The sequence below is a fragment of the Haliotis rufescens genome, unplaced genomic scaffold, assembly GCF_023055435.1.
Source record: "Haliotis rufescens isolate VD_foot unplaced genomic scaffold, xgHalRufe1.0.p SCAF_62, whole genome shotgun sequence".
Taxonomy (NCBI): domain Eukaryota; kingdom Metazoa; phylum Mollusca; class Gastropoda; order Lepetellida; family Haliotidae; genus Haliotis; species Haliotis rufescens.
In genome coordinates, this window is record NW_025964353.1 from 2,126,180 (window position 1) to 2,270,358 (window position 144,179).

Consider the following 144,179-nt stretch of genomic DNA (forward strand, 5'->3'; position numbering starts at 1 on the left):
CAGGACTGAAAACCAGCATGCATGTACCGATATGGTCTCTAATTAAGCTTTATAAGTAAATGCATCCGTTTTATGAGTCTTAACTTAAAGAACAATAAAAAAGAAACAAACAAAATGTTGAACATTATTTATTGTCATCGCTGTATATCCACATGCATGCTTTGTTTGTCAGTGTGTTTGTTTCATGTTAAACGCCACATTTGGCAATATTCAAGCGCGGCTGCTACTCAAGACAAATGCACTATATCAAGTAGAAGCTTGTATTATGATGACTCCCATGTCGACCCTAAAGGACACAATGGCGACAGGAAAACGGATACAACAAAAATGCAAAATGACAGTTGAACCATATGGTCTCTGGTTGAACTCAATCTACAGGGAATACACGCGCAAACGGACACATACTTTTCACACAAAAACAGGATTCTTGTTTGAAGAATATGAAAAAGAATGATATAATTTTAAAAATATAATCTCAGTCTTTCGGATGTGCTTTGACGATGTCTGTGGACGTTTAACCATATTTTTACCGTGACCAGTTTGCGTATGGTCTGTTTTTAACTACAATCTCTTTGCCGGGCAGACCCTCGACAACAGCGGGCGATAACTCTGATATACACCGATCTTCGACATAGTCTATTTCAATTTCTCAAAGTGAGTATGTTCAGTATGAAGGCCAAATGACCAAACGTACAACACAGCTGACAACATATCTGAAGCTTCCAGTGTTGAGAAAATGCAATTACATTGAAGCGTACATAAAATGCATAGATATTTACTAAGAATTTATGAGTATTTATCACAAACAAAGAGTACATGATATTCATATTCGATAGCAGTACTATGACAATTAAAACAAATTCTGTCACATAATGGTACATCAAATGATCTTCTTGCTAAATTAGCACCGTGAATAGCGGTGATTCGGCGTCTAATAATAACCATTTTAACAATTAAGTTAATTAAACTACTTAAGAAGGGAAATTCTGAATTAACAAAGAGCTGTGATCTGTGATATATTTATTAGTTATAAGATGTAGAGTTCAGGTTGTAGTATGGACTTTATATCTGTATATTTTTTTAAGAAAAGGAGTTGAAGCTTTTGAATCACGCAAAGACAGAGCAAACATCTCAAATAGTCTTTGTCTGAAACTCAGAAGTATACATAAACAACGTCGTATTCCCACAACAGGGGATGTCAAAGCAAAAAAAAACCAAAACTTGAAAGCAAAAGTTGCGATGTTACTATGTGAGAACGTTCAAGAAATGAAGTGAAATACGTATACTTGATGTTTCATGTTTGTTTGTTCAAATTCAACAAATAGAATGGATACTGAACTCCTTTGGACCTAAAATTTATATCATCACATTTTGCTGTATCTAAGGTGCAATATCAGTTTTGCTTTTGTTTTTCTCTGTGTACTTGCACATACATAGAAATATTCGTCCAATTCTAAACAACTAAGTTACGTCCGCAAAGATTTTCTTTCTATTCTGTGCCCAACAAACGAAGGTTTATCAGAATATGTTTTGCAGCCTTGTATTATTGGTTAAAGAACACGTGCACTATTTATTATATATGTCTTCTTGGTGAAATTCGTGGCACAATTTGGGTAATAGTTCAGTAACGTTTTAGGTTTGACGTGCACCGTCCTCGACCCCCAGATTCCCCATACCACAACGCCCCGGGGGAAGACGTTGCAAGGAACGTCATAAACATAACTGAGGGTCGGAAAGACATCGAAGTCTTATAAAGTACAATGTGTTGCACGAAAATAACACAAAGGTGAACAGAACGTTACACGTTCCCTGATGTCTGGATTTAATGTATTTTTATCGTCAATCATTAAAAAATGTGCTTTCATATAATTTGTTGCTGTTGAAAAGTTGTAAGACGTCGATTATTATTTATTCTCCTGACCCGTGAAAATCCGGCCTGGAATAGGTCTTCAGCAACCCATGTTTGTCGTAAGAGGTGACAAATGTGATCCGGTGGTCAGGCTCGCTGACTTGCTTGATGCATATCCTGGGTCTGGTCCAGACTCGATTAATTACAGACCGCCGTCATATAGCTGGAATATTGCCGAGTGCGGCGTTAAACAACAAACAAACAAACAAACAAAATTTGTATAGCCTGTAAACAATAAACAACAGTTTATGTATTGGACCTGTGCCTGCTACACATATAACATAAAGGCATGCTTACAAAAACAACAACAACGTGAATTGTGCTTTTGTTTTTGTTTTTAACGCTTCACTCAGACATATTGCAGCTATAAGTAAAGAATAGAGTCTGAAACAGTCAAACCAGTGGTTGATATCATGATCAACCTCTAACGTTGATACACAATCAGCCAAGTCACGAAGCCTGACCACCCGATCCATTTAAGCCGCATTTTACGACAAGCACATGTTTACCTTTTCTAACCCGGAATCCCCACGGAGTACCTTCGTTATTTATGTCATTTTGTTAGATGTTCCGTATGTTGCAGCATATTATTTGCTTACGTTTGATTACCCGTGAAGATCCTGGGTAGAATAGATCTTCAGCAACACATGCTTGCCGTAAAAGGCGACTAGGCTTGTCGTAAGAGACGACTAACGGGATCGGGTGGTCAGGCTTGCTGACTTGGTTGATGCATATCATCGTATCCCAATTGCATGGATCGATGCTCATGATATCAGTCACTGGAATGTCTGGTCCAGACTCGATTATTTACAGACCGCCATCATATAGCTGGAATATTGCTGAGTGTGGTGTTAAACAAACAAACAAACAAACACAGCTTATGCTTGGTCTCGTTCTTTTCTGGAGTTCCCATATATATTGTTACGAGTTTTTTTCTTTGGAGGAAATGGCCACTCAAACTTCGTTGTGGAGTTTCATTTTCGCTTGGAGTCTATTATACTTATTATGGACACTAATATTAGACTCTCTGATTTACGGATATAATATGTAAGGATTTAAATTGTTTTTCCTTCCGTCCTTATGTGAATTTACACGTGACTAAATCTGAGAAAATGTTACTTCTCGGACGTTTTCCTAGTACGAATAGCTTTGATGTTTTACGTTTTCCTAGTATGACTGGCTTTGATGTTTTATGTTTTCCTAGTACGACTGGCTTTGATGTTTTACGTTTTCCTGGTACGAACAGCTTTGATGTTTTACGTTTTAAGGTCCGGGTTTGATTCCCCACATACAATGTGTGAAGCCCATTTCTGATGTCCCTCGCCGTGATATTGCTGCAAGAGTGCTAAAGGCGGCGTAAAACCATATTCACTCACTCATCGGTGAAAATAGTTTTGTTGACTTTTCGGAAACAGCTCATAGCACCCAAAACGAGGCAAATCGAGCAAGCGACTTCCGGCGGCCATTGTTTGACTCGTGGTGAACGTTTTGCTGCTGTGCGGTATATTTACAGCAGAGCGAATCGCGTTGACAATGTTCACACAGAATCCTATGAAAAGACCTTTCGAAGGAGGCGACAATGTCTCTGGTAAACAATTTAGTAAACCTACTTTGATTTAAGAATGTTGACATTAAAAAAGAAAGTACAAGAATCTAGGTCTTGATGGTTGTAGTTTAGAAACTGTACCAGTAGGCCAAAATGGCACGTGTCTAAAACCTTATCGTGGACCCTGTTACTTAATCAGAGATATTACTGTGTGCGGCTTCGTGTGATATCCTAATAAATAATGCATGTTATTTGTTGCATTGTTGCATGTTACGTTTTGTCTGGCATGATGGTGAACTGTAAAACTTACCATGTTGACAAGAATCCGAGGACGTGGAAAGCCTTGGCTTTGGCAACACAATGATAAATTATTATGTATGGACCTTTAAAATTCCTACCCTGCTTATTGCACAAATGAAATGAAAATGCTCCAGACACTATTATTTCATCCCAACCCTAGTTCATAAAACTAAATAATTTACTCTTTTGAATTCATATTGAGAGTAAGAAAGTACAACTCTATGGATAACAACTTCTGGTTTATGGCGTATAGTGACATTTCTATGTAGATACTTACAACGTTATTAAACTGGTTCGACAACAACCAAGTGATGAGAGGTATATATGCATGACATGTTTTGATAAGCAGCAGAATAACATTGACAACAACAGTAATCATGTCTGGCTACAGCCCAGATAATTGGCTGGCTCCCAATCCCTCCCAATGTCTCAGAACCCCCTCCAACAAACAACCCCCCAAAAGGGTAATCTATAAGATTAATTGTGACTGGTGACTCGTAAATTGGTGAAACCTCCCGCACAGTAGATACCCGCATCAAAGAACACACAACTTCAACTGCCAAAGCAGACAGCAAATCAGCCCCTCAGACCACCAGCAAAAATTCCCAAGCCATCAAATTCAGTTTGACAGTCAAAATCCTCACAACAAAACATAAGGACTTTATCAAAAGAAAACTTTCAGAAGCTATTGAAATACACCGTCACAAACCTTTGATCAACACAAGTCGAGTATTATATCTCATCTGCAATGGACTTTTTAATTAGGATCCAATCAGCTTGTCACAGCTGTATAATCGCTTTAATCCTTATTCTTATTGTATATCTGGCTTCTCTACCCATGAGCTTCATAACTTGTGGGCTATTTGTTGATTCTCACTGTACATTTGCTACATCCATTTATCTGTTTGCTACCGTTGTTGTCAGTGTTAATCTGCTGCTTATCACAACATACCATGCATATACATCTCTCATAACGGTGAAAGAATCTACATCGAAACGTCGCTATATGCATTAAACCAGAAGTTGTTAGCCGTAAAGTTGTACGTTTTTCTTACTTATTTGCCAACGTCTAGAATGCGAATCAAACAGTTCATGTTGAGAGAAATAAATATTTAAGTTTATAATCTTGTAAATATTTTCTGCTACAAATGTAATAATACAATTTGGTTAATTCTAATGATATTATAACTTGTATAGACCCACCATGATTACTCGATTAACCAGTTGCCAGGTCCGGAAGATACGCCAGATTTCAGGGTGTACATAAATTCCTGTGCCGCACTCAAGTTACAGGGCGTTTGTCATTTCGACCACAGCTCTCTTGTATCATTATGATTTGCCATAGGCTTGATTCGAGTTGGAACATAATCAGCATGTAACACCTTGTATATCTACAAAATACCGCCAAGTTTTGTTTTCAGCAAGATTAAGTTTACAGTTCATTGCGATATGACATCAGAGGATCGAGATTAAGCAGTCAAATCATTACCCTGCTAGTGAATTCAAACTGCAAAGTGTGATCAATTTTTTTAAATGGGACTAGTTTTAGCGCAAGAAATAACAGATGTATGTAAAACACTTTCCATTTTTGCACTTTTATAGTTTATTGCATTTAACAGAGACTGTCCTCGGAAAGCTTTCTAGCGCAAGTAATATAGCTGTCATTTTGAAAATACACCATGGGTTACCTCCCTTGCCTTCTGAATACAAGGTGTACAGTGATTTGAGTATGATCGTAACATAGTTTGTAATTTGAAGGATTCACTGAAATCTCAAAGCAAAGGTGCCAATAAAGAATTACCTCTCTTTAAGGAAGCGTTAAAGTTTGTTTCGCGCATGTCAAATAAATCTCTAAACTCTCAATAATCTGAGTGCAGCAATCTGATGTTCTCTCCGGACCTGGTTACAGCAACAAATTTTGTAAACTGGTATTCATTTTCCTTCTTAATGTTATTAAAAATTTACAGCAGTACTTATGAATCTATCCATAAAAATGTTTTCACAAACAATATGTATTCACCATAAACCAATTTTGAAAAAGACATTGAATTCAGTTTGCAACACTGTCAGTAACATTAATTTGCTACTATTATGTAAGCTTTTGGAATGTGACCATATGAGCTATGTTTTTTGTTTTGTTTTGCCATTTGCCTAAATAAGTGCCACAATATGATGCAATGAGATGGATTGCGAAGGATTGCGAACAGTGGGTGGTTAAGAACTTCTTTTTATCAGACTCCTGCAATGGAAGATACCATTGTTCATATCCAACTAATCTACAACTCATTTTGGATGAGTGAGTTATGTAACATAGTTAGATTTAAAGATGAAACAACTAGTTCGACTAGTCTTGGACTAGTCTTGGACTAGCAGACTTCAGGCCGTGTATATCCCTGAACCTCACTCACTGCATGAGCTTTTCCTTTTTTCCTTAGGTTGGGGTGCTGGAAGCAACCCAAATATGGGCAATAATGGTAGCAAGGCAGAAGATAGGAAGAAGAAAAGGCGGAGTCGATGGAACACAGAGTTTGATGACAAGACTGTTATTCCAGGAATGCCAACTTACATTCCACCTGATCTCACAGCAGAGCAAGAACGACAGTACTTGGGTAAGAATTGGATCAAAACACTTTCATTAACAGCTTTCAGTTAATACAAAGTTCAATTTGTAAGAGATGTACTTTATGATAAAACAGAACATTCAAATTTCAGATACAAAAGCTGGTTTTGTAACAATGAAGACAATGAGAGACATTGCCTAAATTACTCGTTTTCTATTTTTTTTGTACTGTGTGAATGAATGACAATCAAAATGAGGTTGCTTTTGCTTGGTCATGTTGTTTATGATAGTGAAATGACAGTTTGGACAAATATTACATTATAATGTATGTTTTAGATTTTGTACTCTGTATGTCTTTTGAGCAATGTGAACAATAATAGTTATGTAAGCATTTTTGTGTTTTCTATTTGCATGTCCTCTGTCATGTCTATTTAAGAATATCATGCTGTAACTGCAGTCACTAGTCCAAAACCTTAGACTAGTACACACAACTAGTATCAGTCAGTATATTTAAATTTTACAAACTACTAATAGTGATGCCAAGAGACAATTTCTGGCTACTGGGCTTGTTAGGAATATGAACACACAATGCCATTTTGAAAGTGGTTGGAAAATCTTTTAAACAATGTAAAGCTGTGATTTATTTGTGATAGTAGGGTTCAATAGGGCACAATAATTTTCAAAGAAAAGTCTGTCAAATTTGTGTTATGATTCAAATAATTATTTTCCTTTGTTTAATTTAATATTTGTGAAAATGTAAATTTTATTTATCATGGTCAGAATACATAAGGTCAGTTTGATAATAGAAATGACACAATATTGTTCATGTTGCTCATGTCCACATGTGATATATGGTTTCAAAGCACTAAACTAAACTTAAAAATGTATTTATTGTCTTTGATTATGGAATTATATTTACCCGCCATTGTTATGCTTCTTCATGTACATGACAGTCTTGCTGGACATTATCATGGCTAAATACCTTTTTTGCCCACAGGATAATATAGTATTTACTATTATGTTTTACAATCATTCACATACATTATTCATAGTGTTTAAGTGTTTCGATTCACTGCCCAAATATTTCAGAAGAAAAGGTAAGGCAAAAATAATTATTTAATTTTCAGGCTCTGCTATTGCAGGATTCTAAATAGTTTGGTGTAAATTTCAGTCTCACCATTCTGGACTTGTTGCCCACGTGTCATGATTTGGCGGCATTAGTCTCAATAGGAGTGTGTCTTATTCAAGTGTTTAGTTTTATCCTTTTATTTAAAACATTATCAATGCAAAATATCTTAACAAGATCCACCCATCGTGATTTTATCTTGTGACATTCATTGTTTGTGCCAGAGATTTCTTTAAACAAGCAAATGTTAGAAACACCTCAACACGATAAATTGAAAAATATGTAAAGACTAAGACAGGCTTGCTACCAAACAATGTGAATAGGTCAAATTTTACTGTTAATGGCAGTTCTATTAGATATAAATAACTTACTATCTACATGTTCTTAAAAACTTTCTCAATATGTCATCAAATCTTTTCATGGAATGTTTATATTAGGGGTGACTATTGGGGCTATTTTCACTATTGGGATTGTATTGCGATAGTATTGTGATAGTATTGTGATAGTTGTCAACTATTGCAACAGTAAACCAACTTTAAGACTTGATAATTATATTAATTAATTATAATAATTAATAGAAATAAATAAAGTATTGATGACAATCCCAGTGTCAACCATTCCCCCCCCTTGCTACTCAAATCAAGACAATCCTTGCTAAGACTATTGGCATTTAAAAATTTCTATCGATATGCATGTAAACATGTAGTACTATCGGGGGACAAACAATTGCAATACACTGTGTAGTTCATACTTGGATGTCTCAAAGTCCCAGTTGTCTCAAACTCATTGGGGAGTCCCAAGTATCCAAATTAAGCTTTTCTCAATGTACCGACGAGTTTAACACTAAGAGGTTCAACTGTATGTCATTACACACTCATAGTTGATGCCAGTAGTTTCTGGTGTAAAAACAACTTTCTTCCAACATGCTGCAGATTGTTTGAAACATGGCTAAAACAGACATTCAAAATATGCTACTCAAAAGAGGTTAATGAACACCTGTTTCTTTCATATTACTATAGTTAATCTGTCATGGCATTAACTAGTCATATAAAAGAATCGGGTGTTCTTTAACTTCTTTTGAGTAGTATATATATATATATAAACCAGATTTTGAAAGTAGTTTCAATACATTCCCTTGTTGAAATAAACATTGTTAGATATTGCTGAAACTGACTATGAAACGCCATCATATTGTCCCCCTGGATAAATGTTATTTGTAACTTTATGTAAGTGTCGCCAATAAAGAAATTCAAATTTATTCCCAAATGCAAACAAAAGCCTGCCAAGACAGTCCAGAATGGTTTTGACCAGTTACTTGTGTATGTGTTAATGAACAATTGCTGCTACTTTAACCACTTGTATTACAGTGCACCTACAGATTGAAGAAATAAGTCGTAAGCTGCGCACTGGGGACCTTGGCATTCCACCTAATCCAGAACAAAGGTTTGACGCCGGAGGGTTAATCCTAAATATCATCTGATTTTGTCAACAGCGGCTGCCTGAGCATGGGAGATTGGCACAAACATTGCTAGAATAATTCTTAGATTGTCTCTCATTACGTTTTTATTGGCTAATATTTACTTTTATTTTACTGATATTCATAATTCAATCTTTCTTTCTTCATTTTGTTAAAATGTGACTTGTTAAACCTGAAATGTATTTGACTATTTTTCCAGCTTACCTAGTAATAACCAAATTTTCAGCAATAGGTATTTATGATGTTTTTGAAAGGTTAAAACCAAAGTCTTTAGCATTCATTACTTGGTAAGCACAAAAAAAGGATATTGATGAATGATGTAGCTTCACCCTACATTAAGAAATGTTCTCAAGAGTTCTCAGAATGGGAAATTAAGATCCTGTAGATCTAACCAAAATGGCAAAGTAATGACATATATGAGTTACATGAGATGATTTTTCACAAAACACCTGCACGTTAGTTCACAATTATTCAATATGTTTTGGTTGTTTTGGGCAAACATTGTTATTGTTATGTTTAAACTCGGTTTCATTCAAAGGGACCTTTTGTTTAGCCTTATTTTGGTTGAAGGAATGATGCCTTTTATTCATATTCAATTCCAACTTTGTTTTATCAAAATTATTTTCCAAGGCTCATGAAACAAGTTTAGTGTTTGTAAATATTTTGAGAACGGTGAATTTCATCACAGAATTAGTGTTGATACAAGCATGTGATATTGACAAGAAATGAAGAATCAATTATATGCGTGTTTGTGCCAATAAAACACTTCAACCAGGTGGGACCATCATGACGACTGGTAATGGCTGTATCTACTACTCTTGTGCATTTAATTCTTTAACAAAACCTGCAATTTGTATTACCCATTCCACCATAAAGAATTTATAAGTGTGTCTAACCTCAAATTGCATTGCAAGTAAACAGAACCTAATTTGAGACGCAGCCTCTGCCATAGATACTTATGTCAATATGATAAAGTGTTAGATATTATCAGAACTCTGCAACAAACATGTATGTGCTATTTGGAGATTTCACTTGAATTATTACTACAACCAATGCTTCACACAAACTGCATGTAGAGTAAATTTCAAGGACCTGCATTAGAAGTTAATAGTAGCGAAAATTCTTCCACAATATCAATATGTCTTATTTGTTTGCATGTTCTTGTATTGATATGTTGGCTAAAATATTCTTTGAAGTAAAGTAGTACTTATGCTATCATTCAGACTCATTGAAATTATTTGTTGTCACAGACAAGTCAAGTATTTCAAATCTTGAATAATTTTATAGAAATTTTGAGGATTCCTTTACCAGCTTGAAAGTTGACTTGATACTAAATATAATCAGAACTGACCCATTCCAGAAAGCTAGTGATATCAAATTTGTTATCCCAGCTTATTCCTTTAGTGCTCCTATAGTTGAGTCAAATGATGTGAATATCTCACACATAACCCATTACTGCTATTCTATAGCATTTGTAACTAATCTGAATTTTTCTCCCATTGATAATTGACTTTTCTTTTAAATCAACCATGCATGAGTGATAAATGAAATTAGATTTGTGAAATAATGATTTTACTCTCTTGATAAATGACTCCAGATCTTTTCCAGCGACAGAGGAAGTCATAATATAGTTGCCTGCTTTCAAGTCTTAATTGCCTTTCTCTTGACAACAGTCACATTGACAGCAAATTAAGAGAATTATTTTTCAAATTGCACATGTTTGAAACTATGGTCGGCCCTGATTTAGTGTTAGTCCCATCCTCACTGGTGCATGACAGACCAAAGTGATTACCAAGCTCATTCTGCGGGTGTAGAGAGCATGTTCTCTTCCCAGTGCACTTTCATATTTCACCTTTCTTTATTTTGTATTTTTTTTCTCCAAGTATGAATTTGCATGAAGCACTTAACTACATTAAACCAATAGAAAATATTGTCACTGAGTATAAACGCTATGAACTTCCTGTCTCTGTGTAGCAAAACTCTAAATCCAACATTGACCTACCACATGTATAATTGGCTGTCTGCACATTTGTATTAAACATTCTATCTATATGTAGTTTTTGGTAAGTAAAAACATTTGTACTTGGAGAAACAGTAAATAATCCCCTGTCCTTCCTTCACTTTCTATTTGCAACTGTGCTAATTAGGATTATATTTGAACCTTTGTTATATTTGACAGAAAAAGAGAATAGTCTCTGACAGGCAGACATCATACAATTAAACTTTATGAATGACGACTTCTTTGATGCTCTCATTGAGGTTAGAGGTACTCCTTGTGCCTTCATCCACTCAAGGATTAACTAGTTATATGTAGAACATTTCTTTGTGTATAACTGTGACTTGTGCAGTCATTCACCCCATGAAAGGTCAAAAGTAGCCCTGAAATCATAAATGTTTTTTGCTTTTTTTTTATATTTCATCCATTATTTTTCAATTCTTCATAACTCTGAATATTTTGAGTGGAATGAAATGGTTAATGTTTAAAATATATGGAAAAATCAACCAACTTCCAATCTTCTACTGATTTGTCAAGTGTAATACACATGTGTTAAAACATTCTTTCCCCTAAGTTTTCAAGAGCATGATCCTTCTGTGAATTTTGATTATGTCTAATGCTTAAAGGTTATGCCTAGCTTCAGGTTTCTATGCAAAGAAGCTTTTGTGCCTGTCAATCTTATTTTCTTCCTGTTATCTGGGTACATCATAGCATGTGATGTGAGCATTCTTTGTCCCGAGGATCTATCCCTCCCTGTACCCATGTCCCATCCATCCATTCCCCCATAGCTCCATAACTCACTCAACATACCCTGCTGCTAGGAGTCTGTCATGCCAGTTGTGGTTGGGTTCAGTTGCTGTGTTCTTATCACATACTTGTTGTCTGCAGGTCTCCTTCTCCGGAACCCATATACAACAACGAGGGGAAGAGGCTGAATACAAGGGAGTACCGGACAAGGAAACGTCTTGAAGAGGATAGGCATAAACTCGTGCAGGAAGCACTGCAATTGAATACAGACTACAAACCACCACCAGATTACAAGTAATAGAATAAAACCAAGCTATTTTGATTAATGTCATCTATTATATGAAATGTATAAATACAAAACCTACGTAATATTATGTAATAAGATAATCATGACAATCATTGTAATAACCATTGCTATTATGAATGCCGGTAATAATTGTCTGGTGATAATTCTTCTCAACCTCCATGGTTGCAATTTGGAAGTCATGTTTTACTTTTGCTTTTGTAAATATTATGATGACATGTCAACTTTCTCCCATCTTCCCGAGGCAAGAGAGTTAACTGACTATAAAAGTCCAGTTTCCACCCTTGCCGAACTAGGCTGGTATTATGGAGTTATATTTTTGCTGGACTAACGAATCTATGCATAGTCCAATCAAAATCGCGCACTGAAATCAAAATCCGGTTGGTAAACTGTCGTGCAGAGTTAGGTCGATTGCACCAAGGTGCTCACGTGATTTGATGCATTTTGCGATGTAAGACCCATTTTATCACAATATAGATCTTGCTTATCGATCAGATCGTCCTGACCGGTGCCACCATTTTGTGTGAAGCAAATGCAAGTGATACGAGAGTTGGAATCCGATTGGTCCATAGGAGAGGCTTAGAAGGTTCATAACTGGTAATAGCCACTGATGGCGCTACGATCGAGCCCAGTAATTCCAGCCTAGTTCAGCAAGGGTGGAAACTGTACTTTTAAAGTCAGTTAACTCTCTTGCCTCCTGAATCAAGGCAGTATTGTCTTGCTTGGTGACAGCTGCGTTGTTGCCTTACTTATGTGATTGATTGTTCTAGACCTCCAGTGGTGCGGGTCAGTGACAAGGTGATGATACCACAGGAGGAACACCCAGATATCAACTTTGTTGGTTTGCTGATAGGTCCCAGAGGAAATACGCTGAAAAACTTGGAAAAAGATGTAAGAGAATATTAAAAAGTGGAAATATGCCTTAATGATCTGTATATATATCATGTGATGAATTTGCCATCACTTTCCTGTATATTGTGTTTTGAATTTGCTGAATCTTTCATTATGATTGAACTTTACGTTTTTCTGCAGACTGGTGCGAAGATCATCATAAGAGGCAAAGGTTCAGTAAAGGAGGGTAAGATAGGCCGTAAAGATGGGCAGCCACTGCCAGGAGAAGATGAACCTCTACATGCATACGTCACAGCGAACAACCCAGAGAATGTTCAGACTGCTGTTGAGAAGGTAGTTGCCACTGTTACTGTGTCTTACTGCATGAATTGGGCAGCTGGTGTAGGTAAATACTTTCAATCTTAGGTATATGGGGTCAGCCTATGTTGTATGTCAACTACGAGGGAGAGCCACAGTCTAATTAATTGAAAAACATGGACAGATTCATTTGATGCCAAGATTGTCAGAATATTAGCACTTCTCTTGCACTCAAACTCTCTGATTTGCATGTGTAATTGAATATGTGATGCTCGAAGTTTTGTTTATATTACTCAACACCCAATAAAATGAAAAAAACAAAACAAACACATGTTTATAACCACGTGAGGTATTGCAAAACAAGTTAACTTTATCTGTAACTCTATGAAAATGAAGTGTTTGTTAAGACAGCCTTGATCGTAAATAACTGATATGCATGGGGTCTTTGAATGGTAAATAGAAGTGATACACACAAGGAAGAGAATTTATGGATGTCAACTTCTTTATGATGAGGAACACAATGTTTTCGAGAATAAAATTACTCCATCAGGTGAATAAGTGCTATGAAGCGGAGAACATATATATGTATCTTCAAGAAGAAGTATATATGTTGTTCTTACAGGTACATATAATATATGTTCTCTGCTTCGTAGCATTTATTCACCTGATGATGGAGTAAGTATATACTCAGAAACATTGTGTTCCTCATAATAAAAACGTTGATATCCATAAATTCTCTTCGATACACATGGGGTTGTGGCCTTTCATACTTAAAGTACTGAATTGAATCTCAATCTATAGGTAAATGTATGTTTATTATAATCTTATTTGAAATTGATGAGAATCAGCCTTGATGGTGACATCTCTATATCCAAGATATATGATCAACTTGTAAATATGGACCATTTCCAGATCAAGGAGATTATACGACAAGGTATTGAAGTTCCTGAAGGACAAAATGATCTCAGAAGGCAGCAGCTTAGGGAGTTAGCCCTCCTCAATGGAACACTGAGGGAGAATGATGGATTAGCGTAAGTAGTTTAGGCTAAATGAATATTGAAGAACATTGGAATGAAATTATGACAGAAATACCCGAAACAGAAGGTTTTGTCCTTTCAAATGTCATTAAAAAGTGAGTGAGTGAGTGAGTATGGTTTTACGCCGCTTTAAGCAATATCCCAGCAATATCATGGCGGGGGACACCAGAAATGGGCTTCACACATTGTACCCATATCGGGAATCGAACCTGGGTATTCGGCGTGACGAGCGAACGCTTTAACCACTAGGCTACCCGACTACCCCTCATTAAAAACAGATCTTTTTACTCTGATACAATACCTAGGGGTGACTATTGGGACTATTTTCACTATTGAGATTGTATTGCAATAGTAGCGCACACTATTGTAATAGTATTCCGATAGTAGTAAACTAACTTTAAGGCTTGATATTACATTAATCATTGCAGTGGAAATGAATAAAGTATTGCTGACAATCTCAAAGACTGCAAATTTTCTCCCTGTCACTCTAGTGTATTCAAGTAACTCTAGTCTGAAGTTTTTTTGCAAACCGACAACAGAGGCAGGTTTTAAATTTGCATAATATAGGTATAGTTCATAACAAATTGAAACAGTTGATAGTTATGCATACTATTGACAATAGTTGTGACATTAATAAATTCCTATCGATATTGTACTGTTAAAGGGCAAACAATTGTGATAGATCAATATATCGTTCACTCCTAACAATGCATGAAGAACTAAGGACTGAGGACACTTCAATGGGCGATCGCATCAGATGAACATTCTAGTTAGCCAATCATCATCAAGGCTTCTAATGAATCTCGGAAATGGACTCAAACAACTTGTTCCAAAAGAAGAAAGTATAGCGGCACCATTATATTTGTATTAATATTTCATACATTCTGTTGTTTCCGAGTGCTGTGGCATCTACACCCATAAGGGAGAACATTTGTGTCGGGGTTTTCATTTGTATTGTCAAAATTTTTTAATGAAGCTGGTAATAAAAGAACTAGAGTTTTGGAAAGCTGACTGTTTATTGGCTCAAGAACCCACACAGCCTTCTATTGGAGGTTATGTCAGATCTTTACACAGAGAGGTATTGTATCAGAGTAAAAGATCTGAATTTGATGAAATTGTGTCCTTTCATTCTCAGTCTGGCAACATTTGAGTCTACTAGCCTGAATGTGTCACTTGGCATCATTTCCAGTAGATTTTAGTGATGATAAAGGGAGTTTTATTAGCCAAGCTTACTAAGTACTAATAAATTTGACAAGACCTCAGCTTTGGATTACTGGCTAGTTAAGACAGACTGTTCTCAAATTCTTATTCATTTTGAATAATTTTCTTATAACTGCACTGTTATTTAATGATGTGGAAATACTTTTAATTTCAAGGGACGATTTGAACAGCACGTCCACTTTTGTATTGAAATTTATAAATGAGAATGTCGGTGTCAACTTTATTAAATTATGAGTGATGTCACTGTATGGGTACACCTCAACAGAAAGTTGACTTACTTTTTATCCTATTTTATGCTTTTTACTTTTCACAAGATCATGAAATCTAATTTTCTAATCTTCCGCTTGTATCACAGGAAATTGAAACAGCTACAACAGGCACAGACAATCATCACAAACACAATCATCTGTACAGTGTGTGGCGGCACGGGTCACATTGCACAAGATTGTAAAGAGAAAAAGTAAGTCTATAATGTTGACACTGTGTATGTGTTCTACTGGGTGGTGTACCACCCCATTTCACCCCACTTCTACTGGGTGGTTGAACTGGACCCAGAGAAAACCCTTATGACATATATCAATAATATGTTGCAGGGTTTCTCATTGGCTGATATTCAGGCCGCCCGTGCCTATAACATGTCAATCAAAATATCCAAATTGAAATTCAAAACTTCCCAAGTCAGATTATAATGATTGTCACTAAACATACAGGACTTGTATTTCATTGATAACAGGGCTAATGAAGAGAATAGGCCCTTTCTTACTTAGTTTACATGGCTGCGTCCGAATATATACTGTAAATCTTGAAATTTATGTGTTTCCAAATTAATATGACTGGCCAGTATATAAACACCTGGCCAGTATTTCAAAATACAGATATTCCAACCAGCTAATGTTCACATCAAGTTCTAATTCAGAACTTCTTTTTCCAGAAATATTTGTTATTACCCCACCAGATACTAATGCATGTTCACTGATGGTTTCAGACCTGGTGATGGTTTCAGAATGCAGCAGGCCCCTATTCAATCACAAGCTGATAAAGCTAAAATGGACAGTGAGGTAAGAGAACTGTTTTGAAGACCCACTTTATTTTGCTTGCACAACATTTAATGTATGCAAATAGATTATGTTTATACATGTATATTACTTTCATTATATAATGTATATATGTTAAATAATGATGTTATGAAGAAAAAAATAATAGTGATTAAGCTGTTGTACTGGAAACAAAAATGGAACAAATATGAGTTAAGATAATGTATTATGTTAGAAATATCTTGGTAAAGTTTGTGTTTTGTTTCAGTATATGTCTCTGATGGCAGAGTTGGGTGAAGGCCCTCCACCTAAAGTAGAAAGGCCATCTCATGTTTTCAATCAACCCAGACACTCAAACTTCAATCAGCCACCACCAAACCCTATGGTAGGTCATATTTACCAAGCTTTCTTCATTTCAGTGCCTCAAAGCCATCTGTAATCAACTCAGTTTTATGATTTCACCTTTATTGAGGCAAATATTCTTATGGGGCCGTCACACCATGACGTTCTGGTCAGCGTTCTATGACGTTTGAGGAAACGTTGGTAGTCGCCCATGGTTGCTGGGATAGCGCCAGAAGAGTGTTGTGTGAACGCTAGTGAACGTCGGTGATCGCCGGGAATTGGCGGAGAACGCTGGTCCGGAAAAAAAGTTTTGAACATGCACAGAAGTTCTCACTGAGACCAGCGTTCTTCAACGTTTAATTTTAAACGCTGAAGAACGTTTAAGAACGTTCGTGGAACGTTTTACTAACGTTCGCCGAGCGTTGCACGCGTTGGGCTATCGTTAGTCAGTCGTTACTCTAGCGTTACTTGGTTGTTACTAATCGTTTGCTTTGCATTGAACGACTCACTGGCGACCTGTCAATGACTGCTGAACGGTCCCCTAGCGCATGCAGCGCACGCAGACGCTATTCTGTCGTCATTCACACGTTAGTCACACGCTCAACACGCTCGTCTAACGTTGACAAATCGTTCGTCGCGCGCCAGTGGCACGTTAGCACACGCTAATGGTTTTCAGGGGTATCTTACTTGGTCGCTGTTACACGCTTCTCGTGCGTTAGACACACGCTAGTCATGCGTTAGGCACACGTTAATCACACGCCAGATGTGTCATCCTCATTCTAGAACGCTAAAAAATTGAACGATTGAAATGTTCAGAGAACGTTGACCAGAACGTCATGGTGTGACGGCCCCTTTAGACGTAGAAAATCTTCAATGCCAATCAGTTATTACACTTTTAGTACCCAAGAGGTATGTCTGATCATCTCCGGCTAATCTCTGCCACTCAAGTTTTATGCGATAGTATACTGTGATTATTTAAGCAAATATACAGATACTATAGATGGTACATGTATTGACTCTTTCCACAGGCAATCAATCCTCCATGGCCTCAGAACGCAGGTGCTAAACATAACTTAGGGCCACCTAGTTTCCAAACCCAACAGCAACATCGTGGGGGCATGCCTCAGGTGAGCAATGCCTCTCAAATTCAACAGCATGGTGTGATAAGCACAGGTATGCCCCCTGGCGTCCCACCCCCGCAACAGTTCACCACTGCTCCCTCGCTAGCACCATGGCAGCAGCCCAACAGTTCTGCACAGTCTGGAGTAACAACATCTATGGGTGAGTTATAATGTTATGATTATGCTTGTGTGAGAGACAACCAACGTTACTAAGGATGATCACAATAACTGCTGGAATGTGTTAATATTTGGAAAGCTAACCACTATTGAAGGCCAACTCTCAGCTGTGACTTATGGGACATGAGTCTACAACAGTCATATTTATAAGTAGATGAAATAAGACTTCTATGATTTCTCTCGACACAGTATGATGTTAATCTTTGTAATGCATCCCTTAGTTTCTAGGAACAGCTGATTGTGGGTTCAAATCCCAGATTTACCTTGATTATGATCCTTTGTCAAAATTATACCCATGTTCGTGGGTATCATGAAAGTGGTACGCCTCTATAGCCTGCTTTTTTCCTTTAAACAGGAACATGACAAAACTGAAATAATGCAGGTGTAATATTGAACTCTTTCAACTCATCACTGCAAAATCAGCACATATTTTGAATGGATTCGGGTCAGGGATGTGTCTGTGTGTTCATCTCACTTGAGCGGTGAATGTTTTTGTTTCAGGTGTTCCCCCACCCCCTCCTTCACTGCTGAATCCGCCGCCACCACCTCCACCAAACAACCAACATACCTCCACACCCTGGATGCAGTACTCACAAGGTTTGGCCTATCAATGTGTTGACAGTTTTCCAAACAGGAGTAAATATCACAATACATTTATCATGTGATGAATAGGACATATTTTTGCCTAATCCAAGTTTAATTCAGTTTTGAACCTCCTTTTTGACTGAAATTAATTCTTGACTAAACCTGTTGTCTACCTGTTCTGTTAACTAGTAACATGTAATCATCTTGGAATATTCTCCCAGCAGGTCCAGTTCCTCCACCACCACCATCCACAACAGCTCACTGGCAGACACAAGCATCAGCGCCACCTCCACCATCGAATTTGCCACCATGGCAACAACAGGCTCCACCCCCTCCTGTTCAACCCCCCATGCCGAGTGGTGTAGCTCCACCACCACCGCCTGTTAGTCAGGGTTACAACCCTGTACCTCCTCCTCCGCCCCCACCTGGTGGTTTTGATGTCAATCAACTGGGTGGCGTGAACCCTATGCTGGTTCCACCGCCACCACCACCACCCCCTTCATCTTAAGGTCAAGTTTTGTCATAGTTAACGGAATCACGGTGGAAGCGAAATGTACTGCATCCTGTTGATGGTTTTCAAATAGATCCTTTAACAAATTCATCTTGTTTGCAATATGATCTAAATCATCCAGTCTTTTTTTTTGTTAAGAGGTACTAATACCCGAGTAAATGCCTGTCTACATAGTAGAAAAAGAAAATCACTAATAATATGGGCCTTATTTGGTCAGAAGTTGAAGAGAATAATTTATTCTGCTCCCAATGCAATTTTGGAGCATCTAAAGGATTTACAGTGATAGTTTAAGCCAACAGTTTTTTTCAAGAATTTGGAAGATGGTTTTGTGTCCCTTATTGTATAGTTGTTTGTCTTATTTGTACATACATGCACCTTTGATGATCAAGAAATGTCATCTATCACTTGTACTAGTCCCAGTTTGTTTTGTAGAAATGTGATCAATTGTAGGCAAGTTTTATTTTCACTAAGTGCTGTTAACATTGCTTCTAATAATTCCATGTGATTTTGTGCCAGGTTTGCATTTCATAACATTCTCATCACTTAAGTGGAATACAATCTGCTACTGGATATGGATTAGACTTATTCACCCAAGTTGTGTATGCATTGTTCTTCCTAAATGTAAATATTTCATTTCATTCAGTTAATTGTGTAGAAATAATTTCATTTTGTGCACTTTTGTATGCTTAAGTTAGCACTACTTTCCAATGTAATGCTATACTAGTACTCAAATGAATTTGTACAAATTAAATAAGGAAATAAATAAATATGAAATCAATGAAATTGTTTGTATGATTCATTCTGAAGATGAACTACAGTTGTCACTGAACATGAAACAACATCCTTCAGCTGTGGACAAGGAGGAGCAAAAGGCCTTTCTGTACAGTGACACATTGTGTGAATGTACATTGGTCCATTTTCATGTTAAATGAACTAAAATGTTCATGTGCTCTTTAGAGGTGAGTGTCCAAAGCACAGTATTGATTAAGTCTGTGTAAGATCTTCACCATTCTTCTTCCATGAGGTCCCACAAATAGTTAACTGTGAAGAAATCGGACACCTGGTTCCTGTCAAATGAAAACGGTCGTACACTGTTTTTGTCACACATATCTGGTCAGCTATTAAGGAATATTTAAGTTGCTTGAATCTTCAAAGAAAAGCAGAAGGCATCTTTACATGTGTTATTACTTTAACATTATTGAGGAATGTTGAGATGAAATCTACTAATAGTTGTTTTAAGACTGCTTATGGGCATCATTCCACAAGAAAATCAACAATCTTGGAGTCACACTGCGATTTTCCCCTTTACACTGAATCCAGGTGCAAGCCGAGTAGACTATTACTTTTTCTGGATGGTCATAACCATGATTTTAATCAAATTTAACGTCACATTTACTAGCATCTGTGTTCTATATCATCCATAGTATAGCCTTTCTTAGGATTGGTATTGTCCATTTTGATTACTTCAGTTGTCAGCATAAAAATGTATGAGTATTAAACAGATGTTTCTTGAATAAGTATTTTCATAGTGGAACAACACCCTTCAAACTCATTGGCATCTCCCAAAGCATTAGGCATTGTGTCTGATGGTTGGGATAATGTAGAATTTCTTCTTTTTTTTTAAAATCCATACTTATACTTATCCATACCCATTTGACATTATTTTAGAAACAAAGCTATCTTTTTTCGCCAACCTAGTGTTGAAATTCCCTCTCAAGAGCTTGAAATCCAAACCAAAATGCATCTTCTGAATGTCAGTTTGGCATTGACCATCATTTAAAATCGCTGTCTTGTGTGAGCGAGCTGTCGATACATTTAATCCAGTTGGGAGAGGGAACGGATGTTCTAATACTACAAGTGGAGGACTGGTGATTAGGGCTAGGATGGGTAACTCGGGTACCTGGGTCGGGTGGGTACTGAGCAGGACCCAGGTACCCACAGGACTACCAGGACCCGTGGTTAGTCACGTGATATATTATTTAATAACAAAAATTATCTAGAACTCTAGGGTTACACTACAAGTCACTAATGTTCACATTTCTTTCTGACTATGCGCCCATTCCTTCTGACTTTTCAAATGGTTGAATATAGATATAACTTAAGTCAACTTCAGTGTATGCATGACCAGATCATTTAATACATGTATCTAAATACTTTTGCAAGGGCTATGGTAAAAAAAATTCACAATCGGACATTTTGTAATTATCTCTTGAGACCTACACTGGGTACCCGGGTAGTAAATTTAGACTCGTCCCAGCCCTCCTGGTGATATTGCCACTTTCCATTGTGAAAGAACAGTGTTATTTGATTGTATAGCCAATTTTAGCATTGTATCAATCAAACCAGGCTGAAACCAATGCTATGGTGGTGAATGGGTCTAGGGTTTATATTTTAGTAGAATGGACATATGATACATTGAGGACTGAACCAACAAGTCAGTGCCTGCCCCTGCTCGCACCCAACTTTTTTCAGACACCTTACACGTTAACTGCACCCTTGGTGGTTATGTGCTCCCCACCTTTTCCAAATTCCTGGATCTGTCTTTGCATCGAGGTGCTGATAGTCAAGGTTCCCCAGACGGACACAGTGCTCTTAACTCTATATGTCATAACTTTTACTCCAAGATTGCTCTGAATCTCTTTGAAAGGAGAAATTTGTCTGCTAATACAATTCTTTACATATAAGCAAGTTTGAAAAGAAGGATACATCCAATGACTTCATTGGGTTGACAGTCATATCGCCAACGGATGTTTGTAATATGACTGTACAGGTTCACATCATATCTGAAAGCAAAAATATATTTCTCCATCACATACGAATAGAAGACAATACATCAACTATCTACCTTAAAAAATAGAAGAGGTGCTCTACCTAAAGTACTGTCGGCAATGATAGAAAACTGCTTTTCTGGCTTCATTTAATATATACGAGTCATAGGACTATAAAAAGAACATATATCAAAATAATGAAAATTGCCCTAATCTATTCTGCCCTAACTGATACTGTCATTACCCATAAAATGTACTTTTACAGGTAAAATGATGATCAACTTAGAAAATATTCGTGTGTTGTCTTACATGTTTGAATGGCCTATAACCTGAGGTAATTACCTAACACCTGTCTCGCAGGTGTCTCGCAGGTGTCTCGCAGGTGCAAATGTCATAGAGATGGGAGTGGTCTCAAAATATTGCTGTTATTGTACTTAATTGACATGTGCGTGGATGGGGTAGCAATTAAGGATATGTAGTGCATTATATTTATATAATAGTTAGTGCAGTCTGGGAAATATTAATTGTATCTTTAATTCCTCCCAGATTCTACTACACATCAGCGTTACCTTCTATTTATAAAGCTTGTACACTATACTCCGAATCACCCTGTATCAAAGCTGTCTAATATCCTTTTACATCCAAGTTTGGTTTTTGACACCACCCCTATACCAGTTTGTTTTGTTTTATTTATCATACCATAGACTTGATGGTATGAATTGAAAACCATATAGCTTGGGCGTTAATAAACGTTTTCCCTCTATCTCTCTGACGTGTAAAGAACATACATTTCCCAGCACAGACTCCATATTGTGTACCATGGTTATGGCTATGCAAGTGAAATGTAACATGCATCATGGGAGCAATGTTAACAAAAGAAACGCAGCATCATTTTGTTGTTTTAGAAGATGCACATCTAGAATTTTCTCCAAATGATTTTTGTGTATGGATTAGATGTTTTATGAAGACTACATTATTATCTTTATAATGGAGTCACATATGCATATTTCTATAGTCCGTTTCAGACTACCATCATTGGACTTAGAATAAATGTAAACTTGTCGATAGGACTCCTTGTGACTGAAATACTTCAGACCACAGGTAGGTCGATCGGTAGTTACTAGATATTTCAAAAACAACTGTCTGTGAAAAATTATATCCTTTTTTAACAGGCAAAAAGCAGTTTTCTAGCAATTCCGACAGTACTTTAGTTAAAGTCACTTCAATTTGGTTATGAAATGATCATTTGAATTTGTCATCACTTCTGCATGAGAATTGCTAGGAAATAAAGTATTTCAACTAGAGTTCATGTAACAGGCCCAGAATTTTTTTAAGATCTCCTACTGCGGATGAAACAAAATTTGAAATAAATAATTTTCACTTTCAAACGTTCTTGTGGTATTATGACTACATACAGTTGTCATGTTGAACTAAATTTGAAAAGTTTTAAATGCAAGAGATTAAAATGTGTAAAGAAAACAAAATGAGTTTGTATCAAGTTTTGAGGGGGAAATGATTATGTTTTTACTGCAGACTTTTGGTAATTTTACTGCAGAATGTGTCTGGGACTGATGTAAAGCTAACATATTCCATGTACTAATCTGTACCCAACACCCATGGCGACCTATTCATGAAGCTGTTTTAGCACTATTCAGGTTGAATAAAGGTGTTATGAAAATCTTAGCTTATTCGATTCTAGAATCTGTCATGGCACTAAGTTATCTTCAGTTAAATAAATAATCCGTCACATCATGTGTACTTATTACCCATTGTCACTCAGTGTCAATAGTCTAATCAGGAAAGTTCACTGACCCGCCACACCGAGTAAATTTCCTAACATAACATGATAACACTTAGTAGTCCAGAGAGCCTTATGAAACTGACTGACACTGAGTCAACTTTTCAGAACGCTGCTTCCTACTTCTATAAAAAAAGAAAATGTGCAATCTCATCGCCATGGTGTTGCAAAACTTTCCACACGCACTAAGGATATTGTTACCCAACTTGCAATATTTAATGGCTCAAAACCTTTCAGATTTACAGTATACAAGGTTAGTTTGCAATCTAGGTAGGTTGAGTCCCATAACATTCCTTCCCAAATCATCCATTTTGCTCTGAGGGAGCGTGGCAATCAACCTTGTTTCAGTTGTGGTATATCCTGCATCTATGTTTCAGGGTTATGTACTGAAAACACTTTGAAAAAGCATATTCAAATTTTCGTAATATTTGGAAATTGAAATTAAGTTGTTCTGTGTATTTAAGCATGGGGTAGTTAAAACATGAAAAATGTCACGAAACATATAAGCAATAACAATGCATACATGAATTTCAATCAAGGGAATTCCCCAAAACATTTATGCTTCATTGGGAAACCCAGTCACAAAAGAGCTCACTGTCTAAGCATATATTTGTGTAGTAGGTGCCATGATTGATTTAAGACAGCTTGAAGAATAGCTCTTAAGGCAGCCATAATATTTGTCGTAAGTCAGGAAGATTTGTCATAGCTTAGACAGCTCTGAGAATAGGCCGCCTGGAATGTAATGGACTATGCCACTCATGCATATTCATCGGGGTCAACAGTCAGGTCCAAGTGTTTCCTTTGTGTGTTTAACAGTAGGTTGATACTTGGGACAAGCAAAGACTTTGGAAACAACTCAAACTTAAAACTGGACAAAAATAAAATTAATTCCTGACATCTTCAATAGACACCTTGCTCTAGGTAGGGTGATGTTGTCTTCATCATGACTACATACCTTGCTCTAGGTAGGGTGATGTTGACTTCATCATGAATACATACCTTGCTTTTGGTAGGGCGATGTTGGTTTCATCATGAATACATACCTTGCTTTAGGTAGGGCGATGTTGGTTTCATCATGAATACATACCTTGCTTTAGGTAGGGCGATGTTAGTTTCATCATGAATACATACCTTGCTTTAGGTAGGGCGATGTTGGTTTCATCATGAATACATACCTTGCTTTAGGTAGGGCGATGTTGGTTTCATCATGAGTACATACCTTGTTTTAGGTAGGGCGATGTTGGTTTCATCATGAGTACATACCTTGCTTTAGGTAGGGCGATGTTGGTTTCATCATGAGTACATACCTTGCTCTAGGTAGGGTGATGTTGACTTCATCATGAATACATACCTTGCTTTTGGTAGGGCGATGTTGGTTTCATCATGAATACATACCTTGCTTTAGGTAGGGCGATGTTGGTTTCATCATGAATACATACCTTGCTTTAGGTAGGGCGATGTTGGTTTCATCATGAATACATACCTTGCTTTAGGTAGGGCGATGTTAGTTTCATCATGAATACATACCTTGCTTTAGGTAGGGCGATGTTGGTTTCATCATGAATACATACCTTGCTTTAGGTAGGGCGATGTTGGTTTCATCATGAGTACATACCTTGTTTTAGGTAGGGCGATGTTGGTTTCATCATGAGTACATACCTTGCTTTAGGTAGGGCGATGTTGGTTTCATCATGAGTACATACCTTGCTTTAGGTAGGGCGATGTTGGTTTCATCATGAGTACATACCTTGCTTTAGGTAGGGCGATGTTGGTTTCATCATGAATACATACCTTGCTTTAGGTAGGGCGATGTTGGTTTCATCATGAATACATACCTTGCTTTAGGTAGGGCGATGTTGGTTTCATCATGAATACATACCTTGCTTTAGGTAGGGCGATGTTGGTTTCATCATGAATACATACCTTGCTTTAGGTAGGGCGATGTTGGTTTCATCATGAATACATACCTTGCTTTAGGTAGGGCGATGTTGGTTTCATCATGAATACATACCTTGCTTTAGGTAGGGCGATGTTGGTTTCATCATGAGTACATACCTTGCTTTAGGTAGGGCGATGTTGGTTTCATCATGAATACATACCTTGCTTTAGGTAGGGCGATGTTGGTTTCATCATGAGTACATACCTTGCTTTAGGTAGGGCGATGTTGGTTTCATCATGAATACATACCTTGCTTTAGGTAGGGCGATGTTGGTTTCATCCTTGATGCGGTCTCTCTCAGCCTTCAGCTGCTGATGCTGCAGCTGCGACTGTTCTAGCTTAGATTTCATGGCTGCACATTCGTGTTCCGTTTCCTCCATCGTTGTCTTGGTTGCCAGGATCTGCTGCTTCAACTTCCTCTCCTGGACCACATGTTCCCCAGCGTCCTGCGCACCAGCCCCGGGGTTCTTCTCAAGCTCTTCCTCTTTCAGTCCTATCAGTTCTGTTGTAACAGGAGGGGGACAAGTCAGATGAGAGCTATACCATACTAATTTGCGCCGCAAAGATCCGAGTTAGAATTGGTCTTCAGCAACCATGCTTGTAAGAGACGACTACAGGGGATTGGGTGGTCAAACTCACTGACTTGGTTGATGCATCATATCCCAATCGCATAGATTGATGCTCCGGATATCAGTCACTTGATTGTCCAGTCAAGACTGTTAATTAGATACTGCCGTCATGGAGTGGGAATATTGTAGGGTGCGGCATTAAACAACAAACAAAACACTGTGAGTCCTGGGTGCAGTTGTACAAGACAACCTTATGCATGTAGTTTCTCTATGTTATGGTATAGGAGTTATGATCACCTTAACACTAAGATCGTATGTATAACGGCTCCCTGATTAAACATCCTGAACCCCTTCGTCACAAGAGCCTTTTTTGGAAGAGATGTCATAATTGTGGTTTCTCTTGTTGCCGTGCTGTTGTGTCATTGTTGTCAAATACTTGAGTTGCATATTCAGTCTGTACACACATGTATGACAAGTCAAAGTGCAGGTCATAGGAATCTGCTTGGACAAGAACAGTGATGTTCAATCCACGTACAGAAGGGATATATTAAATCTTCTTTACTTAATTATGTACATATGGACTCAAATCTATAAGAACACAAAGTTGTATACTATGGTGGACAGAACAAATATTTTCAATGAAAAATATGTTCATGGAGGTGTTATTCCGTTGAACAGTAATGATGTAAATATGAAAATATAGTTGCCCGATGACGAAGCCAAGACCAGAGCATGCACACTCAAGTTTGACGGTTTATGTTTTATCCCTTTGTTTTCTCTTATAAGAATTGACAGTTACGAATGGTATCCATTTTGAAAATGTGAAATTCCATCGTGGAATATTTTTATGTACGTCTCTTTCACTGGTATCCATCTGCTTTGTCACAATCTTCAGTCAATATTGCTGTAATAGAAACATGTACAAAACTTGTCCAAACACAATTTGATATTAAATTCATAAAACAAATTACCAACTTTGCAGATGGCATTCAAATATTCGCTAGACTGAATCCTGTTTTAGCACACATCTACTCACAATCAAAATGATTGAGAATACTATGTGTGTGTGCGTACATCCATCCATCCATACATACGTAGTCCTACATCCGTCTGTCCATCTGTATGTGCGTACATCTGTCCGTCCATACATACGAGCGTGCGTGCCTGCCTGCGTGCGTGCGTACGTACGCACGCACACACACACACGTTACATACATACATACATTACATACATACAAGACTTTGAATAGTTGAAGAGTGCATTGGGTTGCCGACCCATTTGTTCAAAATGCTAAAAACCTGGGTTGATGTCCCACATGGATACAATGTGTGAAGACAATTCTTGGTGTTCCCAGCTATTCTATTGCCAGATGTGACAAGAAACGTCATACTTACTGACAGCACTAAGATTACTTGACTGCGCTTGATAATTACCTTCAATTGCTGTTTGTACATGCTTGTGTTGTTTCTGTCGCTGTTGTTGTATATCTGTCCACATCTCCTTCATGTCGTCAATCATTTTCTTTTCCTCGTTATCCTTGTCCAGGTACACAATTAACTCCCCTGCAAAACTGGTTATCTCGTCGTATGATGTCATAGTGATGGGAAAAATTCACAGCTGAAACAATGTATTCAATAGTAACTTATTATTTTAAACATCACTTCAAGAATCAACTGTCAATTGTTTTTTCCCATGTCTGCAAATAAACCTTGCAGTCATTGCTCAGAAATGAATTCTCAGTCATTGTTAGTCCACCTACTGTAGGGGTTCTCATTCAATGGACTGGAAATTTCAATCATATCGACTGAACAATGATGTTTAATGCATCAATACATGGATTAATGACACCATTGAGAGAGGATTCTCAAAATACACAACAAAGATTAAAATGTGATTATTTGTAAGAAACTTCAATCATTTTTTACATATTATCAACATAAGCTGCATATTTATGATGATTGGCATAAACTCTATTTTCAACACTAAATTCACAAAATAATCACACGACACAGATTGTTCTCCTACATGTTTCAGCCTTATCTTCATGGAGAAGTGACTACAGTTACAGATCATATTATGATGTCACTATATCGTGACGTCACAATGCAACTGTATATGAATACTGTCAGCGCTGCATTGCCATGACGTCACACTGGCGACTTAATTTGACGGTGGTAACATTCACAATACAAACAAATATAATTCATATACATTGCGCTACCTATTTAACGATGGACACAGCTTTTTAATGAAAAAGTCTTCTTTAGCTTTACATTGCATAGCCTCAGCAGTATTCATTTTAAACAAAAGCATTATCTTAAATTTAATGTCCTTTCCTGCTGCACATTTGTCGATATGAGCGTTGAAGGGGATGCACCTTGTTTTGTTGTCCTTTAAGCACTTTGTTTGTCCAATGTATTCCTCATGCTCATGATATTAATCACTGGATTGTCTGGTCCAGACTCGATTATTTACAGACCTCCGTCATATAGCTGGAATATTGCTGAGTGCGATGTTAAACAACAAACCAACCAACCAACCAACAATGGCATATAAAAACAATAATTTGCCATTATAAGGGTTTTGCGGCCTAGCTTTAGAATACAGTACCACAAACTTTTCAAACATGTGACAATACCCTATGATGTAATTTGTGGTATTTTGTTGCCAGTCACACCGGCGAAACAATGCCCTGTCACGTCAGGGGTCATTGAGTGTGCATAAGCTCCTCCCAGTGATCTATCATCTCTACAAGCAATGTTATTGAATACGCCCAGCGGTGTTGAGAGTTTTGGATATTTGTTTACTAAATATAGCCTGCAGCAGCGAATTTTATAGCAAGCACTACGAAAGCACTTTTATTTTTTATTTTGTTTTCTCGTAATTCAAGTGGCTGAAATGGTTATGAATGGGAACTAATTTACATGTATTATTTTTTTGGTTCATTAATTTTCATTATTATGCACAAGAATGCAGTTTATTGGGGATATTATATTGGCGGCGAACACATCAAAATGTCGCCAGTGTTAGGGTAGGCTACCCCGAACTCTCTATCCTTAGCCCTTGGATCCCCTTTACAATCAATCCCCCCTTTACGATCATTAGGGTTAGGTACCCATTTCGTGGCTATTATAGATTCTATAGTGGCTCCTAATATTCTTCACACAAAAATGTCGAGTAAAAATAATGAAATGGTTTTGTGTCAAATATTTTGGCTACTGGAAACTGTCCTGGGACATTCACACAAGCCACTTTCACCGGCTACATTTTTTCAGTACTGATTCAAAAGCGAACTCACTGTTGTGTTGTCACTAGCCACGCTCATGCCTCCCTCATTCCTTACTGTTATCCACATAATCGTAACAGTGTTCCCTACCACACTTTTCTGTCACAAAATCCACCCGACGAATTATTAAATACCATGTCATTCATGCGTATTGGCGAGTTCGACGTCTGACGTCTGGAGGCGTTTTCAGTTCACGCCATATCGGCTCATTCCTCACCACTCGGTATCTTGTAAATTACGGAATGGGACGAGTGTGCCAAATGGCATCGGGATTATTTGTAAGTATCCGTAGACTAAAGTCAAGCAATCTCATTAAAATCAGATCTTAGTTTTCTCTACCGCTGAGGATATCCCATTACGGGTCATGTCAGAAAGACTTTTCGCGAATTTTCACTGACCAATGAAATGACTGACAAGAAATCGACATTAGCCAATCAAAAGGCAGCTTTCTTGAGCTTTATGACACTAGTTTCAAACTGCCGACTTAGCTTGGAAACTTCTTTTAACGTATTCTCGATTAAAAGAAATTAAAACTGATAAGAAGAACATTCTTGAATGGCTTATAGATGGCCTAGATTGTATGGATATAATCATAAAACTAGTTTCTACTCTGATAATTATTCTATATGTTACTTAAATGGACATAAAATGTTTACAACTAATGACTCATTAACTCAATGTACATTTGAAAGGTTACGTCAACTTAGGTGAATGATTTACGATTGGATTCCTTCGGCAACAACCTCATTATATCGTTTTATGGTTATTCCCACAACACCACATAAAACATGATACGAGTAATATGAACATCATGTGCCTCCTTCCCAGGGTATGTTAAAATTTTGTTTTCGCCAATTTGGGGCCGGTTTGCAGTTCAGATTATTTGAATAATCTACGAATCTCGGCGTCAATGATCAGCGGTGATATGGTTCTTACAACTTTGTTTTGATCGAAAACTGGACGAATAAGAAGTGGTACAAAAATCAGTTTCAACATATTCACCAGCCATTTATTATATTTATGATCTGACACTGTAAGGTCATATGTGATTCAGACATGAGAGAATTTTGTGCTTTTCCTTCGTATTGAACTTTTAAGGAACACAATATTACTATTATAAAACTTACAACAAATTGAATATTGCCGCGATCTCCTGTCAGTTCCTCTCGTATATTTCTATTGGCTGGAGACGTGAAAAGGAACCAATGAATGAAATTCTTATAAAGTTTTATAAGTGCTTAATACACACTATCTCATTGGCTAAATTGGCAGCAATGAACCAATGAGCGAACCTGTAACAAAAACAATGTTTGTGTACAGCTGTCACAGCAAGCTCCTCGCAGCGCGCCACTACGTATCTTGATATATATGATTGCGAAGCAAATGTAGCACGCGTTGATTTTGAGTTTTTCCTCTGGTTGGGAGTACTCACTCGCAAGAAATATTGTTCAAATGCTAGAATCCGAGGAAAAGAAGCGTTGATTTCACAAGGAAATTAGGCAGTAACTAATTAAAAGAACTGAAAATGGAAGGACTAGAAACCAGGTAAGTGTGAACTTATTAATATTGGCTATGCCTGGATACAGTTCATTGAATCATTATTTTATAAAAAAAATATCGATATAAATCTATATGTTTCAGATGATCTTATTTTCCGACCTTTTACTAAGTTTATGCTGTATACATGAGCCTGGGTTTAAGTAAAAGTTAGAGTTGTCGATACACAAACTTCTCACCTACTCAGTCGAAAGTTACCACATGATTTGTTACGGTTAGCTGGGTCCGCGAGAGGCAAATATTACCAGCTGATAACAGGTTCAGCAAGTACGGATAAGAATTTATGGATGAACAACTTCTTTATTACAATTAAGAGCAAAGTTTCGGTGTAGGTTCTCACTTGCTTGATAACGGTGTTAGAACCTACACCGAAATAAAAAATACAATTATTTTAGAAAAATGTTTTCATAGACTATAAGTGTTAGTGTATCTGGTGATAGAAGATCAATGTTTAGTATGAACACAGTATTAGTCATGTCTTTTGTAAGATGTTTGATACAAATTAAAAAACATAATGACAAATACAATTAAGAGCAACGTTTCGTGTAGGTTCTCACTTGCTTGATAACGGTGTTAGAACCTACACCGAAACGTTGCTCTTAATTGTAATAAAGAAGTTGTTCATCCATAAATTCTTATCCTTACTTAGTACTCCAACTTCTAAATGCCTATCAAAGAAGGTTCAGCAGGGTTGACAATAACATGCATGGAGAGGGTCATGACGAAAATTGACTGTCATACTCAACTTTATATACTCGCTTCTGATTTGAACGTGTCATGTTAAACAACTACTCAAGCTGATGATTAGTCCAGCGCCATGACTGTGAAATTTATAAACATTAATATTTTTCTTACTAAAAGCCTAGGCAAGTGTAGATAAAACTAAACCAAGTCTAGTTTCCTTGATTCCACTATGAAAACAGCAGAAGAGCGAAGTTTCTTTTGAAATAAAAAATACAATTATTTTAGAAAAATGTTTTCACAGACTATAATTGTTAGTGTATCTGCTGATGGAAGATCAATGTTTAGTATGAACACAGTATTAGTCATGTCTTTTGTAAGATGTTTGATACAAATTAAAAAACATAATGACAAACACACATCAATGATATGATCTGAGATACTGTAGTCATAGATGCATGAAACATTCATAGTTTTCTCACTAATCAGATAAACAACTGTAATACATCTCGCTTAACTATAAACAACAACTTTATGGAAACAACAAGCCATCAGTCGAGTATTTACCATGTCAGTGTGATGTCACACCCCTCATAACAGTGTGAAATACATCATGATAAACATCTGAAAATGTATGATGTCCGAAACATATAATTTGACGATTAAACAATGCATTTTTTATAATCACTTGCTCGGTAAGCTGGATGTCTGCTAAGCTTATTTACATCAACATTATACTTTATTTCAAATATCAAGCTTGGAAAGGCATGGCAACTGGTCCAAAATCTTTTTAGTTTACATAGTCCACTAGTCCGAATTGAGCTGCAGACTAGTTGGCTATGATCAGTGGTGTATAACTCTGAATATGGCCTATCTTGTTGCATTTTGTTTGTTTTATCCTAAATTATCCTACACCCTATACATAGTGGGAAATAAAGCGACAAAACCATTTCCAAATCAAATAGAAATCTCTACAAAAAGCAGAGTTGATTGTACAATTCTGACTATATCATGAATATGTGTTTATGAATCACTATCATATAGTAATGATACCAGGTGTTCGCGAAAAGGTGAGCGTATCCTGTCCAACCAGTGGCACCCATCACAAACACATGCAAAGGCAAGTCAATTGTTCATCCAAAAAAATATGGGAACATATGGTACAAGTCAAAATAAGGAATTGCATCGGACATAATTTTTGTCACTGAAGACTTAAGAAATGTCTAAGTTTTGTCTGTCTCACTTTGTATGCCTGCTATATATCTTGTGTAATTAACATTAGATTGCTAGAGGTGAATTCTTCCTAATTTCCTTTGGCTGATCCATATATTAAATACATAATGAATCATGTGCCAGTTCTTTCACATAGAATAGATATGATAGATGACAAATTTGTTATGATGACCCATAAATTAATTGTTATGAATCAGTACTATAAATATATACCTTGAAAATTGCTACACCAGGTTCAGGAATGTTACAGTACCCATTGTTATAGGACAAAGTATCAGTTCTAATTCATAAGATGGGACAATTTACAGCTTATGTGTTAAAATTATTGCTAGTGCTACTGTTCATGCAACACTTCCAGCTTCCTGACAAGTACATGCATCATGCTTTTGTATAACTCAAACAAGATACAATGAAAAACTGTTGCCGTATTCGACGTAATAAGCGCCCACGGCGATATTTGCTAATATATTGGCTAGTGAACAATCCCAATTAGCATTCCTTCCGATTGATCAATATACACAAGACTTATTTATTCGCGTATAATATGCAATCGTGTGTTATATGCATTCTTAATTATGGGCAATTAAATTCTGGAAAAATGTATCTGTCGCATCTAAACATTTCAGTGTGTCAGCATAAACCACGAAATTTATCTTTCAACTCTCTTTTTTTCCACCAAAATAATATTCTAATAAGGGCCCCCTATTTCTAATTTTGAGAGCGCCCTGGGCGCTTATTACGTTGAATACGGTAATTAGGAAACTTAAACTTGGGATTTTGTCAGGCATGGAATCATGTGCAGTCACATGAATCGTCACATGTGTTTATATATTCCTGCAACAACAAAACAGTTATAAAAAAGTGTTGTTTTACAGTAGACAGCTGTCACAAAAAGTATTGTGCTGGTCTGCTTGTTTCATATGGAAATCATTCAAACTTGAACGTAGAAGCAGTAGAATTTAGTCCTGTATGCTTTATAATGCCAGAACAACCGGGGGCTACAGCATGTCATGAAAATTGGGGATCTAAATGCTCTGATGCAGGTTTTTTAATTATTGTTTCGGTTTGTGGAAACAAACACAAAAGAATACATGGATAGCCTATTAAATACCACTGAATTACATGCAATTTATTTCCATGGTAACCAAAAATACAGGAACTAGAACATTCAGTAACCTATCAAGCAAGACTCATGTTAATGTATAAACCATGTGTATCAGAACTTGGTCAATCATGTGTTAGGTTATAACAGTATTACTAAACAGGTAAACCTCACGTATAGTGTGCACATGAGCAGTATCGTAGGACAAAATCACACATCCAGTCTGTTTGTACAGAATTAGCTATAGATAGAATATGGTGTAGATGCATTGTTCATCAGACTGTATTTTCCATATTTTGCTATAAAAAAGGATGGTCCTGTCTTCTTAAAAGCTTGATGTTAAGTTCAGAGAAAAGACATTCTAGTTGTAATCAAACTTATTATCTTATTTCTTTTTTCATGGTCAATATGCGAACTGGAAGGAAGAATTTGATGCCCAGTGTCTGTCTTCGGTTATTTTTTAATCTTCGGATTTTTTTTCAGAAATAGCTGCTTGTTCAGTACTACCTGACCCCACCCTTGATAGAAATAGTACTTCTCTCAACTTGACAGTGTGGTAGATTACAGCAGAAAAATTCAACTCTTCTCATGTTTGTCTTGTGAGGTCATTAATGTGCTTTGGAGGTTTTGATCATGTTGATGCAAAACAATAGGTTTCAGGAAAAGTAAGGTCGCAGCTGAAGCTCTACCAAATTACCCTATTATAAATCTATATTTGAAGCATACTGTGTCCTCCCAGCATCTTAACTATTGTCAGTCGCTGTCATAGGCCCAGACCTTTTGTAACTTTTCTCTTATATTTACAAATAGGTTTACTCAGAAAACGTTATTGATTACTGAAGATTTTTCATAAAGTTATGGCACATTTAGCATTGATTGTAGCACTCCAAACACTTAGTGGATTGGGTCCTAGGTCACGAATGTAGATGGTATTCTGGTTATGCTTCTCATTGCTAATACACAAGGTTATCGTTGAACTTACCACAGTCGTAGGAAGGCTGTCTTGTACAAGGGCTCCCAGGTAACTAGCATATGCTACTGTACTACTACGGGCGAAGATAAAATGTGCTTGTAATGTTAAAATAATGGGGAAATGTGGAAATTGGAACTAGCCTGCTGGAATTTGTACTAGCAGGCTAGTGTTAAGTTCTAACCATGTACTACCAGTATATTTCTTCCGTAAAGCGCACACATTTTCCTCAAAACACAGCACATAGCACATGCCCTAATGATTTTGGATGTTTTTTCACCAACGCAAAGACAATACCGTGAGCACATAACACTGGAATTGCCATGCCAACAAATCTGTACTGAACTACGCAATTTAATCCTATTATTGCACTCTAGTTATAAAAAGTGTTCTTTGTGTATCTGGACTTATGTTTGTAATGAAGTTTATGAGATTTATTGAAAAGTTTGTTCGTATACATTCTTTTTGGCGAAATTGTGCGTGAACTGATCAGCAGATGACATTAACTGACCATTGTTTACAGCAACCAAGATCATATTACTGCTACTGATACCTTACGATGAACCATAGATGATAGAGTATGGATACATATATCATTAATGCTATACATTGACTCGTTAAAAGTCATAGTTATTGTAGTTTGACTGTTATATATCAACAGAACATTTGCAGCTTGGTTATGTTTCTGAAAGGCTGAAAATATATGACAGATTTACAATGAATACAAGCGTGATTACATGCTTAGTTTTCAGGTCCTTCATCCACAAAGGTAATCAATACTTTATATCTCAACAATTTTTCCACAATTGCCTAACATGCTTTCTGTGTTTACAAACCTTTGTATTGTCATAATTCCCATGATGCATTGGCAGCCTTTGATTTCAGAAGATAAACTAAAATTGTATTTGTTTTGTGTATTTGTTGTTTATCATACCATTATTAATCATCCTGCTATTAAGGCATATTAAATTTGTTACAATATGTATACCTAAAGCCCTTAATAATGTGGATTTGCTTACATTAATATATATAAGCTAGCTACTAACATTTGAAGACAGAAGTGGTGATGGGTGGTTTTATTTTTCCAACCAAGGAATCAAACATCTGTGATCGATTATTTCCATTTGTATTATTTCATTTGATGACCTTGTGAGTGATGTTAATTTTGAGTTAATCTCATTAAAATCAAATCTTAGTTCTCTCTTCCGCTAAACAAAGATCATCCCATTAGGGGTCACGTCAGAACGACCTTTTATCCGACTAATCAGAGCTTTAAAGGGGCACTGATCTAACGGACTGGTTGTTGCCTTTGTTATTGTTTTTCCCCCGTGAGTACCCGGATGATACGCAACGAAACTGAGCGTGAGCAGAGACTGGGGTACCGTCTGCAAGGACAGCTAAATAAACTTGGAGGCTGGAGGCAATATTTGTTTTACGCATTTTTGAACACTGATTGGTTAACTGTGATCTATAAAGATTTCGACAAAGGGCGCATGTTAATTCATTTCTTCAGCCTAAACAAACAGACAAAAAGAACAAGGGAGCTCATCGGATGTCGTCATTTGGAAATACCCCAGATGGTTATAGTTTAATACTAAAAACAGTATCCATGCAGTGAAAGCATTTTCGGATTTCGGCTTACTACTCCCTTGTTGTCATCCACGTTTTCTCGTAAAACCCTACACTTGTGTATTTGTCGTCATTCACTTGATGCTCAGTTAATGAATTTATTACAGGTACAATTAGTGGTAGCACCACTTATATTACCTGACAAAGGTTCCCATTTGGCATTTATTGTGTCTGGGGTAATTATTCAATCTAAATCCAGGTTTGAAGTGAGGTGAAATGTGTGTTATGTAATATGCATGTGGCAGCCCAGCAAGAGATGAATGATCAGTTGATTTACATTTTTTTCTAAATCAACGGATCGTTCCTAGTCATCAAAGGATTAACAGAAAATACTTTGATTGATTAATCACTGTTATCTTGCACAGTGGATATGTCAAGAGTGAGTGTTTACATGTCTAGGTTTACTGAAACAAAGGGAATACACTCATATCATGGCGCGAAGTGCCGATGTAAAAACAACATACTTTGTTCAAAGGGTTAACTGATAAAACGTTGATTGATTGATCATTGTTATCTATCACTCAATGGAATTTTTAGGAACCGTGGACGCTATGAAAATAGTTGTCACGTGAGCTTTCTCAGCCGACCATTGAGACTTGACACCTATGTAAAACACCTGAAACAATCCAAGCGATCAGTTGAGAAACGAACACGGGTTATAATATCCCGAAACGATATATATCTTTTAAAATATTTGATTGTTACTGAGACACGTGCTGCGAATAAGTTTCTTTGTACAGCTGCAGACGAGTGGGATATTGTTCCTTTGTGTGGATATTCACGGATACATTCCTCGAACGAGGAAGCTGCCTAAAACTTATACACATAAATTTGGTAGGTTGTAATTATGATATCTGCATTTTGTTTTCCTTCATTTGAACCGATTCGTTCTTGTTTCTCTACGTCTTGGTTGGGAAATTCTTCAATGCGCGATAGACATTGTTGTCACAGGTCTTTTCCTTTGTAAGCGTGTATATATTACCGTCAATTTGTAAAATGTGATTCTCTCAGGCAATTTATAAAATGTGTAAATATTTCAGTCATTTTGACTAAAAAATCTGTCCAGATTGATCAAGACGATCAAAAGGGCCTACAAACATCACAACAGATTATTATGTAGGATTAAAAGCCAAACAACTTAGAAATGTACTTCTCAACGTTACATTTTCAGTCTCTTGGTGATGACATTAAACATCAAATTGTTTGGAATTCGTTGTCATAATAATACAGATGGAAATGTTTTTCAGTCACTTTGTAAAATAACTGAATATTTAGACGTTTAATAAATTTGTTACACATTTGACAGTAAAAAAATATACACACTATAAAAAAGCATATGCTCAGGTGAAATATATACTTTGTGTTGCAAGTCAAAATAGTGTAAACGAAAATCGCAAAATTACCAAGCAAGTGACTTATCAAAACTTCGTCACCATTACCGATGCTACTCACAAAGATACCTACATTTCCTTATTATCTCGAAAACTGTATTTCATTTTGTTGATCAATGTGACCATACACCCTTATTACTACCCATAAAAGTGACTAATGCGCTTACGAATGGCGCAGCAGAGGTCGCGAACTAGTCTAGATTTCTGCTATACATCCGGGTATTCACTGGGAAAAAACAATAACAAAGGCAACAACCAGTCCCGGGGAATTGCGTTAGATCAGTGCCCCTTTAATTTGTAGGCCTCTGTTATCTTGCCTCTTGCCTCTTACCTGCTTTTCCCCAGATACACTTAAAGTCCTCTGTCACAAAAGGGGAGCTATTCATGTGTCATATGTGAATGTAGTACCTTTAAACAATCATTGATCTGTTCAACCATGGTCAGATTATTTGTTATAAAAATCAAAATAAATTTCATTCATTTGGTACTTTAACAAATGTTTGTATTTATTTCTTTGAACAAGGCAGTTTTCATGTGATATTCAATGTTATGGCATTGTTAAATGTAACTATCATATTAAAAATAGTATCAGTATAGAACCTTGGTGTCAGGATATTTGGATAAATATTAATATTATTTTGTCATGATCTATTACAACGTGGACAGATTGACATCTTTCATCATAACATCAACATTTCTATCGAATTATTTCACATTACATTAATTAGGCAAGTTAACTAGAACAGATTTGTCGAGATGTCATTGGTTACATACGTAACTGGTAATTAGTTTTGTATGAATAAATCGTTGTAATCAGACCATAGTCTAATACAAGAATTTTCAAAATAGTAATTTTTTACCTCCAAGATGTTGAACATGCCCAGTAATTCACATATTTGAATTGTCGGGCAGATTGTCATGTGATGACGTTGTCGTATCAAGTCACAATTTATTATTACAAGTATGAGCGGAATTACACGCCAGGGAGAGTGGAATACGCAGAAACTGAGCAGCATTGTCTGTTAGATGACCACTGGATTACATGCCCTATTAACCCTATTGTAGATGACGCTTTAGGACTAAGGACTGGTATTGTTGAATAAGTATCTGTCTATCATTGGCTAATGTCAAATATTGTGTTTTCTTCTGCTCATAAAGATTGAACCTGTGAAGATCTTGGTTACAATAGGCATTCAGCAACCCATGCTTGTAAGAGACAGCTAATGGGATCTGGTGGTCAGACTCGCTGACCAATTGCGTAGAGTGATGTGCATGATGTCAATCACTGGATTGTCTGGTCCAGACTTGATTATTTGCAGACTGAAGTTTCATAGCTGGAATGTTGCTGAGTATGCAATCAATCAATCAATCAATCAATCAATCAATCAATCAATCAATCAATCAATCAATCAATCAATCAATCAACAGACATCGTGTCATCCTTGTCTATTGCCGATCGAGTCACAATTGACCATTGGGGTTCTGGAAAAATTATTGATATTATCATAATGATAGTCTAAGATAATAAAAATCAGTGTCTATATGTATTAACAATAAACATTATGTATTTTGCTTGCCTTGGATCGCTAAATGCAATGTTTCTATCTAATACAGAATACCAGTGTCTTCATCCCGAAACACACTTGCGAGATAACCTCTATGTTCAGTGCATAGAGGCAGTACTTACAGTGGGACAAACAAGCATGAATTTCAGATAATAGCACAGGTGTGATTTCCACGTTATCCACATACACAATAGTTCTTTATATCCCGTATATTGCTAGTTTTTCTTGCCTAGAATTAGGGGGCTTTCAAGGGGGGTCGGGGGCGCGAGTGGCCCAGTCGTCTAAGGCGCTGTGATTCGCTGTGCAGAGTTGCCTCCCTTGGGCACGCCAGTAACCTATGATTGTGGGTTTGAATCCCGGTTCGCCCCAGTTATGTTTCTAGGTTTGTCAGCACCATACCTGTGCTCGTGGGTTTCACCGAAGTGGTAAACGTCTGAGACCAGATCACTTTGGGCTTTCCTCCCACGATAAGCTGACACGCCGTGATATAACTGGAATACTGTTAAAAGCGGTGTTAAACCCAACTGCGCAATCGCCAAAGAACAAAGACACTGTGTTGCGTGGCCGGTGTCTGTGTGGACTTGCAGGTGTGATCAGTGATGACATAAGTGAGTAGAACTCTTGTCTTGACCCCGGCAGTGTGAATTCACAGGATGTAATTAGTGTTTGAATGATATTGTGTATATACTTGTGTCGGCAATTGGTGCAAGAAATGGCGCCTTCAAATAAATAGCAAAAAAAACAAAAATTGTTCATTATCGTAACATATCCTCTGTTAAGTCATCCTATCACTTTACTTGTGGTGCGGAAAATATAGAAATTGTTCATTCATATAAGTATCTTGGGCTTTGGTTACATGAAAACTTAGATATGAATTATACAGCAAAAGAAATATCTAAATCAGCCAGTAGGGCACTTGGGGTAATTATCAGTAAGTTTAAAGCGGTGGGCGGCATGGATTATGATGTATTCACTACATTATACAATAACTTAGTTCAACCAATTTTATCATATGGTTCAGCTATTTGGGGCACCAAAGAATTTAGTTGTATTTAACGCTATCCAAAATAGAGCTTGCCGCTTTTTCTTGGGAGTAGGCAACAAAACACCTAATTTGGCAGTAAGGGGGGAAATGGGCTGGTCATCTAACTATACAAAGCAAAAAATTGAGATAGTACGTTTCTGGAAAAGGCTGAGTTTGGCAGATGAAAACAGGCTAATGCATATAGTGCAAAGATGGTCATCTAAATTTCGTAAGTCATGGGATAATTCAGTTAAGAAATTATTCGATGTGAAATCAATTACTTCTGTTATAACTAACCTATTATCTTGTGACTTCGACCTTGCTAGAAATATACTCATCAATAAGGATAAGGAATTATGGTTGGAACAGCTCTGGGATGACAGAGGATTAACAAATGGTATTAAGTTAAGAACATATCGTTTGTTTAAAACGTCTTTAAGTACCTCCAAATATGTCATTGATTTAGCCAACAGAGAACACCGTAGTATATTTGCTAAATTTAGATGTGGTACCCTCCCTCTGGAAATTGAACTCGGTCGTTTCTTGAAACCAAAAATTCCCTTACATAATCGTATTTGTAAACACTGTAATACAAACAGTATCGAAGACGAGGTTCATTTCTTAACAACGTGTTTTCTTTATGCAGATCAACGAGAATATGTCTGGGGTTATGCCTCGTCTCTTTGCCCAAATTTTTGTCTCATGACCCCTATAGATCAAACCACATTCCTTATGAAGTGCGATAATTTATCCTATTCTGTAGCTGCACTAATTAAATCCATGTACAAACGTAGGTTATATAACAACGTGTCATAAACCCATTCCAGTATTGTATGCCTCTGTATATTTTATATTTGATAAAACATGTCATTGTATGGCAATGCTTGTCATAAATGTACGAGCATTATACTTTTATCTCGTATTTTGTGCACCATTAACAAATAAACCACTGTCCAACATAACTATTTTAGCACTTGCGGTGCTTTTAAGAACATTAGTGTCTAATAGGCCCACGCTGGCCGGGCGATGTATATCTTTTAATATATTTTACCTCTTGTATAAATTGAAGTAATTTTATGTATACACCGCTGGACACTTAAATAAACTATTTTTCTTCTTCTTCTTCTTCTCTTGTTACAAATGCTGCTCAATAAACACTGATGTGGAATACTTAGTTGTTTGTTTTCAGCATATGTCTAAATTGGTATTTTTGCTGTCCAAAATGTTTTATTGTTGATCTAATTGCGATGTTTAATAATGCAAGCTAAGACCACTCGTATTTTCCGCATTTAATTCACACTCACGTTAATTTCAAGATTTACAGTATTTATTTTGATTGGAAATGTCAATCTTCAGAATAGTAAGATATATCATTCATGTAGGGAGGACTTGAACTCACCGGGTGTTAACACACATTTCATAAATACTGAAGTGTATCTCTTACATGATAAACCCTATGGGGATTCAAGGGAAGTATGATTGTGTAACATTTATACTAAGTTTTGATGTAATAATTAGATCCTAAGCAAGTGATTATTATAGAAGTTATCATTGTGTAACATTTATACACATTTTTATATAAATATACATCAAAATATATATTAGGATTCAGGGAAAATGCAAATATAAAATATTAGTTTTAGTAATAGCTTAGAGATAAATACTAGCCTAAGGTAACATTAGCTTGAGGGAACGTGACAAAAGTTATGTCTACCTAGCTTATTAGATTGCTTTGAACTATTTTATTTGAGTAAACTTGTCATCACCTATGTTAGAATAACAGTAAGCTAAATTGAAGTATTAGCTTCCTGTTAAACTTATAGAGAACCATATTCGTTGTATTATTTAAATTTTAGTTAAATAGATAGAGAAGTAAGATGTTAGGTGTTTGACTCTCCCATCAAGGAGAGTTTCACCGTAGGGCCCTTTACATATTTCACACAATGCATCATCATTATTTAACTCACATAGTCCTTTATGACCATCCTGGATGCTTAAGCTATTGCACCCACTTCTAAATTTTTTTAAAATTTTTCTATAACTAAATGATTCTACATGTAATAGATAATATTGTCAGTCTAGAATACTGTTCTTTACATTTTTAATGATTTGTTGTTAAGCTTAGCAGACCAGTTTTGGGTAGGGCAGCCTTTCACTTTCTGCTTCCCTATTGACAAAATTATGACAGGGTTAGTTATGCAGATGACGTAAGCCAGGCACTTAGTCATTCACTGACAATCAGCTAGTAAGGTTAACTTGTCAATAAATATTTAAGGGGAAGTCATGTTGTCAACTGGTGTTTAGTTCTGTAGGTTTCCTTTCTGACTAACAATGCTCTTTATACATCACATGAGGATCACGAGGGGAGATTTGTTATTCAGGAAATACACTGGCATTGTACCTGGACAATAGTAGGAATATTCAGTGCAATGTCAGTTCATCTATGTTATTTGGGGGCATGGCTGACAGAGGTCCCTAGCACTGCAACTTGCTGTGGAGGGTTGTGACCCTTAGTTTTGCCAGGGTCTGGTTTCACATGTAACTGTTCCATATATTATGGATTTTGAAATATAAGGACAAAAGTACTCAATTGGGTTGTTGAATCATAACTGTAGGAAGACCTGAACAGGATGCTGGGCAGATAGACGATTATGCTCATGAGACTACCCACTTGTCTGGTATGGAGTTATAGTAAGGCATGCTGCTTAGTTGGTGTAGTTTTAAGATTTCAAATACGAATAAAAGTTTGCTCAGCATATTCAGAAATGCGTGTCTCCTTTCTATGAAAGTGATCATCAGCTGAATGTGGGCTGAACTGTCAGTAACAGTTTTATTGTCAGCTTCATCACCATTTATGCGGAACACCAGTACAGTATATTGGCATATCTTTGCAAGCATCATATTGCATACTATGGTATGATATTTCAAACATTTGCATTATTGAAAAACAGAAAACGGCCTATGCTAAATGAACAGTTGTGGCAGTCTAAGATCTGAATCACTAGTACAGACACCATCAACAAAGCATTCAATCCAATGGTTGAAAATAAGGCCGAAGCTGATGAATTGTCTAGTAAGACTTCAGGCAGTAAACTTTCAGCCTATGAAATCTTTTATTACACAATATATTTCTCTCCTCTAACTTTTTTAACCTGATGCTGAACAACCGGTGCATTAAGTTACCTCTTAAGACCGGCATAGGCTGCTAGAGATCTATCAAACTGACATCTAGTCTCTAAAGTGAACATATTTTACAGAAGAAAACAGTTGTTAAATAATAGGTATTAAATATAATAAAAAGGAGCCCCTAAGAGGCTTTTTTTCATTTTCAGCCAGTGATACAGCAGTAATATAGACTTGCCAAAAATTATAGACTTGCATGGGCTGTATTGGATATATTTGTTTCAGGGTCTGTATGACAGACTAGAGACCTATATTCTAACCCAGAATCCCAACAGAGTAAGTTAGTTATAGAATATAGGTGGTGCTTCATGAGTAGCATCTTAAATGCAGACCATGATTGATTGTGCTGATAAATATTTATGTGGAATAGATCTGGCTAGATTTGTTTGATCATAATCTAGATGGTTTGGGTTTCATAAAGTACATATATTCCACAGTCATTTTCCAGGACCAGCATGTCTGGAGCTGCATTTATTTCACAAAATAAGTAAAGCACATACAGGATGTCTTCCTGTCAGCTCAAGGCTATTTCAAATTAGAACACGTCAATTGTGTAGGACAAGATCCTGGTAGAACTGAGGGCATTTGTATCAATTACCACTGATTTTATTCTGTTGAGGAAACCAAATGATGTATATGTAGACTATTGTTTGCATTAAACAATAACATTACATTTATAAAGATTTTCAAGAAGCTCTTTTAAGATGTAACCATAGTGTGTTTTTAACATTTGAATGTTGCACAAGGCAAGGGAAATACTTGTCAGTAGCTCTCATAGCTAGTTCATTAATACCCAGCTTTCCTACTCCAATTGTCCTGAATGATATGAATGTAATTTTCTCGATGTTCCAATTCTTTGAGGATTTATGTATCTAACCTTCTACGCCTCAGCTAATGTAGAAATATATTCAGTGTCTTGGCAGAGTTACCACAGATATCCCGAATATGGTCATAGTTGGGCCGATGCATACAGGTTATTTCTGAAAGTTGAATAGGAAATCTTAACCAGTTCCAGGGATTTATCTAGGATTATAAACTACAGAAAACTGGATATAACGAACTCAAAGGGATCACTTATTTAGTTCATAATAACCGTTACTGACAGTTTGTAATAAGTATATATATAGCATACATAAAGCAAATGGTCGGGAGCCTGTAAATAATATAGCCTGGACCAGATGATCCAGTGCTTGATAATGTGAGGAATGATCCATGTCGTCAGGGTACGATGACGTGCAATCAACCAAGTCACCGAGCCTGAACACGCGATCGTTTAAGTTAGCCTCTTATGACCAGACTAGGTTGCTTGGAGCCTACATTCTACCAGAATCCCTACAGGGGAAGTTCGTTAAAGATTTTAGGTGGTGCTAAATATGGAGGACTTGAAATGCAGTTCCTGTTTCTGTTTCAGAGGAAATCCAAAATGGTATGTTCACATCGGAGACTTTGCCAACATGCTGAAGGCATTCATTGGGTCCAACTATCTGTCCATTGCCTTCGCCTTCCACCAGAGTGGCCTCGTGGTGAGTCGACATTTGTTACACAGGGTTAGACACTGGGCACATGGAATAGAGTCTACAGACATTTGTTACACAGGGTTAGACACTGGGCACATGGAATAGTGTCTAAAGACATGTTTCACAGGGGTAGACACTTGGCACATGGAATAGTGTCTAGAGACATGTTACACAGGGGTAGACACTGGGCACATGGAATAGAGTCTAGAGACATGTTACACAGGGGTAGACACTGGGCACATGGAATAGTGTCTAGAGACATGTTACACAGGGGTAGACACTGGGCACATGGAATAGTGTCTAGAGACATGTTACACAGGGGTAGACACTGGGCACATGGAATAGAGTCTAGAGACATGTTACACAGGGGTAGACACTGGGCACATGGAATAGACTCTAGAGACATGTTACACAGGGGTAGACACTGGGCACATGGAATACACTGGGCACATGGAATAGTGTCTAGAGACATGTTACACAGGGGTAGACACTGGGCACATGGAATAGTGTCTAAAGACATGTTACACAGGGGTAGACACTGGGCACATGGAATAGAGTCTAGAGACATGTTACACAGGGGTAGACACTGGGCACATGGAATATTGTCTAGAGACATGTTGCACAGGGGTAGACACTGGGCACATGGAATAGTGTCTAGAGACATGTTTCACAGGGGTAGACCCTGGGCACATGGAATAGTGTCTAGAGACATGTTTTAAAGGGGTAGACACTGGGCACATGGAATAGTGTCTAGAGACATGTTACACAGGGGTAGACACTGGGCACATGGAATAGAGTCTAGAGACATGTTACACAGGGGTAGACACTGGGCACATGGAATATTGTTTAGAGACATGTTACACAGGGGTAGACACTGGGCACATGGAATAGAGTCTAGAGACATGTTACACAGGGGTAGACACTGGGCACATGGAATAGAGTCTAGAGACATGTTACACAGGGGTAGACACTGGGCACATGGAATAGAGTCTAGAGACATGTTGCACAGGGGTAGACACTGGGCACATGGAATAGTGTCTAGAGACATGTTTCACAGGGGTAGACACTTGGCACATGGAATGGTGTCTAGAGACATGTTACACAGGGGTAGACACTGGGCACATGGAATAGTGTCTAGAGACAAGTTACACAGGGGTAGACACTGGGCACATGGAATAGAGTCTAGAGACATGTTACTCAGGGGTAGACACTGGGCACATGGAATAGTGTCTAGAGACATGTTACACAGGGGTAGACACTGGGCACATGGAATAGTGTCTAGAGACATGTTACACGGGTAGACACTGGGCACATGGAATAGAGTCTAGAGACATGTTACACAGGGGTAGACACTGGGCACATGGAATAGTGTCTAGAGACATGTTACACAGGGGTAGACACTTGGCACATGGAATAGTGTCTAGAGACATGTTACACAGGGGTAGACACTGGGCACATGGAATAGAGTCTAGAGACATGTTACACAGGGGTAGACACTGGGCACATGGAATAGTGTCTAGAGACATGTTACACAGGGGTAGACACTGGACACATGGAATAGAGTCTAGAGACATGTTACACAGGGGTAGACACTGGACACATGGAATAGTGTCTAGAGACATGTTACACAGGGGTAGACACTGGACACATGGAATAGTGTCTAGAGACATGTTACACAGGGGTAGACACTGGGCACATGGAATAGTGTCTAGAGACATGTTACACAGGGGTAGACACTTGGCACATGGAATAGTGTCTAGAGACATGTTACACAGGGGTAGACACTGGGCACATGGAATAGAGTCTAGAGACATGTTACACAGGGGTAGACACTTGGCACATGGAATAGTGTCTAGAGACATGTTACACAGGGGTAGACACTGGGCACATGGAATAGAGTCTAGAGACATGTTACACAGGGGTAGACACTGGGCACATGGAATAGTGTCTAGAGACATGTTACACAGGGGTAGACACTGGGCACATAGAACTAGTACACAGACACCTGAAATAGTGTATAGACAAACTACACAGGGGCTGAAATAGTACAGACACCTGATATAGTGTATAGACAAACTACACAGTGGCTGAAATAGTACAGACACCTGAAATAGTGTATAGACAAACTACACAGGGGCTGAAATAGTACAGACACCTGAAATAGTGTATAGACAAACTACACAGGGGCTGAAATAGTACAGACACCTGATATAGTGTATAGACAAACTACACAGGGGCTGAAATAGTACAGACACCTGAAATAGTGTATAGACAAACTACACAGGGGCTGAAATAGTACAGACACCTGAAATAGTGTATAGACAAACTACACAGGGGCTGAAATAGTACAGACACCTGATATAGTGTATAGACAAACTACACAGGGGCTGAAATAGTACAGACACCTGAAATAGTGTATAGACAAACTACACAGGGGCTGAAATAGTACAGACACCTGATATAGTGTATAGACAAACTACACAGGGGCTGAAATAGTACAGACACCTGAAATAGTGTATAGACAAACTACACAGGGGCTGAAATAGTACAGACACCTGATATAGTGTATAGACAAACTACACAGGGGCTGAAATAGTACAGACACCTGAAATAGTGTATAGACAAACTACACAGGGGCTGAAATAGTACAGACACCTGATATAGTGTATAGACAAACTGCACAGGGGCTGAAATAGTACAGACACCTGATATAGTGTATAGACAAACTGCACAGGGGCTGAAATAGTACAGACACCTGATATAGTGTATAGACAAACTACACAGGGGCTGAAATAGTACAGACACCTGATATTGTGTATAGAAAAACTGCACAGGGGCTGAAATAGTACAGACACTGATATAGTGTATAGACAAACTACACAGGGGCTGAAATAGTACACAGGCACCTGAAATAGTGTATAGACAAACTGCACAGGGGCTGAAATAGTACAGACACCTGATATAGTGTATAGACAAACTACACAGGGGCTGAAATAGTACAGACACCTGATATAGTGTATAGACAAACTACACAGGGGCTGAAATAGTACACAGACACCTGATATAGTGTATAGACAAACTGCACAGGGGCAAAATAGCACACATTTATTTGACTAGGCGAGACCAAATAGCACAGTCACATGGCTTTAGGGTTGAGATGGTTCTAGAACAAGCATCTTTATGCACACTGATAGATATTTACCACAGTGGTTAAGTGTTTGAAAACAGGAGAGAAGTGCCACATCAGGCACATCAAATTCACAAACTTCTCAATCTTCACAGTCTCCACAGTCTTCTCAATCTTCACAGTCTGCACAGTCTTCACAATCTTCACACATGGTGCAATTTCCGATGTTTTCTCCACTGCATCTAGTGCAGGTTACAGTAAACAGCTGGTTGCTACAAGTACTTTACTGGAAAATTAAAACTATTACTCATCATATGACATACCTTTTGATATTACACAAAGCAGTGGCTGTGTACTGACACACATACTTTCACACTTCAACATTACTGCAATACATGATCATAATCACCTCATAATGGTTACCATGGTACAATTAAAACATGTTCTTGGTGAACATGTATATATAGCGATAGGTAGATTGGTGGTCTGTAGGGTACATAGACAGGATGTGTCATGTACGTTGTGTGAAATGAAAGTAATTTTATTGCAAGTTGTTTAGATCGTGTGACGTAGTATTGTCAGGTCGTAGGTTTTTTGACGGCCATGTTCATGATGTTTATTGCAGTTATTCACGCTATAACGGGGGGTATAGCATCACACAGACATTTATGAATACTCAGATGATGGCTTGTTTTAAGAGAAAGTTGTCTTTTATGAGTGAATGAGATGTTTTACAGTTCATGTGATTAGAGAGAAAACTATGACTGTTTCTTAAGTGTCCAAAACCCCATAACATGGGGATATATATTTGAAGAAAGTGATGTGTATTAGCCTGTTGTGGAATATTTTACCGACTGCGCTAAGTGCAGTCTGCTTGTAAACTAAGGCTGCACAAACCGATTTTAACATGCACCTCTGCAGTCTTGTCAGTGGGAGATTGCACCATTTTCACAGCATGTTACTTCTCACTTGTCAGGGTTGTGGTTAGTGTAACCATGGTGACTATTTCAGTACATTTTACAGTTGTCTAATTCTGCAAGTTCCAATACCATGTTTCTATCCTTCACAGCCGGGTGTCGTGTGCCTGCTTCTGATTGCCAGCGTCACAGACCACTGTTGTCACATGATCGTCAAGTGCAAGTATAAGGCTATTGATGCGGTTGTGTGCGTGGAGTCAGTGTCAGAGACTGGAGCCACAAATGACGGCGATGTCGTCATTGAAAACACCTTCAGTTTTGAACTACGACAGAAGATGCTGAGGAATTTATCCTATGGAGATGTGGGAAAAATCAGTTATGGAAGATTCGGCCTCTACATTGTAAATTTTTGTATATTCATCACACAGTTTGGATTTTGCATAGGTTATTTCATATTTATTGGCAATACCATTCAAGCCATATTTCCATTTCATATGTGCAATTTGATGAATGGCACGTATCTATGTGGGGGTGACAACAGGACTTCAAACTACGGTGACACCTCTCTATCTAGACGGGATGTGTATTCAGGGAGCAATAACTCTATAGGAAGTTCAATGACACATTTTTACCTGGCTAATCAAGAATCAGACTCCGACCCATCAATGTTGGAACTAGACAGGAACACGACAGGAATGAATGTGACCAATATCACCGCTATCTCCACATCCATACTCCTTTCCACTGCTCCATCGCTCAAGTTGTTGGTTTTGCTGCCTTTACCGGTTTTCATTGGATTTTCCTACGTGAGAAATGTGCGTCACCTCGGGGGAATAAGTGTGGGAGCAAACATTTCAATCTTCTTTGGAGCTGTCGCTGTGTTGATTTACCTGATGGCAGGTAAGTTTGATCCTGGGGATCAATCTTTTGTCTTGGTTCTAAGTTATTAAGTCCTATTCCATTTTCTCGTGTTTCTAGTTCAGCATGTTATTTTGCCTCCACAAGAGCTGACCAAAAATGTTTGGTTACATCGTGCCCCAATGTTTGTTTATGTGTTGTTTAATGCGGCACTCAGCAATATTCCAGCTATATGACGGCGGTCTGTAAATAATAGGGTCTGCACCAGACAATCCAGTGACTGTTATCTTGAGCATCAATCCATGCAAATGGGATTCGATGACAGCCATCAACTAAGTCAGGGAGCCTGACCAACCGATCCCGTTAGTCGCCTCTTTCGACAAGCAAGGGTTGCTGAAGAGCTATTCTAACTGGGATCTTCATGGGTCGATGCCCTGATGGCATGGATTGGTTGCTCATGCTTTCTGACACTGGTTTGCTGTGTCTGATTATTTGATAATTGAGTCTTGAATTATAACTGTCTGTGTCTTTTAGGAGATAAACATGCCATGTTTTAAATACAGAGCTATTAGAGCGGCAGCCCAGAGCACTTTGGTCAAACGAACAAGGTACCAATATCCGAACACAGGAACATTTACTGTGTAACCCAACATATTCATATATGGATGTCTGCCGGGGAGCCCCTGCTGCGTGTGGCCCCTGGCCCCCCAAAAGAAGGGGCCATTCAAGGGCTGGATCAAACATTGGAGGTACCACATGAAAGTAAGTGTAAATGAACTGTTACATCTCACAGAGTACAGAATGGGCCACGCCAGACAAATCTTCCTCTGCAAAAGGCCTGCCAGACACCCCCAAAGAGGGTCCCAAAATTTGGGCTGGGTTAAACATTGGAGGTACCACATGAAATCAACATAAAATGAACTATTTCACTCTACTAAGAATAAAACCCCCATTGCCAGACAAATCGTCTGCTGCATAAGGCCCGCCAGACACCCCCAAATGTTGACCCTTAATGCACTCAGTGGACACTCTGGTAAAATTTGACCAGAGTATACATTCAAAGTACCAGATGAAAGTAAGTTTAGATCAACAGGTACATGTTACAGAGTACAACACGGCCCATACCTGACAAATTGTCCTCTGCATAAGGTCCGCCAGACCCCTCAGAGAGGGTCCCAAAATTTGGGCTGGGTTAAACATTGGAGTTACCACATGAAACCAACATAAAATGAACAATTGCACTCTACTTATTGCACAATACCCATTGCCAGACAAATCATCTTCTGCATAAGGCCCGCCAGACACCCACAAAAAGTTGACCCTTCAGGTATACACGGGTAAAATTGGTCTGGAATATATATCGATTGTACCACATTAAGGTACGTTTGAATGAACAGGTTCATATCACAGTGTACAGAATGGGCCACACCAGATAATTCTTCCTCTGCATAAGGCTTAAACATTGGAGGTATCACATGGAACCAACATAAAATGAACTATTACACTCTACTTATTACAAAATACCCATTGCCAAACAAATCCTCTTCTGCATAAGGCCCGCTAGACAGACCCTCACCCCACCCCACACAGTTGACCCTCTGTAATCCCAGTGTGCATAATGAAACATTGGACATCAGCTCTGAGAGTCAACAGATGGTCACATTTATGTTTTGTTCTTAAAGATGGAAGGATTTTATTGAGATTAAAATCACGTATTTATAAAATCAGGTCTCTGAATACTAGTATTGATATCATAGATTAGGCCTATCGTTGAAATGTAATAAAAAAAAAGGCATGAATCTGATTCTTGTGAATATATATCTGATCAGCTGTGAAGTCCTCAAAGCCTGCTATAGCCTGATAGCTTGGCTATGGATTCCTACAAACCCAAACATGCTTAGGTAGTCCTCAAAGCCTGCTATAAGAATGGTAAATGACAGTCCCTAATACCATTTGGAAATCTTTTGGTGATAATTGTGTTTAAAAACCTATGATCTCCGTTTATTTAGCAAGTTTTATCATCTAAAAAGCTGAATTCCGGCCAAATATTTCCATATTTATGGTCGGTCCTGAAAAGTTTATCGTATCGAGAAACCTAACAAAATCGTGGCACAGACCTGTGTGAAAATATCAAGTTTGTCAGGTCACGGAAAGATATGAACAGGGTTTGGTGACACGAAAAGTTGAATTTTCTATTCTTGATGTATTTTCGTCCTGATCTTCACAACTTTTCTCGGAGTGTCACGGTTGGATACAAAAATATTTTTCTGTTCAAAAGAGAAGGGCCGTTACTGATATTCACCTCGTCAAAACTATCGCACCACCAAATGTGAAATGTAATTACCCATCATGTTTTATGATTTTGTTCTTGTTGTTAAATGTAAATGTATGTTCATAATGTGACATGGTTTTGATTTCAATACTCAAATATCTGTTATGAAACCTCCACTATATATCTAAATGTTCACAAGGCCTTACGTCTCAGATTTGCCATCTATCTGTTTGAAAAACTTTTCTTACCTCCCGGTAAAATGCCAAGAAAGGTTGCATTAACCTGATCCATTCAGGGTGTTTTCCACAACACAAAATTCTAAACAAGCAATTGTTGATCTGTCACTATTGACTGAATTTTGTATAAATTCCCATATCATTGTTACCATAGAGCTGTGTTTTCAAGCAAATGTGAATTCTTTTGTTAAAAGAAAAGCCGTTTCCAAACCACACCTAGCCTTTTCTTTTCTGCCAACCTCTGAATGCAAATATGAAATCTAAATAATAGTGCTACTGACGTTATAATCACAATATAACTTGAAGCATTTATCAAATCATAAAACACTTTGAACTGAATAAACATGATCATACATGAAGGTCGTGAGAAACCTTCCTTTGACACACCCTGGTTTGTCTTGGCATTGTAATTATCTTAATGGCGTGATTTCCCACTTGAACTAGAATTAACATGATCATACTTGCAGGTCATGAGAACCTGTTTCTTGGACCCCCCTGGTTTGTATTGCAATTGTTATAATCTGAAGGCGCGACCCCCCAGTGTGGTACCTCCAATGTTTAACCCAGCCCAAATTTTGGGACCCTCTCTTGGGGGGTCTGGCGGACCTTATGCAGAGGACAATTTGTCAGGTATGGGCCGTGTTGTACTCAGTAACATGTACCTGTTGATCTAAACTTACTTTCATCTGGTACTTTGAATGTATACTCTGGTCAAATTTTACCAGAGTGTCCACTGAGTGCATTAAGGGTCAACATTTGGGGGTGTCTGGCGGGCCTTATGCAGCAGACGATTTGTCTGGCAATGGGGGTTTTATTCTTAGTAGAGTGAAATAGTTCATTTTATGTTGATTTCATGTGGTACCTCCAATGTTTAACCCAGCCCAAATTTTGGGACCCTCTTTGGGGGTGTCTGGCAGGCCTTTTGCAGAGGAAGATTTGTCTGGCGTGGCCCATTCTGTACTCTGTGAGATGTAACAGTTCATTTACACTTACTTTCATGTGGTACCTCCAATGTTTGATCCAGCCCTTGAATGGCCCCTTCTTTTGGGGGGCCAGGGGCCACACGCAGCAGGGGCTCCCCGGCAGACATCCATATATGAATATGTTGGGTTACACAGTAAATGTTCCTGTGTTCGGATATTGGTACCTTGTTCGTTTGACCAAAGTGCTCTGGGCTGCCGGTCTATATGCTACCTGTACATTTGACAGTTCTAGATTCAAATTTAAAAGCTTAAGGTTTCCAGTGTTAGATTTGATGCCTCGGGCTTAAACAAGTCATTGGTGCGCTGCAATATCAAATGTCTACTTATTAATAGTGTATGTTTATATTAACATTTCATAAAGCGTAGGGGGCACAGGTGGCCCAGTCATCTAAGGCGCCACGATTCGCTGTGCAGAGTTGCGTCCCTTGGGCACGCCAGAAACCTATGATTGTGGGTTCGAATCCCGGTTCGCCCCAATTATGTTTCTAGGTTTGTCAGCACCATACCCGTGCTCATGGGTTTCAAGAAGTGGTAAACATCTGAGACCTGCATCACTTCGGGCTTTCCTCCAACATTAAGCTGACACGCCGCGATATAACTGGAATACTGTTAAAAGCGATGTTAAACCCAACTCACTCACTCACTCATAAAGCGTTAGGAAACTTGTATTATGTCATCTTCATCGCATCGATCAGCCCAATCGCCCATTTCTTCATCACCTTGTCAGAGTGTTTTGGCTGAGCATCTACTCCTGTTTTTCAACATTGTCTGTTGTAATGTATGGCAGAAATATATTGGATGATGATGCTATGGTTGATGTGTTTCTGAATATGTAACAACAGTGATATTATCAGCAGCTGTTGCCGGCTTTATTTATGAGCTGTGTTACACATGTTCAGTGTGATGTTGAGGTGTAATAACGATGTTATTGCTCATTATCTTGTGGCTTGTTAACATTTTTAATGTTTTATATGGTAATAACATTCACTCACTTTCACTCCCCCATAATACATTAAATATCTCCCTCGTTTGCCCCATGATACAGATGTAAGAACATGTAGAATATCATCAGTACCATGTTCAACATGTTCAGCATGTTCAGCATGTTCAACATGTTCAGCTCGTTCAGTATATAAAACACCCAACTCAAAAACATTCCAGACATAAAACTCATTTACATCAAATCTTTAACTCATATACCTCTCTATGTGAAGATCCGAGTACACATTAAGACCGCCTCGGTGGTCTAGTGGTAGTGTGTCCGCCCAGAGAGCAGAAGGTCCGGGGTTCGATCCCCAGCCACGCCATACCAAAAGACGTTAAAAGATGGTACTTGTTGTTTCCCTGTCTCGCGTTCAGCAAGGACTGGTCGGCTCGGAGTCAGTATACTGTGTCTGAGTGAAGTATTCATGTTAAACTGTGGCATGGTATCTCAGTGGGCAAGCACTATAAATTGGCATCAGTCCGGACTGGTAGAAGCAGCCACACACACACACACATGCATGCACGTCGCTATATAAGTGCAATAATCTTGGACGCGATGCTAAACCCCATTTCACCTCACCTCACCTCACCGAGCCGAGGACACATTATGAGGTCAAATCAGATGAACTTTCTAATTAGCTGTCAGCATTGAGGCATCTAAATTCTCTGTAAGAGCTGTCGAGGCATTCACACTAGCCTTTCTCCAAGGCTGTACTGAATGATAAGTCCATTCATTGGTGTTAAGTAATTCTATCCTTATAATAGGCACGTCTAGATAAGCAGTCAGTACAAGGACGCCAGTCTCTTATAGCATGCATAGGGGCAACTTGTTCTTCTTATTCATATAATATAGAAATGATGATTTTTTTTCTAATAATTTTTGCAGTAAAGACTTGTGCAAGTCTACATTCAGACAAGCATATCTGATTGCTGTACACATGTCGAAAACAAACTTAGATGACCTTTGCCGAGTGTACATAATGAAGGCCACACCATTATATTGTGTTTTCTGGGCGCCGTGGCATCTACGCAAAAAAAGGAGTACCATCAAAGGAATGTTTTTGTGGGTTTTCTTTTGTTCAAAATCACATTTTTTAATTAAGGAAGTAATGAAATTAAGCTAAATCATTTCAGTGCTGACACCTGATTGGCTCAAGAACACATGCATCCTTCATTTTGATAGGGTGGTCAAAGGTCACCCAGGGTTCACATGACAGATGGAGGTGTTATCAGGCCTTGAAGCACAGAGGTTTCATGTCGGAATTGACGATTTGATCTTGATGAGCTTGGCCCCTGCATGTTTGTAAACATAAATCAGATTTTCTTTAATGGCATTTGTAGGTTCACAAATGTTTGATGAGAGACTTGAGTTATGTCTGACTACCCTGCAGCATGTAATGGTAAATGCCAAATTTTGAATCAACAGGATCAAAACAAAGTGGCTTGCACACCACCTGCAAAAGTGAACAACCATGGTTGCAGTGATGCTGCATAGATGAATCAATACCAAATGCAACTGAGGATAATAAGACCATCTGTGGTACACAATACGAATAACTAATCAAGCAGGAAGACATTGTTTGCATTCAAAGGCCATAAAATAGGCAACAAAACCATTTCCATAATCATAACATACCTGTGAAGATCTGGGGTAGAATAGTCTTCAGCAACCCATGCTTGGCTCCCCGTGAAGATCCGGGGTAGAATAGGTCTTCAGCAACCCATACTTGTGACCCGTGAAGATCCGGGGTAGAATAGGTCTTCAGCAACCCATGCTTGCCATAAAAAGCACCAATGCTTGTCGTAAGAGATGACTAACGGGATCAGGTGGTCACGGCCGCTGACTTGGTTGATGCATGTCATCACATCCCAATTGCGTGAGTCGTTGCTCATGATATCAATCACTGGATTGTCTGGTCTAGATTTTATTATTTACAGACTGACGTCAAATATCTGGAACATTGCTGAGTGCAGCGTGAAACAACAAACAAATAAACATAATCATAAGAAATCTCTGCTAAACAGTCAGTTGTACGATTTCAACTATATCATGGGCAAGTTTTTAAAGACGTTTCAACAAAGTTTTGTTCATCATGTCTGCTTTCAGTTGTTTTTTCCTGAATTAGAACACTAAGCATGCTTAATACCAATATTGTTTTAGTTCAGACTTCTGTGTGCACATTTCATCTCGCTTGCAGGCTACAGCTGATATGCCAAGAAATATTGAAAAGTTTCTGTTTTCAGATTTCAGTGTTAGCCCCTCGTACAGGCTGTACAACTGGGCGGAGTTACCGATATTCTTTGGACTTGTCACCAGTGCCTTTGAAGGAATTGGCACGGTAGGTACCGTGAGGGTGTCATGATTGACTGAACATTCATGTGTGCTACAGGCGTGTCATGATTGATGGAACATTCATGTATGCTACAGGCGTGTCATGATTGATTGAACATTCATGTGTGCTATAGGCGTGTCATGATTGATGGAACATCCATGTGTGCTGTAGGCGTGTCATGATTGATGGAACATTCATGTGTGCTATAGGCGTGTCATGATTGATTGAACATCCATGTGTGCTATAGGTGTGTCATGATTGATTGAACATTCATGTGTGCTATAGGCGTGTCATGATTGATGGAACATCCATGTGTGCTGTAGGCGTGACATGATTGATTGAACATCAGTGTGTGCTATAGGCGTGTCATGATTGATTGAACATCCATGTGTGCTATAGGTGTGTCATGATTGATTGAACATTCATGTGTGCTATAGGCGTGTCATGATTGATTGAACATCCATGTGTGCTAAAGGTGTGTCATGATTGATTGAACATTCATGTGTGCTATAGGCGTGTCATGATTGATGGAACATCCATGTGTGCTGTAGGCGTGTCATGATTGATGGAACATCAGTGTGTGCTATAGGTGTGTCATGATTGATTGAACATTCATGTGTGCTATAGGCGTGTCATGATTGATTTATCATCCATGTGTGCTGTAGGCATGTCATGATTGATGGAACATCCATGTGTGCTATAGGCGTGTCATGATTGATTTATCATCCATGTGTGCTGTAGGCATGTCATGATTGATGGAACATCCATGTGTGCTGTAAGTGTGTCATGATTGATGGAACATCAATGTGTGCTATAGGTGTGTCATGATTGATTGAACATCCATGTGTGCTATAGGTGTGTCACGATTGATGGAACATCCATGTGTGCTGTAGGCGTGTCATGATTGATTTAACATCCATGTGTGCTGTAGGCGTGTCATGATTGATGGAACATCCATGTGTGCTGTAGGCGTGTCACGATTGATGGAACATCCATGTGTGCTATAGGTGTGTCACGATTGATGGAACATTCATGTGTGCTGTAGGCGTGTCATGATTGATTTAACATCCATGTGTGATGTAGGCGTGTCATGATTGATTGAACATCCATGTGTGCTATAGGCGTGTCATGATTGCTGGAACATTGGCGCATCACATTTGGCCTGTATTTATGTATATTTGTGTTAAGTAAAGTACAAATATAGTTAAAATCATGGTTAACGACAGTACATATGTATGAAGTAATAAACTGAAGAACAATGAACAATTATGTTAATCATTCACGTTTTCTTTTTCTCCTAAATACACATTGCTTGAGGCATTTGGTAGCCATTCACAAAATGTACCTCCGTCTTCCAAAGACTTATAGCCTGATTATTGTTATGGCTGCAATGAACCTGTCCGTTAAACTTAGTATCACAATCCGATGGATATGTAAATGAGGTCACCTAGCAAGAACTACTATAAATAAATTCATGGAAAGATGTGATGCCAATTTGCCAATATTCCACAAAAGTTCATTTAGGTTTCCCGAAGTGGTTGCAAGCCACTTGACACTATAAAACACATGAGGTGGTTCACTCAGGCATTGTATTCCTAAGCTATTTCTGCAGTTACTTCAGCAAATGAAAGTATGTCGCCTTCTTAAAATTTGATTAATTTAAGTATGACATTATATGAAAAAGAGGTTATTTTCTTAATGTGTTTCTGTTTACAAAATATCATATAATAGGAATAGAAAATATGTGTTATGCTGATCATAGGATCGCACAAGAGCCGAGGTAGAATAGGTCATCAGCAACCCATGCTTGCCATAAAAGGCGACTATGCTTGTCGTAAGAGGCGACTAACAGGATCGGGTGGTCAGGCTTGCTGACTTTGTTGATGCATGTCATCGATCCCAATTGCATGGATCGATGCTCATGCCGTTAATCACTGGATTGTCTGGTCCAGACTTGATTATTTACAGACCGCCGCCATAGAGCTGGAATATTGCTGAGAGCAGCGTTAAACAACAAACAAACAAACATAAGAAGCATCCAAGAAGGGTGAGCTTCAGTACCTTCACTAACTATCCAAGCTGCCTGTTCCAGATTATTCCTATTGAATCCAGCATGGAGGGCAACCGGCACAACTTTAGTGCATTCCTTCACGGAGCTGTTGGCACCTTGTCTTTGGTTCTGTTGGCCTTTGGTGTTCTGGGCTATCTGAAGTTCGGGGAGTCAACGAGTCAGATGATCAACACCAACATCCCCTCGACCACCTGGGTAGCCACGGCCGTCAACATCTGCCTGTGTATCGGGGTCATTCTCACATTCCCACTCCAGATATTTCCTGTGATAGAACTGGCAGAAGTCTACACATTCGCTGATGGTATGTAGAGGTGGACGTGGAAACCATCATATGAACACCCATCTCAAAAACAACAAAACAATATCTTTATTTCAGAAACTTCAGTATAAGTGCTTGATGATGAGTCTAGCATCTGTACATTAAGAATACTTCAGTCGAAATCCTTATCAACTTTGTTAACCATGTCTTTGGATTTTTTAAAGAAATTGTCAGGAATCACGTATCAAAATTTGGCCTGCAAAATATTTATTGATACCGTATTTTCTTGAGTATAGTGCGCACCCATGTATAATGCGCACCTCCCTCTAGCGGATTCAGTATTTTGGCCAAAAAAAAGAAAATTCGAATACCAAGCGCAGAATTTTTTTTACACCGTACCCCTTTAGCGAAGTCCGGCAAACGAACAGGTGATGAGAAACTTGGTCAGTACAAATTCGAAATTTGAGATAAAAAATCAGCAGACATGTTTATTTACCATTTAAATTGTATTTTCTGTTCTGCTAGGCATTGTTTTATATCCAGGGATTAAGATTACCTTGTGTATTTTCTCGTAAACTGTCAGCTGTACACACGTTTTCTTGGAATCTACCGGTGATTCGGTCAAGACACACCCAATGATATAACTTTAAAGGATTTTAATGCAAGGATCGGCAAAAATTGTATCTGAAACTATTTTTTTTGCCGTAAAAGGTGACTTTGCTTGTCGTAAAAGGCGACTAACGGGATCTGGTGGTCAGGCTCGCTGACTTGGTTGATGCATGTCATCGATCCCAATTGCGTGGACCGATGCTCATGATATCAATCACTGGATTGTCTGGTCCAGATTGGATTATTTACAGACCGCCGTCATAGAGCTGGAATATTGCTGAGTGCGGCGTTAAACAACCAACCAACCAACCCTTCAACCATGTCTACACAGCTGTGTTTTTTGGAAAAAAAGTGTGCACTATACCATGCTATACTCAAGAAAATATGGTACATTGATTAATGATATCATGTTCAGTCATTAATCATTCAGCATTGATGCTAACCTAAGAATGAATGGCCTTTTTCTGACAGTTCACTGTGTCATGTGTGGCCATGGAAACATGCATTGAAGGTGACATTGGAGCCAGGTCACTGTGTCATGTGTAGCCACGGAAACATGCACTGAAGGTGACATTGGAGCCAGGTCACTGTGTCATGTGTGGCCATGGAAACATGCACTGAAGGTGACATTGGAGCCAGGTCACTGTGTCATGCGTGGCCACGGAAACATGCACTGAAGGTGACATTGGAGCCAGGTCACTGTGTCATGTGTGGCCACGGAAACATGCACTTAAGGTGACATTGGAGCCAGGTCACTGTGTCATGTGTGGCCACGGAAACATGCACTGAAGGTGACATTGGAGCCAGGTCACTGTGTCATGCGTGGCCACGGAAACATGCACTGAAGGTGACATTGGAGCCAGGTCACTGTGTCATGCGTGGCCACGGAAACATGCACTGAAGGTGACATTGGAGCCAGGTCACTGTGTCATGTGTGGCCACGGAAACATGCACTTAAGGTGACATTGGAGCCAGGTCACTGTGTCATGTGTGGCCATGGAAACATGCACTAAAGGTGACATTGGAGCCAGGTGTGTCATGTGTGGCCACGGAAACATGCACTGAAGGTGACATTGGAGCCAGGTCACTGTGTCATGTGTGGCCATGGAAACATGCACTAAAGGTGACATTGGAGCCAGGTGTGTCATGTGTGGCCACGGAAACATGCACTGAAGGTGACATTGGAGCCAGGTCACTGTGTCATGTGTGGCCATGGAAACATGCACTGAAGGTGACATTGGAGCCAGGTCACTGTGTCATGTGTGGCCACGGAAACATGCACTGAAGGTGACATTGGAGCCAGGTCACTGTGTCATGTGTGGCCACGGAAACATGCACTGAAGGTGACATTGGAGCCAGGTCACTGTGTCATGTGTGGCCACGGAAACATGCACTGAAGGTGACATTGGAGCCAGGTCACTGTGTCATGTGTGGCCACGGAAACATGCACTGAAGGTGACATTGGAGCCAGGTCACTGTGTCATGTGTGGCCATGGAAACATGCACTAAAGGTGACATTGGAGCCAGGTGTGTCATGTGTGGCCACGGAAACATGCACTGAAGGTGACATTGGAGCCAGGTCACTGTGTCATGTGTGGCCACGGAAACATGCACTGAAGGTGACATTGGAGCCAGGTCACTGTGTCATGTGTGGCCACGGAAACATGCACTTAAGGTGACATTGGAGCCAGGTCACTGTGTCATGTGTGGCCATGGAAACATGCACTGAAGGTGACATTGGAGCCAGGTCACTGTGTCATGTGTGGCCATGGAAACATGCACTGAAGGTGCCATTGGAGCCAGGTCACTGTGTCATGCTTGGCCATGGAAACATGCACTGAAGGTGACATTGGAGCCAGGTCACTGTGTCATGTGTGGCCATGGAAACATGCACTTAAGGTGACATTGGAGCCAGGTCACTGTGTCATGCTTGGCCATGGAAACATGCACTGAAGGTGACATTGGAGCCAGGTCACTGTGTCATGTGTGGCCATGGAAACATGCACTTAAGGTGACATTGGAGCCAGGTCACTGTGTCATGTATTGCCGTGGGTGATGAACCACTTGTATTGTTGTTCACAGGGAAATGTTGTGGCCCCAAGAAAGGAATCACTGACAGACATGCTGACTACAGTGATCAGGACGCACTGCTACCCTCAGACTCATCCAGTTCTTCCCATGTCCCACTAGCTGCTGCCATATCCAAGGAGGTAAGTATTTGGGGTTTCTGTTTGTATTGCTTAGCTCAGGGTTTTTAGGTTTTTAGGTTTTTAGGTTCTTTCAGAAATGTTTTGTATCAGTTTCACGATGTCATAACCAAAGCATATCTATTCTTTTGAGAATTGATACCAAATCACCAAAATTTATCTTAAGATTTAATTTGATTATGAACTAATCATGCTAATTTGGCCATGTAAACAGAACAGATCTTTTCTCACTCATTCACTCACTCGTTCACTCACTCACTCTTTCACTCACTCACTCCCTCACTCCCTCACTCACTCACTCACTCACTCACTCTCTCTCTCACTCACTCGTTCACTCACTCACTCGTTCACTCACCCACTCGTTCACTCACCCACTCACTCACCCACTCACTCACTCATTCACTCACTCACTCACTCTCACTCAGTCACTTCTGGTTTATTCAGTTTCTGCACAGGGATGTGTGTACAGATGTTTATCACCCAGACAGAAGTAATAATCCTGATAATGAAGGATGTGTGTCTGTACAGGTGTCCACACTCAAGCGGAATGTGCTGCGCATGTTTATAGTGGGTGTAGCAGCTGGTCTCGCCGTCATCTTCCGGGACAATTTCGCTTACATCGGAGCATTTACTGGTGAGTGCACTACACATGAAAACCACCATACCTTGTTCCTACTTGGTGCCAATACTCCTGTGTATATCTCACAGTGAGATTTCTCAGTGACTAATTTTCTGACATCTGTGCCTTCATGTGAGGTGTGTTTTTATTCTTCTCTTCCCAAACCTTACCTGCCCTAAACTCATCCCCCAATCTCTCCAAACCTTACCTGCGCTAACCCCATCCCCCAATCTCCCCAAACCTTACCTGCTCAAAACTCTTCCCCCCAATCTCCCCAAACCTTACCTGCTCTAAAATCATTCCCCAATCTCTCCAAACCTTACCTGTTCTAAACTCATCCCCAATCTCCCCAAACCTTACCTGCTCTAAACTCATCCCCCCAATCTCCCAAAACCTTGCCTGCTCTAAATTCATCCCCAAACGTTACCTGCTCTAAACACATCCCCCCAATCTCTCCAAACCTTACCTGCTCTAACCCCATCCCCACAATCTTCCCAAACCTTACCTGCCCAAAACTCATCCCCCAATCTCCCCAAACCTTACCTGCCCAATACTCATCCCCCAATCTCCCCAAACCTTTCCTGGTCTAAACCCAACCCCCCATCTCCCCAAACCTTACCTGCTCTAAACTCATCCCCCCAATCTCCCCAAACCTTACCTGGTCCAACCCCATCCCCACAATCTTTCCAAACCTTACCTGCTCTAAACTCTTCCCCCCAATCTCCCTAAACCTTACCTGCTCTAAACTCATCCCCCAATCTCTCCAAACCTTACCTGTTCTAAACTCATCCCCCAATCTCTCCAAACCTTACCTGCTCTAAACTCATCCCCCAATCTCTCCAAACCTTACCTGGGCTAACCCCATCCCCCAATCTCCCCAAACCTTACATGCTCTAAACTCTTCCCCCCAATCTCCCCAAACCTTACCTGTTCTAAACGAATCCCCCAATCTCTCCAAACCTTACCTGCTCTAAACTCATCCCCCAATCTCTCCATACCTTACCTGCTCTAACCCCATCCCCCGATCTCTCCATACCTTACCTGGTCTAACCCCATCCCCCCAATCTCCCCAAACCTTACCTGCCCTAAACTCATCCCCAATCTCTCCATACCTTACCTAGTCCAACCTCCTCCACAAATCTCCCCAAACCTTACCTGCCCTAACCCCATCCCCCTCTCTCCCCAAACCTTACCTGGTCTAACCCCATCCCCCTATCTCCCCAAACCTTACCTGCCCTAACCCCATCCCCCTATCTCCCCAAACCTTACCTGGTCTAACCCCATCCCCCCAATCTCCCCAAACCTTACCTGCCCTAACCCCATCCCCCTATCTCCCCAAACCTTACCTGCTCTAACCCCATCCCCCAATCTCCCCAAACCTTACCTGCTCTAACCCCATCCCTACAATCTTCCCCAATCATATCTGTCTTACTTTAATGATTTACCTGACAATCTAGATCATGTGCATTGTATTCCATCAACATATGCATGAGAAATGTATGCAGGGAAATGAATCCTCACCATCATGCATTGTGCACACCTTTCATGACTATATTATGCAGTGATTATCGCAGTATGTTAATATGCTCAACGCCAAAAGAAATGCGAGCAGTATGTACGATAAGAAGAGATGTTTCCAATGTGTACCACTAAAAGACAAAACGAACAATCAGTCAAGTGTTACCACACAGTGTCTTTATTCTTGTTCATGATTTCCAAACTTTTCACACTAATCCTGCACGTGACAAATTGTGTGTCTCGTGTCATGGATCTGTGACATCACATGTGCTGCAGTCATGAGCGTTGGTTCACACAACACCAGTATGTTCATTTGTGCATCGAACCAATCTAATATCTATGTATAGGGTAATTCTTCATAAACTAACCAGCCTGTATGGTATTCGCACTTCGTTTGGTGGTGAGTATACATTTAAATCTTACAGCACCAGCTGGTGTATGGTAATATTGATTAGTCACGGGATGCATTGATTGAGGAAAACACAGAACTATAAACATGGGTTACTGGGTTAAAGCTACAAAGTAAATGTGACAGAATGAATATAGAGTTTATGGAAGAAAACACTGTGCAGTATACTCTTCGCCAACATGTTGCATTATGTGTGTAGGTGCAATCGGAAGCTCGATGCTGGCCTACATCTTGCCGTGTCTGTTCTACAACAAGTTGTGCGGCCCCAGCATGCCCTGGTACATCAAGGCCAAGAACATCATCATCATCATCATGGGCGTTTCATGCAGTGTGATCAGTCTGTACTCAACCATCAGGAACTTGGTTGACAGTGCATGAGAAATAATCCTAAAGCCTTGCTTGCATTCCATGTCAGACGTTCTTCCAGCCATTTGATATCAGCTACATGTATCTGTATTGTAGAAGGTGTCAAATGTATATCTGGGATAGGTATTGAATCATTCCAACTTATATTTTTGCAAATGTTTATAAGGTTTTTAATTCCAGATGAAGATATACACCAATTTTTAAGACCTATGTTAATCCCCAAAATATATTTATCACATATTTTTACACCTTTGTCTTGAAACTAGTTTCATCATCCGAAGTAGAATGGGTTTTTCAGTCATGGTTCTCACATGTTGTATTAGTTTGTTTGTTTCATGTTGTGAAACAGTTCCTCCTAACAGCTTGTGAGGAAGACTTCATGTATGGATGGACATCTGGGACACCTGTGTCCTCTTCACCATATTGTTGGTTCAAGGTGGTGTACACCTCCACGCCAGTTTACTTTCTTGCCCATGCTCTTAGAGAGTGAGTGAGTTGGGTTTAACACCGCTTTTAACAGTATTCCAGTTATATCGCGGCGTGTCAGCTTAATGTGGGAGGAAAGCCCGAAGTGATGCCGGTTTCTAAAACTTTGTATTTCTTGTTTAAACTGTTGTCTCCAAATGGTGTCTTTTTTTAAAATGAACCCCATTTAATGACTCCAAGGTCTTGCATTTTGACCAAAAAAATATCTTTACACAAGAAATTGAACTGGTCTGATATATCCAAGTTTATCATTTGTCTTCTCAGGTTGGAGATAAAAAGTTCATTTGTAACAAACATAATATTTTTGTAAAATAACTATTACACATATTGGATAAATGTATGTACCCCCATCTTATACAAGTGCCAAAAGCTGTGATGTAAGTGAAGTGAGGGCGATTCTGATGTAAACCCTGGAACATGGCGACAGTGGATTGAAAACATCGTGACATGCAACAGCGTATTTGTTCTCTTCTAACATGACACTGCTTGTAGGGGAGAATAGATAGTGTTGGTGAGCTATCACATGGGGACGTAATGACATGATTACCTCACGTATCAATACATATTGTTGTAATTAGGTCACGATACAATACTCATTGTTATGTTTAATTTGTGTTTATTTTGCGTAAAATTTCCATCAACCAGTTTGTGATATCTCGCATGACTGGCTGTGACTGGCTTGTTGTGATAATAGTCTAGTGCAAACAGATGTAGCATTTTGTTTCATGATAGGCGTTACGTCAACGCTAGCTCAAGTCGTTATCAGGCCATGGCTATTGCAACATTTACTTGATAAAATGTTTTTGTAAATTGGTACTGCATAGAAACTCAAATTGATACACAGGAGGCATATCTTGTATCGTATCATCAGATATTAGGGTGAATAAGGATGAATCATGACACCACTGTGGTAACCTGTAGATTTAACCTGTCTTATTGACTTTGGAACCGAACACGCAGTTAAATTTAACATTTGTAACCTCATGCTGCGTGTTTGGTTTCAAATTCAATTTACCGCGGTTAAATCTACAGGTAATCTAGCTCCACAGTGAACACACAGTATGTTTATCTCCATGAGTAGATAAAATGCGAACTCTTTGGTGATAGAAATTACAGTCCAGTGTTTTGAGTGGGTTGTTGATCAGAAATTACTGAATCACCGACAACAGCATTTAAACAAAATATAGCGCTCTATATGCTCAAGCAGTTTGTTTACAGCATAGTATGTTATCTCCCAATTATGTGATGAAACCAACATATGGATAGCACCAGTTTATAGTCCATCTAAAGAAACATCAAACAGTTGGTGAAACAATGAGTATCAACTCGGAGATAGCCATTACGATGTCCTTCTAACTTGAACCTCCTGTATGTCACTGATCAGGTTGTCGCATGCTGTAATGGAACTTCTATTTTCAATGTTTGGATTGATATTCAATTTCGATGTTTAGTCATATTTAACCATACAAACACAAGCGGAGTCATTTCTCCTGCTTATTGGGAGATTTATCACCCTGTTTTTAAGATAGTGCAGCTTGAGTGTGCAGCTACATTACTAGCGTCAATGCATGTGTATCCGTGCTTCACGTACATATAGGCCTTATGAAAATGTCGAAGTGAAAACCAGGATCATGGCATGTACTCTTAACATTACTCCTTTCACATGAAATTACGCACTTTTACCCAACTGATGACGCAAAAGCTTCATTAGTGTTGGCATCTCTGCCTCTGCATGTGCAAAAGAATACCTGGGCAAGTGCAATTTCTATGGTAAAACAGGGGCTTGATGAATATGAACACCTGTGACAAAAAATAGAGCTGTATTGTAAACTGATATACATTATAATGTGTGTACTGTCAGGTGTGTTATTGATCACTGAAACTGAAATATTAATATGTTTAGATCATTAGCTGGGCTGTTGTACAAACATCAGATATTTGATTTGCAGTAATGCACATCATGGAAACTCTGGATCATGTGACATACTGCCAGGGTCACCTTGGGAAGGAAGTGACTGGCATCCAGAAACCGGCTATTTAAACTCCTTCCCAGTGGATGTACAGGGGCTTCACGAATATGTAGTCTTCCAATCAGATAATATATTTTCCCTGGAACAAAGACTCCTTTACACATGTGTTGTTTCTGTTGGATTTGACTGTATTTATTACTTCCTTCTGTGTTAATGAATGACATTGATGTGATGACAATATATACAACTCCAAAGAAGTTAAGGACAACCCGATTCGTTATATTACTATATGTAATCTGTCATGCTGTGATAGATTAACAATAGTGATATAAAAGAATCAGGAGATCCTTAACTTTTCTTACAAGTATAGGTCAGCATTCATTCCTGTTTAAGTTTTCATCTGCATTTGTGTAAAGCGTTTGTCAAGACATCTCAGTTTGTAAAATATGTTGCAAGAATAGTTCTCAGTTTGTAAATGTTTGTGTCAAGAATAGTTCTCAAATTGTTTCTTGTTTAATGTCACACTCAGCGATATTCCAGCTATATGACAACGGTCTGTAAGTAATCATACCTGGACCAGAAAATCCACTGATTGACATAATGAGCACCATCAAACACCATCAAGGTACCATGACATGCAATCAACCAAGTCACCGTGCCAACCTTCCGATTCATCGACACTCTGGTTGCAGGGTGGGGGACCTATTGTGACACAAACTACCCTCAGTTCTCAGGTCGTAAAGTGGGTTCCAAGAATAGGTCTCGGTCGTAAAGTGGGTTTTAGGAATAGTTCTCAGGTTGTAAAGTGGGTTTTAGGAATAGTTCTCAGGTTGTAAAGTGGGTTTTAGGAATAGTTCTCAGGTTGTAAAGTGGGCTTTAGGAAAAGTTCTCAGGTTGTAAAGTGGGTTCCTAAATTAGTTCTCTGGTTGTAAAGTGGGTTTTAGGAATAGCTCTCAGGTTGTAAAGTGGGTTTTAGGAATAGTTCTTGGGTTGTAAAGGGGGTTTTAGGAATAGCTCTCAGGTTGTAAAGTGGGTTTTAGGAATAGTTCTTGGGTTGTAAAGGGGGTTTTAGGAATAGTTCTCAGGTTGTAAAGTGGGTTCCAAAATTAGTTCTCTGGTTGTAAAATGGGTTTTAGGAATAGCTCTCAGGGTTTAAAATGGGCTTTAGGAATAGTTCTCAGGGTTTATAGTGGGCTTTACGAATAGTTCTCAGGTTGTAAAGTTGGTTTTAGGAATAGTTCTCTGGTTGTAAAGGTTTTTTTTAGGAATAGTTCTTGGGTTGTAAAGTGGGTTCCAAAAATAGTTCTCTGGTTGTAAAGGTTTTTTTTAGGAATAGTTCTCAGGTTGTAAAGTGGGTTTAGGAATAGTTCTCAGGATGTAAAGTTTTTTTTAGGAATAGCTCTCGGGTTGTAAAGGTTTTTTTAGGAATAGTTCTCGGGTTGTAAAGGGTATTTAGAAATAGTTCTCGGGTTGTAAAGTGGGTTTTAAGAATAGTTCTCAGGATGTAAAGTGGGTTCAAAGAATAGTTCTCTTTGTAAAGGTGTATAAATAGAATAATTCTGAGGTTGTAAAGGTTTTGGCAGGAGGAAGTGTCAAGTTATTTGTACATATATTTTTTATCTACTGAAGATACACAGGGGAGAGAACTTTTGGACGTTAACTTCTTTATTATGAGGAACAAACTTTTCAGAGCATATGCTTACTCCCTCATCAGGTGAATACAAGGTAAAATCAAGGAGTATATGCTTGCTCCTTCATCAGGTGAATACAAGGTAAAATAAAGGAGTATATGCTTGCTCCTTCATCAGGTGAAGACAAGGTAAAATCAAGGAGTATATCCTTACTCCCTCATCAGGTGAATACAAGGTAAAATCAAGGAGTATATGCTTGCTCCCTCACCAGGTGAAGACAAGGTAAAATCAAGGAGTATATGCTTGCTCCCTCATCAGGTGAAGACAAGGTAAAATCACCTGATGAAGGATGAATCAAATACTCCAAAATGTTGTGTTCCTCATAATAAAGAAGTTATCCTCCATAAATTCTCACTCCTACTGAAGATTGTTGACAACATGCACAGTGCATAAAGATATATTGATATAACCATACATAACCTATAACCATGAAATCAAAGCTAATTATATTTTGCTATAGGATTGTTGTCTTCATAGTTCTGTTTTTATAGGTACCTGGTACTGTACATTGTTTTAAATCTTTGTTATCTTCATTATGTATGTTTCTACATTTGAAACACTTTGCAATCTTATGTTTCTGCAGAACATTCATGTTCAACACAACAGTATTACCATAGTGAGACCTCATTTGTGTCTTGGCTTCTTCTTGCATGTTTTATTTCACTGTCTGTTATGTTTAGAGAATCTAAATTGTAAATACCTTGGGGGCACTCAGTTGGGGAGGGGGAGACCAATAATTTGATTTGATGCATGTAGTGAGGTGGGTAAGGATGAAAATCGAGTAATTACTTTATTATGTCCTTGTGCAGGTTTGTTACTGGGATTGAGGTCACTTGGTGTGTCTCCTGTATAGCCTGTTGTATATTGTGTATATCAACTGCTTACGTTGTTTCTGTGTGGTTTATGTAAGAAATAGTTGTTGTGGTGTATTGGCCAATACACCTACCGTTTCTCAATGGGACCTTTCCATTGGATGTTGACCAGTCAGCAGACAAAATAATTGAAATGATCACCCCCCAAAAAAACATGTAAAATATTTAAAAAATTCCAAATTTATGATGATTTGACAAGGTTTACAAACCAAGCAGAAATTAATGTACGTTCTGTTAATTTTAAGTTTAGTTCGCATCTGGAATTGGCAGAAATCGCTATGGTAAATAATCTAAGATGGCAACATGAGAAAAATATAGTTGTATTATATTTATACATCTAAACCTTAGAATTTGAGAGCCCAATCTTTTGAAGCTCCAAGATCTTCCTTGGAGATCGCGGTTCGTTCAGAATGCGCAGAGAAACAAGCAAGAAGCCTTTAAATGATGTGTTTGGGATAAGCCGACTGAAAAGAAGTGTAAAGGACAGGTGTACCGGCCAGTACGACAAGGATTAAAACAATGAGACTGGAAAGTGAGCTTTAAAAGTAGTGACTTGACCACAACCCACAGTATTATCTGACCACATCATGCATCTTCACACTAGACTATGCTTAATCTCTGAAAATATTTTGATTGAAACAAATAACTCCATTTAAACTGAACAGGAGACACAGTGACATGGCAGATTCCGAACCTGTGGAAAATCTAGACTTGCTTCAATTTGGACTATAACATTACAGTTGGGAGTGGGCGGAAGTAAAAATGATATGGTTCAGGGACTTTGAGACTGACTGTCTTCACCCCAGTGTAACCTCATGAAGTACTTGTGTAAGCATCACTGAACATTGCACAGCTACACTGAGGGGCAAAAGGAAGTATACCACATTTGTTTTTGATGTAATTAATTGAAAGAACTGTCATATCTGATTATGTCTATTTCACCATCACTCATTCCCGCAACAGTTTGTAAAAAGTAATCTGGCTGGGTAATTTTGTTTAAAAATAACTTGGTTCTTTGAAGACTGCTGTAAGAAATGAATTTGCAACCATATGACCTTTTTTGGAATTTTTATTCAAACTTTGTTTTAAAAAATAAAACCATGTAGAACTATCGTTGAGTCCTGACTAAGCACCAATACAGTTCAGTTTTGGAATATAATATTGTTAACGTAAGATATTTTCTGTTGAAAATCAACCATATGATGTAATTAACTAGGAGGTATAGTTTCTTTTGCTTCTGAGTGTTTATAAAGGTGCTTCATAGAGAAGCACATTTGTTTTAATTTGAATTTGTTAATCTGTTTCTTAAATTGATATATGTGTATTCTTCATAGAGGATTGATCATATTTATAATACAGTTCCTTAATGAATGGCATTTTTTAAATGTATAATTATGTATGCTTGATAAAAGATCAGTTAAAAATGTATGATGATTATCATTTTTTGGCCATGTTGGCTGATGAATAATTTTATAAATTATATAGAAGAATATTTTTTATTTAGAATTAGAAGACTAATATTTACTAATATTCTTTGAACCATTTATTTGTTTATTTGAAATATTCCTTAAAGGGGCACTAGTCCCTAGCGTCTTCCCGGCTGTCTAACACTGCCCACATGAGCTGCCATGAGGTGATTTGCTCACTAACGCAACTGAGCTTGACAAAAAAATAATGGGTTCCTGTCTGTAAGGACAGTGTAAATAGACTTTGAGGAAATATCTGTATGCATGAACACTGATTGGTTACCTGTGATTTATGAAGATTTTAATATTACAATTGATTAAAATACAATAAATTAATTTCATCTAAAAATCAGACAAATAGAACGGTGGAAGCTCATCGGATGTCGTTATTTGGAAATACCCCTGATGGTTATTGTTTAATAAAAAAAAGTATCCCAGCAGGGAAAGCATTTTAGGGTTTTAGAATGTTTGGATGTGGACTCAGATTGATTTGGATCCTATTTCTGTGTTTCATAGCTTGATATTTAATCATGTCATGTCAGTAGACCTATAATATTAAACATAAATCTTTGATTTATTTTACGTGTGAATGAAGCCCCATTGTGCCATTCCATATGGTTATTGTATACAATCGACTATCGGATGTAAACTGAACAAGAAGATAAAGTCATCAATATCCCCTGCTCTTTCTGGTATGTGCATAAATCAAACAATGTATTCTGAATACAACCATCATTATGACAGATGACTAAACCGCAAAATGAAACCCTCATTTAAACCTTTGTTCAACTTGTTAACGTAACATCTATAAAAAAGACACCTGACAGGCAAAACCCATCAGTTCAGCCTTTGCATTATACAAAAAAAAGTTATTCTCTGAAAATGATCCCTACCCTTGTTTGAAATCCAACTTGTTGCCATGGAAATGCCAAAGAATAATTCCCAAATAGTACAAGGCTCCATTTCAGTGTATGCCTGATGTGTGTACAAAGTTTCATGAATATATACTCTTCAAAAAAAGAAACTTGACACTGTCTTTCAAAATTTAAGATAAAGTTCATAAATATGATAGATTAATGTCCAAGTTGCAAAGATGCTTTTCCACACTAAAATATGATACAAAAAGAAGGTGACTGATGTGGGAACACTTGGAACGGTGTCACACATCCAATCAAGACGCAGGTCTCTGATGTTCATGAAACGTGTATGGTGAATGCACTGAAATCCATCATTCATGGATTCTTGGGACACAACTCTGTATAGTCTATTGCAATGCCTAACATTCAAGTTATAATCGGTTAAACATGTTTTCTGTTTACACTGAACAGTGAAAGCCTTCCATGTTACTGTTTCCTTCTTGGACATATATCAGGAACTCCGACGGGTATGGTCTGTCCGATGTGTAACGGGAATATTGACAAAGTGTCAGGTGACGACATATCTTTAGTCCAATAATTGTTTGTTGCACTAATATGATGTTACCTGTGATGGTCATACGACTTGTGCAAATCATGACAACTGAATATAGTATGTGTATATTTTTATGAAATACAATGTTTATTAGACCTAATACCTCATTACAAATGTTGTTGAATTATTATTTTATGTTGTGTATTATGACCAGGGACCAGGTGTACGTTTCCTATGCCTATTTCTTGCTGTTAGTATTGGTGTAACCTGTTAACAGTTATACTAATTCCAGCTGCATAAAGCAGTGTTGGTATTTGTTTTTTAGTGACATGCAATGTGAAGAAGACATGTTTATGTTGGATGAATCCAGTGCAGTAAACCTACAGAAATGTTTTTCTCAAGGAACAAAACTACCAGCAAGCTATTGTTCACGACCAAGAGTAATTCAAATGTCTCACATTGAGATACTTAGTTCTTAGGTTTTTATATTTTATTGTATGAAAGATAAGGCTTAAAAACAATTTTCATCATACATGTTACTGCTAATTTTTCTTCTCGTTTTTTCTTTTAGACTATTGAAATAAACAAAACAAGATAAGTGGTTTCTATCTTGCATATACTAAACAATCACACTTCTGTTTTCATTTTACTTTAAAAATATTAAGACAGATTTGCCACAAAGAAATATATAATGTTCTTAGTCATGGTACTTAGGCATATTTTAGATGTCATACATCAAACCTAATAAACCATGTTCCAACAAGATGGTGTATTTGCTTTTCATTACTGATCCCAGTACAGACAATTGCCCGTACTACATCTGGTGGTTATGGCACATACATGCTCAAATTTGGGCTATCAAGTACAGTTCACTCACTTGCCAAATAAGATGGGCTCGTATCCAGAAGGGTACTGTAGTTCTCTTGATGGTGAATCACGATGGTGAGCACGTTTAAATGTCTAAATGTGTTGACCAAGTCAGCGTGGATGTTGGAAAGAAACTTGGAAGGGTAGCCTTGGGCATTGTATTAGCCTCTACAAATGTCTCCGCTTGTGGATTGATGTAGCCACAGTTTGTTTTAGCTATGTATGTTTCTGCGCGTTAAAGTAGGAGCATTGGAATTTTGTCTGTTTTAAAGGAAGCTATATACACATTGAAAACGAAGTTTGTCGAGATCCCTAAGAACTGCTTTGCAGTAAGGACATTGCAATTACTGTTGAACTGTCATAACAACCATGTGGGAAAGGGTCGACCATTTCCAAACGGTTAACCTTTCTTTAGTTTGAAAACGCAGATATTGATCCAACAGGAGGACACTGATGCCTGGTACAATGTAGTAGTGTACGAAAAGGAATATGTTGTAAAAATAGCAGTGTCCTCCCGGGGCTTCTTTGTGGTTGTTGGGGAATGATTACAGTTATGTACAGTGCCTGTATTCAGATAGCCGTCGCCACCGTCAGCACATTTAAAGCACCATCGAAATGGATATTAAAATGGTAACTACACATTGCCAGCAGGATGGGTATAAAATCGGTATCCTACCCGACCCAGTTATCAGAATGCTGGTGAGCGACGCCAAGATACACACGGTTTGGCAAACGGCCGAGAACGGAACGATGTGGTCGCCAAGCAGAAACCGCTGATGCAGACAATGGAGCTTCGTCACAACCCATGTTGACATCACAGAGCGATTACGTCAACAATCAGCTGACGTCAGAGACAAGCTGGCTGTCGGCACTGAACAGGGCTGGCCGGCTCGTTGCTGTAGTGAAGAACACGTTTGTACTACAGAGGCAAATAGTGACACGATAGGGAGAAGGGTCGAACTCAGGTAAGCCAGGTCCTCCATTCCCTTCTTGAAAACCAATTTAAAGTCGCATCTGAACAGGACCTGCGACCAAGAGACTAACATGAGAAAAGAACTGAAATATATTCTTAAAAGTCAAACAAAGTGACACAGAACATACATCGACACCTGGGACCGATCCAGGAGGTGATCATAATTCTCTTGATGTATAATCGCGCTTGTCTGACGCCTTTGTTTCCTATCTTAACGTGTTAACAAATTGGAGCGGGTGTTGGACTCAAGATCTTCTTACTTGTTGAGCACTAAATGTTATTTGTACAAATTAACCCCTGTGTATGGTGACACAAGATAAAAGAGGAATAATGGGGTTATCTAACCCATGACACAACTAACTGGAGTAGATGTTGAACAATGTTGTTGGAAGCATACATTTAAGCATTATGTTCTACCTTGTCAAGATATGTGCGCTTGTGTTTTGAATTCATTTGCCTTGTGGAATGATTAATTAATATCACAGCTTAAGTCAGGAATGTATATTTCTGTGTGTGTATTGGCATTTTGTTCATATTGCACAAAGTAGTGTACACAATGGAAGCGAAGTTTGCCGATATCCCTTTCTGAGATATTGCGTCCCAGTTAAGGAATTAAAATCATTCGGTTGTAGTAGCTGTGGATCCCTATCTGTTGTAACTACCACGTGCTAAAGAGTAGACACTTTCTGAACGGTTCACCGCTCCTACGTTTGAAAACGCAGCAGGCAGACACAGACGTTAATCAAACATGACGGCATTGATGCATAGTAGTGGTGAGTGTACAGGGTAAGGCAGTTTATTGTATATGTTATGGAGATTGCATTCTTCCTCCCGGGACTTCATTGTGCTTGTTAGGGATTGATTGGAGCTATGTACAATGCCTGTACTCGGATAGCCGTCGTCACAACCAACACATTGCCAGCAGGATGGGTATAAAAACGGTATCCTACCCGACCCAGTTATCAGAATGCTGGTGAGCGACGCCAAGATACACACGGTTTGGCAAACGGCCGAGAACGGAACAATGTGGTCGCCAAGCAGAAACCGCTGATGCAGACAATGGAGCTTCGTCACAACCCATGTTGACATCACAGAGCGATTACGTCAACAATCAGCTGACGTCAGAGACAAGCTGGCTGTCGGCACTGAACAGGGCTGGCCGGCTCGTTGCTGTAGTGAAGAACACGTTTGTACTACAGAGGCAAATAGTGACACGATAGGGAGAAGGGTCGAACTCAGGTAAGCCAGGTCCTCCATTCCCTTCTTGAAAACCAATTTAAAGTCGCATCTGAACAGGACCTGCGACCAAGAGACTAACATGAGAAAAGAACTGAAATATATTCTTAAAAGTCAAACAAAGTGACACAGAACATACATCGACACCTGGGACCGATCCAGGAGGTGATCATAATTCTCTTGATGTATAATCGCGCTTGTCTGACGCCTTTGTTTCCTATCTTAACGTGTTAACAAATTGGAGCGGGTGTTGGACTCAAGATCTTCTTACTTGTTGAGCACTAAATGTTATTTGTACAAATTAACCCCTGTGTATGGTGACACAAGATAAAAGAGGAATAATGGGGTTATCTAACCCATGACACAACTAACTGGAGTAGATGTTGAACAATGTTGTTGGAAGCATACATTTAAGCATTATGTTCTACCTTGTCAAGATATGTGCGCTTGTGTTTTGAATTCATTTGCCTTGTGTAATGATTAATTAATATCACAGCTTAAGTCAGGAATGTATATTTCTGTGTGTGTATTGGCATTTTGTTCATATTGCACAAAGTAGTGTACACAATGGAAGCGAAGTTTGCCGATATCCCTTTCTGAGAATTTGCGTCCCAGTTAAGGAATTAAAATCATTCGGTTGTAGTAGCTGTGGATCCCTATCTGTTGTAACTACCACGTGCTAAAGAGTAGACACTTTCTGAACGGTTCACCGCTCCTACGTTTGAAAACGCAGCAGGCAGACACAGACGTTAATCAAACATGACGGCATTGATGCATAGTAGTGGTGAGTGTACAGGGTAAGGCAGTTTATTGTATATGTTATGGAGATTGCATTCTTCCTCCCGGGACTTCATTGTGCTTGTTAGGGATTGATTGGAGCTATGTACAATGCCTGTACTCGGATAGCCGTCGTCACAACCAACACATTGCCAGCAGGATGGGTATAAAAACGGTATCCTACCCGACCCAGTTATCAGAATGCTGGTGAGCGACGCCAAGATACACACGGTTTGGCAAACGGCCGAGAACGGAACAATGTGGTCGCCAAGCAGAAACCGCTGATGCAGACAATGGAGCTTCGTCACAACCCATGTTGACATCACAGAGCGATTACGTCAACAATCAGCTGACGTCAGAGACAAGCTGGCTGTCGGCACTGAACAGGGCTGGCCGGCTCGTTGCTGTAGTGAAGAACACGTTTGTACTACAGAGGCAAATAGTGACACGATAGGGAGAAGGGTCGAACTCAGGTAAGCCAGGTCCTCCATTCCCTTCTTGAAAACCAATTTAAAGTCGCATCTGAACAGGACCTGCGACCAAGAGACTAACATGAGAAAAGAACTGAAATATATTCTTAAAAGTCAAACAAAGTGACACAGAACATACATCGACACCTGGGACCGATCCAGGAGGTGATCATAATTCTCTTGATGTATAATCGCGCTTGTCTGACGCCTTTGTTTCCTATCTTAACGTGTTAACAAATTGGAGCGGGTGTTGGACTCAAGATCTTCCTACTTGTTGAGCACTAAATGTTATTTGTACAAATTAACCCCTGTGTATGGTGACACAAGATAAAAGAGGAATAATGGGGTTATCTAACCCATGACACAACTAACTGGAGTAGATGTTGAACAATGTTGTTGGAAGCATACATTTAAGCATTATGTTCTACCTTGTCAAAATATGTGCGCTTGTGTTTTGAATTCATTTGCCTTGTGGAATGATTAATTAATATCACAGCTTAAGTCAGGAATGTATATTTCTGTGTGTGTATTGGCATTTTGTTCATATTGCACAAAGTAGTGTACACAATGGAAGCGAAGTTTGCCGATATCCCTTTCTGAGAATTTGCGTCCCAGTTAAGGAATTAAAATCATTCGGTTGTAGTAGCTGTGGATCCCTATCTGTTGTAACTACCACGTGCTAAAGAGTAGACACTTTCTGAACGGTTCACCGCTCCTACGTTTGAAAACGCAGCAGGCAGACACAGACGTTAATCAAACATGACGGCATTGATGCATAGTAGTGGTGAGTGTACAGGGTAAGGCAGTTTATTGTATATGTTATGGAGATTGCATTCTTCCTCCCGGGACTTCATTGTGCTTGTTAGGGATTGATTGGAGCTATGTACAATGCCTGTACTCGGATAGCCGTCGTCACAACCAACACATTGCCAGCAGGATGGGTATAAAAACGGTATCCTACCCGACCCAGTTATCAGAATGCTGGTGAGCGACGCCAAGATACACACGGTTTGGCAAACGGCCGAGAACGGAACAATGTGGTCGCCAAGCAGAAACCGCTGATGCAGACAATGGAGCTTCGTCACAACCCATGTTGACATCACAGAGCGATTACGTCAACAATCAGCTGACGTCAGAGACAAGCTGGCTGTCGGCACTGAACAGGGCTGGCCGGCTCGTTGCTGTAGTGAAGAACACGTTTGTACTACAGAGGCAAATAGTGACACGATAGGGAGAAGGGTCGAACTCAGGTAAGCCAGGTCCTCCATTCCCTTCTTGAAAACCAATTTAAAGTCGCATCTGAACAGGACCTGCGACCAAGAGACTAACATGAGAAAAGAACTGAAATATATTCTTAAAAGTCAAACAAAGTGACACAGAACATACATCGACACCTGGGACCGATCCAGGAGGTGATCATAATTCTCTTGATGTATAATCGCGCTTGTCTGACGCCTTTGTTTCCTATCTTAACGTGTTAACAAATTGGAGCGGGTGTTGGACTCAAGATCTTCTTACTTGTTGAGCACTAAATGTTATTTGTACAAATTAACCCCTGTGTATGGTGACACAAGATAAAAGAGGAATAATGGGGTTATCTAACCCATGACACAACTAACTGGAGTAGATGTTGAACAATGTTGTTGGAAGCATACATTTAAGCATTATGTTCTACCTTGTCAAGATATGTGCGCTTGTGTTTTGAATTCATTTGCCTTGTGTAATGATTAATTAATATCACAGCTTAAGTCAGGAATGTATATTTCTGTGTGTGTATTGGCATTTTGTTCATATTGCACAAAGTAGTGTACACAATGGAAGCGAAGTTTGCCGATATCCCTTTCTGAGAATTTGCGTCCCAGTTAAGGAATTAAAATCATTCGGTTGTAGTAGCTGTGGATCCCTATCTGTTGTAACTACCACGTGCTAAAGAGTAGACACTTTCTGAACGGTTCACCGCTCCTACGTTTGAAAACGCAGCAGGCAGACACAGACGTTAATCAAACATGACGGCATTGATGCATAGTAGTGGTGAGTGTACAGGGTAAGGCAGTTTATTGTATATGTTATGGAGATTGCATTCTTCCTCCCGGGACTTCATTGTGCTTGTTAGGGATTGATTGGAGCTATGTACAATGCCTGTACTCGGATAGCCGTCGTCACAACCAACACATTGCCAGCAGGATGGGTATAAAAACGGTATCCTACCCGATCCAGTTATCAGAATGCTGGTGAGCGACGCCAAGATACACACGGTTTGGCAAACGGCCGAGAACGGAACAATGTGGTCGCCAAGCAGAAACCGCTGATGCAGACAATGGAGCTTCGTCACAACCCATGTTGACATCACAGAGCGATTACGTCAACAATCAGCTGACGTCAGAGACAAGCTGGCTGTCGGCACTGAACAGGGCTGGCCGGCTCGTTGCTGTAGTGAAGAACACGTTTGTACTACAGAGGCAAATAGTGACACGATAGGGAGAAGGGTCGAACTCAGGTAAGCCAGGTCCTCCATTCCCTTCTTGAAAACCAATTTAAAGTCGCATCTGAACAGGACCTGCGACCAAGAGACTAACATGAGAAAAGAACTGAAATATATTCTTAAAAGTCAAACAAAGTGACACAGAACATACATCGACACCTGGGACCGATCCAGGAGGTGATCATAATTCTCTTGATGTATAATCGCGCTTGTCTGACGCCTTTGTTTCCTATCTTAACGTGTTAACAAATTGGAGCGGGTGTTGGACTCAAGATCTTCTTACTTGTTGAGCACTAAATGTTATTTGTACAAATTAACCCCTGTGTATGGTGACACAAGATAAAAGAGGAATAATGGGGTTATCTAACCCATGACACAACTAACTGGAGTAGATGTTGAACAATGTTGTTGGAAGCATACATTTAAGCATTATGTTCTACCTTGTCAAGATATGTGCGCTTGTGTTTTGAATTCATTTGCCTTGTGTAATGATTAATTAATATCACAGCTTAAGTCAGGAATGTATATTTCTGTGTGTGTATTGGCATTTTGTTCATATTGCACAAAGTAGTGTACACAATGGAAGCGAAGTTTGCCGATATCCCTTTCTGAGAATTTGCGTCCCAGTTAAGGAATTAAAATCATTCGGTTGTAGTAGCTGTGGATCCCTATCTGTTGTAACTACCACGTGCTAAAGAGTAGACACTTTCTGAACGGTTCACCGCTCCTACGTTTGAAAACGCAGCAGGCAGACACAGACGTTAATCAAACATGACGGCATTGATGCATAGTAGTGGTGAGTGTACAGGGTAAGGCAGTTTATTGTATATGTTATGGAGATTGCATTCTTCCTCCCGGGACTTCATTGTGCTTGTTAGGGATTGATTGGAGCTATGTACAATGCCTGTACTCGGATAGCCGTCGTCACAACCAACACATTGCCAGCAGGATGGGTATAAAAACGGTATCCTACCCGATCCAGTTATCAGAATGCTGGTGAGCGACGCCAAGATACACACGGTTTGGCAAACGGCCGAGAACGGAACAATGTGGTCGCCAAGCAGAAACCGCTGATGCAGACAATGGAGCTTCGTCACAACCCATGTTGACATCACAGAGCGATTACGTCAACAATCAGCTGACGTCAGAGACAAGCTGGCTGTCGGCACTGAACAGGGCTGGCCGGCTCGTTGCTGTAGTGAAGAACACGTTTGTACTACAGAGGCAAATAGTGACACGATAGGGAGAAGGGTCGAACTCAGGTAAGCCAGGTCCTCCATTCCCTTCTTGAAAACCAATTTAAAGTCGCATCTGAACAGGACCTGCGACCAAGAGACTAACATGAGAAAAGAACTGAAATATATTCTTAAAAGTCAAACAAAGTGACACAGAACATACATCGACACCTGGGACCGATCCAGGAGGTGATCATAATTCTCTTGATGTATAATCGCGCTTGTCTGACGCCTTTGTTTCCTATCTTAACGTGTTAACAAATTGGAGCGGGTGTTGGACTCAAGATCTTCCTACTTGTTGAGCACTAAATGTTATTTGTACAAATTAACCCCTGTGTATGGTGACACAAGATAAAAGAGGAATAATGGGGTTATCTAACCCATGACACAACTAACTGGAGTAGATGTTGAACAATGTTGTTGGAAGCATACATTTAAGCATTATGTTCTACCTTGTCAAGATATGTGCGCTTGTGTTTTGAATTCATTTGCCTTGTGTAATGATTAATTAATATCACAGCTTAAGTCAGGAATGTATATTTCTGTGTGTGTATTGGCATTTTGTTCATATTGCACAAAGTAGTGTACACAATGGAAGCGAAGTTTGCCGATATCCCTTTCTGAGAATTTGCGTCCCAGTTAAGGAATTAAAATCATTCGGTTGTAGTAGCTGTGGATCCCTATCTGTTGTAACTACCACGTGCTAAAGAGTAGACACTTTCTGAACGGTTCACCGCTCCTACGTTTGAAAACGCAGCAGGCAGACACAGACGTTAATCAAACATGACGGCATTGATGCATAGTAGTGGTGAGTGTACAGGGTAAGGCAGTTTATTGTATATGTTATGGAGATTGCATTCTTCCTCCCGGGACTTCATTGTGCTTGTTAGGGATTGATTGGAGCTATGTACAATGCCTGTACTCGGATAGCCGTCGTCACAACCAACACATTGCCAGCAGGATGGGTATAAAAACGGTATCCTACCCGACCCAGTTATCAGAATGCTGGTGAGCGACGCCAAGATACACACGGTTTGGCAAACGGCCGAGAACGGAACAATGTGGTCGCCAAGCAGAAACCGCTGATGCAGACAATGGAGCTTCGTCACAACCCATGTTGACATCACAGAGCGATTACGTCAACAATCAGCTGACGTCAGAGACAAGCTGGCTGTCGGCACTGAACAGGGCTGGCCGGCTCGTTGCTGTAGTGAAGAACACGTTTGTACTACAGAGGCAAATAGTGACACGATAGGGAGAAGGGTCGAACTCAGGTAAGCCAGGTCCTCCATTCCCTTCTTGAAAACCAATTTAAAGTCGCATCTGAACAGGACCTGCGACCAAGAGACTAACATGAGAAAAGAACTGAAATATATTCTTAAAAGTCAAACAAAGTGACACAGAACATACATCGACACCTGGGACCGATCCAGGAGGTGATCATAATTCTCTTGATGTATAATCGCGCTTGTCTGACGCCTTTGTTTCCTATCTTAACGTGTTAACAAATTGGAGCGGGTGTTGGACTCAAGATCTTCTTACTTGTTGAGCACTAAATGTTATTTGTACAAATTAACCCCTGTGTATGGTGACACAAGATAAAAGAGGAATAATGGGGTTATCTAACCCATGACACAACTAACTGGAGTAGATGTTGAACAATGTTGTTGGAAGCATACATTTAAGCATTATGTTCTACCTTGTCAAAATATGTGCGCTTGTGTTTTGAATTCATTTGCCTTGTGGAATGATTAATTAATATCACAGCTTAAGTCAGGAATGTATATTTCTGTGTGTGTATTGGCATTTTGTTCATATTGCACAAAGTAGTGTACACAATGGAAGCGAAGTTTGCCGATATCCCTTTCTGAGAATTTGCGTCCCAGTTAAGGAATTAAAATCATTCGGTTGTAGTAGCTGTGGATCCCTATCTGTTGTAACTACCACGTGCTAAAGAGTAGACACTTTCTGAACGGTTCACCGCTCCTACGTTTGAAAACGCAGCAGGCAGACACAGACGTTAATCAAACATGACGGCATTGATGCATAGTAGTGGTGAGTGTACAGGGTAAGGCAGTTTATTGTATATGTTATGGAGATTGCATTCTTCCTCCCGGGACTTCATTGTGCTTGTTAGGGATTGATTGGAGCTATGTACAATGCCTGTACTCGGATAGCCGTCGTCACAACCAACACATTGCCAGCAGGATGGGTATAAAAACGGTATCCTACCCGACCCAGTTATCAGAATGCTGGTGAGCGACGCCAAGATACACACGGTTTGGCAAACGGCCGAGAACGGAACAATGTGGTCGCCAAGCAGAAACCGCTGATGCAGACAATGGAGCTTCGTCACAACCCATGTTGACATCACAGAGCGATTACGTCAACAATCAGCTGGCTGTCGGCACTGAACAGGGCTGGCCGGCTCGTTGCTGTAGTGAAGAACACGTTTGTACTACAGAGGCAAATAGTGACACGATAGGGAGAAGGGTCGAACTCAGGTAAGCCAGGTCCTCCATTCCCTTCTTGAAAACCAATTTAAAGTCGCATCTGAACAGGACCTGCGACCAAGAGACTAACATGAGAAAAGAACTGAAATATATTCTTAAAAGTCAAACAAAGTGACACAGAACATACATCGACACCTGGGACCGATCCAGGAGGTGATCATAATTCTCTTGATGTATAATCGCGCTTGTCTGACGCCTTTGTTTCCTATCTTAACGTGTTAACAAATTGGAGCGGGTGTTGGACTCAAGATCTTCCTACTTGTTGAGCACTAAATGTTATTTGTACAAATTAACCCCTGTGTATGGTGACACAAGATAAAAGAGGAATAATGGGGTTATCTAACCCATGACACAACTAACTGGAGTAGATGTTGAACAATGTTGTTGGAAGCATACATTTAAGCATTATGTTCTACCTTGTCAAAATATGTGCGCTTGTGTTTTGAATTCATTTGCCTTGTGGAATGATTAATTAATATCACAGCTTAAGTCAGGAATGTATATTTCTGTGTGTGTATTGGCATTTTGTTCATATTGCACAAAGTAGTGTACACAATGGAAGCGAAGTTTGCCGATATCCCTTTCTGAGAATTTGCGTCCCAGTTAAGGAATTAAAATCATTCGGTTGTAGTAGCTGTGGATCCCTATCTGTTGTAACTACCACGTGCTAAAGAGTAGACACTTTCTGAACGGTTCACCGCTCCTACGTTTGAAAACGCAGCAGGCAGACACAGACGTTAATCAAACATGACGGCATTGATGCATAGTAGTGGTGAGTGTACAGGGTAAGGCAGTTTATTGTATATGTTATGGAGATTGCATTCTTCCTCCCGGGACTTCATTGTGCTTGTTAGGGATTGATTGGAGCTATGTACAATGCCTGTACTCGGATAGCCGTCGTCACAACCAACACATTGCCAGCAGGATGGGTATAAAAACGGTATCCTACCCGACCCAGTTATCAGAATGCTGGTGAGCGACGCCAAGATACACACGGTTTGGCAAACGGCCGAGAACGGAACAATGTGGTCGCCAAGCAGAAACCGCTGATGCAGACAATGGAGCTTCGTCACAACCCATGTTGACATCACAGAGCGATTACGTCAACAATCAGCTGACGTCAGAGACAAGCTGGCTGTCGGCACTGAACAGGGCTGGCCGGCTCGTTGCTGTAGTGAAGAACACGTTTGTACTACAGAGGCAAATAGTGACACGATAGGGAGAAGGGTCGAACTCAGGTAAGCCAGGTCCTCCATTCCCTTCTTGAAAACCAATTTAAAGTCGCATCTGAACAGGACCTGCGACCAAGAGACTAACATGAGAAAAGAACTGAAATATATTCTTAAAAGTCAAACAAAGTGACACAGAACATACATCGACACCTGGGACCGATCCAGGAGGTGATCATAATTCTCTTGATGTATAATCGCGCTTGTCTGACGCCTTTGTTTCCTATCTTAACGTGTTAACAAATTGGAGCGGGTGTTGGACTCAAGATCTTCCTACTTGTTGAGCACTAAATGTTATTTGTACAAATTAACCCCTGTGTATGGTGACACAAGATAAAAGAGGAATAATGGGGTTATCTAACCCATGACACAACTAACTGGAGTAGATGTTGAACAATGTTGTTGGAAGCATACATTTAAGCATTATGTTCTACCTTGTCAAAATATGTGCGCTTGTGTTTTGAATTCATTTGCCTTGTGGAATGATTAATTAATATCACAGCTTAAGTCAGGAATGTATATTTCTGTGTGTGTATTGGCATTTTGTTCATATTGCACAAAGTAGTGTACACAATGGAAGCGAAGTTTGCCGATATCCCTTTCTGAGAATTTGCGTCCCAGTTAAGGAATTAAAATCATTCGGTTGTAGTAGCTGTGGATCCCTATCTGTTGTAACTACCACGTGCTAAAGAGTAGACACTTTCTGAACGGTTCACCGCTCCTACGTTTGAAAACGCAGCAGGCAGACACAGACGTTAATCAAACATGACGGCATTGATGCATAGTAGTGGTGAGTGTACAGGGTAAGGCAGTTTATTGTATATGTTATGGAGATTGCATTCTTCCTCCCGGGACTTCATTGTGCTTGTTAGGGATTGATTGGAGCTATGTACAATGCCTGTACTCGGATAGCCGTCGTCACAACCAACACATTGCCAGCAGGATGGGTATAAAAACGGTATCCTACCCGACCCAGTTATCAGAATGCTGGTGAGCGACGCCAAGATACACACGGTTTGGCAAACGGCCGAGAACGGAACAATGTGGTCGCCAAGCAGAAACCGCTGATGCAGACAATGGAGCTTCGTCACAACCCATGTTGACATCACAGAGCGATTACGTCAACAATCAGCTGACGTCAGAGACAAGCTGGCTGTCGGCACTGAACAGGGCTGGCCGGCTCGTTGCTGTAGTGAAGAACACGTTTGTACTACAGAGGCAAATAGTGACACGATAGGGAGAAGGGTCGAACTCAGGTAAGCCAGGTCCTCCATTCCCTTCTTGAAAACCAATTTAAAGTCGCATCTGAACAGGACCTGCGACCAAGAGACTAACATGAGAAAAGAACTGAAATATATTCTTAAAAGTCAAACAAAGTGACACAGAACATACATCGACACCTGGGACCGATCCAGGAGGTGATCATAATTCTCTTGATGTATAATCGCGCTTGTCTGACGCCTTTGTTTCCTATCTTAACGTGTTAACAAATTGGAGCGGGTGTTGGACTCAAGATCTTCCTACTTGTTGAGCACTAAATGTTATTTGTACAAATTAACCCCTGTGTATGGTGACACAAGATAAAAGAGGAATAATGGGGTTATCTAACCCATGACACAACTAACTGGAGTAGATGTTGAACAATGTTGTTGGAAGCATACATTTAAGCATTATGTTCTACCTTGTCAAAATATGTGCGCTTGTGTTTTGAATTCATTTGCCTTGTGGAATGATTAATTAATATCACAGCTTAAGTCAGGAATGTATATTTCTGTGTGTGTATTGGCATTTTGTTCATATTGCACAAAGTAGTGTACACAATGGAAGCGAAGTTTGCCGATATCCCTTTCTGAGAATTTGCGTCCCAGTTAAGGAATTAAAATCATTCGGTTGTAGTAGCTGTGGATCCCTATCTGTTGTAACTACCACGTGCTAAAGAGTAGACACTTTCTGAACGGTTCACCGCTCCTACGTTTGAAAACGCAGCAGGCAGACACAGACGTTAATCAAACATGACGGCATTGATGCATAGTAGTGGTGAGTGTACAGGGTAAGGCAGTTTATTGTATATGTTATGGAGATTGCATTCTTCCTCCCGGGACTTCATTGTGCTTGTTAGGGATTGATTGGAGCTATGTACAATGCCTGTACTCGGATAGCCGTCGTCACAACCAACACATTGCCAGCAGGATGGGTATAAAAACGGTATCCTACCCGACCCAGTTATCAGAATGCTGGTGAGCGACGCCAAGATACACACGGTTTGGCAAACGGCCGAGAACGGAACAATGTGGTCGCCAAGCAGAAACCGCTGATGCAGACAATGGAGCTTCGTCACAACCCATGTTGACATCACAGAGCGATTACGTCAACAATCAGCTGACGTCAGAGACAAGCTGGCTGTCGGCACTGAACAGGGCTGGCCGGCTCGTTGCTGTAGTGAAGAACACGTTTGTACTACAGAGGCAAATAGTGACACGATAGGGAGAAGGGTCGAACTCAGGTAAGCCAGGTCCTCCATTCCCTTCTTGAAAACCAATTTAAAGTCGCATCTGAACAGGACCTGCGACCAAGAGACTAACATGAGAAAAGAACTGAAATATATTCTTAAAAGTCAAACAAAGTGACACAGAACATACATCGACACCTGGGACCGATCCAGGAGGTGATCATAATTCTCTTGATGTATAATCGCGCTTGTCTGACGCCTTTGTTTCCTATCTTAACGTGTTAACAAATTGGAGCGGGTGTTGGACTCAAGATCTTCTTACTTGTTGAGCACTAAATGTTATTTGTACAAATTAACCCCTGTGTATGGTGACACAAGATAAAAGAGGAATAATGGGGTTATCTAACCCATGACACAACTAACTGGAGTAGATGTTGAACAATGTTGTTGGAAGCATACATTTAAGCATTATGTTCTACCTTGTCAAGATATGTGCGCTTGTGTTTTGAATTCATTTGCCTTGTGTAATGATTAATTAATATCACAGCTTAAGTCAGGAATGTATATTTCTGTGTGTGTATTGGCATTTTGTTCATATTGCACAAAGTAGTGTACACAATGGAAGCGAAGTTTGCCGATATCCCTTTCTGAGAATTTGCGTCCCAGTTAAGGAATTAAAATCATTCGGTTGTAGTAGCTGTGGATCCCTATCTGTTGTAACTACCACGTGCTAAAGAGTAGACACTTTCTGAACGGTTCACCGCTCCTACGTTTGAAAACGCAGCAGGCAGACACAGACGTTAATCAAACATGACGGCATTGATGCATAGTAGTGGTGAGTGTACAGGGTAAGGCAGTTTATTGTATATGTTATGGAGATTGCATTCTTCCTCCCGGGACTTCATTGTGCTTGTTAGGGATTGATTGGAGCTATGTACAATGCCTGTACTCGGATAGCCGTCGTCACAACCAACACATTGCCAGCAGGATGGGTATAAAAACGGTATCCTACCCGATCCAGTTATCAGAATGCTGGTGAGCGACGCCAAGATACACACGGTTTGGCAAACGGCCGAGAACGGAACAATGTGGTCTCCCAGCAGAAACCGCTGATGCAGACAATGGAGCTTCGTCACAACCCATGTTGACATCACAGAGCGATTACGTCAACAATCAGCTGACGTCAGAGACAAGCTGGCTGTCGGCACTGAACAGGGCTGGCCGGCTCGTTGCTGTAGTGAAGAACACGTTTGTACTACAGAGGCAAATAGTGACACGATAGGGAGAAGGGTCGAACTCAGGTAAGCCAGGTCCTCCATTCCCTTCTTGAAAACCAATTTAAAGTCGCATCTGAACAGGACCTGCGACCAAGAGACTAACATGAGAAAAGAACTGAAATATATTCTTAAAAGTCAAACAAAGTGACACAGAACATACATCGACACCTGGGACCGATCCAGGAGGTGATCATAATTCTCTTGATGTATAATCGCGCTTGTCTGACGCCTTTGTTTCCTATCTTAACGTGTTAACAAATTGGAGCGGGTGTTGGACTCAAGATCTTCCTACTTGTTGAGCACTAAATGTTATTTGTACAAATTAACCCCTGTGTATGGTGACACAAGATAAAAGAGGAATAATGGGGTTATCTAACCCATGACACAACTAACTGGAGTAGATGTTGAACAATGTTGTTGGAAGCATACATTTAAGCATTATGTTCTACCTTGTCAAAATATGTGCGCTTGTGTTTTGAATTCATTTGCCTTGTGTAATGATTAATTAATATCACAGCTTAAGTCAGGAATGTATATTTCTGTGTGTGTATTGGCATTTTGTTCATATTGCACAAAGTAGTGTACACAATGGAAGCGAAGTTTGCCGATATCCCTTTCTGAGAATTTGCGTCCCAGTTAAGGAATTAAAATCATTCGGTTGTAGTAGCTGTGGATCCCTATCTGTTGTAACTACCACGTGCTAAAGAGTAGACACTTTCTGAACGGTTCACCGCTCCTACGTTTGAAAACGCAGCAGGCAGACACAGACGTTAATCAAACATGACGGCATTGATGCATAGTAGTGGTGAGTGTACAGGGTAAGGCAGTTTATTGTATATGTTATGGAGATTGCATTCTTCCTCCCGGGACTTCATTGTGCTTGTTAGGGATTGATTGGAGCTATGTACAATGCCTGTACTCGGATAGCCGTCGTCACAACCAACACATTGCCAGCAGGATGGGTATAAAAACGGTATCCTACCCGACCCAGTTATCAGAATGCTGGTGAGCGACGCCAAGATACACACGGTTTGGCAAACGGCCGAGAACGGAACAATGTGGTCGCCAAGCAGAAACCGCTGATGCAGACAATGGAGCTTCGTCACAACCCATGTTGACATCACAGAGCGATTACGTCAACAATCAGCTGACGTCAGAGACAAGCTGGCTGTCGGCACTGAACAGGGCTGGCCGGCTCGTTGCTGTAGTGAAGAACACGTTTGTACTACAGAGGCAAATAGTGACACGATAGGGAGAAGGGTCGAACTCAGGTAAGCCAGGTCCTCCATTCCCTTCTTGAAAACCAATTTAAAGTCGCATCTGAACAGGACCTGCGACCAAGAGACTAACATGAGAAAAGAACTGAAATATATTCTTAAAAGTCAAACAAAGTGACACAGAACATACATCGACACCTGGGACCGATCCAGGAGGTGATCATAATTCTCTTGATGTATAATCGCGCTTGTCTGACGCCTTTGTTTCCTATCTTAACGTGTTAACAAATTGGAGCGGGTGTTGGACTCAAGATCTTCCTACTTGTTGAGCACTAAATGTTATTTGTACAAATTAACCCCTGTGTATGGTGACACAAGATAAAAGAGGAATAATGGGGTTATCTAACCCATGACACAACTAACTGGAGTAGATGTTGAACAATGTTGTTGGAAGCATACATTTAAGCATTATGTTCTACCTTGTCAAAATATGTGCGCTTGTGTTTTGAATTCATTTGCCTTGTGGAATGATTAATTAATATCACAGCTTAAGTCAGGAATGTATATTTCTGTGTGTGTATTGGCATTTTGTTCATATTGCACAAAGTAGTGTACACAATGGAAGCGAAGTTTGCCGATATCCCTTTCTGAGAATTTGCGTCCCAGTTAAGGAATTAAAATCATTCGGTTGTAGTAGCTGTGGATCCCTATCTGTTGTAACTACCACGTGCTAAAGAGTAGACACTTTCTGAACGGTTCACCGCTCCTACGTTTGAAAACGCAGCAGGCAGACACAGACGTTAATCAAACATGACGGCATTGATGCATAGTAGTGGTGAGTGTACAGGGTAAGGCAGTTTATTGTATATGTTATGGAGATTGCATTCTTCCTCCCGGGACTTCATTGTGCTTGTTAGGGATTGATTGGAGCTATGTACAATGCCTGTACTCGGATAGCCGTCGTCACAACCAACACATTGCCAGCAGGATGGGTATAAAAACGGTATCCTACCCGACCCAGTTATCAGAATGCTGGTGAGCGACGCCAAGATACACACGGTTTGGCAAACGGCCGAGAACGGAACAATGTGGTCGCCAAGCAGAAACCGCTGATGCAGACAATGGAGCTTCGTCACAACCCATGTTGACATCACAGAGCGATTACGTCAACAATCAGCTGACGTCAGAGACAAGCTGGCTGTCGGCACTGAACAGGGCTGGCCGGCTCGTTGCTGTAGTGAAGAACACGTTTGTACTACAGAGGCAAATAGTGACACGATAGGGAGAAGGGTCGAACTCAGGTAAGCCAGGTCCTCCATTCCCTTCTTGAAAACCAATTTAAAGTCGCATCTGAACAGGACCTGCGACCAAGAGACTAACATGAGAAAAGAACTGAAATATATTCTTAAAAGTCAAACAAAGTGACACAGAACATACATCGACACCTGGGACCGATCCAGGAGGTGATCATAATTCTCTTGATGTATAATCGCGCTTGTCTGACGCCTTTGTTTCCTATCTTAACGTGTTAACAAATTGGAGCGGGTGTTGGACTCAAGATCTTCCTACTTGTTGAGCACTAAATGTTATTTGTACAAATTAACCCCTGTGTATGGTGACACAAGATAAAAGAGGAATAATGGGGTTATCTAACCCATGACACAACTAACTGGAGTAGATGTTGAACAATGTTGTTGGAAGCATACATTTAAGCATTATGTTCTACCTTGTCAAAATATGTGCGCTTGTGTTTTGAATTCATTTGCCTTGTGTAATGATTAATTAATATCACAGCTTAAGTCAGAAATGTATATTTCTGTGTGTGTATTGGCATTTTGTTCATATTGCAAAAAGTAGTGTACACAATGGAAGCGAAGTTTGCCGATATCCCTTTCTGAGAATTTGCGTCCCAGTTAAGGAATTAAAATCATTCGGTTGTAGTAGCTGCGGATCCCTATCTGTTGTAACTACCACGTGCTAAAGAGTAGACACTTTCTGAACGGTTCACCGCTCCTACGTTTGAAAACGCAGCAGGCAGACACAGACGTTAATCAAACATGACGGCATTGATGCATAGTAGTGGTGAGTGTACAGGGTAAGGCAGTTTATTGTATATGTTATGGAGATTGCATTCTTCCTCCCGGGACTTCATTGTGCTTGTTAGGGATTGATTGGAGCTATGTACAATGCCTGTACTCGGATAGCCGTCGTCACAACCAACACATTGCCAGCAGGATGGGTATAAAAACGGTATCCTACCCGACCCAGTTATCAGAATGCTGGTGAGCGACGCCAAGATACACACGGTTTGGCAAACGGCCGAGAACGGAACAATGTGGTCGCCAAGCAGAAACCGCTGATGCAGACAATGGAGCTTCGTCACAACCCATGTTGACATCACAGAGCGATTACGTCAACAATCAGCTGACGTCAGAGACAAGCTGGCTGTCGGCACTGAACAGGGCTGGCCGGCTCGTTGCTGTAGTGAAGAACACGTTTGTACTACAGAGGCAAATAGTGACACGATAGGGAGAAGGGTCGAACTCAGGTAAGCCAGGTCCTCCATTCCCTTCTTGAAAACCAATTTAAAGTCGCATCTGAACAGGACCTGCGACCAAGAGACTAACATGAGAAAAGAACTGAAATATATTCTTAAAAGTCAAACAAAGTGACACAGAACATACATCGACACCTGGGACCGATCCAGGAGGTGATCATAATTCCCTTGATGTATAATCGCGCTTGTCTGACGCCTTTGTTTCCTATCTTAACGTGTTAACAAATTGGAGCGGATGTTGGACTCAAGATCTTCCTACTTGTTGAGCACTAATTGTTATTTGTACAAATTAACCCCTGTGTATGGTGACACAAGATAAAAGAGGAATAATGGGGTTATCTAACCCATGACACAACTAATTGGAGTAGATGTTGAACAATGTTGTTGGAAGCATACATTTAAGCATTATGTTCTACCTTGTCAAAATATGTGCGCTTGTGTTTTGAATTCATTTGCCTTTTGTAATGATTAATTAATATCACAGCTTAAGTCAGAAATGTATATTTCTGTGTGTGTATTGGCATTTTGTTCATATTGCACAAAGTAGTGTACACAATGGAAGCGAAGTTTGCCGATATCCCTTTCTGAGAATTTGCGTCCCAGTTAAGGAATTAAAATCATTCGGTTGTAGTAGCTGTGGATCCCTATCTGTTGTAACTACCACGTGCTAAAGAGTAGACACTTTCTGAACGGTTCACCGCTCCTACGTTTGAAAACGCAGCAGGCAGACACAGACGTTAATCAAACATGACGGCATTGATGCATAGTAGTGGTGAGTGTACAGGGTAAGGCAGTTTATTGTATATGTTATGGAGATTGCATTCTTCCTCCCGGGACTTCATTGTGCTTGTTAGGGATTGATTGGAGCTATGTACAGTGCCTGTACTCGGATAGCCGTCGTCACAACCAACACATTGCCAGCAGGATGGGTATAAAAACGGTATCCTACCCGACCCAGTTATCAGAATGCTGGTGAGCGACGCCAAGATACACACGGTTTGGCAAACGGCCGAGAACGGAACAATGTGGTCGCCAAGCAGAAACCGCTGATGCAGACAATGGAGCTTCGTCACAACCCATGTTGACATCACAGAGCGATTACGTCAACAATCAGCTGACGTCAGAGACAAGCTGGCTGTCGGCACTGAACAGGGCTGGCCGGCTCGTTGCTGTAGTGAAGAACACGTTTGTACTACAGAGGCAAATAGTGACACGATAGGGAGAAGGGTCGAACTCAGGTAAGCCAGGTCCTCCATTCCCTTCTTGAAAACCAATTTAAAGTCGCATCTGAACAGGACCTGCGACCAAGAGACTAACATGAGAAAAGAACTGAACTATATTCTTAAAAGTCAAACAAAGTGACACAGAACATACATCGACACCTGGGACCGATCCAGGAGGTGATCATAATTCCCTTGATGTATAATCGCGCTTGTCTGACGCCTTTGTTTCCTATCTTAACGTGTTAACAAATTGGAGCGGGTGTTGGACTCAAGATCTTCCTACTTGTTGAGCACTAATTGTTATTTGTACAAATTAACCCCTGTGTATGGTGACACAAGATAAAAGAGGAATAATGGGGTTATCTAACCCATGACACAACTAATTGGAGTAGATGTTGAACAATGTTGTTGGAAGCATACATTTAAGCATTATGTTCTACCTTGTCAAAATATGTGCGCTTGTGTTTTGAATTCATTTGCCTTGTGTAATGATTAATTAATATCACAGCTTAAGTCAGGAATGTATATTTCTGTGTGTGTATTGGCATTTTGTTCATATTGCAAAAAGTAGTGTATACAATGGAAGCGAAGTTTGCCGATATCCCTTTCTGAGAATTTGCGTCCCAGTTAAGGAATTAAAATCATTCGGTTGTAGTAGCTGTGGATCCCTATCTGTTGTAACTACCACGTGCTAAAGAGTAGACACTTTCTGAACGGTTCACCGCTCCTACGTTTGAAAACGCAGCAGGCAGACACAGACGTTAATCAAACATGACGGCATTGATGCATAGTAGTGGTGAGTGTACAGGGTAAGGCAGTTTATTGTATATGTTATGGAGATTGCATTCTTCCTCCCGGGACTTCATTGTGCTTGTTAGGGATTGATTGGAGCTATGTACAATGCCTGTACTCGGATAGCCGTCGTCACAACCAACACATTGCCAGCAGGATGGGTATAAAAACGGTATCCTACCCGACCCAGTTATCAGAATGCTGGTGAGCGACGCCAAGATACACACGGTTTGGCAAACGGCCGAGAACGGAACGATGTGGTCGCCAAGCAGAAACCGCTGATGCAGACAATGGAGCTTGGTCACAACCCATGTTGACATCACAGAGCGATTACGTCAACAATCAGCTGACGTCAGAGACAAGCTGGCTGTCGGCACTGAACTGGGCTGGCGGGCTTGTTGCTGTAGTGAAGAACACGTTTGTACTACAGAGGCAAATAGTGACACGATAGGGAGAAGGGTCGAACTCAGGTAAGCCAGGTCCTCCATTCCCTTCTTGAAAACCAATTTAAAGTCGCATCCGAACAGGACCTGCGACCAAGAGACTAACATGAGAAAAGAACTGAAATATATTCTTAAAAGTCAAACAAAGTGACACAGAACATACATCGACACCTGGGACCGATCCAGGAGGTGAACATTTTCTCTTGATGTATAATCGCGCTTGTCTGACGCCTTTGTTTCCTATCTTAATGTGTTAACAAATTGGAGCGGGTGTTGGACTCAAGATCTTCCTACTTGTTGAGCACTAATTGTTATTTGTACAAATTAACCCCTGTGTATGGTGACACAAGATAAAAGAGGAATAATGGGGTTATCTAACCCATGACACAACTAATTGGAGTAGATGTTGAACAATGTTGTTGGAAGCATACATTTAAGCATTATGTTCTACCTTGTCAAAATATGTGCGCTTGTGTTTTGAAATCATTTACCTTGTGTAATGATGAATTAATATCACAGCTAAAGTCAGGAATGTATATTTCTGTGTGTGTATTGGCATTTTGTTCATATTGCACAAAGTAGTGTATACAATGGAAGCGAAGTTTGCCGATATCCCTTTCTGAGAATTTGCGTTCCAGTTAAGGAATTAAAATCATTCGGTTGTGGTAGCTGTGGATCCCTATCTGTTGTAACTACCACGTGCTAAAGAGTAGACACTTTCTGAACGGTTCACCGCTCCTACGTTTGAAAACGCAGCAGGCAGACACCGACGTTAATCAAACATGACGGCATTGATGCATAGTAGTGGTGAGTGTACAGGGTAAGGCAGTTTATTGTATATGTTATGGAGATTGCATTCTTCCTCCCGGGACTTCATTGTGCTTGTTAGGGATTGATTGGAGCTATGTACAATGCCTGTACTCGGATAGCCGTCGTCACAACCAACACATTGCCAGCAGGATGGGTATAAAAACGGTATCCTACCCGACCCAGTTATCAGAATGCTGGTGAGCGACGCCAAGATACACACGGTTTGGCAAACGGCCGAGAACGGAACAATGTGGTCGCCAAGCAGAAACCGCTGATGCAGACAATGGAGCTTCGTCACAACCCATGTTGACATCACAGAGCGATTACGTCAACAATCAGCTGACGTCAGAGACAAGCTGGCTGTCGGCACTGAACAGGGCTGGCCGGCTCGTTGCTGTAGTGAAGAACACGTTTGTACTACAGAGGCAAATAGTGACACGATAGGGAGAAGGGTCGAACTCAGGTAAGCCAGGTCCTCCATTCCCTTCTTGAAAACCAATTTAAAGTCGCATCTGAACAGGACCTGCGACCAAGAGACTAACATGAGAAAAGAACTGAAATATATTCTTAAAAGTCAAACAAAGTGACACAGAACATACATCGACACCTGGGACCGATCCAGGAGGTGATCATAATTCTCTTGATGTATAATCGCGCTTGTCTGACGCCTTTGTTTCCTATCTTAACGTGTTAACAAATTGGAGCGGGTGTTGGACTCAAGATCTTCCTACTTGTTGAGCACTAAATGTTATTTGTACAAATTAACCCCTGTGTATGGTGACACAAGATAAAAGAGGAATAATGGGGTTATCTAACCCATGACACAACTAACTGGAGTAGATGTTGAACAATGTTGTTGGAAGCATACATTTAAGCATTATGTTCTACCTTGTCAAAATATGTGCGCTTGTGTTTTGAATTCATTTGCCTTGTGTAATGATTAATTAATATCACAGCTTAAGTCAGGAATGTATATTTCTGTGTGTGTATTGGCATTTTGTTCATATTGCACAAAGTAGTGTACACAATGGAAGCGAAGTTTGCCGATATCCCTTTCTGAGAATTTGCGTCCCAGTTAAGGAATTAAAATCATTCGGTTGTAGTAGCTGTGGATCCCTATCTGTTGTAACTACCACGTGCTAAAGAGTAGACACTTTCTGAACGGTTCACCGCTCCTACGTTTGAAAACGCAGCAGGCAGACACAGACGTTAATCAAACATGACGGCATTGATGCATAGTAGTGGTGAGTGTACAGGGTAAGGCAGTTTATTGTATATGTTATGGAGATTGCATTCTTCCTCCCGGGACTTCATTGTGCTTGTTAGGGATTGATTGGAGCTATGTACAATGCCTGTACTCGGATAGCCGTCGTCACAACCAACACATTGCCAGCAGGATGGGTATAAAAACGGTATCCTACCGGACCCAGTTATCAAAATGCTGGTGAGCGACGCCAAGATACACACGGTTTGGCAAACGGCCGAGAACGGAACAATGTGGTCGCCAAGCAGAAACCGCTGATGCAGACAATGGAGCTTCGTCACAACCCATGTTGACATCACAGAGCGATTACGTCAACAATCAGCTGACGTCAGAGACAAGCTGGCTGTCGGCACTGAACAGGGCTGGCCGGCTCGTTGCTGTAGTGAAGAACACGTTTGTACTACAGAGGCAAATAGTGACACGATAGGGAGAAGGGTCGAACTCAGGTAAGCCAGGTCCTCCATTCCCTTCTTGAAAACCAATTTAAAGTCGCATCTGAACAGGACCTGCGACCAAGAGACTAACATGAGAAAAGAACTGAAATATATTCTTAAAAGTCAAACAAAGTGACACAGAACATACATCGACACCTGGGACCGATCCAGGAGGTGATCATAATTCTCTTGATGTATAATCGCGCTTGTCTGACGCCTTTGTTTCCTATCTTAACGTGTTAACAAATTGGAGCGGGTGTTGGACTCAAGATCTTCCTACTTGTTGAGCACTAAATGTTATTTGTACAAATTAACCCCTGTGTATGGTGACACAAGATAAAAGAGGAATAATGGGGTTATCTAACCCATGACACAACTAACTGGAGTAGATGTTGAACAATGTTGTTGGAAGCATACATTTAAGCATTATGTTCTACCTTGTCAAAATATGTGCGCTTGTGTTTTGAATTCATTTGCCTTGTGTAATGATTAATTAATATCACAGCTTAAGTCAGAAATGTATATTTCTGTGTGTGTATTGGCATTTTGTTCATATTGCACAAAGTAGTGTATACAATGGAAGCGGAGTTTGCCGATATCCCTTTCTGAGAATTTGCGTCCCAGTTAAGGAATTAAAATCATTCGGTTGTAGTAGCTGTGGATCCCTATCTGTTGTAACTACCACGTGCTAAAGAGTAGACACTTTCTGAACGGTTCACCGCTCCTACGTTTGAAAACGCAGCAGGCAGACACAGACGTTAATCAAACATGACGGCATTGATGCATAGTAGTGGTGAGTGTACAGGGTAAGGCAGTTTATTGTATATGTTATGGAGATTGCATTCTTCCTCCCGGGACTTCATTGTGCTTGTTAGGGATTGATTGGAGCTATGTACAGTGCCTGTACTCGGATAGCCGTCGCCACAACCAACATATTGCCAGCAGGATGGGTATAAAAACGGTATCCTACCCGACCCAGTTATCAGAATGCTGGTGAGCGACGCCAAGATACACACGGTTTGGCAAACGGCCGAGAACGGAGCGATGTGGTCGCCAAGCAGAAACCGCTGATGCAGACAATGGAGCTTCGTCACAACCCATGTTGACATCACAGAGCGATTACGTCAACAATCAGCTGACGTCAGAGACAAGCTGGCTGTCGGCACTGAACAGGACTGGCGGGCTCGTTGCTGTAGTGAAGAACACGTTTGTACTACAGAGGCAAATAGTGACACGATAGGGAGAAGGGTCGAACTCAGGTAAGCCAAGTCCTCCGTTCCCTTATTGAAAACCAATTTAAAGTCGCATCTGAACAGGACCTGCGACCAAGAGACTAACATGAGAAAAGAACTGAAATATATTCTTAAAAGTCAAACATAGTGACACAGAACATACATCGACACCTGGGACCGATCCAGGAGGTGATCATAATTCTCTTGATGTATAATCGCGCTTGTCTGACGCCTTTGTTTCCTATCTTAATGTGTTAACAAATTGGAGCGGGTGTTGGACTCAAGATCTTCCTACTTGTTGAGCACTAATTGCTATTTGTACAAATTAACCCCTGTGTATGGTGACACAAGATAAAAGAGGAATAATGGGGTTATCTAACCCATGACACAGCTAATTGGAGTAGATGTTGAACAATGTTGTTGGAAGCATACATTTAAGCATTATGTTCTACCTTGTCAAAATATGTGCGCTTGTGTTTTGAAATCATTTACCTTGTGTAATGATAAATTAATATCACAGCTTAAGTCAGGAATGTATATTTCTGTGTGTGTATTGGCATTTTGTTCATATTGTACAAAGTAGTGTATACAATGGAAGCGAGGTTTGTCGATATCCATTTCTGAGAATTTGCGTCCCAGTTAAGGAATTAAAATCATTCGGTTGTAGTAGCTGTGGATCCCTATCTGTTGTAACTACCACGTGCTAAAGAGTAGACACTTTCTGAACGGTTCACCGCTCCTACGTTTGAAAACGCAGCAGGCAGACACAGACGTTGATCAAACATGACCGCATTGATGCATAGTAGTGGTTAGTGTACAGGGTAAGGCAGTTTGATGCATATGTCATGGAGATTGCATTCTTCCTCCCGGGACTTCATTGTGCTTGTTAGGGATTGATTGGAGCTATGTACAGTGCCTGTACTCGGATAGCCGTCGCCACAACCAACACATTGCCAGCAGGATGGGTATAAAAACGGTATCCTACCCGACCCAGTTATCAGAATGCTGGTGAGCGACGCCAAGATACACACGGTTTGGCAAACGGCCGAGAACGGAGCGATGTGGTCGCCAAGCAGAAACCGCTGATGCAGACAATGGAGCTTCGTCACAACCCATGTTGACATCACAGAGCGATTACGTCAACAATCAGCTGACGTCAGAGATAAGCTGGCTGTCGGCACTGAACAGGACTGGCGGGCTCGTTGCTGTAGTGAAGAACACGTTTGTACTACAGAGGCAAATAGTGACACGATAGGGAGAAGGGTCGAACTCAGGTAAGCCAAGTCCTCCATTCCCTTATTGAAAACCAATTTAAAGTCGCATCTGAACAGGACCTGCGACCAAGAGACTAACATGAGAAAAGAACTGAAATATATTCTTAAAAGTCAAACATAGTGACACAGAACATACATCGACACCTGGGACCGATCCAGGAGGTGATCATAATTCTCTTGATGTATAATCGCGCTTGTCTGACGCCTTTGTTTCCTATCTTAATGTGTTAAGAAATTGGAGCGGGTGTTGGACTCAAGATCTTCCTACTTGTTGAGCACTAATTGCTATTTGTACAAATTAACCCCTGTGTATGGTGACACAAGATAAAAGAGGAATAATGGGGTTATCTAACCCATGACACAGCTAATTGGAGTAGATGTTGAACAATGTTGTTGGAAGCATACATTTAAGCATTATGTTCTACCTTGTCAAAATATGTGCGCTTGTGTTTTGAAATCATTTACCTTGTGTAATGATAAATTAATATCACAGCTTAAGTCAGGAATGTATATTTCTGTGTGTGTATTGGCATTTTGTTCATATTGTACAAAGTAGTGTATACAATGGAAGCGAGGTTTGTCGATATCCATTTCTGAGAATTTGCGTCCCAGTTAAGGAATTAAAATCATTCGGTTGTAGTAGCTGTGGATCCCTATCTGTTGTAACTACCACGTGCTAAAGAGTAGACACTTTCTGAACGGTTCACCGCTCCTACGTTTGAAAACGCAGCAGGCAGACACAGACGTTGATCAAACATGACCGCATTGATGCATAGTAGTGGTTAGTGTACAGGGTAAGGCAGTTTGATGCATATGTCATGGAGATTGCATTCTTCCTCCCGGGACTTCATTGTGCTTGTTAGGGATTGATTGGAGCTATGTACAGTGCCTGTACTCGGATAGCCGTCGCCACAACCAACACATTGCCAGCAGGATGGGTATAAAAACGGTATCCTACCCGACCCAGTTATCAGAATGCTGGTGAGCGACGCCAAGATACACACGGTTTGGCAAACGGCCGAGAACGGAGCGATGTGGTCGCCAAGCAGAAACCGCTGATGCAGACAATGGAGCTTCGTCACAACTCATGTTGACATCACAGAGCGATTACGTCAACAATCAGCTGGCGTCAGAGACAAGCTGGCTGTCGGCACTGAACAGGACTGGCGGGCTCGTTGCTGTAGTGAAGAACACGTTTGTACTACAGAGGCAAATAGTGACACGATAGGGAGAAGGGTCGAACTCAGGTAAGCCAAGTCCTCCATTCCCTTATTGAAAACCAATTTAAAGTCGCATCTGAACAGGACCTGCGACCAAGAGACTAACATGAGAAAAGAACTGAAATATATTCTTAAAAGTCAAACATAGTGACACAGAACATACATCGACACCTGGGACCGATCCAGGAGGTGATCATAATTCTCTTGATGTATAATCGCGCTTGTCTGACGCCTTTGTTTCCTATCTTAATGTGTTAACAAATTGGAGCGGGTGTTGGACTCAAGATCTTCCTACTTGTTGAGCACTAATTGTTATTTGTACAAATTAACCCGTGTATGGTGACACAAGATAAAAGAGGAATAATGGGGTTATCTAACCCATGACACAGCTAATTGGAGTAGATGTTGAACAATGTTGTTGGAAGCATACATTTAAGCATTATGTTCTACCTTGTCAAAATATGTGCGCTTGTGTTTTGAAATCATTTACCTTGTGTAATGATGAATTAATATCACAGCTTAAGTCAGGAATGTATATTTCTGTGTGTGTATTGGCATTTTGTTCATATTGTACAAAGTAGTGCATACAATGGAAGCGAGGTTTGTCGATATCCATTTCTGAGAATTTGCGTCCCAGTTAAGGAATTAAAATCATTCGGTTGTAGTAGCTGTGGATCCCTATCTGTTGTAACTACCACGTGCTAAAGAGTAGACACTTTCTGAACGGTTCACCGCTCCTACGTTTGAAAACGCAGCAGGCAGACACAGACGTTAATCAAACATGACGGCATTGATGCATAGTAGTGGTGAGTGTAAAGGGTAAGGCAGTTTATTGTTTATGTTATGGAGATTGCATTCTTCCTCCCGGGACTTCATTGTGCTTGTTAGGGATTGATTGGAGCTATGTACAGTGCCTGTACTCGGATAGCCGTCGTCACAACCAACACATAGCCAGCAGGATGGGTATAAAAACGGTATCCTACCCGACCCAGTTATCAGAATGCTGGTGAGCGACGCCAAGATACACACGGTTTGGCAAACGGCCGAGAACGGAACAATGTGGTCGCCAAGCAGAAACCGCTGATGCAGACAATGGAGCTTCGTCACAACCCATGTTGACATCACAGAGCGATTACGTCAACAATCAGCTGACGTCAGAGACAAGCTGGCTGTCGGCACTGAACAGGACTGGCGGGCTTGTTGCTACTACAGAGGCAAATAGTGACACGATAGGGAGAAGGGTCGAACTCAGGTAAGCCAGGTCCTCCATTCCCTTCTTGAAAACCAATTTAAAGTCGCATCTGAACAGGACCTGCGACCAAGAGACTAACATGAGAAAAGAACTGAAATATATTCTTAAAAGTCAAACATAGTGACACAGAACATACATCGACACCTGGGACCGATCCAGGAGGTGATCATAATTCTCTTGATGTATAATCGCGCTTGTCTGACGCCTTTGTTTCCTATCTTAATGTGTTAACAAATTGGAGCGGGTGTTGGATCTTCCTACTTGTTGAGCACTAATTGTTATTTGTACAAATTAACCCCTGTATGGTGACACAAGATAAAAGAGGAATAATGGGGTTATCTAACCCATGACACAACTAATTGGAGTAGATGTTGAACAATGTTGTTGGAAGCATACATTTAAGCATTATGTTCTACCTTGTCAAAATATGTGCGCTTGTGTTTTGAATTCATTTGCCTTGTGTAATGATGAATTAATATCACAGCTAAAGTCAGGAATGTATATTTCTGTGTGTGTATTGGCATTTTGTTCATATTGTACAAAGTAGTGTATACAATGGAAGCGAGGTTTGTCGATATCCATTTCTGAGAATTTGCGTCCCAGTTAAGGAATTAAAATCATTCGGTTGTAGTAGCTGTGGATCCCTATCTGTTGTAACTACCACGTGCTAAAGAGTAGACACTTTCTGAACGGTTCACCGCTCCTACGTTTGAAAACGCAGCAGGCAGACACCGACGTTGATCAAACATGACCGCATTGATGCATAGTAGTGGTGAGTGTACAGGGTAAGGCAGTTTGATGCATATGTCATGGAGATTGCATTCTTCCTCCCGGGACTTCATTGTGCTTGTTAGGGATTGATTGGAGCTATGTACAGTGCCTGTACTCGGATAGCCGTCGCCACAACCAACACATTGCCAGCAGGATGGGTATAAAAACGGTATCCTACCCGACCCAGTTATCAGAATGCTGGTGAGCGACGCCAAGATACACACGGTTTGGCAAACGGCCGAGAACGGAGCGATGTGGTCGCCAAGCAGAAACCGCTGATGCAGACAATGGAGCTTCGTCACAACCCATGTTGACATCACAGAGCGATTACGTCAACAATCAGCTGACGTCAGAGACAAGCTGGCTGTCGGCACTGAACAGGACTGGCGGGCTCGTTGCTGTAGTGAAGAACACGTTTGTACTACAGAGGCAAATAGTGACACGATAGGGAGAAGGGTCGAACTCAGGTAAGCCAAGTCCTCCGTTCCCTTATTGAAAACCAATTTAAAGTCGCATCTGAACAGGACCTGCGACCAAGAGACTAACATGAGAAAAGAACTGAAATATATTCTTAAAAGTCAAACATAGTGACACAGAACATACATCGACACCTGGGACCGATCCAGGAGGTGATCATAATTCTCTTGATGTATAATCGCGCTTGTCTGACGCCTTTGTTTCCTATCTTAATGTGTTAACAAATTGGAGCGGGTGTTGGACTCAAGATCTTCCTACTTGTTGAGCACTAATTGCTATTTGTACAAATTAACCCCTGTGTATGGTGACACAAGATAAAAGAGGAATAATGGGGTTATCTAACCCATGACACAGCTAATTGGAGTAGATGTTGAACAATGTTGTTGGAAGCATACATTTAAGCATTATGTTCTACCTTGTCAAAATATGTGCGCTTGTGTTTTGAAATCATTTACCTTGTGTAATGATAAATTAATATCACAGCTTAAGTCAGGAATGTATATTTCTGTGTGTGTATTGGCATTTTGTTCATATTGTACAAAGTAGTGTATACAATGGAAGCGAGGTTTGTCGATATCCATTTCTGAGAATTTGCGTCCCAGTTAAGGAATTAAAATCATTCGGTTGTAGTAGCTGTGGATCCCTATCTGTTGTAACTACCACGTGCTAAAGAGTAGACACTTTCTGAACGGTTCACCGCTCCTACGTTTGAAAACGCAGCAGGCAGACACAGACGTTGATCAAACATGACCGCATTGATGCATAGTAGTGGTTAGTGTACAGGGTAAGGCAGTTTGATGCATATGTCATGGAGATTGCATTCTTCCTCCCGGGACTTCATTGTGCTTGTTAGGGATTGATTGGAGCTATGTACAGTGCCTGTACTCGGATAGCCGTCGCCACAACCAACACATTGCCAGCAGGATGGGTATAAAAACGGTATCCTACCCGACCCAGTTATCAGAATGCTGGTGAGCGACGCCAAGATACACACGGTTTGGCAAACGGCCGAGAACGGAGCGATGTGGTCGCCAAGCAGAAACCGCTGATGCAGACAATGGAGCTTCGTCACAACCCATGTTGACATCACAGAGCGATTACGTCAACAATCAGCTGACGTCAGAGATAAGCTGGCTGTCGGCACTGAACAGGACTGGCGGGCTCGTTGCTGTAGTGAAGAACACGTTTGTACTACAGAGGCAAATAGTGACACGATAGGGAGAAGGGTCGAACTCAGGTAAGCCAAGTCCTCCATTCCCTTATTGAAAACCAATTTAAAGTCGCATCTGAACAGGACCTGCGACCAAGAGACTAACATGAGAAAAGAACTGAAATATATTCTTAAAAGTCAAACATAGTGACACAGAACATACATCGACACCTGGGACCGATCCAGGAGGTGATCATAATTCTCTTGATGTATAATCGCGCTTGTCTGACGCCTTTGTTTCCTATCTTAATGTGTTAAGAAATTGGAGCGGGTGTTGGACTCAAGATCTTCCTACTTGTTGAGCACTAATTGCTATTTGTACAAATTAACCCCTGTGTATGGTGACACAAGATAAAAGAGGAATAATGGGGTTATCTAACCCATGACACAGCTAATTGGAGTAGATGTTGAACAATGTTGTTGGAAGCATACATTTAAGCATTATGTTCTACCTTGTCAAAATATGTGCGCTTGTGTTTTGAAATCATTTACCTTGTGTAATGATAAATTAATATCACAGCTTAAGTCAGGAATGTATATTTCTGTGTGTGTATTGGCATTTTGTTCATATTGTACAAAGTAGTGTATACAATGGAAGCGAGGTTTGTCGATATCCATTTCTGAGAATTTGCGTCCCAGTTAAGGAATTAAAATCATTCGGTTGTAGTAGCTGTGGATCCCTATCTGTTGTAACTACCACGTGCTAAAGAGTAGACACTTTCTGAACGGTTCACCGCTCCTACGTTTGAAAACGCAGCAGGCAGACACCGACGTTGATCAAACATGACCGCATTGATGCATAGTAGTGGTTAGTGTACAGGGTAAGGCAGTTTGATGCATATGTCATGGAGATTGCATTCTTCCTCCCGGGACTTCATTGTGCTTGTTAGGGATTGATTGGAGCTATGTACAGTGCCTGTACTCGGATAGCCGTCGCCACAACCAACACATTGCCAGCAGGATGGGTATAAAAACGGTATCCTACCCGACCCAGTTATCAGAATGCTGGTGAGCGACGCCAAGATACACACGGTTTGGCAAACGGCCGAGAACGGAGCGATGTGGTCGCCAAGCAGAAACCGCTGATGCAGACAATGGAGCTTGGTCACAACTCATGTTGACATCACAGAGCGATTACGTCAACAATCAGCTGACGTCAGAGACAAGCTGGCTGTCGGCACTGAACAGGACTGGCGGGCTCGTTGCTGTAGTGAAGAACACGTTTGTACTACAGAGGCAAATAGTGACACGATAGGGAGAAGGGTCGAACTCAGGTAAGCCAAGTCCTCCGTTCCCTTATTGAAAACCAATTTAAAGTCGCATCTGAACAGGACCTGCGACCAAGAGACTAACATGAGAAAAGAACTGAAATATATTCTTAAAAGTCAAACATAGTGACACAGAACATACATCGACACCTGGGACCGATCCAGGAGGTGATCATAATTCTCTTGATGTATAATCGCGCTTGTCTGACGCCTTTGTTTCCTATCTTAATGTGTTAACAAATTGGAGCGGGTGTTGGACTCAAGATCTTCCTACTTGTTGAGCACTAATTGCTATTTGTACAAATTAACCCCTGTGTATGGTGACACAAGATAAAAGAGGAATAATGGGGTTATCTAACCCATGACACAGCTAATTGGAGTAGATGTTGAACAATGTTGTTGGAAGCATACATTTAAGCATTATGTTCTACCTTGTCAAAATATGTGCGCTTGTGTTTTGAAATCATTTACCTTGTGTAATGATAAATTAATATCACAGCTTAAGTCAGGAATGTATATTTCTGTGTGTGTATTGGCATTTTGTTCATATTGTACAAAGTAGTGTATACAATGGAAGCGAGGTTTGTCGATATCCATTTCTGAGAATTTGCGTCCAAGTTAAGGAATTAAAATCATTCGGTTGTAGTAGCTGTGGATCCCTATCTGTTGTAACTACCACGTGCTAAAGAGTAGACACTTTCTGAACGGTTCACCGCTCCTACGTTTGAAAACGCAGCAGGCAGACACCGACGTTGATCAAACATGACCGCATTGATGCATAGTAGTGGTTAGTGTACAGGGTAAGGCAGTTTGATGCATATGTCATGGAGATTGCATTCTTCCTCCCGGGACTTCATTGTGCTTGTTAGGGATTGATTGGAGCTATGTACAGTGCCTGTACTCGGATAGCCGTCGCCACAACCAACACATTGCCAGCAGGATGGGTATAAAAACGGTATCCTACCCGACCCAGTTATCAGAATGCTGGTGAGCGACGCCAAGATACACACGGTTTGGCAAACGGCCGAGAACGGAGCGATGTGGTCGCCAAGCAGAAACCGCTGATGCAGACAATGGAGCTTCGTCACAACCCATGTTGACATCACAGAGCGATTACGTCAACAATCAGCTGACGTCAGAGACAAGCTGGCTGTCGGCACTGAACAGGACTGGCGGGCTCGTTGCTGTAGTGAAGAACACGTTTGTACTACAGAGGCAAATAGTGACACGATAGGGAGAAGGGTCGAACTCAGGTAAGCCAAGTCCTCCATTCCCTTATTGAAAACCAATTTAAAGTCGCATCTGAACAGGACCTGCGACCAAGAGACTAACATGAGAAAAGAACTGAAATATATTCTTAAAAGTCAAACATAGTGACACAGAACATACATCGACACCTGGGACCGATCCAGGAGGTGATCATAATTCTCTTGATGTATAATCGCGCTTGTCTGACGCCTTTGTTTCCTATCTTAATGTGTTAACAAATTGGAGCGGGTGTTGGATCTTCCTACTTGTTGAGCACTAATTGTTATTTGTACAAATTAACCCGTGTATGGTGACACAAGATAAAAGAGGAATAATGGGGTTATCTAACCCATGACACAACTAATTGGAATAGATGTTGAACAATGTTGTTGGAAGCATACATTTAAGCATTATGTTCTACCTTGTCAAAATATGTGCGCTTGTGTTTTGAAATCATTTACCTTGTGTAATGATGAATTAATATCACAGCTAAAGTCAGGAATGTATATTTCTGTGTGTGTATTGGCATTTTGTTCATATTGTACAAAGTAGTGTATACAATGGAAGCGAGGTTTGTCGATATCCATTTCTGAGAATTTGCGTCCAAGTTAAGGAATTAAAATCATTCGGTTGTAGTAGCTGTGGATCCCTATCTGTTGTAACTACCACGTGCTAAAGAGTAGACACTTTCTGAACGGTTCACCGCTCCTACGTTTGAAACGCAGCAGGCAGACACCGACGTTGATCAAACATGACGGCATTGATGCATAGTAGTGGTGAGTGTACAGGGTAAGGCAGTTTAATGCATATGTCATGGAGATTGCATTCTTCCTCCCGGGACTTCATTGTGCTTGTTAGGGATTGATTGGAGCTATGTACAGTGCCTGTACTCGGATAGCCGTCGTCACAACCAACACATTGCCAGCAGGATGGGTATCAAAACGGTATCCTACCCGACCCAGTTATCAGAATGCTGGTCAGCGACGCCAAGATACACACGGTTTGGCAAACGGCCGAGAACGGAACGATGTGGTCGCCAAGCAGAAACCGCAATGCAGACAATGGAGCTTCGTCACAACCCATGTTGACATCACAGAGCGATTACGTCAACAATCAGCTGGCGTCAGAGACAAGCTGGCTGTCGGCACTGAACAGGGCTGGCGGGCTCGTTGCTGTAGTGAAGAACACGTTTGTACTACAGAGGGAAATAGTGACACGATAGGTAGAAGGGTCGAACTCAGGTAAGACAAGTCCTCCGTTCCTTTCTTGAAAACCAATTTAAAGTCGCATCTGAACAGGACCTGCGACCAAGAGACTAACATGAGAAAAGAACTGAAATATATTCTTAAAAGTCAAACATAGTGACACAGAACATACATCGACACCTGGGACCGATCCAGGAGGTGATCATAATTCTCTTGATGTATAATCGCGCTTGTCTGACGCCTTTGTTTCCTATCTTAATGTGTTAACAAATTGGAGCGGGTGTTGGACTCAAGATCTTCCTACTTGTTGAGCACTAATTGTTATTTGTACAAATTAACCCGTGTATGGTGACACAAGATAAAAGAGGAATAATGGGGTTATCTAACCCATGACACAGCTAATTGGAGTAGATGTTGAACAATGTTGTTGGAAGCATACATTTAAGCATTATGTTCTACCTTGTCAAAATATGTGCGCTTGTGTTTTGAAATCATTTACCTTGTGTAATGATGAATTAATATCACAGCTTAAGTCAGGAATGTATATTTCTGTGTGTGTATTGGCATTTTGTTCATATTGTACAAAGTAGTGTATACAATGGAAGCGAGGTTTGTCGATATCCATTTCTGAGAATTTGCGTCCCAGTTAAGGAATTAAAATCATTCGGTTGTAGTAGCTGTGGATCCCTATCTGTTGTAACTACCACGTGCTAAAGAGTAGACACTTTCTGAACGGTTCACCGCTCCTACGTTTGAAAACGCAGCAGGCAGACACAGACGTTAATCAAACATGACGGCATTGATGCATAGTAGTGGTGAGTGTAAAGGGTAAGGCAGTTTATTGTTTATGTTATGGAGATTGCATTCTTCCTCCCGGGACTTCATTGTGCTTGTTAGGGATTGATTGGAGCTATGTACAGTGCCTGTACTCGGATAGCCGTCGTCACAACCAACACATAGCCAGCAGGATGGGTATAAAAACGGTATCCTACCCGACCCAGTTATCAGAATGCTGGTGAGCGACGCCAAGATACACACGGTTTGGCAAACGGCCGAGAACGGAACGATGTGGTCGCCAAGCAGAAACCGCTGATGCAGACAATGGAGCTTCGTCACAACCCATGTTGACATCACAGAGCGATTACGTCAGCAATCAGCTGACGTCAGAGACAAGCTGGCTGTCGGCACTGAACAGGACTGGCGGGCTTGTTGCTACTACAGAGGCAAATAGTGACACGATAGGGAGAAGGGTCGAACTCAGGTAAGCCAGGTCCTCCATTCCCTTCTTGAAAACCAATTTAAAGTCGCATCTGAACAGGACCTGCGACCAAGAGACTAACATGAGAAAAGAACTGAAATATATTCTTAAAAGTCAAACATAGTGACACAGAACATACATCGACACCTGGGACCGATCCAGGAGGTGATCATAATTCTCTTGATGTATAATCGCGCTTGTCTGACGCCTTTGTTTCCTATCTTAATGTGTTAACAAATTGGAGCGGGTGTTGGATCTTCCTACTTGTTGAGCACTAATTGTTATTTGTACAAATTAACCCGTGTATGGTGACACAAGATAAAAGAGGAATAATGGGGTTATCTAACCCATGACACAACTAATTGGAGTAGATGTTGAACAATGTTGTTGGAAGCATACATTTAAGCATTATGTTCTACCTTGTCAAAATATGTGCGCTTGTGTTTTGAAATCATTTACCTTGTGTAATGATGAATTAATATCACAGCTAAAGTCAGGAATGTATATTTCTGTGTGTGTATTGGCATTTTGTTCATATTGTACAAAGTAGTGTATACAATGGAAGCGAAGTTTGTCGATATCCCTTGCTGAGAATTTGCGTTCCAGTTAAGGAATTAAAATCATTCGGTTGTAGTAGCTGTGGATCCCTATCTGTTGTAACTACCACGTGCTAAAGAGTAGACACTTTCTGAACGGTTCACCGCTCCTACGTTTGAAAACGCAGCAGGCAGACACAGACGTTAATCAAACATGACGGCATTGATGCCTAGTAGTGGTGTGTGTGCAGGGTAAGGCAGTTTATTGTTTATGTTATGGAGATTGCATTCTTCCTCCCGGGACTTCATTGCGCTTGTTAGGGATTGATTGGAGCTATGTACAGTGCCTGTACTCGCATAGCCGTCGTCACAACCAACACATTGCCAGCAGGATGGGTATAAAAACGGTATCCTACCCGACCCAGTTATCAGAATGCTGGTGAGCGACGCCAAGATACACACGGTTTGGCAAACGGCCGAGAACGGAACGATGTGGTCGCCAAGCAGAAACCGCTGATGCAGACAATGGAGCTTCGTCACAACCCATGTTGACATCACAGAGCGATTACGTCAGCAATCAGCTGACGTCAGAGACAAGCTGGCTGTCGGCACTGAACAGGACTGGCGGGCTTGTTGCTACTACAGAGGCAAATAGTGACACGATAGGGAGAAGGGTCGAACTCAGGTAAGCCAGGTCCTCCATTCCCTTCTTGAAAACCAATTTAAAGTCGCATCTGAACAGGACCTGCGACCAAGAGACTAACATGAGAAAAGAACTGAAATATATTCTTAAAAGTCAAACATAGTGACACAGAACATACATCGACACCTGGGACCGATCCAGGAGGTGATCATAATTCTCTTGATGTATAATCGCGCTTGTCTGACGCCTTTGTTTCCTATCTTAATGTGTTAACAAATTGGAGCGGGTGTTGGATCTTCCTACTTGTTGAGCACTAATTGTTATTTGTACAAATTAACCCGTGTATGGTGACACAAGATAAAAGAGGAATAATGGGGTTATCTAACCCATGACACAGCTAATTGGAGTAGATGTTGAACAATGTTGTTGGAAGCATACATTTAAGCATTATGTTCTACCTTGTCAAAATATGTGCGCTTGTGTTTTGAAATCATTTACCTTGTGTAATGATAAATTAATATCACAGCTTAAGTCAGGAATGTATATTTCTGTGTGTGTATTGGCATTTTGTTCATATTGTACAAAGTAGTGTATACAATGGAAGCGAGGTTTGTCGATATCCATTTCTGAGAATTTGCGTCCCAGTTAAGGAATTAAAATCATTCGGTTGTAGTAGCTGTGGATCCCTATCTGTTGTAACTACCACGTGCTAAAGAGTAGACACTTTCTGAACGGTTCACCGCTCCTACGTTTGAAAACGCAGCAGGCAGACACCGACGTTGATCAAACATGACGGCATTGATGCATAGTAGTGGTGAGTGTAAAGGGTAAGGCAGTTTATTGGTTATGTTATGGAGATTGCATTCTTCCTCCCGGGACTTCATTGTGCTTGTTAGGGATTGATTGGAGCTATGTACATTGCCTGTACTCGGATAGCCGTCGTCACAACCAACACATTGCCAGCAGGATGGGTATAAAAACGGTATCCTACCCGACCCAGTTATCAGAATGCTGGTGAGCGACGCCAAGATACACACGGTTTGGCAAACGGCCGAGAACGGAACGATGTGGTCGCCAAGCAGAAACCGCTGATGCAGACAATGGAGCTTGGTCACAACCCATGTTGACATCACAGAGCGATTACGTCAGCAATCAGCTGACGTCAGAGACAAGCTGGCTGTCAGCACTGAACAGGACTGGCGGGCTTGTTGCTACTACAGAGGCAAATAGTGACACGATAGGGAGAAGGGTCGAACTCAGGTAAGCCAGGTCCTCCATTCCCTTCTTGAAAACCAATTTAAAGTCGCATCTGAACAGGACCTGCGACCAAGAGACTAACATGAGAAAAGAACTGAAATATATTCTTAAAAGTCAAACGTAGTGACACAGAACATACATCGACACCTGGGACCGATCCAGGAGGTGATCATAATTCTCTTGATGAATAATCGCGCTTGTCTGACGCCTTTGTTTCCTATCTTAATGTGTTAACAAATTGGAGCGGGTGTTGGACTCAAGATCTTCCTACTTGTTGAGCACCAATTGCTATTTGTACAAATTAACCCCTGTGTATGGTGACACAAGATAAAAGAGGAATAATGGGGTTATCTAACCCATGACACAACTAATTGGAGTAGATGTTGAACAATGTTGTTGGAAGCATACATTTAAGCATTATGTTCTACCTTGTCAAAATATGTGCGCTTGTGTTTTGAATTCATTTGCCTTGTGTAATGAATAATTAATATCACAGCTTAAGTCAGGAATGTATATTTCTGTGTGTGTATTGGCATTTTGTTCATATTGCACAAAGTAGTGTATACAATGGAAGCGAGGTTTGTCGATATCCATTTCTGAGAATTTGCGTCCCAGTTAAGGAATTAAAATCATTCGGTTGTAGTAGCTGTGGATCCCTATCTGTTTTAACTACCACGTGCTAAAGAGTAGACACTTTCTGAACGGTTCACCGCTCCTACGTTTGAAAACGCAGCAGGCAGACAGAGACGTTAATCAAACATGAAGGCATTGATGCATAGTAGTGGTGAGTGTACAGGGTAAGGCAGTTTATTTATTTATGTTATGGAGATTGCATTCTTCCTCCCGGGACTTCATTGTGCTTGTTAGGGATTGATTGGAGCTATGTACAGTGCCTGTACTCGGATAGCCGTCGTCACAACCAACACATTGCCAGCAGGATGGGTATAAAAACGGTATCCTACCCGACCCAGTTATCAGAATGCTGGTGAGCGACGCCAAGATACACACGGTTTGGCAAACGGCCGAGAACGGAACGATGTGGTCGCCAAGCAGAAACCGCTGATGCAGACAATGGAGCTTCGTCACAACCCATGTTGACATCACAGAGCGATTACGTCAACAATCAGCTGACGACAGAGACAAGCTGGCTGTCGGCACTGAACAGGGCTGGCGGGCTTGTTGCTACTACAGAGGCAAATAGTGACACGATAGGGAGAAGGGTCGAACTCAGGTAAGCCAGGTCCTCCATTCCCTTCTTGAAAACCAATTTAAAGTCGCATCTGAACAGGACCTGCGACCAAGGGACTAACATGAGAAAAGAACTGAAAAATATTCTTAAAAGTCAAACATAGTGACACAGAACATACATCGACACCTGGGACCGATCCAGGAGGTGATCATAATTCTCTTGATGTATAATCGCGCTTGTCTGACGCCTTTGTTTCCTATCTTAATGTGTTAACAAATTGGAGCGGGTGTTGGACTCAAGATCTTCCTACTTGTTGAGCACCAATTGGTATTTGTACAAATTAACCCCTGTGTATGGTGACACAAGATAAAAGAGGAATAATGGGGTTATCTAACCCATGACACAACTAATTGGAGTAGATGTTGAACAATGTTGTTGGAAGCATACATTTAAGCATTATGTTCTACCTTGTCAAAATATGTGCGCTTGTGTTTTGAATTCATTTGCCTTGTGTAATGAATAATTAATATCACAGCTTAAGTCAGGAATGTATATTTCTGTGTGTGTATTGGCATTTTGTTCATATTGCACAAAGTAGTGTATACAATGGAAGCGAGGTTTGTCGATATCCATTTCTGAGAATTTGCGTCCCAGTTAAGGAATTAAAATCATTCGGTTGTAGTAGCTGTGGATCCCTATCTGTTGTAACTACCACGTGCTAAAGAGTAGACACTTTCTGAACGGTTCACCGCTCCTACGTTTGAAAACGCAGCAGGCAGACAGAGACGTTAATCAAACATGAAGGCATTGATGCATAGTAGTGGTGAGTGTACAGGGTAAGGCAGTTTATTGTTTATGTTATGGAGATTGCATTCTTCCTCCCGGGACTTCATTGTGCTTGTTAGGGATTGATTGGAGCTATGTACAGTGCCTGTACTCGGATAGCCGTCGTCACAACCAACACATTGCCAGCAGGATGGGTATAAAAACGGTATCCTACCCGACCCAGTTATCAGAATGCTGGTGAGCGACGCCAAGATACACACGGTTTGGCAAACGGCCGAGAACGGAACGATGTGGTCGCCAAGCAGAAACCGCTGATGCAGACAATGGAGCTTCGTCACAACCCATGTTGACATCACAGAGCGATTACGTCAACAATCAGCTGACGACAGAGACAAGCTGGCTGTCGGCACTGAACAGGGCTGGCGGGCTTGTTGCTACTACAGAGGCAAATAGTGACACGATAGGGACAAGGGTCGAACTCAGGTAAGCCAGGTCCTCCATTCCCTTCTTGAAAACCAATTTAAAGTCGCATCTGAACAGGACCTGCGACCAAGAGACTAACATGAGAAAAGAACTGAAAAATATTCTTAAAAGTCAAACATAGTGACACAGAACATACATCGACACCTGGGACCGATCCAGGAGGTGATCATAATTCTCTTGATGTATAATCGCGCTTGTCTGACGCCTTTGTTTCCTATCTTAATGTGTTAACAAATTGGAGCGGGTGTTGGACTCAAGATCTTCCTACTTGTTGAGCACCAATTGCTATTTGTACAAATTAACCCCTGTGTATGGTGACACAAGATAAAAGAGGAATAATGGGGTTATCTAACCCATGACACAACTAATTGGAGTAGATGTTGAACAATGTTGTTGGAAGCATACATTTAAGCATTATGTTCTACCTTGTCAAAATATGTGCGCTTGTGTTTTGAATTCATTTGCCTTGTGTAATGAATAATTAATATCACAGCTTAAGTCAGGAATGTATATTTCTGTGTGTGTATTGGCATTTTGTTCATATTGCACAAAGTAGTGTATACAATGGAAGCGAGGTTTGTCGATATCCATTTCTGAGAATTTGCGTCCCAGTTAAGGAATTAAAATCATTCGGTTGTAGTAGCTGTGGATCCCTATCTGTTGTAACTACCACGTGCTAAAGAGTAGACACTTTCTGAACGGTTCACCGCTCCTACGTTTGAAAACGCAGCAGGCAGACAGAGACGTTAATCAAACATGAAGGCATTGATGCATAGTAGTGGTGAGTGTACAGGGTAAGGCAGTTTATTGTTTATGTTATGGAGATTGCATTCTTCCTCCCGGGACTTCATTGTGCTTGTTAGGGATTGATTGGAGCTATGTACAGTGCCTGTACTCGGATAGCCGTCGTCACAACCAACACATTGCCAGCAGGATGGGTATAAAAACGGTATCCTACCCGACCCAGTTATCAGAATGCTGGTCAGCGACGCCAAGATACACACGGTTTGGCAAACGGCCGAGAACGGAACGATGTGGTCGCCAAGCAGAAACCGCTGATGCAGACAATGGAGCTTCGTCACAACCCATGTTGACATCACAGAGCGATTACGTCAACAATCAGCTGACGACAGAGACAAGCTGGCTGTCGGCACTGAACAGGGCTGGCGGGCTTGTTGCTACTACAGAGGCAAATAGTGACACGATAGGGAGAAGGGTCGAACTCAGGTAAGCCAGGTCCTCCATTCCCTTCTTGAAAACCAATTTAAAGTCGCATCTGAACAGGACCTGCGACCAAGAGACTAACATGAGAAAAGAACTGAAATATATTCTTAAAAGTCAAACATAGTGACACAGAACATACATCGACACCTGGGACCGATCCAGGAGGTGATCATAATTCTCTTGATGTATAATCGCGCTTGTCTGACGCCTTTGTTTCCTATCTTAATGTGTTAACAAATTGGAGCGGGTGTTGTATCTTCCTACTTGTTGAGCACTAATTGTTATTTGTACAAATTAACCCCTGTGTATGGTGACACAAGATAAAAGAGGAATAATGGGGTTATCTAACCCATGACACAACTAATTGGAGTAGATGTTGAACAATGTTGTTGGAAGCATACATTTAAGCATTATGTTCTACCTTGTCAAAATATGTGCGCTTGTGTTATGAATTCATTTGCCTTGTGTAATGATTAATTAATATCACAGCTTAAGTCAGGAATGTATATTTCTGTGTGTGTATTGGCATTTTGTTCATATTGCACAAAGTAGTGTATACAATGGAAGCGAGGTTTGTCGATATCCATTTCTGAGAATTTGCGTCCCAGTTAAGGAATTAAAATCATTCGGTTGTAGTAGCTGTGGATCCCTATCTGTTGTAACTACCACGTGCTAAAGAGTAGACACTTTCTGAACGGTTCACCGCTCCTACGTTTGAAAACGCAGCAGGCAGACACAGACGTTAATCAAACATGAAGGCATTGATGCATAGTAGTGGTGAGTGTACAGGGTAAGGCAGTTTATTGTATATGTTATGGAGATTGCATTCTTCCTCCCGGGACTTCATTGTGCTTGTTAGGGATTGATTGGAGCTATGTACAGTGCCTGTACTCGGATAGCCGTCGCCACAACCAACACATTGCCAGCAGGATGGGTATAAAAACGGTATCCTACCCGACCCAGTTATCAGAATGCTGGTGAGCGACGCCAAGATACACACGGTTTGGCAAACGGCCGAGAACGGAACGATGTGGTCGCCAAGCAGAAACCGCTGATGCAGACAATGGAGCTTCGTCACAACCCATGTTGACATCACAGAGCGATTACGTCAACAATCAGCTGACGTCAGAGACAAGCTGGCTGTCAGCACTGAACAGGACTGGCGGGCTTGTTGCTACTACAGAGGCAAATAGTGACACGATAGGGAGAAGGGTCGAACTCAGGTAAGCCAGCTCCTCCATTCCCTTCTTGAAAACCAATTTAAAGTCGCATCTGAACAGGACCTGCGACCAAGAGGCTAACATGAGAAAAGAACTGAAATATATTCTTAAAAGTCAAACATAGTGACACAGAACATACATCGACACCTGGGACCGATCCAGGAGGTGATCATAATTCTCTTGATGTATAATCGCGCTTGTCTGACGCCTTTGTTTCCTATCTTAATGTGTTAACAAATTGGAGCGGGTGTTGGACTCAAGATCTTCCTACTTGTTGAGCACTAATTGTTATTTGTACAAATTAACCCGTGTATGGTGACACAAGATAAAAGAGGAATAATGGGGTTATCTAACCCATGACACAGCTAATTGGAGTAGATGTTGAACAATGTTGTTGGAAGCATACATTTAAGCATTATGTTCTACCTTGTCAAAATATGTGCGCTTGTGTTTTGAATTCATTTGCCTTGTGTAATGATAAATTAATATCACAGCTTAAGTCAGGAATGTATATTTCTGTGTGTGTATTGGCATTTTGTTCATATTGCACAAAGTAGTGTATACAATGGAAGCGAGGTTTGTCGATATCCATTTCTGAGAATTTGCGTCCCAGTTAAGGAATTAAAATCATTCGGTTGTAGTAGCTGTGGATCCCTATCTGTTGTAACTACCACGTGCTAAAGAGTAGACACTTTCTGAACGGTTCACCGCTCCTACGTTTGAAAACGCAGCAGGCAGACAGAGACGTTAATCAAACATGAAGGCATTGATGCATAGTAGTGGTGAGTGTACAGGGTAAGGCAGTTTATTTATTTATGTTATGGAGATTGCATTCTTCCTCCCGGGACTTCATTGTGCTTGTTAGGGATTGATTGGAGCTATGTACAGTGCCTGTACTCGGATAGCCGTCGTCACAACCAACACATTGCCAGCAGGATGGGTATAAAAACGGTATCCTACCCGACCCAGTTATCAGAATGCTGGTGAGCGACGCCAAGATACACACGGTTTGGCAAACGGCCGAGAACGGAACGATGTGGTCGCCAAGCAGAAACCGCTGATGCAGACAATGGAGCTTCGTCACAACCCATGTTGACATCACAGAGCGATTACGTCAACAATCAGCTGACGACAGAGACAAGCTGGCTGTCGGCACTGAACAGGGCTGGCGGGCTTGTTGCTACTACAGAGGCAAATAGTGACACGATAGGGAGAAGGGTCGAACTCAGGTAAGCCAGGTCCTCCATTCCCTTCTTGAAAACCAATTTAAAGTCGCATCTGAACAGGACCTGCGACCAAGAGACTAACATGAGAAAAGAACTGAAATATATTCTTAAAAGTCAAACATAGTGACACAGAACATACATCGACACCTGGGACCGATCCAGGAGGTGAACATAATTCTCTTGATGTATAATCGCGCTTGTCTGACGCCTTTGTTTCCTATCTTAATGTGTTAACAAATTGGAGCGGGTGTTGGACTCAAGATCTTCCTACTTGTTGAGCACCAATTGCTATTTGTACAAATTAACCCCTGTGTATGGTGACACAAGATAAAAGAGGAATAGTGGGGTTATCTAACCCATGACACAACTAATTGGAGTAGATGTTGAACAATGTTGTTGGAAGCATACATTTAAGCATTATGTTCTACCTTGTCAAAATATGTGCGCTTGTGTTTTGAATTCATTTGCCTTGTGTAATGAATAATTAATATCACAGCTTAAGTCAGGAATGTATATTTCTGTGTGTGTATTGGCATTTTGTTCATATTGCACAAAGTAGTGTATACAATGGAAGCGAGGTTTGTCGATATCCATTTCTGAGAATTTGCATCCCAGTTAAGGAATTAAAATCATTCGGTTGTAGTAGCTGTGGATCCCTATCTGTTGTAACTACCACGTGCTAAAGAGTAGACACTTTCTGAACGGTTCACCGCTCCTACGTTTGAAAACGCAGCAGGCAGACACAGACGTTAATCAAACATGAAGGCATTGATGCATAGTAGTGGTGAGTGTACAGGGTAAGGCAGTTTATTGTATACGTTATGGAGATTGCATTCTTCCTCCCGGGACTTCATTGTGCTTGTTAGGGATTGATTGGAGCTATGTACAGTGCCTGTACTCGGATAGCCGTCGCCACAACCAACACATTGCCAGCAGGATGGGTATAAAAACGGTATCCTACCCGACCCAGTTATCAGAATGCTGGTCAGCGACGCCAAGATACACACGGTTTGGCAAACGGCCGAGAACGGAACGATGTGGTCGCCAAGCAGAAACCGCTGATGCAGACAATGGAGCTTCGTCACAACCCATGTTGACATCACAGAGCGATTACGTCAACAATCAGCTGACGTCAGAGACAAGCTGGCTGTCGGCACTGAACAGGACTGGCGGGCTTGTTGCTACTACAGAGGCAAATAGTGACACGATAGGGAGAAGGGTCGAACTCAGGTAAGCCAGGTCCTCCATTCCCTTCTTGAAAACCAATTTAAAGTCGCATCTGAACAGGACCTGCGACCAAGAGACTAACATGAGAAAAGAACTGAAATATATTCTTAAAAGTCAAACATAGTGACACAGAACATACATCGACACCTGGGACCGATCCAGGAGGTGATCATAATTCTCTTGATGTATAATCGTGCTTGTCTGACGCCTTTGTTTCCTATCTTAATGTGTTAACAAATTGGAGCGGGTGTTTGACTCAAGATCTTCCTACTTGTTGAGCACTAATTGTTATTTGTACAAATTAACCCCTGTGTATGGTGACACAAGATAAAAGAGGAATAATGGGGTTATCTAACCCATGACACAGCTAATTGGAGTAGATGTTGAACAATGTTGTTGGAAGCATACATTTAAGCATTATGTTCTACCTTGTCAAAATATGTGCGCTTGTGTTTTGAATTCATTTACCTTGTGTAAAGATAAATTAATATCACAGCTTAAGTCAGGAATGTATATTTCTGTGTGTGTATTGGCATTTTGTTCATATTGTACAAAGTAGTGTATACAATGGAAGCGAGGTTTTGTCGATATCCCTTTCTGAGAATTTGCGTCCCAGTTAAGGAATTAAAATCATTCGGTTGTAGTAGCTGTGGATCCCTATCTGTTGTAACTACCACGTGCTAAAGAGTAGACACTTTCTGAACGGTTCACCGCTCCTACGTTTGAAAACGCAGCAGGCAGACAGAGACGTTGATCAAACATGACCGCATTGATGCATAGTAGTGGTGAGTGTACAGGGTAAGGCAGTTTGATGCATATGTCATGGAGATTGCATTCTTCCTCCCGGGACTTCATTGTGCTTGTTAGGGATTGATTGGAGCTATGTACATTGCCTGTACTCGCCATTGCCGTCGCCACAACCAACACATTGCCAGCAGGATGGGTATAAAAACGGTATCCTACCCGACCCAGTTATCAGAATGCTGGTGAGCGACGCCAAGATACACACGGTTTGGCAAACGGCCGAGAACGGAGCGATGTGGTCGCCAAGCAGAAACCGCTGATGCAGACAATGGAGCTTGGTCACAACCCATGTTGACATCACAGAGCGATTACGTCAACAATCAGCTGACGTCAGAGACAAGCTGGCTGTCGGCACTGAACAGGGCTGGCGGGCTTGTTGCTTCAGTGAAGAACACGTTTGTACTACAGAGGGAAATAGTGACACGATAGGGAGAAGGGTCGAACTCAGGTAAGCCAAGTCCTCCGTTCCCTTCTTGAAAACCAATTTAAAGTCGCATCTGAACAGGACCTGCGACCAAGAGGCTAACATGAGAAAAGAACTGAAATATATTCTTAAAAGTCAAACATAGTGACACAGAACATACATCGACACCTGGGACCGATCCAGGAGGTGATCATAATTCTCTTGATGTATAATCGCGCTTGTCTGACGCCTTTGTTTCCTATCTTAATGTGTTAACAAATTGGAGCGGGTGTTGGATCTTCCTACTTGTTGAGCACTAATTGTTATTTGTACAAATTAACCCCTGTGTATGGTGACACAAGATAAAAGAGGAATAATGGGGTTATCTAACCCATGACACAACTAATTGGAATAGATGTTGAACAATGTTGTTGGAAGCATACATTTAAGCATTATGTTCTACCTTGTCAAAATATGTGCGCTTGTGTTTTGAATTCATTTGCCTTGTGTAATGATAAATTAATATCACAGCTTAAGTCAGGAATGTATATTTCTGTGTGTGTATTGGCATTTTGTTCATATTGCACAAAGTAGTGTATACAATGGAAGCGAGGTTTGTCGATATCCATTTCTGAGAATTTGCGTCCCAGTTAAGGAATTAAAATCATTCGGTTGTAGTAGCTGTGGATCCCTATCTGTTGTAACTACCACGTGCTAAAGAGTAGACACTTTCTGAACGGTTCACCGCTCCTACGTTTGAAAACGCAGCAGGCAGACAGAGACGTTAATCAAACATGAAGGCATTGATGCATAGTAGTGGTGAGTGTAAAGGGTAAGGCAGTTTATTGTTTATGTTATGGAGATTGCATTCTTCCTCCCGGGACTTCATTGTGCTTGTTAGGGATTGATTGGAGCTATGTACAGTGCCTGTACTCGGATAGCCGTCGTCACAACCAACACATTGCCAGCAGGATGGGTATAAAAACGGTATCCTACCCGACCCAGTTATCAGAATGCTGGTGAGCGACGCCAAGATACACACGGTTTGGCAAACGGCCGAGAACGGAACGATGTGGTCGCCAAGCAGAAACCGCTGATGCAGACAATGGAGCTTCGTCACAACCCATGTTGACATCACAGAGCGATTACGTCAACAATCAGCTGACGTCAGAGACAAGCTGGCTGTCGGCACTGAACAGGACTGGCGGGCTTGTTGCTACTACAGAGGCAAATAGTGACACGATAGGGAGAAGGGTCGAACTCAGGTAAGCCAGGTCCTCCATTCCCTTCTTGAAAACCAATTTAAAGTCGCATCTGAACAGGACCTGCGACCAAGAGACTAACATGAGAAAAGAACTGAAATATATTCTTAAAAGTCAAACATAATGACACAGAACATACATCGACACCTGGGACCGATCCAGGAGGTGATCATAATTCTCTTGATGTATAATCGCGCTTGTCTGACGCCTTTGTTTCCTATCTTAATGTGTTAACAAATTGGAGCGGGTGTTGGACTCAAGATCTTCCTACTTGTTGAGCACTAATTGTTATTTGTACAAATTAACCCGTGTATGGTGACACAAGATAAAAGAGGAATAATGGGGTTATCTAACCCATGACACAGCTAATTGGAGTAGATGTTGAACAATGTTGTTGGAAGCATACATTTAAGCATTATGTTCTACCTTGTCAAAATATGTGCGCTTGTGTTTTGAATTCATTTGCCTTGTGTAATGATAAATTAATATCACAGCTTAAGTCAGGAATGTATATTTCTGTGTGTGTATTGGCATTTTGTTCATATTGCACAAAGTAGTGTATACAATGGAAGCGAGGTTTGTCGATATCCATTTCTGAGAATTTGCGTCCCAGTTAAGGAATTAAAATCATTCGGTTGTAGTAGCTGTGGATCCCTATCTGTTGTAACTACCACGTGCTAAAGAGTAGACACTTTCTGAACGGTTCACCGCTCCTACGTTTGAAAACGCAGCAGGCAGACACAGACGTTAATCAAACATGAAGGCATTGATGCATAGTAGTGGTGAGTGTAAAGGGTAAGGCAGTTTATTGTATATATTATGGAGATTGCATTCTTCCTCCCGGGACTTCATTGTGCTTGTTAGGGATTGATTGGAGCCATATACAGTGCCTGTACTCGGATAGCCGTCGCCACAACCAACACATTGCCAGCAGGATGGGTATAAAAACGGTATCCTACCCGACCCAGTTATCAGAATGCTGGTGAGCGACGCCAAGATACACACGGTTTGGCAAACGGCCGAGAACGGAACGATGTGGTCGCCAAGCAGAAACCGCTGATGCAGACAATGGAGCTTGGTCACAACCCATGTTGACATCACAGAGCGATTACGTCAACAATCAGCTGACGTCAGAGACAAGCTGGCTGTCGGCACTGAACAGGACTGGCGGGCTTGTTGCTACTACAGAGGCAAATAGTGACACGATAGGGAGAAGGGTCGAACTCAGGTAAGCCAGGTCCTCCATTCCCTTCTTGAAAACCAATTTAAAGTCGCATCTGAACAGGACCTGCGACCAAGAGACTAACATGAGAAAAGAACTGAAATATATTCTTAAAAGTCAAACATAGTGACACAGAACATACATCGACACCTGGGACCGATCCAGGAGGTGATCATAATTCTCTTGATGTATAATCGCGCTTGTCTGACGCCTTTGTTTCCTATCTTAATGTGTTAACAAATTGGAGCGGGTGTTGGACTCAAGATCTTCCTACTTGTTGAGCACTAATTGTTATTTGTACAAATTAACCCCTGTGTATGGTGACACAAGATAAAAGAGGAATAATGGGGTTATCTAACCCATGACACAGCTAATTGGAGTAGATGTTGAACAATGTTGTTGGAAGCATACATTTAAGCATTATGTTCTACCTTGTCAAAATATGTGCGCTTGTGTTTTGAATTCATTTACCTTGTGTAAAGATAAATTAATATCACAGCTTAAGTCAGGAATGTATATTTCTGTGTGTGTATTGGCATTTTGTTCATATTGTACAAAGTAGTGTATACAATGGAAGCGAGGTTTTGTCGATATCCATTTCTGAGAATTTGCGTCCCAGTTAAGGAATTAAAATCATTCGGTTGTAGTAGCTGTGGATCCCTATCTGTTGTAACTACCACGTGCTAAAGAGTAGACACTTTCTGAACGGTTCACCGCTCCTACGTTTGAAAACGCAGCAGGCAGACACAGACGTTAATCAAACATGACGGCATTGATGCATAGTAGTGGTGAGTGTAAAGGGTAAGGCAGTTTATTGTATATATTATGGAGATTGCATTCTTCCTCCCGGGACTTCATTGTGCTTGTTAGGGATTGATTGGAGCCATATACAGTGCTTGGTCACAACCCATGTTGACATCACAGAGCGATTACGTCAACAATCAGCTGACGACAGAGACAAGCTGGCTGTCGGCACTGAACAGGGCTGGCGGGCTTGTTGCTACTACAGAGGCAAATAGTGACACGATAGGGAGAAGGGTCGAACTCAGGTAAGCCAGGTCCTCCATTCCCTTCTTGAAAACCAATTTAAAGTCGCATCTGAACAGGACCTGCGACCAAGAGACTAACATGAGAAAAGAACTGAAATATATTCTTAAAAGTCAAACATAGTGACACAGAACATACATCGACACCTGGGACCGATCCAGGAGGTGATCATAATTCTCTTGATGTATAATCGCGCTTGTCTGACGCCTTTGTTTCCTATCTTAATGTGTTAACAAATTGGAGCGGGTGTTGGACTCAAGATCTTCCTACTTGTTGAGCACTAATTGTTATTTGTACAAATTAACCCGTGTATGGTGACACAAGATAAAAGAGGAATAATGGGGTTATCTAACCCATGACACAGCTAATTGGAGTAGATGTTGAACAATGTTGTTGGAAGCATACATTTAAGCATTATGTTCTACCTTGTCAAAATATGTGCGCTTGTGTTTTGAATTCATTTGCCTTGTGTAATGATAAATTAATATCACAGCTTAAGTCAGGAATGTATATTTCTGTGTGTGTATTGGCATTTTGTTCATATTGTACAAAGTAGTGTATACAATGGAAGCGAGGTTTGTCGATATCCATTTCTGAGAATTTGCGTCCCAGTTAAGGAATTAAAATCATTCGGTTGTAGTAGCTGTGGATCCCTATCTGTTGTAACTACCACGTGCTAAAGAGTAGACACTTTCTGAACGGTTCACCGCTCCTACGTTTGAAAACGCAGCAGGCAGACAGAGACGTTAATCAAACATGAAGGCATTGATGCATAGTAGTGGTGAGTGTACAGGGTAAGGCAGTTTATTGTATATGTTATGGAGATTGCATTCTTCCTCCCGGGACTTCATTGTGCTTGTTAGGGATTGATTGGAGCCATATACAGTGCCTGTACTCGGATAGCCGTCGCCACAACCAACACATTGCCAGCAGGATGGGTATAAAAACGGTATCCTACCCGACCCAGTTATCAGAATGCTGGTGAGCGACGCCAAGATACACACGGTTTGGCAAACGGCCGAGAACGGAACGATGTGGTCGCCAAGCAGAAACCGCTGATGCAGACAATGGAGCTTCGTCACAACCCATGTTGACATCACAGAGCGATTACGTCAACAATCAGCTGACGTCAGAGACAAGCTGGCTGTCGGCACTGAACAGGACTGGCGGGCTTGTTGCTACTACAGAGGCAAATAGTGACACGATAGGGAGAAGGTCGAACTCAGGTAAGCCAGGTCCTCCATTCCCTTCTTGAAAACCAATTTAAAGTCGCATCTGAACAGGACCTGCGACCAAGAGACTAACATGAGAAAAGAACTGAAATATATTCTTAAAAGTCAAACATAGTGACACAGAACATACATCGACACCTGGGACCGATCCAGGAGGTGATCATAATTCTCTTGATGTATAATCGCGCTTGTCTGACGCCTTTGTTTCCTATCTTAATGTGTTAACAAATTGGAGCGGGTGTTGGACTCAAGATCTTCCTACTTGTTGAGCACTAATTGTTATTTGTACAAATTAACCCGTGTATGGTGACACAAGATAAAAGAGGAATAATGGGGTTATCTAACCCATGACACAGCTAATTGGAGTAGATGTTGAACAATGTTGTTGGAAGCATACATTTAAGCATTATGTTCTACCTTGTCAAAATATGTGCGCTTGTGTTTTGAATTCATTTGCCTTGTGTAATGATAAATTAATATCACAGCTTAAGTCAGGAATGTATATTTCTGTGTGTGTATTGGCATTTTGTTCATATTGCACAAAGTAGTGTATACAATGGAAGCGAGGTTTGTCGATATCCATTTCTGAGAATTTGCGTCCCAGTTAAGGAATTAAAATCATTCGGTTGTAGTAGCTGTGGATCCCTATCTGTTGTAACTACCACGTGCTAAAGAGTAGACACTTTCTGAACGGTTCACCGCTCCTACGTTTGAAAACGCAGCAGGCAGACACAGACGTTAATCAAACATGAAGGCATTGATGCATAGTAGTGGTGAGTGTAAAGGGTAAGGCAGTTTATTGTATATATTATGGAGATTGCATTCTTCCTCCCGGGACTTCATTGTGCTTGTTAGGGATTGATTGGAGCCATATACAGTGCCTGTACTCGGATAGCCGTCGCCACAACCAACACATTGCCAGCAGGATGGGTATAAAAACGGTATCCTACCCGACCCAGTTATCAGAATGCTGGTGAGCGACGCCAAGATACACACGGTTTGGCAAACGGCCGAGAACGGAACGATGTGGTCGCCAAGCAGAAACCGCTGATGCAGACAATGGAGCTTGGTCACAACCCATGTTGACATCACAGAGCGATTACGTCAACAATCAGCTGACGTCAGAGACAAGCTGGCTGTCGGCACTGAACAGGACTGGCGGGCTTGTTGCTACTACAGAGGCAAATAGTGACACGATAGGGAGAAGGGTCGAACTCAGGTAAGCCAGGTCCTCCATTCCCTTCTTGAAAACCAATTTAAAGTCGCATCTGAACAGGACCTGCGACCAAGAGACTAACATGAGAAAAGAACTGAAATATATTCTTAAAAGTCAAACATAGTGACACAGAACATACATCGACACCTGGGACCGATCCAGGAGGTGATCATAATTCTCTTGATGTATAATCGCGCTTGTCTGACGCCTTTGTTTCCTATCTTAATGTGTTAACAAATTGGAGCGGGTGTTGGACTCAAGATCTTCCTACTTGTTGAGCACTAATTGTTATTTGTACAAATTAACCCCTGTGTATGGTGACACAAGATAAAAGAGGAATAATGGGGTTATCTAACCCATGACACAGCTAATTGGAGTAGATGTTGAACAATGTTGTTGGAAGCATACATTTAAGCATTATGTTCTACCTTGTCAAAATATGTGCGCTTGTGTTTTGAATTCATTTACCTTGTGTAAAGATAAATTAATATCACAGCTTAAGTCAGGAATGTATATTTCTGTGTGTGTATTGGCATTTTGTTCATATTGTACAAAGTAGTGTATACAATGGAAGCGAGGTTTTGTCGATATCCATTTCTGAGAATTTGCGTCCCAGTTAAGGAATTAAAATCATTCGGTTGTAGTAGCTGTGGATCCCTATCTGTTGTAACTACCACGTGCTAAAGAGTAGACACTTTCTGAACGGTTCACCGCTCCTACGTTTGAAAACGCAGCAGGCAGACACAGACGTTAATCAAACATGACGGCATTGATGCATAGTAGTGGTGAGTGTACAGGGTAAGGCAGTTTATTGTATATATTATGGAGATTGCATTCTTCCTCCCGGGACTTCATTGTGCTTGTTAGGGATTGATTGGAGCCATATACAGTGCTTGGTCACAACCCATGTTGACATCACAGAGCGATTACGTCAACAATCAGCTGACGTGAGAGACAAGCTGGCTGTCGGCACTGAACAGGGCTGGCGGGCTTGTTGCTACTACAGAGGCAAATAGTGACACGATAGGGAGAAGGGTCGAACTCAGGTAAGCCAGGTCCTCCATTCCCTTCTTGAAAACCAATTTAAAGTCGCATCTGAACAGGACCTGCGACCAAGAGACTAACATGAGAAAAGAACTGAAATATATTCTTAAAAGTCAAACATAGTGACACAGAACATACATCGACACCTGGGACCGATCCAGGAGGTGATCATAATTCTCTTGATGTATAATCGCGCTTGTCTGACGCCTTTGTTTCCTATCTTAATGTGTTAACAAATTGGAGCGGGTGTTGGACTCAAGATCTTCCTACTTGTTGAGCACTAATTGTTATTTGTACAAATTAACCCGTGTATGGTGACACAAGATAAAAGAGGAATAATGGGGTTATCTAACCCATGACACAGCTAATTGGAGTAGATGTTGAACAATGTTGTTGGAAGCATACATTTAAGCATTATGTTCTACCTTGTCAAAATATGTGCGCTTGTGTTTTGAATTCATTTGCCTTGTGTAATGATAAATTAATATCACAGCTTAAGTCAGGAATGTATATTTCTGTGTGTGTATTGGCATTTTGTTCATATTGTACAAAGTAGTGTATACAATGGAAGCGAGGTTTGTCGATATCCATTTCTGAGAATTTGCGTCCCAGTTAAGGAATTAAAATCATTCGGTTGTAGTAGCTGTGGATCCCTATCTGTTGTAACTACCACGTGCTAAAGAGTAGACACTTTCTGAACGGTTCACCGCTCCTACGTTTGAAAACGCAGCAGGCAGACAGAGACGTTAATCAAACATGAAGGCATTGATGCATAGTAGTGGTGAGTGTACAGGGTAAGGCAGTTTATTGTATATGTTATGGAGATTGCATTCTTCCTCCCGGGACTTCATTGTGCTTGTTAGGGATTGATTGGAGCCATATACAGTGCCTGTACTCGGATAGCCGTCGCCACAACCAACACATTGCCAGCAGGATGGGTATAAAAACGGTATCCTACCCGACCCAGTTATCAGAATGCTGGTGAGCGACGCCAAGATACACACGGTTTGGCAAACGGCCGAGAACGGAACGATGTGGTCGCCAAGCAGAAACCGCTGATGCAGACAATGGAGCTTCGTCACAACCCATGTTGACATCACAGAGCGATTACGTCAACAATCAGCTGACGTCAGAGACAAGCTGGCTGTCGGCACTGAACAGGACTGGCGGGCTTGTTGCTACTACAGAGGCAAATAGTGACACGATAGGGAGAAGGTCGAACTCAGGTAAGCCAGGTCCTCCATTCCCTTCTTGAAAACCAATTTAAAGTCGCATCTGAACAGGACCTGCGACCAAGAGACTAACATGAGAAAAGAACTGAAATATATTCTTAAAAGTCAAACATAGTGACACAGAACATACATCGACACCTGGGACCGATCCAGGAGGTGATCATAATTCTCTTGATGTATAATCGCGCTTGTCTGACGCCTTTGTTTCCTATCTTAATGTGTTAACAAATTGGAGCGGGTGTTTGACTCAAGATCTTCCTACTTGTTGAGCACTAATTGTTATTTGTACAAATTAACCCCTGTGTATGGTGACACAAGATAAAAGAGGAATAATGGGGTTATCTAACCCATGACACAGCTAATTGGAGTAGATGTTGAACAATGTTGTTGGAAGCATACATTTAAGCATTATGTTCTACCTTGTCAAAATATGTGCGCTTGTGTTTTGAATTCATTTAACTTGTGTAAAGATAAATTAATATCACAGCTTAAGTCAGGAATGTATATTTCTATGTGTGTATTGGCATTTTGTTCATATTGTACAAAGTAGTGTATACAATGGAAGCGAGGTTTTGTCGATATCCATTTCTGAGAATTTGCGTCCCAGTTAAGGAATTAAAATCATTCGGTTGTAGTAGCTGTGGATCCCTATCTGTTGTAACTACCACGTGCTAAAGAGTAGACACTTTCTGAACGGTTCACCGCTCCTACGTTTGAAAATGCAGCAGGCAGACACAGACGTTAATCAAACATGAAGGCATTGATGCATAGTAGTGGTGAGTGTAAAGGGTAAGGCAGTTTATTGTTTATGTTATGGAGATTGCATTCTTCCTCCCGGGACTTCATTGTGCTTGTTAGGTATTGATTGGAGCTATGTACAGTGCCTGTACTCGGATAGCCGTCGTCACAACCAACACATTGCCAGCAGGATGGGTATAAAAACGGTATCCTACCCGACCCAGTTATCAGAATGCTGGTGAGCGACGCCAAGATACACACGGTTTGGCAAACGGCCGAGAACGGAGCGATGTGGTCGCCAAGCAGAAACCGCTGATGCAGACAATGGAGCTTCGTCACAACCCATGTTGACATAACAGAGCGATTACGTCAACAATCAGCTGACGTCAGAGACAAGCTGGCTGTCGGCACTGAACAGGACTGGCGGGCTTGTTGCTACTACAGAGGCAAATAGTGACACGATAGGGAGAAGGGTCGAACTCAGGTAAGCCAGGTCCTCCATTCCCTTCTTGAAAACCAATTTAAAGTCGCATCTGAACAGGACCTGCGACCAAGAGACTAACATGAGAAAAGAACTGAAATATATTCTTAAAAGTCAAACATAGTGACACAGAACATACATCGACACCTGGGACCGATCCAGGAGGTGATCATAATTCTCTTGATGTATAATCGCGCTTGTCTGACGCCTTTGTTTCCTATCTTAATGTGTTAACAAATTGGAGCGGGTGTTGGATCTTCCTACTTGTTGAGCACTAATTGTTATTTGTACAAATTAACCCCTGTGTATGGTGACACAAGATAAAAGAGGAATAATGGGGTTATCTAACCCATGACACAACTAATTGGAATAGATGTTGAACAATGTTGTTGGAAGCATACATTTAAGCATTATGTTCTACCTTGTCAAAATATGTGCGCTTGTGTTTTGAAATCATTTACCTTGTGTAATGATGAATTAATATCAAAGCTAAAGTCAGGAATGTATATTTCTGTGTGTGTATTGGCATTTTGTTCATATTGTACAAAGTAGTGTATACAATGGAAGCGAGGTTTTGTCGATATCCATTTCTGAGAATTTGCGTCCCAGTTAAGGAATTAAAATCATTCGGTTGTAGTAGCTGTGGATCCCTATCTGTTGTAACTACCACGTGCTAAAGAGTAGACACTTTCTGAACGGTTCACCGCTCCTACGTTTGAAAACGCAGCAGGCAGACACAGACGTTAATCAAACATGAAGGCATTGATGCATAGTAGTGGTGAGTGTAAAGGGTAAGGCAGTTTATTGTTTATGTTATGGAGATTGCATTCTTCCTCCCGGGACTTCATTGTGCTTGTTAGGGATTGATTGGAGCTATGTACAGTGCCTGTACTCGGATAGCCGTCGTCACAACCAACACATTGCCAGCAGGATGGGTATAAAAACGGTATCCTACCCGACCCAGTTATCAGAATGCTGGTGAGCGACGCCAAGATACACACGGTTTGGCAAACGGCCGAGAACGGAGCGATGTGGTCGCCAAGCAGAAACCGCTGATGCAGACAATGGAGCTTCGTCACAACCCATGTTGACATAACAGAGCGATTACGTCAACAATCAGCTGACGTCAGAGACAAGCTGGCTGTCGGCACTGAACAGGGCTGGCGGGCTTGTTGCTACTACAGAGGCAAATAGTGACACGATAGGGAGAAGGGTCGAACTCAGGTAAGCCAGGTCCTCCATTCCCTTCTTGAAAACCAATTTAAAGTCGCATCTGAACAGGACCTGCGACCAAGAGACTAACATGAGAAAAGAACTGAAATATATTCTTAAAAGTCAAACATAGTGACACAGAACATACATCGACACCTGGGACCGATCCAGGAGGTGATCATAATTCTCTTGATGTATAATCGCGCTTGTCTGACGCCTTTGTTTCCTATCTTAATGTGTTAACAAATTGGAGCGGGTGTTGGACTCAAGATCTTCCTACTTGTTGAGCACTAATTGTTATTTGTACAAATTAACCCGTGTATGGTGACACAAGATAAAAGAGGAATAATGGGGTTATCTAACCCATGACACAGCTAATTGGAGTAGATGTTGAACAATGTTGTTGGAAGCATACATTTAAGCATTATGTTCTACCTTGTCAAAATATGTGCGCTTGTGTTTTGAATTCATTTGCCTTGTGTAATGATAAATTAATATCACAGCTTAAGTCAGGAATGTATATTTCTGTGTGTGTATTGGCATTTTGTTCATATTGCACAAAGTAGTGTATACAATGGAAGCGAGGTTTGTCGATATCCATTTCTGAGAATTTGCGTCCCAGTTAAGGAATTAAAATCATTCGGTTGTAGTAGCTGTGGATCCCTATCTGTTGTAACTACCACGTGCTAAAGAGTAGACACTTTCTGAACGGTTCACCGCTCCTACGTTTGAAAACGCAGCAGGCAGACACAGACGTTAATCAAACATGAAGGCATTGATGCATAGTAGTGGTGAGTGTAAAGGGTAAGGCAGTTTATTGTATATATTATGGAGATTGCATTCTTCCTCCCGGGACTTCATTGTGCTTGTTAGGGATTGATTGGAGCCATATACAGTGCCTGTACTCGGATAGCCGTCGCCACAACCAACACATTGCCAGCAGGATGGGTATAAAAACGGTATCCTACCCGACCCAGTTATCAGAATGCTGGTGAGCGACGCCAAGATACACACGGTTTGGCAAACGGCCGAGAACGGAACGATGTGGTCGCCAAGCAGAAACCGCTGATGCAGACAATGGAGCTTGGTCACAACCCATGTTGACATCACAGAGCGATTACGTCAACAATCAGCTGACGTCAGAGACAAGCTGGCTGTCGGCACTGAACAGGACTGGCGGGCTTGTTGCTACTACAGAGGCAAATAGTGACACGATAGGGAGAAGGGTCGAACTCAGGTAAGCCAGGTCCTCCATTCCCTTCTTGAAAACCAATTTAAAGTCGCATCTGAACAGGACCTGCGACCAAGAGACTAACATGAGAAAAGAACTGAAATATATTCTTAAAAGTCAAACATAGTGACACAGAACATACATCGACACCTGGGACCGATCCAGGAGGTGATCATAATTCTCTTGATGTATAATCGCGCTTGTCTGACGCCTTTGTTTCCTATCTTAATGTGTTAACAAATTGGAGCGGGTGTTGGACTCAAGATCTTCCTACTTGTTGAGCACTAATTGTTATTTGTACAAATTAACCCCTGTGTATGGTGACACAAGATAAAAGAGGAATAATGGGGTTATCTAACCCATGACACAGCTAATTGGAGTAGATGTTGAACAATGTTGTTGGAAGCATACATTTAAGCATTATGTTCTACCTTGTCAAAATATGTGCGCTTGTGTTTTGAATTCATTTAACTTGTGTAAAGATAAATTAATATCACAGCTTAAGTCAGGAATGTATATTTCTATGTGTGTATTGGCATTTTGTTCATATTGTACAAAGTAGTGTATACAATGGAAGCGAGGTTTTGTCGATATCCATTTCTGAGAATTTGCGTCCCAGTTAAGGAATTAAAATCATTCGGTTGTAGTAGCTGTGGATCCCTATCTGTTGTAACTACCACGTGCTAAAGAGTAGACACTTTCTGAACGGTTCACCGCTCCTACGTTTGAAAACGCAGCAGGCAGACACAGACGTTAATCAAACATGAAGGCATTGATGCATAGTAGTGGTGAGTGTACAGGGTAAGGCAGTTTATTGTTTATGTTATGGAGATTGCATTCTTCCTCCCGGGACTTCATTGTGCTTGTTAGGGATTGATTGGAGCTATGTACAGTGCCTGTACTCGGATAGCCGTCGTCACAACCAACACATTGCCAGCAGGATGGGTATAAAAACGGTATCCTACCCGACCCAGTTATCAGAATGCTGGTGAGCGACGCCAAGATACACACGGTTTGGCAAACGGCCGAGAACGGAGCGATGTGGTCGCCAAGCAGAAACCGCTGATGCAGACAATGGAGCTTCGTCACAACCCATGTTGACATAACAGAGCGATTACGTCAACAATCAGCTGACGTCAGAGACAAGCTGGCTGTCGGCACTGAACAGGGCTGGCGGGCTTGTTGCTACTACAGAGGCAAATAGTGACACGATAGGGAGAAGGGTCGAACTCAGGTAAGCCAGGTCCTCCATTCCCTTCTTGAAAACCAATTTAAAGTCGCATCTGAACAGGACCTGCGACCAAGAGACTAACATGAGAAAAGAACTGAAATATATTCTTAAAAGTCAAACATAGTGACACAGAACATACATCGACACCTGGGACCGATCCAGGAGGTGATCATAATTCTCTTGATGTATAATCGCGCTTGTCTGACGCCTTTGTTTCCTATCTTAATGTGTTAACAAATTGGAGCGGGTGTTGGATCTTCCTACTTGTTGAGCACTAATTGTTATTTGTACAAATTAACCCCTGTGTATGGTGACACAAGATAAAAGAGGAATAATGGGGTTATCTAACCCATGACACAACTAATTGGAATAGATGTTGAACAATGTTGTTGGAAGCATACATTTAAGCATTATGTTCTACCTTGTCAAAATATGTGCGCTTGTGTTTTGAAATCATTTACCTTGTGTAATGATGAATTAATATCACAGCTAAAGTCAGGAATGTATATTTCTGTGTGTGTATTGGCATTTTGTTCATATTGTACAAAGTAGTGTATACAATGGAAGCGAGGTTTGTCGATATCCATTTCTGAGAATTTGCGTCCCAGTTAAGGAATTAAAATCATTCGGTTGTAGTAGCTGTGGATCCCTATCTGTTGTAACTACCACGTGCTAAAGAGTAGACACTTTCTGAACGGTTCACCGCTCCTACGTTTGAAAACGCAGGAGGCAGAAACCGACGTTGATCAAACTTGAAGGCATTGATGCATAGTAGTGGTGAGTGTACAGGGTAAGGCAGTTTGATGCATATGTCATGGAGATTGCATTCTTCCTCCCGGGACTTCATTGTGCTTGTTAGGGATTGATTGGAGCTATGTACAGTGCCTGTACTCGGATAGCCGTCGTCACAACCAACACATTGCCAGCAGGATGGGTATAAAAACGGTATCCTACCCGACCCAGTTATCAGAATGCTGGTGAGCGACGCCAAGATACACACGGTTTGGCAAACGGCCGAGAACGGAGCGATGTGGTCGCCAAGCAGAAACCGCTGATGCAGACAATGGAGCTTGGTCACAACCCATGTTGACATAACAGAGCGATTACGTCAACAATCAGCTGACGTCAGAGACAAGCTGGCTGTCGGCACTGAACAGGGCTGGCGGGCTTGTTGCTACTACAGAGGCAAATAGTGACACGATAGGGAGAAGGGTCGAACTCAGGTAAGCCAGGTCCTCCATTCCCTTCTTGAAAACCAATTTAAAGTCGCATCTGAACAGGACCTGCGACCAAGAGACTAACATGAGAAAAGAACTGAAATATATTCTTAAAAGTCAAACAAAGTGACACAGAACATACATCGACACCTGGGACCGATCCAGGAGGTGATCATAATTCTCTTGATGTATAATCGCGCTTGTCTGACGCCTTTGTTTCCTATCTTAATGTGTTAACAAATTGGAGCGGGTGTTGGATCTTCCTACTTGTTGAGCACTAATTGTTATTTGTACAAATTAACCCGTGTATGGTGACACAAGATAAAAGAGGAATAATGGGGTTATCTAACCCATGACACAACTAATTGGAATAGATGTTGAACAATGTTGTTGGAAGCATACATTTAAGCATTATGTTCTACCTTGTCAAAATATGTGCGCTTGTGTTTTGAAATCATTTACCTTGTGTAATGATAAATTAATATCACAGCTTAAGTCAGGAATGTATATTTCTATGTGTGTATTGGCATTTTGTTCATATTGCACAAAGTAGTGTATACAATGGAAGCGAGGTTTGTCGATATCCATTTCTGAGAATTTGCGTCCCAGTTAAGGAATTAAAATCATTCGGTTGTAGTAGCTGTGGATCCCTATCTGTTGTAACTACCACGTGCTAAAGAGTAGACACTTTCTGAACGGTTCACCGCTCCTACGTTTGAAAACGCAGCAGGCAGACACAGACGTTAATGAAACATGAAGGCATTGATGCATAGTAGTGGTGAGTGTAAAGGGTAAGGCAGTTTATTGTATATGTTATGGAGATTGCATTCTTCCTCCCGGGACTTCATTGTGCTTGTTAGGGATTGATTGGAGCTATGTACAGTGCCTGTACTCGGATAGCCGTCGCCACAACCAACACATTGCCAGCAGGATGGGTATAAAAACGGTATCCTACCCGACCCAGTTATCAGAATGCTGGTGAGCGACGCCAAGATACACACGGTTTGGCAAACGGCCGAGAACGGAACGATGTGGTCGCCAAGCAGAGACCGCTGATGCAGACAATGGAGCTTCGTCACAACCCATGTTGACATCACAGAGCGATTACGTCAACAATCAGCTGACGTCAGAGACAAGCTGGCTGTCGGCACTGAACAGGGCTGGCGGGCTTGTTGCTTTAGTGAAGAACACGTTTGTACTACAGAGGGAAATAGTGACACGATAGGGAGAAGGGTCGAACTCAGGTAAGCCAGGTCCTCCGTTCCCTTCTTGAAAACCAATTTAAAGTCGCATCTGAACAGGACCTGCGACCAAGAGACTAACATGAGAAAAGAACTGAAATATATTCTTAAAAGTCAAACATAGTGACACAGAACATACATCGACACCTGGGACCGATCCAGGAGGTGATCATAATTCTCTTGATGTATAATCGCGCTTGTCTGACGCCTTTGTTTCCTATCTTAATGTGTTAACAAATTGGAGCGGGTGTTGGATCTTCCTACTTGTTGAGCACTAATTGTTATTTGTACAAATTAACCCGTGTATGGTGACACAAGATAAAAGAGGAATAATGGGGTTATCTAACCCATGACACAACTAATTGGAGTAGATGTTGAACAATGTTGTTGGAAGCATACATTTAAGCATTATGTTCTACCTTGTCAAAATATGTGCGCTTGTGTTTTGAAATCATTTACCTTGTGTAATGATGAATTAATATCACAGCTAAAGTCAGGAATGTATATTTCTGCGTGTGTATTGGCATTTTGTTCATATTGTACAAAGTAGTGTATACAATGGAAGCGAAGTTTGCCGATATCCCTTGCTGAGAATTTGCGTTCCAGTTAAGGAATTAAAATCATTCGGTTGTAGTAGCTGTGGATCCCTATCTGTTGTAACTACCACGTGCTAAAGAGTAGACACTTTCTGAACGGTTCACCGCTCCTACGTTTGAAAACGCAGCAGGCAGACACAGACGTTAATCAAACATGAAGGCATTGATGCATAGTAGTGGTGAGTGTACAGGGTAAGGCAGTTTGATGCATATGTCATGGAGATTGCATTCTTCCTCCCGGGACTTCATTGTGCTTGTTAGGGATTGATTGGAGCTATGTACAGTGCCTGTACTCGGATAGCCGTCGCCACAACCAACACATTGCCAGCAGGATGGGTATAAAAACGGTATCCTACCCGACCCAGTTATCAGAATGCTGGTGAGCGACGCCAAGATACACACGGTTTGGCAAACGGCCGAGAACGGAACGATGTGGTCGCCAAGCAGAGACCGCTGATGCAGACAATGGAGCTTCGTCACAACCCATGTTGACATCACAGAGCGATTACGTCAACAATCAGCTGACGTCAGAGACAAGCTGGCTGTCGGCACTGAACAGGGCTGGCGGGCTTGTTGCTTTAGTGAAGAACACGTTTGTACTACAGAGGGAAATAGTGACACGATAGGGAGAAGGGTCGAACTCAGGTAAGCCAGGTCCTCCATTCCCTTCTTGAAAACCAATTTAAAGTCGCATCTGAACAGGACCTGCGACCAAGAGACTAACATGAGAAAAGAACTGAAATATATTCTTAAAAGTCAAACATAGTGACACAGAACATACATCGACACCTGGGACCGATCCAGGAGGTGATCATAATTCTCTTGATGTATAATCGCGCTTGTCTGACGCCTTTGTTTCCTATCTTAATGTGTTAACAAATTGGAGCGGGTGTTGGATCTTCCTACTTGTTGAGCACTAATTGTTATTTGTACAAATTAACCCGTGTATGGTGACACAAGATAAAAGAGGAATAATGGGGTTATCTAACCCATGACACAACTAATTGGAGTAGATGTTGAACAATGTTGTTGGAAGCATACATTTAAGCATTATGTTCTACCTTGTCAAAATATGTGCGCTTGTGTTTTGAAATCATTTACCTTGTGTAATGATGAATTAATATCACAGCTAAAGTCAGGAATGTATATTTCTGTGTGTGTATTGGCATTTTGTTCATATTGTACAAAGTAGTGTATACAATGGAAGCGAAGTTTGCCGATATCCCTTGCTGAGAATTTGCGTTCCAGTTAAGGAATTAAAATCATTCGGTTGTAGTAGCTGTGGATCCCTATCTGTTGTAACTACCACGTGCTAAAGAGTAGACACTTTCTGAACGGTTCACCGCTCCTACGTTTGAAAACGCAGCAGGCAGACACAGACGTTAATCAAACATGAAGGCATTGATGCATAGTAGTGGTGAGTGTACAGGGTAAGGCAGTTTGATGCATATGTCATGGAGATTGCATTCTTCCTCCCGGGACTTCATTGTGCTTGTTAGGGATTGATTGGAGCTATGTACAGTGCCTGTACTCGGATAGCCGTCGTCACAACCAACACATTGCCAGCAGGATGGGTATAAAAACGGTATCCTACCCGACCCAGTTATCAGAATGCTGGTGAGCGACGCCAAGATACACACGGTTTGGCAAACGGCCGAGAACGGAGCGATGTGGTCGCCAAGCAGAAACCGCTGATGCAGACAATGGAGCTTCGTCACAACCCATGTTGACATAACAGAGCGATTACGTCAACAATCAGCTGACGTCAGAGACAAGCTGGCTGTCGGCACTGAACAGGGCTGGCGGGCTTGTTGCTACTACAGAGGCAAATAGTGACACGATAGGGAGAAGGGTCGAACTCAGGTAAGCCAGGTCCTCCATTCCCTTCTTGAAAACCAATTTAAAGTCGCATCTGAACAGGACCTGCGACCAAGAGACTAACATGAGAAAAGAACTGAAATATATTCTTAAAAGTCAAACATAGTGACACAGAACATACATCGACACCTGGGACCGATCCAGGAGGTGATCATAATTCTCTTGATGTATAATCGCGCTTGTCTGACGCCTTTGTTTCCTATCTTAATGTGTTAACAAATTGGAGCGGGTGTTGGATCTTCCTACTTGTTGAGCACTAATTGTTATTTGTACAAATTAACCCGTGTATGGTGACACAAGATAAAAGAGGAATAATGGGATTATCTAACCCATGACACAACTAATTGGAATAGATGTTGAACAATGTTGTTGGAAGCATACATTTAAGCATTATGTTCTACCTTGTCAAAATATGTGCGCTTGTGTTTTGAAATCATTTACCTTGTGTAATGATGAATTAATATCACAGCTAAAGTCAGGAATGTATATTTCTGTGTGTGTATTGGCATTTTGTTCATATTGTACAAAGTAGTGTATACAATGGAAGCGAGGTTTGTCGATATCCATTTCTGAGAATTTGCGTCCCAGTTAAGGAATTAAAATCATTCGGTTGTAGTAGCTGTGGATCCCTATCTGTTGTAACTACCACGTGCTAAAGAGTAGACACTTTCTGAACGGTTCACCGCTCCTACGTTTGAAAACGCAGGAGACAGAAACCGACGTTGATCAAACATGAAGGCATTGATGCATAGTAGTGGTGAGTGTACAGGGTAAGGCAGTTTGATGCATATGTCATGGAGATTGCATTCTTCTTCCCGGGACTTCATTGTGCTTGTTAGGGATTGATTGGAGCTATGTACAGTGCCTGTACTCGGATAGCCGTCGCCACAACCAACACATTGCCAGCAGGATGGGTATAAAAACGGTATCCTACCCGACCCAGTTATCAGAATGCTGGTGAGCGACGCCAAGATACACACGGTTTGGCAAACGGCCGAGAACGGAACGATGTGGTCGCCAAGCAGAGACCGCTGATGCAGACAATGGAGCTTCGTCACAACCCATGTTGACATCACAGAGCGATTACGTCAACAATCAGCTGACGTCAGAGACAAGCTGGCTGTCGGCACTGAACAGGGCTGGCGGGCTTGTTGCTTTAGTGAAGAACACGTTTGTACTACAGAGGCAAATAGTGACACGATAGGTAGAAGGGTCGAACTCAGGTAAGCCAGGTCCTCCATTCCCTTCTTGAAAACCAATTTAAAGTCGCATCTGAACAGGACCTGCGACCAAGAGACTAACATGAGAAAAGAACTGAAATATATTCTTAAAAGTCAAACAAAGTGACACAGAACATACATCAACACCTGGGACCGATCCAGGAGGTGATCATAATTCTCTTGATGTATAATCGCGCTTGTCTGACGCCTTTGTTTCCTATCTTAATGTGTTAACAAATTGGAGCGGGTGTTGGATCTTCCTACTTGTTGAGTACTAATTGTTATTTGTACAAATTAACCCGTGTATGGTGACACAAGATAAAAGAGGAATAATGGGGTTATCTAACCCATGACACAACTAATTGGAATAGATGTTGAACAATGTTGTTGGAAGCATACATTTAAGCATTATGTTCTACCTTGTCAAAATATGTGCGCTTGTGTTTTGAAATCATTTACCTTGTGTAATGATAAATTAATATCACAGCTTAAGTCAGGAATGTATATTTCTATGTGTGTATTGGCATTTTGTTCATATTGCACAAAGTAGTGTATACAATGGAAGCGAGGTTTGTCGATATCCATTTCTGAGAATTTGCGTCCCAGTTAAGGAATTAAAATCATTCGGTTGTAGTAGCTGTGGATCCCTATCTGTTGTAACTACCACGTGCTAAAGAGTAGACACTTTCTGAACGGTTCACCGCTCCTACGTTTGAAAACGCAGCAGGCAGACACAGACGTTAATGAAACATGAAGGCATTGATGCATAGTAGTGGTGAGTGTAAAGGGTAAGGCAGTTTATTGTATATGTTATGGAGATTGCATTCTTCCTCCCGGGACTTCATTGTGCTTGTTAGGGATTGATTGGAGCTATGTACAGTGCCTGTACTCGGATAGCCGTCGCCACAACCAACACATTGCCAGCAGGATGGGTATGAAAACGGTATCCTACCCGACCCAGTTATCAGAATGCTGGTGAGCGACGCCAAGATACACACGGTTTGGCAAACGGCCGAGAACGGAACGATGTGGTCGCCAAGCAGAGACCGCTGATGCAGACAATGGAGCTTCGTCACAACCCATGTTGACATCACAGAGCGATTACGTCAACAATCAGCTGACGTCAGAGACAAGCTGGCTGTCGGCACTGAACAGGGCTGGCGGGCTTGTTGCTTTAGTGAAGAACACGTTTGTACTACAGAGGGAAATAGTAACACGATAGGGAGAAGGGTCGAACTCAGGTAAGCCAGGTCCTCCGTTCCCTTCTTGAAAACCAATTTAAAGTCGCATCTGAACAGGACCTGCGACCAAGAGACTAACATGAGAAAAGAACTGAAATATATTCTTAAAAGTCAAACATAGTGACACAGAACATACATCGACACCTGGGACCGATCCAGGAGGTGGTCATAATTCTCTTGATGTATAATCGCGCTTGTCTGACGCCTTTGTTTCCTATCTTAATGTGTTAACAAATTGGAGCGGGTGTTGGATCTTCCTACTTGTTGAGCACTAATTGTTATTTGTACAAATTAACCCGTGTATGGTGACACAAGATAAAAGAGGAATAATGGGATTATCTAACCCATGACACAACTAATTGGAATAGATGTTGAACAATGTTGTTGGAAGCATACATTTAAGCATTATGTTCTACCTTGTCAAAATATGTGCGCTTGTGTTTTGAAATCATTTACCTTGTGTAATGATGAATTAATATCACAGCTAAAGTCAGGAATGTATATTTCTGTGTGTGTATTGGCATTTTGTTCATATTGTACAAAGTAGTGTATACAATGGAAGCGAGGTTTGTCGATATCCATTTCTGAGAATTTGCGTCCCAGTTAAGGAATTAAAATCATTCGGTTGTAGTAGCTGTGGATCCCTATCTGTTGTAACTACCACGTGCTAAAGAGTAGACACTTTCTGAACGGTTCACCGCTCCTACGTTTGAAAACGCAGGAGACAGAAACCGACGTTGATCAAACATGAAGGCATTGATGCATAGTAGTGGTGAGTGTACAGGGTAAGGCAGTTTGATGCATATGTCATGGAGATTGCATTCTTCTTCCCGGGACTTCATTGTGCTTGTTAGGGATTGATTGGAGCTATGTACAGTGCCTGTACTCGGATAGCCGTCGCCACAACCAACACATTGCCAGCAGGATGGGTATAAAAACGGTATCCTACCCGACCCAGTTATCAGAATGCTGGTGAGCGACGCCAAGATACACACGGTTTGGCAAACGGCCGAGAACGGAACGATGTGGTCGCCAAGCAGAGACCGCTGATGCAGACAATGGAGCTTCGTCACAACCCATGTTGACATCACAGAGCGATTACGTCAACAATCAGCTGACGTCAGAGACAAGCTGGCTGTCGGCACTGAACAGGGCTGGCGGGCTTGTTGCTTTAGTGAAGAACACGTTTGTACTACAGAGGCAAATAGTGACACGATAGGTAGAAGGGTCGAACTCAGGTAAGCCAGGTCCTCCATTCCCTTCTTGAAAACCAATTTAAAGTCGCATCTGAACAGGACCTGCGACCAAGAGACTAACATGAGAAAAGAACTGAAATATATTCTTAAAAGTCAAACAAAGTGACACAGAACATACATCAACACCTGGGACCGATCCAGGAGGTGATCATAATTCTCTTGATGTATAATCGCGCTTGTCTGACGCCTTTGTTTCCTATCTTAATGTGTTAACAAATTGGAGCGGGTGTTGGATCTTCCTACTTGTTGAGTACTAATTGTTATTTGTACAAATTAACCCGTGTATGGTGACACAAGATAAAAGAGGAATAATGGGGTTATCTAACCCATGACACAACTAATTGGAATAGATGTTGAACAATGTTGTTGGAAGCATACATTTAAGCATTATGTTCTACCTTGTCAAAATATGTGCGCTTGTGTTTTGAAATCATTTACCTTGTGTAATGATAAATTAATATCACAGCTTAAGTCAGGAATGTATATTTCTATGTGTGTATTGGCATTTTGTTCATATTGCACAAAGTAGTGTATACAATGGAAGCGAGGTTTGTCGATATCCATTTCTGAGAATTTGCGTCCCAGTTAAGGAATTAAAATCATTCGGTTGTAGTAGCTGTGGATCCCTATCTGTTGTAACTACCACGTGCTAAAGAGTAGACACTTTCTGAACGGTTCACCGCTCCTACGTTTGAAAACGCAGCAGGCAGACACAGACGTTAATGAAACATGAAGGCATTGATGCATAGTAGTGGTGAGTGTAAAGGGTAAGGCAGTTTATTGTATATGTTATGGAGATTGCATTCTTCCTCCCGGGACTTCATTGTGCTTGTTAGGGATTGATTGGAGCTATGTACAGTGCCTGTACTCGGATAGCCGTCGCCACAACCAACACATTGCCAGCAGGATGGGTATAAAAACGGTATCCTACCCGACCCAGTTATCAGAATGCTGGTGAGCGACGCCAAGATACACACGGTTTGGCAAACGGCCGAGAACGGAACGATGTGGTCGCCAAGCAGAGACCGCTGATGCAGACAATGGAGCTTCGTCACAACCCATGTTGACATCACAGAGCGATTACGTCAACAATCAGCTGACGTCAGAGACAAGCTGGCTGTCGGCACTGAACAGGGCTGGCGGGCTTGTTGCTTTAGTGAAGAACACGTTTGTACTACAGAGGGAAATAGTGACACGATAGGGAGAAGGGTCGAACTCAGGTAAGCCAGGTCCTCCGTTCCCTTCTTGAAAACCAATTTAAAGTCGCATCTGAACAGGACCTGCGACCAAGAGACTAACATGAGAAAAGAACTGAAATATATTCTTAAAAGTCAAACATAGTGACACAGAACATACATCGACACCTGGGACCGATCCAGGAGGTGATCATAATTCTCTTGATGTATAATCGCGCTTGTCTGACGCCTTTGTTTCCTATCTTAATGTGTTAACAAATTGGAGCGGGTGTTGGATCTTCCTACTTGTTGAGCACTAATTGTTATTTGTACAAATTAACCCCTGTGTATGGTGACACAAGATAAAAGAGGAATAATGGGGTTATCTAACCCATGACACAACTAATTGGAATAGATGTTGAACAATGTTGTTGGAAGCATACATTTAAGCATTATGTTCTACCTTGTCAAAATATGTGCGCTTGTGTTTTGAAATCATTTACCTTGTGTAATGATGAATTAATATCAC

The 144,179-nt window shown here is 40.7% G+C and overlaps 3 protein-coding genes across 5 annotated transcripts; 2 read left to right on the forward strand and 1 right to left on the reverse strand.

Moving 5' to 3' along the window:
- Positions 1-3,353: 3,353 nt before the first annotated feature.
- Positions 3,354-19,920, forward strand: LOC124110807 (splicing factor 1-like). 2 transcript variants are annotated; one of them, XM_046470226.2, is made up of 13 exons: positions 3,354-3,497; positions 6,191-6,364; positions 8,809-8,884; positions 11,803-11,955; positions 12,736-12,856; positions 12,998-13,150; positions 14,027-14,145; positions 15,728-15,832; positions 16,358-16,430; positions 16,675-16,791; positions 17,777-18,029; positions 18,548-18,643; positions 18,853-19,920. In XM_046470226.2, the coding sequence occupies exons 1-13, from the start codon at positions 3,443-3,445 to the stop codon at positions 19,137-19,139; spliced, it is 1,782 nt and encodes a 593-aa protein (XP_046326182.2). In that variant the 5' UTR covers positions 3,354-3,442; the 3' UTR covers positions 19,140-19,920. The 2 variants fall into 2 exon arrangements, with proteins under 2 accessions (XP_046326182.2, XP_046326183.2); XM_046470227.2 differs by having other exon boundaries at positions 18,856-19,920.
- Positions 19,455-30,749, reverse strand: LOC124110808 (kinetochore protein Spc24-like). The gene is made up of 5 exons (XM_046470228.2): positions 30,630-30,749; positions 27,650-27,833; positions 25,896-26,148; positions 21,849-21,925; positions 19,455-20,252 (listed from the first exon to the last, which is right to left on the reverse strand). Exons 2-5 carry the CDS (start codon positions 27,810-27,812, stop codon positions 20,146-20,148), a joined length of 600 nt encoding a protein of 199 aa, XP_046326184.2. The 5' UTR covers positions 27,813-27,833; positions 30,630-30,749; the 3' UTR covers positions 19,455-20,145.
- Positions 30,750-30,884: 135 nt separating this feature from the next.
- Positions 30,885-68,488, forward strand: LOC124110806 (amino acid transporter ANT1-like). Of its 2 annotated transcripts, XM_046470223.2 has the most exons (9): positions 30,885-31,047; positions 35,791-35,814; positions 45,249-45,360; positions 49,551-50,298; positions 56,976-57,070; positions 59,157-59,436; positions 62,086-62,213; positions 62,739-62,844; positions 64,956-68,488. In XM_046470223.2, the coding sequence occupies exons 1-9, from the start codon at positions 31,028-31,030 to the stop codon at positions 65,132-65,134; spliced, it is 1,692 nt and encodes a 563-aa protein (XP_046326179.2). In that variant the 5' UTR covers positions 30,885-31,027; the 3' UTR covers positions 65,135-68,488. The 2 variants fall into 2 exon arrangements, with proteins under 2 accessions (XP_046326179.2, XP_046326180.2); XM_046470224.2 differs by lacking the exon at positions 35,791-35,814.
- The last annotated feature ends 75,691 nt before the right edge of the window (positions 68,489-144,179 follow it).

Excerpts from the sequence above, each read along its gene's own strand:
- LOC124110807 (XM_046470226.2), top strand. The coding sequence starts at position 3,443 with ATGTTCACACAGAATCCTATGAAAAGACCTTTCGAAGGAGGCGACAAT. Across the intron at positions 6,365-8,808 it reads GCAAGAACGACAGTACTTGG|TGCACCTACAGATTGAAGAA; the intron begins GTAAGAATTGGA and ends CTTGTATTACAG. Across the intron at positions 18,030-18,547 it reads TGGAGTAACAACATCTATGG|GTGTTCCCCCACCCCCTCCT; the intron begins GTGAGTTATAAT and ends TTTTTGTTTCAG.
- LOC124110808 (XM_046470228.2), bottom strand. The coding sequence starts at position 27,812 with ATGACATCATACGACGAGATAACCAGTTTTGCAGGGGAGTTAATTGTG. Across the intron at positions 21,926-25,895 it reads ATCGCCCTACCTAAAGCAAG|ATATGATGTGAACCTGTACA; the intron begins GTATGTATTCAT and ends TTTTGCTTTCAG. Across the intron at positions 20,253-21,848 it reads ACCCAATGAAGTCATTGGAT|ATATGTGTGACAAAAACAGT; the intron begins GTATCCTTCTTT and ends ATAGCTGACCAG.
- LOC124110806 (XM_046470223.2), top strand. The coding sequence starts at position 31,028 with ATGGAAGGACTAGAAACCAG. Across the intron at positions 50,299-56,975 it reads GTTGATTTACCTGATGGCAG|ATTTCAGTGTTAGCCCCTCG; the intron begins GTAAGTTTGATC and ends TTCTGTTTTCAG. Across the intron at positions 62,845-64,955 it reads TTACATCGGAGCATTTACTG|GTGCAATCGGAAGCTCGATG; the intron begins GTGAGTGCACTA and ends TTATGTGTGTAG.